This window comes from Notolabrus celidotus, chromosome 20 (assembly GCF_009762535.1).
Source record: "Notolabrus celidotus isolate fNotCel1 chromosome 20, fNotCel1.pri, whole genome shotgun sequence".
NCBI classification, from domain to species: Eukaryota; Metazoa; Chordata; class Actinopteri; order Labriformes; family Labridae; genus Notolabrus; species Notolabrus celidotus.
The window spans coordinates 8,662,980-8,806,181 of NC_048291.1; the positions used below are offsets into that span (position 1 = coordinate 8,662,980).

Genomic DNA, 143,202 nt, shown 5'->3' on the forward strand with positions numbered 1-143,202 from the left:
ATTCTCATTAACTCTGACATCACATTCACACACACACACGCACACACACACACACACACACACACACACACACACACACACACACACACACACACACACACACACACACTCTACAACCATTAATACTGAAAAGATGAGCGAAGCATTCTTTTGATTCAAAACTTTTCTCTTGTAAAAATTGCTGTCATCTGCATACAAAGACACACACACTCTTGTTTATTGACAAACACAGGCACACAAACATCTCTATAAACTGCTGCTGTGCCTAATGAGAGAAGTATGCCTCCAATTCAGAACTTGCTTTAAAACATTAACTCCCACACGGCAACCACGGCAAACTCAACTCAGGTCACCCCAGAATGCACTCACTTACACACACACTCAAATATCTTGATCGTGTAACGTTGCTGTCGGGCCAAAACTTCATATCTCCATATTTTCTCATTCAAGTGTTTGCATTAATCAATGATATTGATCTCCTTGCGTGTCAGTGGGTTTGAATGTCATGCAGTTTTAAGTTCTGTGAAAAAATTTAGTTCTTTCTTTACTTCCTGGAAAGTAATGGTTTTGGCCTGACAGAGATGATATTAACATCTTTGTTGCAAATTCAGAGTTCCCTTCAAACATCAAACTCTTTAAGAAAAAAACACAAAAACACAAAAACACACATCGGCGAACTCAACTCAGGTCACATCGAAACATACTCTCACTCGCACACACACACACACACACACTGAGCCCAGCAGTAATGGTGGTGCCTCCCTTGAACTCATTCACCGGGGGGTCATGGGTTCAAGTCCCAGTTGGGGGAGGGGGAGAAAGCCGGTGTGATAGTGAAGGAAGGAGGAAGGGAGGACCACCACTCACTCACTTACTAACCCACCCCCCCTCACACACACTCACACTCACACACACACACACACACACACACACACACACACACACACACACACACACACACACACACAACCACACACACACACACACACACACACAACCACACACACACACACACACAACTTATAGTCCCTCACAATCTGTTTCAGTCAACGACCCACAAACATGCGCTCACATGCACACACACATTCACAGGTAGTAGTGCAAACAGAATGCAACCTTGACATAACGCTGTGTGTTTGAGTGAGACTGTGTGTGCATGCATTTGTGGCATCCGTGCCTTGGGATGTGTGTGTGTGTGTGTGTGTGTGTGTGTGTGTGTGTGTGTGTGTGTGTGTGTGTGTCTGTGTCTGTGTGTGTGTGTGTATGTGTGTGTGTGTGTGTGAGTGGGTCAGCTGTGTTAACTGTTTATTTTGGCTGCTGTTAGCTGAGCTGTGAGTGCTCAGACGTCACTCAGTGTGTGGTCACAGTTTGCATCTCTACCTGTCTGGATCTGTCTCGGATCTGTGTTCATTTTCTGCATAAATTAAATCAAATTGCGTTCTTATTCTTAGCATATTTCGATAAAAACCTTGCTGAGCTCAAAACAGGCTTACAAGTCACAATTATTAAGAAGAGAGACCCAAAATATGAAGCGAGAAACAGAAGTTGCAAATGTTATTCATGAAATCAACCATCCTGACATTTTGTCTGAGCTCTGGAAAGAAAAGGGCAAAGTTATAAGCATTCGAATGAGGCGACAGATTCATTCTGTCATCAGTGAAGGTTTTTTTAAATATATTGACTTTATCCGAGGTGTTAACACACATAAATTAAACCTGTTATCCTCCAAGGTTTTAAATCTTGAAACTTTAATACCAAAAAATAAGGATTTCTGTTCTCATCTGTGCACCAAATACCTCCAAGTTTTTGAACTTTTCTAGTTTGTAGTTTGGATTATGAAAAGATATCTTTAATGCATTTTTCTTTAAGTAGGTAACTTCTTCAGTCGTGTCCATGCTGAAGTTTTTTTTCCAGATATTTTGTAGCTCAGCTTTCCGAGAATCACCTCTGCAGCTCACGAGAAAACGTACTTATTACAGAAAAAAAAAAACTTTTATTGACCCTATTTTCTAACATATTAAAGCTCTTGTGGGGAACTTTCTGTTTGTGTTGATTTTGGCGCCCCCTGTGGACAAAGTGATGCCTCTTATCACTCCGCTGACCTTGTCCTGTACATGTGCAAGTCAGTTTCACAGCAGTTAGAGGCATTTGAAATTACAACATAGCTTCATCGTTAATCTCAGTCAGTTCCATAACCAGTTAAAAACTCCTTATTGTAGCTTTAATCGGAAAACTCCCCTGTCTTACTCTTGTTTGTATGTGAGCGTCTGTATCGTGGTCCCTGTGTTAAAGCAGTGTATTCATGTGTGCAGCCACATGCAGTCTGAGTTAAGATGAATACGAGCAGGCAGCCAAACGGTGGTGTGGGGCAAATGTGTCAGATTTTATTCCAACAGAAGAAGCAGCTGGGGTTAATTTTAGCATTTCTCAACGTGCCCTTAAGCAAGGCACCCAGCGACCTGCCTGCACAGTCAGGGTTAGATGTCGTAACACAAACAGAAGCAAAGCAAACAAGCAACAATCAGAGAGGGTCACTTTCTCTTGAGGACGGACTTGTTTGGGGAACACTTGCTGGCTTTAGTTGTCCAGATTTGTACACACTTGCTTTTATTATAGAGAAAGGAATCACAAGGGGTTAGGACTTTTAGTATTCCCTGTGTTAATACATATATTAATAACTCTGCTATCATTCAGATGTTTCAGGTGTTGATTTCTCATCTATTTTTCAGTTTGATTTTTGATTTATTTTAAGGACCTTTAAAATCCTGGAAAGAAACGTTGTTAAATGTCTTAAAGGGACCTACCTTTTTTTTTCTTTTGACGTAGAAAATGACGATTCAGTCCCAATAAAGCTACACGCCTATGCTGCATGAGCACACACACACTAAGATCCACACACACACACATAGATCTCTTCACATGCGTTAGTTTGCATGACTAGAGATTAAAAAAACACAGTTTGAACTCAATGTGGCGCAAACACGCATGCATATTTGTCACCGCACATGAGCATAGAAACACACACAGACACACACATGCAGACACACACAGCCTCCCTTTCATAGGAAACAAGAGCCGCTGACCTTTAACCTTTACCATTCAGCCTGTCTGGAAAATACCAAGCCTGGAATCGATCAACACTCCTCTCACCCAGACAGATCCCCCCACCCCCCACCCCAAACCCTCCCCACTGGTCTATTCTCTCCACTCACCCTTGACTCCCCTCTTCCTCCTCCCTTCTTCCCACCCTCGTCCTCTTCCTCCTCCTCCTTCCTTCTTCATCACACAATCAACCGACAGCAGCTTCGGCAGTTAGCAGCATTTCAGTTAGATGAAGATGAAGATGAATGCTGGAGTCATAAAAACAGGATGTTACTTTAATCATTTACTGTGGGATTAAACTGAGTCTGCAGCCAAAAGTAGCTCTACTTCCACTTTGTGATTCTATCTTAAGCATATTCCTGTAAGTAAACAAAACAGCTTTGAATTGTAGCGTTTTCAATGTCTTACCTGAAGGAGCAGTGACTCAGTCATTCCCTGGGATGCTGAATTTGATATATCTTTATTAAAGCTCCTGTGAGGATCTTTCAGCTTGAGTTGATTATGGCCCCCCCTGTGGACAAAGCTGTACCTCTTATTTCTTAGCTGATGAAGTCACACTTTAAACAAAAAATCTCATCCCGCTTATTTAAACACTCAAATTTATCACTCATTGAAAGTCTTAGCAGTATCGACTGCATCACTTTGACTGACACCTACCCCCCACCAGAGGTTTCAGACATTAAAGATAACTATGTAGAAGTAATCCATCTGAATGTTGATTTTTGTTTTTTGCTTTTGCTGCTTATAAAGAAACCTTTTTTTTGCTAATTTCAGTCCAGCTTAAAACCCCTCATAGGAGCTTTAAAGCACCCGTAACTTGGAAAATCTAAGAATAGATTACACTTCGTTAGCATAGTCAAATCCTCAGGGTTTCAGGCAAACAGAAGGGCATCAGATGAGCATTTACTAGAACTCTCCTCAAGAGACACTGGATTGGTGCACGCCTAGTCAATAATACACTGTATAGGTAACATGATAACATACTGCTTCCACTGCATACGAAGCAGTAACCTCTCATGCAGAAAAAGGAATCCAATGCAGAAGTTACAGTTCCTCAAGTGTCCACTTTAGGCTTGCTGCAGACACCAAGGACTCCCCATGACGTCCCATTTTAAAATACCTATTCTTACAGCATTTATTCATACACAATTGTATGTACCAGAATTGTTTTAAAACGCATCCGTTATATGCAAATTTACGTAATTAAGGGCACGGTTTATTTGTCTGACAGGTGTGTGTGTTGTCCGCCTCAGCTCCACCTCTTTGCCAGTTTTTAGGTTGACCATAAGTTAGGTGGAGTCAGCAATTCCAACATGGCGACGCCCATCAAAACAACTCTCTAAAGTCCAATGAGTGGCACAGAGACTTTTTCAATATTTAATACAGTCTGTGGGGCACATTGTTGGCTGTCACAACTAGTATCTCGCAAGTTTTTGGTTATAATAATAATAATCAAATAGAAATCAAGCTCTTACAGTTAAAAGCAAATTTGATACTCATTTTAGCCGAGAGGACTTTCTTCATGTGTTGAATGACAATTGAGTGAAAGAGCATATTTATGATCGTGACCAAATATCTGTCTTTGTCTGATTCTATGTTTCAGCTGCGGCTACATCAAGACCTCTGTGCTGTCATGTGATGTCAGCTGTTGACTGCAGGTAAGTCATTCTGATTAACAGGAACCATGTGATGAAGAGGAGGTACGCAAAACCATCCTGTCAAGCAAATGTGGACACTATTGGAAAAGAAAGAAAAACAGCATTTTTAAAGATATTAAAGGCAGTGATGCACAACAAAAAAAAAGGAGTAGTAGCATTTTATGGTGAAATGTTGACACCTCTGCTTTCTTTTTTAGAGTTTTAAAAGCAGCAGAAAATATACAGAACTGCTGAAAACACTTAAATTGTGTTAATCCTTTCAATGAAGCCTCCAGAGCTGGCCAATCCTTTCAAAAATATCCAAAACGTGTGTTTACAGATCTCTCCTGCAGAAACAAACATGAACCACACATACTGGACAGCCTGTTTCAGTCACATGTATATTCTTTAAATGTCTCGAGTTCACACTTGCTGTTAATAAGTGATTATTTTAAGTTGAATTTGGTCACTCTTCTCTTATTATTTTGATATCAGTCTAAACATGTAAACATCCTCTGTTTGATTAAGATAAATACATCCCAGTGTTCGTTTCATTGGCTTTACTGTCCTCTTCAGCTGTACTTGGTGTGTGTGCGTGCACCTGCAGTGCTCCTGTCTCTTCCTGTTTACGTCCCCTCGTGTCAGTTCTGTCATGGCTGTCCGCTCTTCTCGGCGCTGGAGGACAGGGCTGTCAGTTCGCTGGCTGTCACTGCGAGTTGTTCAAATGTTAGGGAACATTCAACGCTGTCGGTGAGTTTTGTGAGTCAGAGAAACCATCGAGTGTTGAGTGTACCCTTACACATGAGCTCACATCAGGCCAGGACACACAACGCCACGGGTGCATACGCCTTAAACTGCACATGTACAGAACATTACATTTATGTGTTCTGTTCACCGCAGGTCCTGTTAGATGCACAAGTTAAAAGCCTTGTGTTATGTAAACTGTTGGACCAGAATGTTATCAGTCCCATCTATCCCACTATGACGAGTCAAAATATCTGCTGGGTTAAAGATCAGTAGATCAGATCATCAGTTTGGTTTCCACTTATAACTGTTTTTCACATCGGTATTTTTATCATACCTTAGAACAGCCAAAATTAACAAAAAGTTCTCACACAGGACCTTCTCCCGTCCAAATAACTTAACAAATGTACGAACGTTAAGCCCTATTCATCATCAATGGAGAGGAAAAACATTTCTCAAATGACAAATATATGAATTGTGTGAAGAGAATATATTCTACCGCGTTCACTTTTTTAATTTTTAGATATATTTTGCAGAAATCAAAGCACATCCTCTTTCTAAATTAGCGTCTTTTGCCCAATATGCATCGTTATTGTGTCAAAATGATGCTGGCTGGATTACTATTTTGTCAGCATCCCACTGTAACACTGCAAATTAATCTAACAAAGTGAATCCTAATAGAATGTCAAGTCTACATTTTGTTTAAATTGTGCTTTTAAATCTTTAAAGAACAATGATTGATGACCCAAAGATGAAACTTTAACCCACTGGAATTACAACCAGGTGTTAAATCAATATTCAGAGATAAAATTACTTTTAGATCTTTGGCGTTGTTATTTAAAAATAATGAGGTCTTTAAAATGTGCCACACATATTAGCTTATATCAGAAATGATGGGAATCTAAAAGCAGCATGTTTCAGCTTTTCAGTCCAGGATGTGATATTTAAGCTAGCAGGGATGTTCGTCTCTCAGTAGCTCCACCAATCAAATGCATGACAGCAAGTTTTAAAAAGACGCACATAGTTTTGTAAGAATCCAAGAAAGACTTTGAAGTAATGTAAGTGATGGTTTTATTTTGTTGTCTCACTTATTGTGGTTCTCATGAACACACTGATCATAATAAATGGTCATCAGTGGACGTATCCATAGTGAAGTCCTTGTCCTGTTTTCAAGGGTTCAGTTTTTTTGCAATCGCCATCTTGTTTTTCTTTAATCTGGAGCTAGAAGTGACCATGGTTGGAAGAGCAGCAGCTACAGTAATCCAGTGTTCTATCCATTTGCGCTTCCCACTGAAATGTGCGACTAAGCCTCTCTGCCACTCCTGGGCGCCTGTCACCACTGGGATCATATTTGATAGATGATATTAGTTCACTGAGGTAAACTTTGCCTTAAATCTTAAGCAAGAGCTTTGCAATAGAGCATCAAAACATGCTCCTTGTACTTTTACTTGTACTGGGAGCATTATTTGGTCGGGGATATTGGTCTATTGGGATCCTCTTCCCATGAAAAAAACATGCTTGCCTTATTCTTACAGTGTAGTCATCCCTGTTGGTGACCTTATAAGATGAATAAATAGCACAAAGTGATGGCCTCTGCTGAGTTACGCTAGTTTCAACGAATTAACCAAACTTGACAGAAAACCTGCACCTGCTTTCAAGTCTCTTTGACTTGAAATAACACCATAATTTACAAAATGAACATCAAACTATTTTGCATACGATGTAAAACTAGAGACTTGTTCATAAACTTGTTAGAAAAATGTTAAGTGAGGGAGAAAATCCACTGAGAAGTACAGTAGGACCATTTTCTCAAAGACTTCTATACAATCAGTGGAGTTAACCTCTGCTGGATTCCAGAAAAAAATGTATGTTCAAGACACTTATTGAAACTGAGAATGCATCCTCTTCTTCTCAGTCTTTTTTTCTATGACTGTTTCATTGAAGTTTGTTTATCTTCTTCCTGTGATTTGTCAAAAGCTCAGCGGGTCCAGTTTCCCGCCTGATATTCCTACCTTATCAGAAATTTCTCACCGGTCTCCCCCCACATGGAGTCGTCTTCTACCTGAGCAGGTGTCCGGTTCACATTCATCGCTGTCGGTGGGTTTCTGATTCTGTCAACTCGCCGGTCGATGAATGACAACCGTGTCCGTGCAAGACAGCTTTTCCTGCAGGGCCGCTGTGATCGTCAGCAGCAGGTGTTTGCTCCTGCCCAGGTGATGGATGTCTGTCAAATGACTGTTTGTGCTTATGATAGGAAGGAAGCTGTCAAAGAGATAAAGATATAAATAAACAGTATAAACAAAATGCTGAAATTGTTGTGTGCTTTGTCACATCGCTACAACTGCACCTGTGCTAAACCAAATGAAGAACTTATTTCAGTAAAGTGAATTTCAAGGCTGGAAAATTTCAATGAAGAAAAAAAAAATGCATTAAAACATCTGATTTATGATTAAAAAAAGACATGAAAAGACAACATCAGACTTTGAAAATACACAATATTAGTATTTAATGTTCACACATTTATAAAAATGTTAAAATCACGATGTTAAAAATGAAAAATGATGCACAAACAATGAGTCTTGACAACACATGAATTCAGCATGAATTCAACCTTTTCAGCATTTGAGAATGGTAAAAAAAAAATCTGTTGTACACAAATAAAAATGTAAAAGAGATGTTGAAAATGTCTGAGAGACAAATGAGAGTTAAAGTGAAGGAAAAAAACGTCATGAAAACACAACCAGAAGGGATAGAGAGAGACAGTGGAGGAGGAAGAGGAGGAGGAGGAGATGTAAAAGAGGAAAAACACATTAGAAGATCTTGAAGATTGGAGATGACATTCGGCAACATGACTCCAAGTGTGTGTGTGAGTGTGTAGCCTCCAGGCTCTGTAACAAGGTCACTGAGTTAGCTGCTTGTACACGCAGTGTGTAAAACCGCTCTGCAACAACAAAGAAAGAACCACAGACCTGAGAAACAAACACAGGAGCAGGCAGGGACACATTCAACCTGGTTAAGTGGCGCTGATGCTACAATGTGTGTGAAGCAATGCAGACAGGGACAGTAATTAAAGTGACAACGGATACAGACAGAAGCAATCTTTGTGCTCTCACTCAAAGGAGGAGATTAAACCTTCACTGCAAAATCTCAAAAATCAAGTCTTATCCCACTTGATTTAAGATAAATGTAGTCAACAAGCAACATTTGAGCAAGATAGAGGGACTTGTTTTAAGACAATGCATCTTAAATATCTTGTTAAGTCAAACAATCTTGAAATGATCTTGTTTTGAGTTGTAATTTAGAAGAAACAAGGTTTATTTTACATTTCAGACATTTTTCAAGCTGAGATTTTATTTGTAGAAGACGGATAATCTTGATTTAAGACAAACACTTTACTTGATTTAAGTAAATTCATTTTATTGGAGAATCTATCAGAAAACAGCTCCATTGATGAAAGAAAGAAAGAAAGAAAAGTTGTTGTTTTAAGGGTGGGTTACAGTTTTCAGGCACAACTACATGCACACAATGAATCACCTACTTTTGAGCATAGCTGGCTTATCCTAAAAAACAACATGACTGAATATTAGTATATTCAGCTAACTGTGAGAAGACATTATATCTCAAAATGCTCAAATTAAACTATGTAATCTTATTTCAAGTACAAATGCTCTTAAACCTAGAGAAGTGTCACTATAACACAACTCAAAATAAGATGTATATATCTCAAATGAAGAAGTTGACGTGAAATGTATTAGTGCAATTTGAGTGAAAAAAACTAATTGTTATCATTCCTGTCTTATTCCGAGACACTAAGCTTTAAAATACCGGTATAATATTGCTTAAAATAAGTTTTCCCTGCTAATTTTAAGATCACAGTTTTCTAAATATTACATCTTATTTTAAGAAATCTTACCAAGCAAATTTTCACTTGTTCTATTGGAAGATTAATTTACTTATCTCAAGGTAAAAGTACATTGAAATAAGTTTATTTTTCTTGTTTTTGGAGGGGCATTTTTTTTTTAGTGTTGATGTATTTTTTTGAAGCCTTTTTCACATGTACACACCTGAAAATTTCTGGAACATTTCAGGACAGACAACCCCAAAATTCTCTAAAGATGCCCATTCACACACGTCCCTCACAGCATGAAATTGTCCCTGTTGAAGGGGAGAAAAGACATGATGCTGAAGGTATGCAGTAGAAGTCACCATGTTATGTTTACCGAGGTATTTTTTAAATTTATTACCCGGCTCACTTACTGATCTTCCAGCTGTGTAAGATACTTGATTCCGTCTGGTCAAAACCATAGACTGTATAAAATATGGACGTAGTATCCGTGACGTCACCTATCTGTTTCTGAACGCTGTTTTGAAGCCAATCGGCAGCGGCAGCCATATTGCTTCTGTTGAGCCAGTGTGACGTAAAGAGGCGGGCTTTGAGCCTCCTAGCCAACAGCTGCAGTGTTTCCACAGGCAGCTGTGCCTCTCATTGGAAGACTAGTAATCTCAATATCTTCAAAATTGCTGCGTAAGAAAAAAAATCACGCCCCTCACAGTGAGAGGACATCGAGAAATGAGCTATTCAGACTACGCTCATCTTTTGTACCAGGCTGTAAATATGTTTATTTCTGCTGCAAAGATCGTCTTTTTCCCATTCATGTGTATGTGACTTCCGGTACTTCCGGAGCCAGCCTGAAGCGGATCCTCGATGAACTGCAGCTTTTAGCACTTCCGCATTGACTCATATTTTTAGACCGGAGGTTGCCGCTTGGTCAAAACCCTACTGTTGTAGTACTCGAGACCAAGACCGGTCTCGAGGCCGCTTATTTCAGGTCTTGGTCTCGTCTTGGAATCGAAAGCATTTTTACTCTGTCTTGTCTCAGTCTCAGACTGGGTTGACTCCGTATTTTATATCAAGACCGGTCGAGACCACCACTGATGCACCCTGTGTCCCTGTCATTACTGTGATAAGAGAAGAAACGAAACTTAAGGAGTCAAAAGAAAGACAACAAAGACAAACCAAACCTTGTTTTTTGCTGTCAACATTCAAAGCAAATCTAAATAAAATAAACTTAAGTCTTTTATTTTGTTAACTCTCATGAAGATTTTTCATTGATATATATGGTCTTGGTCTTGTCTTGGTCTTGCCCTGCTTTGGTCTTGACTCGGTCTCGATCCCTAAATGTCTTGTTCTTGGTGCACTCTGGTCTCGGACATGTCTTGGTCTTGGTTAATGTGGTCTTGACTACAACACTACAAAACCCCTTGACAATGGTTATTAACTTTCACTATAACATGAGCAACGCCAGAGGCAAACTGATCACACGTCACCTCAAATCAATCCGCGGAAAAGAGTTCTGGCACATTTTGCGTCTGCTTGTTGACACCACAGACTGTAAGGTGAGGTAAAACTGTAGCTTTCATAAGCATCAAAAAAATGTGGCTAAAACATTAGTTCCAGTTAGCACGCTAAGACTTTAAGTTACTGGTCGCTACAAATAAACCTACACTATGAGCGGTTTTGATGATAGCAGCAGGATTCAAAGTTGTGGCATTTGCCTTGTTTATTTTTAAAGGTATGTGAACCACAGAGCTCAGAGACAAAGGAGAGCTGAAACCCAAGTTCAAATTCATGTTTGGCTGTTAGAACTACAGAAATTGTAGTGTGGGATTCTTCCCACTTCAAGGAGGACATGAAGGAGAACAATACAACTCCTAACATCCTATTGGTTCATCTTATAGATTCACAGAGATACGTGATACCACATAATCGCTCTGGGGTCACCTTCAGGCCTGAGTCACTTCCTGTCGGAGGCAGATGGCTTTATAGATTTTGACCTCTGACCCCCAGGACCTCAGTAGCTTGAAGAGTTTGATGTTTATCTGCAGGAGATCCCTCGCCGCTGACATCACTGGGCAGGAAGTGACAGAGGGAGCAGCAAGGAGTTCTGTGTTGAAGACGATGCTGTGAGGGAAGACAGCGGGAGAAAAACACCTCCTGCAGGAAATGTCAGAATGTGTAAGACGTTTCTCTGTGACCAGCTGAGATAAAAATGATGTTCGAGCATCCTATGCATCATTCATGTGTCAGAGTGACTGCAGGGAGGATAACAAGGATCAAAACTGTTTGTTTGAGGGAAACAGGAGGATGAAGAACTGAACAGATCACTTCTTGTGGTTTAAGTGTGTGAATTATGTTCATCTGAATGCTGCTCTTGAAAGGACTTACTTGATAATCAGTAACTTCTTTCAAATCACTTCCTCTTCCATTTTTGTTGTTCAACGGTTTTTGATATCATCTATCTCTCTATCTGTCCTTCACTTAACTTGTCTGTCTGATTTTTCTTTTTGTTCATGTTTGATCTTCTGCCTTCATAATCTCTTGCTCTCATAGTGCCAGTTCAGTTGGTGGAGCCGGCACCCCTACCAGTCCTCATCATGCTGGTCGTAGGATCGATCACCTGTCTCACCATGATTTGGTGCGTGTCATCCCCTTTTTCTCCCTACATTTCTTCTCTCTCTTTCTCAATCTGTCCTTTCGGATAAATGCTAAATGCACTAAAAACAATAAAAACATATGAATAATCCACATTGTTTATCAAGGACACTCAGATTTGGCTGTCCTAAAGTCTAGATTAAAGCTCAGGGGGCTTTGAACATCTTCAATTGCAGCTCCTGAGCTCTGTAACTCTCCCTCCACACGTTTGGCTGCCCCCCTCACTGCCTGCTTTTATATCAAAGCTCAAATCGCACATTTACTCTTCAACTATTTTTGGCCTCATTGTTTTTAATTAGTCTAATGTCCTAATGTGTTGTTTTGATGTTTGAATATTCAGTTCTTTTGGTCTCATTGTTGAGTTCCTGCTGTCTTAAATATCCTGCTTTTGCTTTGTGAACTCTGTTTTCAGTTTCATGCTTATTTCATATTTTTTGGTTTATTTGTGTTTGCAGGTTTTTTTGTTTAGAATAGCAGCCAGTTTCTCTGAACCCAGAGCAATAATTCATTTATTACATTTCATCCAAAATAGTTTTATTTCTCCGCCTTAATTAGATGAAAACATCACATTTTAGTATTTCTTTAAATGAGCAGGAGAACACTTTTTTCTTCGGAGGACCATAAAAGACTTGAAATTAATTCTTTGCAGCGGTCACGAACTGTTCAGGATGTTCATGTATCCATCAGGGTTTTTGCAGAGTGAATAAGGCAGGATAAACTGGTACAAGTTAACACATGCAGCCCTCTAGTGTTTTATTTGAGTCACTACACCTGAGTGATATATTTATATGATGCAAACGATCTAAGTAATGTAGGAATGAAACACAAAATGTTAAATAAAAAATATATGCTTTCTGATATTTCCTCAGAACATGCGTGATGCAGACCATTGGAAGTTCTGACAGCTGAAGACATGGGACAGAGATTAAAGGAAAAGAAGAAAAAAGTTCTGCTCTTTTACTGTAGAAGAATTGGAGTCGACAAACAAAAATCCACATCTGTTTTCACGTGACACATCCTCACCTCCTCGTCTTCCCTCTGTTCAGAGCAAACTTGTTTTTTTTTTTTTTTTTTTTTTTTTAAGTTTTTTTTTTTTGATCAAGGTCTTTTTATTAATATATTACAAGAAAAGTAAACAGTCATTTTCATCGTACAAACTTTTTTCGTTTTTCTACAGAGCAAACTTGTTGATGTCTCCCAGCAGAGGTTCTATTTTTCTCGTCATGAGCTCTACAGGATTACTTTTGACTTTCAAATTTGTCCTTTGACTTGGTTAACATGTTTCCATGATCAATCACAACTCCAAGGAAATCTCAAAAACTATTTAATAAACATACAGATTGTTAACCTAATATATTCATTTTCTTTTGATTCCCTAAATCCATATATCTAATTTTCCTAATTCTTTAAGAGACAATTTCTGAACAACAAATCTATTGATTGAGAATTTCTTACTCACTTTTAACACCACACATTTACATTTCTACCTGAGCAAAATAAATGTGTGTCATCTGAAATAATAAGTAACAACACTTGAGTACTGTTTCGTAGTGATGTGTCATGATCAAAAGCTGCGGCTCTGAGAGCCGATGCTTTATAGTGAATCAGAAGAGCCGGCTCACATCGAGAGAGAGCCGACTCCCAGGTTTTCCTTTTGCTGCTTAGCTCTCAAAATGTGCTGCATGTCAGGTGGTGGGCTTGACCAAACCAGGATAGGATGCAGCAGCATTGCTGATACTTTTTTGCTTTTGACAGATAGATTACTCGCACAATAGGCAGAAATGTCATGCTTTTTGAACGTCTGACAGACCACTCACTAACATTTTTGTCCAGTCTTGTCTCGTCAACGAAAACTCAAACACGTCTCGTCATGTTTTAGTCATCAAAGAGCCATGTTTAGCTTGTCACCGTCTCGTTATCGTCATGAAAAAAAGGGGCGCTAAGGAAATAATTTCGTCATCCTTGACGAAAACAACACTGACACAAACCATTCGTTTTTGCAAAGTTAAGGTAAAATATAAGGCTACAAAAGATCCTACATTAAGTGCCGTTTGGGAGTCGAAAGAGCCGGCTCTTCTCTAGGAGCCGAGTCAAAAGAGAGGGCTCTCTGAAAAGAGCCGAACTTCCCATCACTACTGTTTCGGTTTAGTCTACCCACCACTGGATTTAATAGAGATCTGTGTTTTAGTCCTCGCCTTCACTGAAGACAGTCGCGTTACTTGTTGTAAATTTGATTCTAGTTAGAACTCTCTGAAAGGAGTTCAGGACAGTCACATCATGTGAAGGTTTTCCATGTTTGGTTGAAAATTGAGACAAAGTGATGAACTGATCACACAACAAGTAGGCCGAAGTATGATTGCATAAACCAACACAATTTGAAATCACATTTTTTAAATTGTAATATTGATTTATTATGTTTGACACTTAGTGCCACAAAGAAAGAAAGAAAAGGCTATTGGAGCCAAGGGTGGAGGCGTAGCTGCTCCAGGGTGCCACGCTTTCCGTAACTTGCGAAGCACAGTTTAAGGAAATCAATGCAGCCTGGAAAGAAGGAGACGACAGGATTCAAGAGTTATGAATCAAAACAGAACTTTCCACATGAATGCTTTGTTTTGCATGAGTCTGAAGACCCTTGATGAAAAACATGATGTCTTACCCATTGAGAGTTTGTCGCTAATACGGAGCTGGCCCGTGATGTAGCTCAAGGTGTCGAATAAACGATCATGCAGCATGCGGTACATCAGCGCCCCCAGCTGCCACACTGTGGTGGGCTCAGCTCTGTATTTTTTATGAGTGATCCACTCAGGAGGGGCTAAAGCTCTGGTCCCTGTAACACAGGAAAAACACAGAAATGAGTAAAGAGAGAGCTTTGTGCAAACATAGAAGTCAATATCAGGAAAAAACTGAATGAGTGATGAGCTGCAGCAAGACCCGGACATCATACCATTGTAGGAACGGATCCACTTCTTCTGAATGAAACTGCCACAACCGAAGTCAATGACTCGGAGACGGGGTATGCTGGAGCCACATTCTACCAGGATGTTTGCCATTTTGATGTCATTGTGAAGCACACCTCTGTTCTGAATGTCTAATGCTGCTTCCACCAACTGAGCCATGAAGATCTAACACAGAGAGAAACACATGAATGTGATTAAAAACACGAAAATGTAGGAACATAAAGGAGAAGTTATTTTGATCAGATGGGTGTTTTGAAAAGTGAGATTGGTCTTCAGTACTTTTGTCTTTTGTTCATCAAAAGCTCCATTGGTTAGGGTATACATCGTCATATTCATGCTGGAATCTGGTCTCTCCATGACGATGATGAGCTCGTCATCCAGGTAATACCAGTCCAGCAGGGAGACTGCAGCGTGCTTCCCGACAGATTCTGGTCCGCCCCCGGCTCTTTCCATGAGAGCGACCTCTCTAGGGATCTTACTCAGCTGAAGAACAAAAAGAAATGACAGAAAAATGATTTTCCTTGTGACAAACCATGAATATGGAAGTGATGGAGATGAATGTATTCAAATGAAAATGCAGGTGATGAGACTGGGATTGATTCACTCACTTCTGGTGCATGGTCCTGGTCTATCATGAGGATGCATTTGATGGCCACCTAGAAGACAATTGATTACATACATTTTATCGACAGCTCACACTGAGGTCACTCAAGAGGTGAAATATGCATGTGGTACTTACTGGTAAGAAATCTGCTTTACGGATGCCGGCATACACAAATCCAAAACCTCCTCTTCCGATCTCGTGGAGCTTGAGATACTTTTCCTCATAGTTATCTACAGGAACACAAACACGTTAGTTTTACTAACTCGAACTATGTGAAACTCTGCAATGAAGCAGGTGTGTGAAGTACAGAGAAAGTTATTTGCAGCTGGCTGTTACAAATCAGAGAATAACTCACTGAAACCTAAAGTTAAGAGATTTTTTGTGATTGAAGTTAAATGGAAGCATTCAAAGGATTCTGCCATGTCTTCATAATGCAAATCTTTAAAAAGCAGAAACTCTACTTGTAAAGGCACAATTTTCAAAATTCATGTTGGCCTAGAGGAATGTAAAGTGAATACGTCTTTCGGGACACACACTTACTCAAATTGAATCTCAAGTAACAATAATTGAATCTTTGGTTCAGTTTTGGTCTAATCTACCCTTTATACTCCATCGTAGTAGAAGGAGAATGACTACATTAGACACGACATCTTTTAGTGTACACACTGTGAAAGTATTAAGAGACTATTCTCCCTCAGACTCCCAGCTCACCTCTGTTTGTGTGGGCTTTAAAGCGAGCGTCTTCAGGTTCCTCATCAGAGGACGAGGATGGAGTCTCTTGAAGCTTGGAGTCTCTCCTCTTCTTACTGGGTTTCTCTTCCTCGGTGCTGGCCTTTCTCTTTCTGTTCCCAGAGTTTGATTCCACCGACACATTGATGGATTTTGCAGCATCAGTGGATTTGCTCATCTTGAGCCTCTTCTTTGGGGTTTCTTTAACCAGGATGGCTCTCTTCCGGCTCACCTTCACCTCCAGGGACACATGTCCAGGTTTCTGGGCATCCATTTCTCCTCTATCCCTTTTAGGTTGTGTCTTCCTGCTCCTCAACCTGAAGTCATGCTCCACATTGGAGTCTTGATTGAGGGCTTTGTTCCCGTTTCCTAGAAATAATGTTTTAAAAAATGATTACATGGTGATTAACGTTCGGGGGATTTATTTATTTACTTCAATCTGTACAGTAAGGCACATGAAACCAAATCAGGATGATAAAAATATAGGAAATATGTTTCAAAGTTGGTTCAATTCAGGGATTCAATAAATGCTTTCAATGAAAAAGGAGTACACAGAAAACCTTTTATTTACAGGTTACCAATGATTTATAAATGCAGTCTTTCTTTCCAGTCACAGAGCAGATAAAAGCATGAAAAAAGCCTCTGATTGATTATAAAACTTCAGAAAATCTGTAATATTCACACACAAATTAACCCCTAAATGATTGAATTTTCTCTCCATCTGCTAACTCTATGATTCTGTTCGATTCAGGATTTAACTTCTATTCTCACCTTGCTGTTTGTCCAGCTGTTTGAGAGTCTTCTCAGACCTTGTGGGCTTCATTTTGTTTGTGAAGAGTCAACCAAAGTTTGCGAAAAAGCAGAGTCAGTGTGTCTTCAAAGCTCGAGCAATAGTGAGTGTATGTGAGATTTGAGTGTAAGTAGACCTTTTCATGGAATGCAATGAGCTGACATCACAATGAGGGTAACAATGAGGAAAACAATGAGTAAAACATTCTGTTCCATCAAAATTCTGACACTTTAAAACTACTGACAAGTGTTATTATTTAAATCTTTAATGGTTGTAACTTTATACTGATTGAAAAAGCAACATGAGTGGCATCTAATAATGTTATAAAGTGCTGAATGTGAACATTTTTAAGGCTACTAGCTTCTTTCCTTCCTCTGCTAGTAGCTCAATGTGGGTCCAAATTTTATTTTCAAGACTCAATTTTTGAATTCAATTTGCTTTATTGGCATGAACAAAGACATGTTGCCAAAGCACATAAGATTCATACACATACATTACATATATATTCATTACATATTATATTCATTACATATTTTATATGCATTAATAAACGATGGTGTCACCCATACAGCATATCTCAATGTCCTCATTTGATACGGTATGCTCATAAAACCTTCACCTGAAATCAAATATTATGGGAAGGTGCGTCCCTCAGGCTGTGACAGGCAGACACATATTTAGCAGCCAGAGGAGCTGCTGACCCTTCCCCCAGGAGAACTGACAGTTTCTCTACTGGGGTTAATGTTGGGAAGTTTGTTACTATTTTAGTAATTTCGCTGTAGTGGGAATCTCTTAGTAAAGAGAACTTGCTACAGTGGAGGAGGAAGTGCATCTCTGTCTCTATGTCCCCTGTAGAGTAGTGAGCACATAGATGCTCCTCTCTTGGCAGCCATGTCTGCCTGTGTCTCCCTGTCTCTACAGCTAGCTGGTGGTCACTCAGCCTGTATTTGGTCAGTATACATCTTTGTTTGTATCTCTGACACTGTACAGATATTCAGACAATTTATAATCACGGTTTAGGGTCAAATAACAATTCATTCTACTTTGAGTCTTTGTTTGGTTTCTCCAGTGCTCTAAATACAGATCTTTGGAGTGCTTCATGAGGAGTTTAATTTTGTTGTGCTTTGGATCGGTGCTGACTGGAGTCTGGCTGATTAGCTTCCTCACCAGCTGACTAAGGGGACAGTTTTCAGGGTTCAGCTCTTGGGTTTTTAGTGCTTTATATTGAAGTGAGTCTTTTGGGCTTCAATATAGATGTGTCCAAAATTTGATTGCCCGTTTCTGAATGTTTAACAGTAATGGGAAACGTCCCAGTTCTGCTCGGCAGGCATTATTTAGAGTTTTTCTTTGAACATGTAGGATTCTCCTACAGAATTCAGTATGGAGAGCCTCTATTGGGTGTTTGTCCCATGAGCCATGCTCCAGCCTACTGAGGGTCCCCAGATCTCACTTCCATACAGAGCTATAGGTACAATTACACTATCAAATATTTTTGTCCAGATTCTAATTGGAATGTTAATCTTGAATTATTTGTTTTTTAATGCATAGATTGCCCTCCGTGCTTTTTCTTTAAGTGCATCTATTGCCATGTTAAAATTTCCTGATGCAGATATGTTCAGACCAATGTAAGTATAATTCTTTGTGTGTTTAATTTGAGTGTTATTCAGAGTAAAATTATATTTATTTTCAAGACATCTGGGCTCTCCATCTTTAATATCAGCAACCTCTCAACCTCACATTGATACCCAACCCAAGCATTGAAACAGCTCAGCCTGCATAAGCCAGAGCAGGGACTATTATCCCTCCTGTGCATAAACTTGCTGTCATCAGGGCCGCAGAGCGAGTAACAGACACAGTGACCAGTTTTACATTAATAGCTTGTCTTTGTTCATCCAGCTAAAAATAAGCTTGCCAACCAACCTATCCACCCCATCGGTCTACCAACTAACCTCTTAGCCCACTGGCCAATTAGTCTGTTGACCAACCTAGCCAATGGCCAGCCTTCTGACAAAATGTAGTTGTACACAAACCAACATGGACCAAAAAGTGACCCAAACAACAGGCCGGCTGAACAACCATTATGCTAACTGACCATGCTAACCAAAAGCCAGCTCACAAACTGTCCAAGACCAACATGTGACTGACCAATCAGACTTCTGAACAACAAGTTTTCTGACAAACAAGTCAGCAGACTGTGTTGTAAATGTAGCAGATGTTTGCTGAAGTTGTAGTAGTAAACTAACAAGTCTGTTCTCTGCTTGATGACCGACAATGTTGACCATCGGTCCCGCAGACCTCATCAATCTGCCAAGATCAAGAAATCTGCTAACAAACCAGACTGTTGACTAATCGACCTGTTGTCTACCCAGCAGGCTGGTTTTCCCAGTTAAAATAAAATGACAGTGGACAGAAAAAGATAACAAAATATCAACGTGGTGCAAATATCACGGTTCTTAATAAGCTTTTTTATGGGAGGTTGATATGCTGTGCATGTACAGGAAAATGTAAGCTGATATGTAAATAGGGCTGCACAGTGATGCAGTGGGTAGCGCTGTTGCGGGCAGGTGACATTCTGTGTGCAGTTTACATGTTCTCCCCGTGCATGCGTGGGTTCTCTCTGGGTACTCTAGCTTGTTCCCACAGTCCAAAAACATGTTCATCAGGTTGGTTGGTTACTGAATGGTTGTCTGTCTCTCCATGTTTGCCCTGTGATAGGTTGTCGACCTATCAAGGATGAACCCTGCCTTCCACCCAATATCAGCTGGGATAGGCCATAGACCCCAGCAAATCCAAATGGGATAAGCGGTCAAGATAATTAAAGGAAGGATGTATATGTAAATAGGATTGATATTGAAATGGTTGTTATTATTCTTGTTTTATTAGGCTTGGTTTAAGCCTGGTTTATACTTCTGCGTTGAATGGACACCATAGCCTACGTGCACAGGTCTGCATAGGTCGTATCTACACAGAGGTATATGCATGTAGGGATATGCACCTCCTCAAAAATGTAACTCTGCATCGAATCAACGCTGACTGCATGCCCTGTGATTAGTTTGCTCTGCAGCATTGTATTCCCTGCATTTACAGCACTTTCAGAATGGCCACACATCGGCCATGTATTTCATCTCCTCCATTGAGTCCTCTTTATTCTTCCCTGTAATCAATGCTGTATGATAAACAGCAACATATATCAGCTCTAAAGTAATATAATAGGTTCGGAATCGCTGTGAAAAAGCAAGTTGGAAAACATAGAGGGGCCAGAAACATGCCATCCAACAATCAGAGAGACCAAACTGCCCTCAAGCATTTTGGCAGGGTATTGCTGCATGACACGGACACATCGACGCCAAGTGGCAACCTCCAGTCTCAAACTATGAAGCCTATCCGGAAGTGTTATAAACTACAATTAATCGAGAATCCGCTTGAGGCTGGCTGCAGAAACACCGGAAATCACAGACACCAATTCAAAAAAGACGATCTTTGCAATATTAATAAACATGTTTACAGCCTGGTTCAAAAACGGCTTGGCTCTACGTAGCTAATTTTTCTATCGGCACACACTTTACGGGGAAAAAATGAGCATAATGCTGTATTGAAGAAGACATGAAACTAGAGATTGAGACCATTAACTCATCAGAAACATGTTTACTGAAAGAATAAACCATTACTTTGAACACAAATATTTTTTAATCTCCTGATTGTAAATAACATTTGTTTGACCTGTTTTACTGGTTTGTCTCTTGGGTGAATGTGCAGGTGTGTTCAACATAAATGGTTGATGTCGCTCCTTTCTTCCCAGCTAACCAATCACAGATGCTTGATGTCATCAGAGACTTCTGGGTCAGCACTGGTGACCCCAACACCTGTGGTTAGCCATCGCTGGACGACAGGAGATGTACCTGCAAGAAAGGAATTATTGGTGTTTTTTTTACTTTGATGCGCTGTTGTTATTGTTTTAGTTATTGTTGCTGTTCTGTGTAAAGTATGTGTTCTCACCTGCAGGCTTCTGTTGCTGTTGAGACTGCTGAGCTTGTGTTTTTTTGTCCTTTCTTCTCTCTCTCCCAGCTGCTGAGATTGACAGTGTCGCCATCTTACAAACACTGATTCTCTCCTTGTTACTTCCAGTTCTACTGCCTGTGCTCCTGTTAGACCGGTTACTGCTACTGATAACCCTCCCCCCTGTGCTATTGGTCCTTGCTGACCCAGAGGAGCTAGTGATGCTTCCACCAGGTTGGCTTATTCTGTCATTGCTGCCTCCAATGCTGAGTTTGGACCCACTCCCAGTTCTACTCGTGTGACTCCCTCCTGCTGCCGAACCGCTCAGCCAACCACCACTACCCATACTGACATTCATTCTCCCCCCAGGACTCTGGGCTCTTTGGCTGCTGGTTTTCCCCACTCCACCTGACGTGCCTGCACTCCCTGCACTGCTCCCATGTCCACTAACTGAGCTGTAAACAGGCTTCCATTCACCACTGCCAGTACTAGCATATCTAACAGAGCTGCTAACCATGTGGCTCCCAGATGTGCCGCTGAGCTGGCCCCCACTACCAACACTACTACTGCGCCTTACAACACCACCTGAGCTGAGCCTGCCACCACTCCCAGAGCTACCAAGTCTTTGTGCACTACTTGGTGGGCTGATAACTCGGGTACAGTCTGCACTGCTGACACTACTCAAACGTCCAGGACTCCCACCATAAGCCCTCCATTCCCCACTGCCCCCACCAGAAAATCTTCCTGTTCTAGGTATTGCCAGTGGACTAGTTGTTGGTGGACTCATTGCTAGTTGTCTATCTACTAAGGAACTTTCTTTGTTGTCTGCATTTGGTAAGCTGCTGCTGGTGTAACTAATTTGTAAAAATAATAGGTTTATAATTCACCAAAAGTCCATCCTCAGTTTCAGTTTACATCTTGATTTATATTTTTCATGTTTCAGTATTTATTTTATGGATATTTGTATTTTATTTTGAAATCTGTTTTATTTTCGCGGGCTTCCTGTGATGAAGTCGCTTCCTATTCGCTCGCGCTACTCAGACGGTAAATTCCCTACTGAGGAGAGGTAAGTGTCTGTTTATGTTAGAGTTCATTCAGTGATACAACACGGTTTAAAGTGTTACATTTTTTGCAGACATTTTTTTTTACATGTAATGTACGTTGTGCAAGATATTTTGATGAGTTAAGTATAGCATTGAAGTTGAAATGCTAATTTTCCAATCTTAAGCTAGCTTAATGGAGCATGTGTGTGGTTTCTCATGCAGTATGCTGCAATTTTGTGTCTCCCCTTTAGAGGTGTGCATGTGAAGCCCAACCACAAGTTGCTGTACTTAACAGATTGTGTTTTGCACAGGTATGTGAGCTTATTGTCTTTATTTTTCATTAATGTATGATAATTTCTTTGGTTTTGAGACAGGTTTATATTGTTATATTTTTGTATGGAGATGGTAAATTCCCTACTGAGGAGAGAGGTGTGCATGTGAAGCCCAACAACACGTTGCTGTACTAAACAGATTGTGTTTTGCACAGAATAAATGTCTCCTGTGATCGTGGAAACTTCAGTCCTGCCTCCTCATTGCCTCATCGCATCACTACGTAGAGTACTACTATTGGCAGCTGGAGAAAGTGTATGGCCAGACCGGCTACACTGTTATTCCATCTGCCTATACGTCCTGTATCTCCACCATAGACCCTCCACTCTCCACTCCCTCTGCTGCCAAACCTCCCTGATTCTGGTGGGCTTGTTGCCAGCTGCAGGGCTGTTGGTTGACTTTCTCTTCTCTCTGTGTTGGGTAAATCATCACTCCCTCCTAGGCTCCAGGTACGTTTAAGACTGCCACTGTTGACTATCCGCTCTCCTTCCCCTACGCTACCAAATTTTGTTTCTGGTGGGCTTGTTGCAAGACCTGACCACGTTCACATGCTGATTTTTCTCAATAAGAACGAGTAGCAAGAAAACTGAACTCTATGAGTCTGAAATTGTCTCTGTTCAGTTGTCCTGTTGCAGTAATGTTGTAGTCTGAGTCTTCCCTCTATGACTTCGTTTCTGCGGAGATTATTTATAGGCCCTTTCCTCACGTTGATATTCAGCGTGTTAACATTTTGAACTCCTCAATATGATCTGTAGCTGTTTAATACCGTCAGTTATATACATTGTGTCGTGAAGGAAATTTTGATTTAGGGATAAACGCATTTGGCATTGTTTTTGACATGAAAAACGTTTGCAGGTTCTGCACAATACCTGTCGTTGCACAGCATCTTCTTTTTTTTTATAGCCCAAGTAAATCCACACAACTGATGTGCTGCCCCTAATTGGTACTAAACGTTCTGCAGTGTCAGTTTCTGTGGAGCCTGGGGCCATTGTTCGACAGGTTAAAGCGCAACGTTGACTTCTCTCCCTGCTCTGCTACGCTCTGCTCGCAAGTCACGTTGAGCAGTCAAATTGCAGCCTTTGCGGTTAGAAATCGCGTTTTATCATATCGCAATTTTACTGCAAATGCAATTAATCGTTCAGCCCTGTGAGAAAGACCTCGGAGCGGTCATGACCGTATAAGGAGGCAGAGTTAGGAGATTGCAAAATAAAACTCGGTGGGCATTTATTTTCAGTGCACAATTCACACCAACAATAAAACACAGAGTACTCAGCCACATGCCCAAGACAGAATCACCCTCAAGACACAAAGGGCCCGATCTACTAAAGGTTTGCGTGTATAAAAACACGTGCAAACTTGATAGCGCGCGCAAAGCTGACGTACTAACTGGGAGCACCGAGGATTGCGTCTGTCAATTGAGCAAAATAGCACTCGCAAATCATTTAGCGTGAAGCATGAAGTTTGCCTTCATGAATATGCAGAATACATGTAGATCATCAGAACGCGCAAGATACTGGGAGGAGGAGATGCAAATGTAAACATTTAGCACACGCAATGTGATCTATCAAACCTGAAGCAGATAGCGCGCGCTGTATTTGCGTCTATATTTAGCACGTTTGAAAGGCAGGTGCAAACTGGCACAGCGTTACGCACACTTGGCTGCGGTCACTGTAACGCTCATCATACCATCGCTTTACAACATGTCCGCAAAAGCTGGGCTTACAAGCATTACTAAATGTTTTAGTCAATCAAACCAAGATAACAAAATAATAATAATAAAACAGAACAAAATCAAAGCAGTTCAGCACCATGGATAGCAACCGCATCATTCTGACACCCACTTTAACTTTTTCAACTAATGAGAGCACAGTAGGCCACTGTATCAACAGCTATAAAGTTTATTAAAATTGGCACAGCGGCCCACATGTTCACATAAAAACAAAAAATCAATATGAAGTACTCGGCCTACTCACCACTGTTTGGACGAGCCTCAAGCTCCGCGGACTTGTCCACGATGCACTGTATGTACATTTTCTTTGATCTGTCATTCTCAATAGATAACATGACATGTCCACTCAGTCTATTCTGTCCAATCGTGCTCATCAAGGGGTTTTTAGTTAATTTTAACTTGGAGAATGAGCGCTCACTGAGCTGCGCCAGGCAGCTCTGCGTAACTCCTCATCTCATGCTTGCAGCAGTGTGTTGGGGTGAATTGACTCAAACATGTTCCCAGTTCCATTTAAAGCTGGTGAATCTTTGGGACAGTTGCTGGATGATGATATCAGGCATTGAAAACGTTCACCCGAAAGTTGCTCCCTGGGACAGTGAGGCGACTGTCTTCATCCAAGTGACGCCTAACTTTTCTAGAGCAAGAGTGGCAGACTAAGCCTCATCAAATCGCTCTCTAAACTCCATCAAAACGCTGATTGCGTTTTGGAGAAGAGTAGATGCGTTTATTTCATTGGCAGATCTTCTGTTTTTTCTCACATCATTCACCTTTTCACAGATGGCCTCCCAAATTGCGTTTCTAACGCTGAGATGTCTCTGCTGGAGTTCACCAATGTGTTTATTTCCCTCCTCCACGAAAACCTCTAACTCCATGTCTTCAAACTTCATTTATCGCTTAAGGCCACTCTGTTCTCTCAAACTCTACATGGTGACAGCCGATAGCACACGCAAAATCCTCGTAAAATAGGGCGGTCTGCACCACTTTTGCACTCGTTATCATTTGCGCACGCAGTCTTAGTAGATCACCCGCAACACGCCCAGAAATAGCACGTGCAAAATTATTATTTGCACACGCAAATTAGCGCTTGTTATTTGGGATCTTAGTAGATCAGGCACAAAGAACACACTTAAATACCCTCTCTAATTGGGTGCTACCATGAAGAGGGGTGCTACACCTACAATTACTTTAAAACTCCCCTAAATACCAAAACAAATGTTAAGATTAATTATCCCCCAGTTTTATTCATGCCCTCATCCCCTTACTGTACATTTACACACTCTAATCAATCTAAAAAGGACATAAAACAAACTAACCATCGGGCACTAACTACCCCATATACCTATACCCCGGTGGAACCCTCCCTGCACAATAAAGAGACTGCTGTGTTTCCCCGGGGACTCTTTTGCGCGTGCACCCTGGGAGCGGAGACAGAGCGGCACAGGCAAGTTTGGAGCCATGATACATTATATCAATTACACAGCTAAAACATTCTGTAGACCATGGTAACTCTGTTACTGTTCACTGTTCATTTCTTATAGGTTGGTGCAGCCTAACCATGCACCCGACAACTGGACACACACTGACCGCAACACTAGGGATGGGTACCGAATTCGATACTTTTATAGGTACCGACTGAATTCTGTCGGTAGTACCGAGTACCGACTCACGTAAAATCAAACGGTACCATGTTTCGGTACCTGAACGCATCCCTGTGACTGTGAGGGAGTGGAAGAGTAGGTGATTTTCCATACTTTTGCCCTGTAATAAAGTCAGAGACTGACCGGGTGGACGTCTCTGCTCTCTGCTCTCTGCTCTCTGCTCTCTGCTCTCTGCTCTCTGCCTCTGCGCAGGAGCGCGCCAAACGGAGCCTGCAGCTGACGGGCGCGCGCACTCACCACGAGGCAGAACTTCATGAGGATTAAGTTTATTTTCTACAGTCTATGGTTGAGACTGACCCTCTCGCTCCGACTACCTAACCCTGTTTATAACCGTTCCTGTGTGCGTGAATGCCCAACAAGTAAGTTGTGTGTCCTGTTATTATAAAGAGACGGAGAACTGACTTTTTCCCGTCCGCAGTCATTCATATGTGTTACTTGATAAACTCCCGAAAGAGCAATTAGACGCCACGAGCATGTGTCAGCTAATATATCTAATCACCTATATAATCATGTTTCTATTCATTTTATGTTAAATTGAATAAATATGTTAAATTAAACAAATTTGAGATTTTCTTTTTAAATGAATATTTATTGCTACATAAAAACACAAAAGCACTGAAAATTGGTACCGTTGAGTACCGGTACCGATTCCCAGGTACCGGTACCGTATTGGTTCAAATGTGAAAGGTACCCATCCTACGCAACACAACAAAGAACCCTGCACCACTTCTCTGCCTTATCATTTTTTCAATCATGTTATGTCATTTATGTACTTATTTCCTTTGGCTCGCGCCACATCAATAGGCTCCATGTAACAATTTCCCCAGTTAATTAGTAACGTAATGGAATCTGACAAGACTTCTGTTACAAGCCCTAAAAAAGGACTTCCTTGATAATCAGTAACTTCTTTCAAATCACTTCCTCTTCCATTTTTGCTGTTTTTAATGTTCTTTGATATCATCTATCTCTCTAACTGTCCTTCACTTAGCTTGTCCGTCTGATTTTTTCTTTTTGGTCATGTTTGATCTTCTGCCTTCATAATCTCTTGCTCTCACAGTGCCAGTTCAGTTGGTGGAACCAGCACCCCTACCAGTCCTCATCATGCTGGTCGTAGGATCCACCACCTGTCTCACCATGATTTGATGCGTGTCATCCCCTTTTTCTCCCTACATTTTTTCTCTCTCTTTCTCTCTTAATCTGTCCTTTCAGATAAATGCTAAATGCACTAAAAACAATAAAAACATATGAATAATCCACATTGTTTATCAAGGACACTCAGATTTGGCTGTCCGAAAGTCTAGATTAAAGCTCAGGGGGGTTTTGACCATTTTCAGTTGCAGCTCCTGAGCTCTGTAACTCTCCGTCCACATGTTTGGCTGCCCCCCTCACTGCCTGCTTTTATATCAAACCTCAAATTGCACATTTGCTTTTCAACTATTTTTGGCCTCATTGTTTTTAATTAGTCTAATGTCCTAATGTGTTGTTTGGATGTTTGAATATTCGGTTCTTTAGGTCTCATAGTTGAGTTCCTGCTGTCTTAAATATCCTGTTTTTGCTTTGTGAACTCTGTTTTCAGTTTCATGCTTATTTCATATTTTTTGGTTTATTTCTGTTCACAGGTTTTTTGTTTAGAATAGCAGCCAGTTTCTCTAAACCCAGAGCAATAATTCATTTATAACATTTCATCCAAAACAGTTTTATTTATCTGCCTTAATTAGATGAAAACATCACATTTTAGTATTTCTTTAAATGAGCAGGAGAACACTTTTTTCTTCGGAGGACCATAAAAGACTCCAAATGAATTCTTAGCAGCGGTCACAAACTGTTAAGGATGTTCATGTATCCATCAGGGTTTTTGCAGAGTGAATAAGGCAGGATAAACTGGTACAAGTTAACACATGCAGCCCTCTAGTGTTTTATTTGAGTCACTACACCTGAGTGATATACTTAGGCCTAAGCATGATTGCATAAACCAACAGATGCTGAACACTTTGAAATCATATTTTTTCATTTGCAATATTTATTTATTTATAATGCTTGACACTTAGTGCCACAAAGAAAGAAAAGGCTATTGGAGCCAAGGGTGGAGGCGTAGCTGCTCCAGGGTGCCACGCTTTCCGTAACTTGCGAAGCACAGTTTAAGGAAATCAATGCAGCCTGGAAAGAAGGAGACGACAGGATTCAAGAGTTATGAATCAAAACAGAACTTTCCACATGAATGCTTTGTTTTGCTTGAGTCTCAAGACCCTTGATGAAAAACATGATGTCTTACCCATTGAGAGTTTGTCGCTAATACGTAGCTGGCCGGTGATGTAGCTCAAGGTGTCGAATAAACGATCATGCAGCATGCGGTACATCAGCGCCCCCAGCTGCCACACTGTGGTGGGCTCAGCTCTGTATTTTTTATGAGAGATCCACTCAGGAGGGGCTAAAGCTCTGGTCCCTGTAATACAGGAAAAACACAGAAATGAGTAAAGAGAGAGCTTTGTGCAAACATAGAAGTCAATATCAGGAAAAAACTGAATGAGTGATGAGCTGCAGCAAGACCCGGACATCATACCATTGTAGGAACGGATCCACTTCTTCTGAATGAAACTGCCACAACCAAAGTCAATGACTCGGAGACGGGGTATGCTGGAGCCACATTCTACCAGGATGTTTGCCATTTTGATGTCATTGTGAAGCACACCTCTGTTCTGAATGTCTAATGCTGCTTCCACCAACTGAGCCATGAAGATCTAACACCGAGAGAAACACATGAACGTATTTAAAAACACGAAAATGTAGAAACATAAAGGAGAAGTTATTTTGATCAGATGGGTGTTTTGAAAAATGAGATTGGTCTTCAGTACTTTTGTCTTTTGTTCATCAAAAGCTCCATAGGTTAGGGTATACATCGTCATATTCATGCTGGAATCTGGTCTCTCCATGACGATGATGAGCTCGTCATCCAGGTAATACCAGTCCAGCAGGGAGACTGCAGCGTGCTTCCCGACAGATTCTGGTCCGCCCCCGGCTCTTTCCATGAGAGCGACCTCTCTAGGGATCTTGCTCAGCTGAAGAACAAAAAGAAATGACAGAAAAATGATTTTCCTTGTGACAAACCAGGAATATGGAAGTGATGGAGATGAATGTATTCAAATGAAAATGCAGGTGAAGAGACTGGGATTGATTCACTCACTTCTGGTGCATGGTCCTGGTCTATCATGAGGATGCATTTGATGGCCACCTAGAAGACAGTTGATTACATACATTTTATCGACAGCTCACACTGAGGTCACTCAAGAGGTGAAATATGCATGTGGTACTTACTGGTAAGAAATCTGCTTTACGGATGCCGGCATACACAAATCCAAAACCTCCTCTTCCGATCTCGTGGAGCTTGAGATACTTTTCCTCATAGTTATCTACAGGAACACAAACACGTTAGTTTTACTAACTCAAATTATGTGAAACTGTGCAATGAAGCAGGTGTGTGAAGTACAGAGAAAGTTATTTGCAGCCGGCTGTGACAAATCAGAGAATAACTCACTGAAACCTAAAGTTAAGAGATTTTTTGTGATTGAAGTTTAATGGAAGCATTCAAAGGATTCTGCCATGTCTTCATAATGCAAATCTTTAAAAAGCAGAAACTCTACTTGTAAAGGCACAATTTTCAAAATTCATGTTGGCCTAGAGGAATGTAAGGTGAATACCTCTTTTGGGACACACACTTACTCAAATTGAATCTCAAGTAAGAATAATTTGAATCTTTGGTTCAGTTTTGGTCTAATCTACCCTTTATACTACATCGTAGTAGAAGGAGAATGACTACATTAGACACAACATCTTTTAGTGTACACACTGTGAAAGTATTAAGAGACTATTCTCCCTCAGACTCCCAGCTCACCTCTGTTTGTGTGGGCTTTAAAGCGAGCGTTTTCAGGTTCCTCATCAGAGGACGAGGATGGAGTCTCTTGAAGCTTGGAGTCTCTCCTCTTCTTACTGGGTTTCTCTTCCTCTGTGCTGGCCTTTCTCTTTCTGTTCCCAGAGTTTGATTCCACCGACACATTGATGGATTTTGCAGCATCAGCGGATTTGCTCATCTTGAGCCTCTTCTTTGGGGTTTCTTTAACCAGGATGGCTCTCTTCCGGCTCACCTTCACCTCCAGGGACACATGTCCAGGTTTCTGGGCATCCATTTCTCCTCTATCCCTTTTAGGTTGTGTCTTCCTGCTCCTCAACCTGAAGTCATGCTCCACATTGGAGTCTTGATCGAGGGATTCGTTCCCGTTTCCTAGAAATAATGTTTTAAAAAATGATTACATGGTGATTAACGTTCGGGGGATTTATTTATTTACTTCAATCTGTACAGTAAGGCACATGAAACCAAATCAGGATGATAAAAATATAGGAAATATGTTTCAAAGTTGGTTCAATTCAGGGATTGAATAAATGCTTTCAATGAAAAAGGAGTACACAGAAAACCCTTTATTTACAGGTTACCAATGATTTATAAATGCAGTCTTTCTTTCCAGTCACAGAGCAGATAAAAGCATGAAAAAAGCCTCTGATTGATTATAAAACTTCAGAAAAACTGTAATATTCACACACAAATTAACCCCTAAATGATTGAATTTTCTCTCCATCTGCTAACTCTATGATTCTGTTCAATTCAGGATTTAACTTCTATTCTCACCTTGCTGTTTGTCCAGCTGTTTGAGAGTCTTCTCAGACCTTGTGGGCTTCATTTTGTTCGTGAAGAGTCAACCAAAGTTTGCGAAAAAGCAGAGTCAGTGTGTCTTCAAAGCTCGAGCAATAGTGAGTGTATGTGAGATTTGAGTGTAAGTAGACCTTTTCATGGAATGCAATGAGCTGACATCACAATGAGGATAACAATGAGGAAAACAATGAGTAAAACATTCTGTTCCATCAAAATTCTGACACTTAAAAACTACTGACAAGTGTTATTATTTAAATCTTTAATGGTTGTAACTTTATACTGATTGAAAAAGCAACATGAGTGGCATCTAATAATGTTATAAAGTGCTGAATGTGAACATTTTTAAGGCTACTAGCTTCTTTCCTTCCTCTGCTAGTAGCTCAATGTGGGTCAAAATTTTATTTTCAAGACTCAATTTTTCAATTCAATTTGCTTTATTGGCATGAACTTAGACATGTTGCCAAAGCACATACGATTCATACACATATATTACATATATATTCATTACATATTATATTCATTACATATTTTATATGCATTAATAAACGATGGTATCACCCATACAGCATATCTCAATGTCCTCATTTGATACAGTATGCTCATAAAACCTTCACCTGAAATCAAATATTATGGGATGGTGCGTCCCTCAGGCTGTGACAGGCAGACCCATATTTAGCAGCCAGAGGAGCTGCTGACCCTTCCCCCAGGAGAACTGACAGTTTCTCTACTGGGGTTAATGTTGGGAAGTTTGTTACTATTTTAGTAATTTCGCTGTAGTGGGAATCTCTTAGTAAAGAGAACTTGCTACAGTGGTGGAGGAAGTGCATCTCTGTCTCTATGTCCCCTGTAGAGTAGTGAGCACATGGACGCTCCTCTCTTGGCAGCCATGTCTGCCTGTGTCTCCCTGTCTCTACAGCTAGCTGGTGGTCACTCAGCCTCTATTTGGTCAGGATACATCTTTGTTTGTATCTCTGACACTGTACAGATATTCAGATCATTTATAATCACGGTTTAGGGTCAAATAACAATTCATTCTACTTTGAGTCTTTGTTTGGTTTCTCCAGTGCTCTAAATACAGATCTTTGGAGTGCTTCATGATGAGTTTAATTTTGTTGTGCTTTGGATCGGTGCTGACTGGAGTCTGGCTGATTAGCTTCCTCACCAGCTGACTAAGGGGACAGTTTTCAGGGTTCAGCTCTTGGGTTTTTAGTGCTTTAAATTGAAGTGAGTCTTTTGGGCTTAAATATAGATGTGTCCAAAATTTGATTGCCTGTTTCTGAATGTTTAACAGTAATGGGAAACGTCCCAGTTCTGCTCGGCAGGCATTATTTAGAGTTTTTCTTTGAACATGTAGGATTCTTCTACAGAATTCAGTATGGAGAGCCTCTATTGGGTGTTTGTCCCATGAGCCATGCTCCAGCCTACTGAGGGTCCCCAGATCTCACTTCCATACAGAGCTATAGGTACAATTACACCATCAAATATTTTTGTCCAGATTCTAATTGGAATGTTAATCTTGAATAATTTGATTTTTAATGCATAGATTGCCCTCCGTGCTTTTTCTTTAAGTGCATCTATTGCCATGTTAAAATTTCCTGATGCAGATATGTTCAGACCAATGTAAGTATAATTCTTTGTGTGTTTAATTTGAGTGTTATTAAAATAAAATTATATTTATTTTCAAGACATCTGGGCTCTCCATCTTTAATATCAGCAACCTCTCAACTTCACATTGATACCCAACCCAAGCATTGAAACAGCTCAGCCTGCATAAGCCAGAGCAGGGACTATTATCCCTCCTGTGCAAAAACTTGCTGTCATCAGGGCTGCAGAGCCAGTAACAGACACAGTGACCAGTTTTACATTTATAGCTTGTCTTTGTTCATCCAGCTAAAAATAAGCTTGCCAACCAACCTATCCACCCCATCGGTCTACCAACCAACCTCTTAGCCCACTGGCCAATTAGTCTGTTGACTAACCTAGCCAAATTGCCAGCCTTCTGACAAAGTGTAGTTGTAAACAAACCAACATGGACCAAAAAGTGACCCAAACAACAGGCCGGCTGAACAACCATTATGCTAACTGACCATGCTAACCAAAAGCCAGCTCACCAACTGTCCAAGACCAACATGTGACTGACCAATCAGACTTCTGAACAACAAGTTTTCTGACAAACAAGTCAGCAGACTGTTTTGTAAATGTAGCAGAAGTTTGCTGAAGTTGTAGTAGTAAACTAACAAGTCTGTTCTCTGCTTGATGACCGACAATGTTGACCATCGGTACCGCAGACCTCATCAATCTGCCAAGATCAAGAAATCTGCTAACAAACCAGACTGTTGACTAATCGACCTGTTGTCTACCCAGCAGGCTGGTTTTCCCAGTTAAAATAAAATGACAGTGGACAGAAAAAGATAACAAAATATCAACGTGGTGCAAATATCACGGTTCTTCATAAGCTTTTTTATGGGAGGTTGATATGCTGTGCATGTACAGGAAAATGTAAGCTGATATGTAAATAGGGCTGCACAGTGATGCAGTGGGTAGCGCTGTTGCGGGCAGGTGACATTCTGTGTGCAGTTTGCATGTTCTCCCCGTGCATGCGTGGGTTCTCTCTGGGTACTCTAGCTTGTTCCCACAGTCCAAAACATGTTCATCAGGTTGGTTGGTTACTGAATGGTTGTCTGTCTCTCCATGTTTGCCCTAAGATAGGCTGTTGACCTGTCAAGGATGAACCCTGCCTTCCACCAAGTATCAGCTGGGATAGGCCATAGCCCCCTGCAAATCCAAATGGATGGATGTATATGTAAATAGGGTTGATACTGAAATGGTTGTTGTTATTCTTGTTTTATTAGGCTTGGTTTAAGCCTGGTTTATACTTCTGCATTGAATGGACACCATAGCCTACGCACATAGGTCTGCGAAGGCCGTACCTATGTGCATGATTTGCTGGGTAGACCCCAGCAAATCCAAATGGGATAAGCGGTCAAGATAATTGATGGAAGGATGTATATGTAAATAGGATTGATATTGAAATGGTTGTTATTATTCTTGTTTTATTAGGCTTGGTTTAAGACTGGTTTATACTTCTGCGTTGAATGGACACCATAGCCTACGCGCATAGGTCTGCGTAGGTCGTATCTACACAGAGGTATATGCATGTAGGGATGTGCACCTCCTCAAAAATGTAACTCTGCATTGAATCAACGCTGACTGCATGCCCTGTGATTAGTTTGCTCTGCAGCATTGTATTCCCTGCATTTACAGCACTTTCAGAATGGCCACACATCGGCCATGTATTTCATCTCCTCCATTGAGTCCTCTTTATTCTTCCCTGTAATCAATGCTGTATGATAAACAGCAACATATATCAGCTCTAAAGTAATATAATAGGTTCGGAATCGCTGTGAAAAAGCAAGTTGGAAAACATAGAGGGGCCAGAAACATGCCATCCGACAATCAGAGAGACCAAACTGCCCTCAAGCATTTTGGCAGGGTATTGCTGCATGACACGGACACATCGACGCCAAGTGGCAACCTCCAGTCTCAAACTATGAAGCCTATCCGGAAGTGTTATAAACTACAATTAATCGAGAATCCGCTTGAGGCTGGCTGCAGAAACACCGGAAATCACATAGACACCAATTCAAAAAAGACGATCTTTGCAATATTAATAAACATGTTTACAGCCTGGTTCAAAAACGGCTTGGCTCTACGTAGCTAATTTTTCTATCGGCACACACTTTACGGGGAAAAAATGAACATAATACTGTATTGAAGAAGACATGAAACTAGAGATTGAGACCATAAACTCATTAGAAACATGTTTACTGAAAGAATAAACCATTACTTTGAACACAAATATTTTTTAATCTCCTGATTGTAAATAACATTTGTTTGACTTGTTTTACTGGTTTGTCTCTTGGGTGAATGTGCAGGTGTGTTCAACATAAATGGTTGATGTCGCTCCTTTCTTCCCAGCTAACCAATCACAGATGCTTGATGTCATCAGAGACTTCTGGGTCAGCACTGGTGACCCCAACACCTGTGGTTAGCCATCGCTGGACGACAGGAGATGTACCTGCAAGAAAGGAATTATTGGTGTTTTTTTTACTTTGATGCGCTGTTGTTATTGTTTTAGTTATTGTTGCTGTTCTGTGTAAAGTATGTGTTCTCACCTGCAGGCTTCTGTTGTTACTTCCAGTTCTACTGCCTGTGCTCCTGTTAGACCGGTTACTGCTACTGATAACCCTCCCCCCTGTGCTATTGGTCCTTGCTGACCCAGAGGAGCTAGTGATGCTTCCACCAGGTTGGCTTATTCTGTCATTGCTGCCTCCAATGCTGAGTTTGGACCCGCTCCCAGTTCTACTCGTGTGACTCCCTCCTGCTGCCGAACCGCTCAGCCAACCACCACTACCCATACTGACATTCATTCTCCCCCCAGGACTCTGGGCTCTTTGGCTTCTGGTTTTCCCCACTCCACCTGACGTGCCTGCACTCCCTGCACTGCTCCCATGTCCACTAACTGAGCTGTAAACAGGCTTCCATTCACCACTGCCAGTACTAGCATATCTAACAGAGCTGCTAACCATGTGGCTCCCAGATGTGCCGCTGAGCCGGCCCCCACTACCAACACTACTACTGCGCCTTACAACACCACCTGAGCTGAGCCTGCCACCACTCCCAGAGCTACCAAGTCTTTGTGCACTACTTGGTGGGCTAATAACTCGGGTACAGTCTGCACTGCTGACACTACTCAAACGTCCAGGACTCCCACCATAAGCCCTCCATTCCCCACTGCCCCCACCAGAAAATCTTCCTGTTCTAGGTATTGCCAGTGGACTAGTTGTTGGTGGACTCATTGCTAGTTGTCTATCTACTAAGGAACTTTCTTTGTTGTCTGCATTTGGTAAGCTGCTGCTGGTGTAACTAATTTGTAAAAATAATAGGTTTATAATTCACCAAAAGTCCATCCTCAGTTTCAGTTTACATCTTAATTTATATTTTTCATGTTTCAGTATTTATTTTATGGATATTTGTATTTTATTTTGAAATCTGTTTTATTTTCGCGGGCTTCCTGTGATGAAGTCGCTTCCTATTCGCTCGCGCTACTCAGACGGTAAATTCCCTACTGAGGAGAGGTAAGTGTCTGTTTATGTTAGAGTTCATTCAGTGATACAACACGGTTTAAAGTGTTACATTTTTTGCAGACATTTTTTTTTACATGTGATGTACGTTGTGCAAGATATTTTGATGAGTTAAGTATAGCATTGAAGTTGAAATGCTAATTTTCCAATCTTAAGCTAGCTTAATGGAGCATGTGTGTGGTTTCTCATGCAGTATGCTGCAATTTTGTGTCTCCCCTTTAGAGGTGTGCATGTGAAGCCCAACCACAAGTTGCTGTACTTAACAGATTGTGTTTTGCACAGATATGTGAGCTTATTGTCTTTATTTTTCATTAATGTATTCTAATTTCTTTGGTTTTGAGACAGGTTTATATTGTTATATTTTTGTATGGAGACGGTAAATTCCCTACTGAGGAGAGAGGTGTGCATGTGAAGCCCAACAACACGTTGCTGTACTAAACAGATTGTGTTTTGCACAGAATAAATGTCTCCTGTGATCGTGGAAACTTCAGTCCTGCCTCCTCAACTCAACTCAACTCAACTTTATTTATAAAGCACTTTAAGAACAACAGCAGTCGGACACAAAGTGCTGTACAGAAACATAACTCCTCATTGCCTCATCGCATCACTACGTAGAGTACTACTATTGGCAGCTGGAGAAAGTGTATGGCCAGACCGGCTACACTGTTATTCCATCTGCCTATACGTCCTGTATCTCCACCATAGACCCTGCACTCTCCACTCCCTCTGCTGCCAAACCTCCCTGATTCTGGTGGGCTTGTTGCCAGCTGCAGGGCTGTTGGTTGACTTTCTCTTCTCTCTGTGTTGGGTAAATCATCACTCCCTCCTAGGCTCCAGGTACGTTTAAGACTGCCACTGTTGACTATCCGCTCTCCTTCCCCTACGCTACCAAATTTTGTTTCTGGTGGGCTTGTTGCAAGACCTGACCACGTTCACATGCTGATTTTTCTCAATAAGAACGAGTAGCAAGAAAACTGAACTCTATGAGTCTGAAATTGTCTCTGTTCAGTTGTCCTGTTGCAGTAATGTTGTAGTCTGAGTCTTCCCTCTATGACTTCGTTTCTGCGGAGATTATTTATAGGCCCTTTCCTCACGTTGATATTCAGCGTGTTAACATTTTGAACTCCTCAATATGATCTGTAGCTGTTTAATACCGTCAGTTATATACATTGTGTCGTGAAGGAAATTTTGATTTAGGGATAAACGCATTTGGCATTGTTTTTGACATGAAAACGTTTGCAGGTTCTGCACACTACCTGTCGTTGCACAGCATCTTCTTTTTTTTTATAGCCCAAGTAAATCCACACAACTGACGTGCTGCCCCTAATTGGTACTAAACTTTCTGCAGTGTCAGTTTCTTTGGAGCCTGGGGCCATTGTGCGACAGGTTAAAACGCAACGTTGACTTCTCTCCCTGCTCTGCTACGCTCTGCTCGCAAGTCACGTTGAGCAGTCAAATTGCAGCCTTTGCGGTTAGAAATCGCGTTTCATCATATCGCAATTTTATTGCAAATGCAATTAATCGTTCAGCCCTGTGAGAAAGACCTCGGAGCGGTCATGACCGTATAAGGAGGCAGAGTTAGGAGATTGCAAAATAAAACTCGGTGGGCATTTATTTTCAGAGCACAATTCACACCAACAATAAAACACAGAGTACTCAGCCACATGCCCAAGACAGAATCACCCTCAAGACACAAAGGGCCCGATCTACTAAAGGTTTGCGTGTATAAAAACACGTGCAAACTTGATAGTGCGCGCAAAGCTGACGTACTAACCGGGAGCACCGAGGATTGCGTCTGTCAAATGAGCAAAATAGCACTCGCAAATCATTTAGCGTGTTTGCCTTCATGAATATGCAGAATACATGTAGATCATCAGAACGCGCAAGATACTGGGAGGAGGAGATGCAAATGTAAACATTTAGCACACGCAATGTGATCTATCAAACCTGAAGCAGATAGCGCGCGCTGTATTTGCGTCTATATTTAGCACGTTTGAAAGGCAGGTGCAAACTGGCACAGCGTTACGCACACTTGGCTGCGGTCACTGTAAAGCTCATCCTACCATCTCTTTACAACATGCCCGCAAAAGCTGGGCTTACAAGCATTACTAAATGTTTTAGTCAATCAAACCAAGATAACAAAATAATAATAATAAAACAGAACAAAATCAAAGCAGTTCAGCACCACGGATAGCAACCGCATCATTCTGACACCCACTTTAACTTTTTCAACTAATGAGAGCACAGTAGGCCACTGTATCAACAGCTATAAAGTTTATTAAAATTGGCACAGCGGCCCACATGTTCACATAAAAACAAAAAATCAATATGAAGTACTCGGCCTACTCACCACTGTTTGGACGAGCCTCAAGCTCCGCGGACTTGTCCACGATGCACTGTATGTCCATTTTCTTTGATCTGTCATTCTCAATAGATAAAATGACATGTCCACTCAGTCTATTCTGTCCAATCGTGCTCATCAAGGGGTTTTTAGTTAGTTTTAACTTGGAGAATGAGCGCTCACTGAGCTGCGCCAGGCAGCTCTGCGTAACTCCTCATCTTGTGCTTGCAGCAGTGTGTTGGGGCGAATTGACTCAAACATGTTCCCAGTTCCATTTAAGCTGGTGAATCTTTGGGACAGTTGCTGGATGATGATATCAGGCATTGAAAACGTTCACCCGAAAGTTGCTCCCTGGGACAGTGAGGCGACTGTCTTCATCCAAGTGACGCCTAACTTTGAGAGTGGCAGACTAAAGGCTGATTTATACTTCTGCGTCGCCCCTACGCAGCAGGGGCTGACCAAGCGGCAAACTCCGGTCTCAAACGATGAAGCCAATGCGGAAGTGATATAAACTGCAATACATCGAAAATCCGCTTGAGGCTGGCTGCAGAAACACCGGAAACCACATAGATATGAATGGGAAAAAGACGATCTTTGCAGCATTAATAAACATGTTTACAGCCTGGTTCAAAAAACGGCTTGGCCCTACAACGCTAATCTCTCTAATGGCATACACTGTACGGGGGGTGAATTTTTTTCTAACGTGACGGTTAAGAAGATATTAAGATTATGAGTTTTGCCCAAATAAGGACATGACTGACGTCAATCCCGGTCGGGAACACACAGCCATTGGCTAAGAGACTCACACTACGTCACACTCTGCCTAGTTGAGTTCCGCATTACCAATATGGCAGCTGCCGTCGATTTGCTTCAAAACAGCTCTCAGGAACAGATGGGTGACGTCACGGATACTACGTCCATATTTTTTACAGTCTATGGGGCTGACGCGGACATGAGCCCCACATACTTGTGCGTCGATGTGTCCGTGTCGCGCAGCAATTCTCCTCCGATACGCCTGAGGGCAGTGCGGCCTCTCTGATAGCCGGTCGCCTGCTTCCGGTCCTGCTACGATCTCTGTTTACTTTTCCACATCGATTCAGAGCGTGTTCTGTTAATCTACAGCTGATACATGTTGCTGTTTATCATACAGACATGATTACATGAAGAATAGAGAGGAGGAGATGAAATACACGGCCGATGTGTGGCCGATGTGTGGCCGATGTGTGGCCGATGTGTGGCCGATGTCTGGCCGATGTCTGGCCGATGTCCGGGATCCCGGAAGTGCTGTGAAAGCGGGAAAGACAAAGCCGTCGAGCGGACCAATCACAGAGCTTGCGGTCCGCGTCGGCTCTACCTGTAGTTACATTTTGGAGGAGGTGCACATCAGCTACGTGCGTAGGCCTCTGCGTAGGTATGGGAGCTACGCGGACCTACGGCGTAGGCTACGCCGTCGATTCGACGCAGAAGTATAAATCAGCCTTAAGCCTCATCAAATCGCTCTCTAAACTCCATCAAAACACTGATTGCGTTTTGGAGAAGAGTAGATGCGTTTATTTCATTGGCAGATCTTCTGTTTTTTCTCACATCATTCACCTTTTCACAGATGGCCTCCCAAATCGCGTTTCTAACGCTGAGATGTCTCTGCTGGAGTTCACCAATGTGTTTATTTCCCTCCTCCACTAAACCTCCAACTCCATGTCTTCAAACTTCATTTATCGCTTAAGGCCACTCTGTTCTCTCAAACTCTACATGGTGACAGCCGATAGCACACGCAAAATCCTCGTAAAATAGGGCGGTCTGCACCACTTTTGCACTCGTCATCATTTGCGCACGCAGTCTTAGTAGATCACCCGCAACACGCCCAGAAATAGCACGTGCAAAATTATTATTTGCACACGCAAATTAGCGCTCGTTATTTGGGATCTTAGTAGATCAGGCCCAAAGAACACACTTAAATACCCTCTCTAATTGGGTGCTACCATGAAGAGGGGTGCTACACCTACAAATACTTTAAAACTCCCCTAAATACCAAAACAAATGTTAAGATTAATTATCCCCCAGTTTTATTCATGCCCTCATCCCCTTACTGTACATTTACACACTCTATCTAATCAATCTAAAAAGGACATAAAACAAACTAACCATCGGGCACTAACTACCCCATATACCTATCTCCCGGTGGAACCCTCCCTGCACAATAAAGAGACTGCTGTGTTTCCCCGGGGACTCTTTTGCGCGTGCACCCTGGGAGCGGAGACAGAGCGGCACAGGCAAGTTTGGAGCCATGATACATTATATCAATTACACAGCTAAAACATTCTGTAGACCATGGTAACTCTGTTACTGTTCACTGTTCATTTCTTATAGTTTGGTGCAGCCTAACCACGCACCCGACAACTGGACACACACTGACCGCAACACTAGGGATGGGTACCGAATTCGGTACTTTTATAGGTACCGACCGAATTCTGTCGGTACTACCGAGTACCGACTCACGTAAAATCAAACGGTACCATGTTTCGGTACCTGAACGCATCCCTGTGACTGTGAGGGAGTGGAAGAGTAGGTGATTTTCCATACTTTCGCCCTGTAATAAAGTCAGAGACTGACCGGGTGGACGTCTCTGCTCTCTGCTCTCTGCATCTGCATCTGCATCTGCGCAGGAGCGCGCCAAACGGAACCTGCAGCTGACGGGCGCGCGCACTCACCACGAGGCAGAACTTCATGAGGATTAAGTTTATTTTCTACTGTCTATGGTTGAGACTGACCCTCTCGCTCCGACTACCCCATTTATAACCGTTCCTGTGTGCGTGAATGCCCAACAAGTAAGTTGTGTGTCCTGTTATTATAAAGTGACGGAGAACTGACTTTTTCCCATCCGCAGGCATTCATATGTGTTACTTGATAAACTCCCGAAAGAGCAATTAGACGCCACGAGCAAGTGTCAGCTAATATATCTAATCACCTATATAATCATGTTTCTGTTCATTTCATGTTAAATTGAATAAATATGTTAAATTAAACACATTTGAGATTTCTTTTTAAATTAATATTTATTACTACATAAAAGCACAAAAGTACCGAAAATTGGTCCCGTTGAGTGCCGGTACCGATTCCCAGGTACCGGGTAACGGTACCGTATTGGTTCAAATGTGAAAGGTACCCATCCTACGCAACACAACAAAGAATCCTGCACCACTTCTCTGCCTTATAATTTTTTTCAATCATGTTATGTCATTTATGTACTTATTTCCTTTGGCTCGCGCCACATCAATAGGCTCCATGTAACAATTTCCCCAGTTAATTAGTAATGTAACGGAATCTGACAAGACTTCTGTTACAAGCCCTAAAAAAGTACTTCCTTGATAATCAGTAACTTCTTTCAAATCACTTCCTCTTCCATTTTTGTTGTTTTTAATGTTCTTTGATATCATCTATCTCTCTAACTGTCCTTCACTTAGCTTGTCCGTCTGATTTTTTCTTTTTGGTCATGTTTGATCTTCTGCCTTCATAATCTCTTGCTCTCACAGTGCCAGTTCAGTTGGTGGAACCAGCACCCCTACCAGTCCTCATCATGCTGGTCGTAGGATCCACCACCTGTCTCACCATGATTTGATGCGTGTCATCCCCTTTTTCTCCCTACATTTCTTCTCTCTCTTTCTCTCTTAATCTGTCCTTTCAGATAAATGCTAAATGCACTAAAAACATTAAAAAACATATGAATAATCCACATTGTTTATCAAGGACACTCAGATTTGGCTGTCCTAAAGTCTAGATTAAAGCTCAGGGGGTTTTGACCATTTTCAGTTGCAGCTCCTGAGCTCTGTAACTCTCCGTCCACGTTTGGCTGCCCCCCTCACTGCCTGCTTTTATATCAAACCTCAAATCGCACATTTGCTTTTCAACTATTTTTGGCCTCATTGTTTTTAATTAGTCTAATGTCCTAATGTGTTGTTTGGATGTTTGAATATTCGGTTCTTTAGGTCTCATAGTTGAGTTCCTGCTGTCTTAAATATCCTGTTTTTGCTTTGTGAACTCTGTTTTCGGTTTCATGCTTATTTCATATTTTTTGGTTTATTTCTGTTCACAGGTTTTTTGTTTAGAATAGCAGCCAGTTTCTCTAAACCCAGAGCAATAATTCATTTATAACATTTCATCCAAAACTGTTTTATTTATCTGCCTTAATTAGATGAAAACATCACATTTTAGTATTTCTTTAAATGAGCAGGAGAACACTTTTTTCTTCGGAGGACCATAAAAGACTCAAAATGAATTCTTAGCAGCGGTCACAAACTGTTAAGGATGTTCATGTATCCATCAGGGTTTTTGCAGAGTGAATAAGGCAGGATAAACTGGTACAAGTTAACACATGCAGCCCTCTAGTGTTTTATTTGAGTCACTACACCTGAGTGATATACTTAGGCCTAAGCATGATTGCATAAACCAACAGATGCTGAACACTTTGAAATCATATTTTTTCATTTGCAATATTTATTTATTTATAATGCTTGACACTTAGTGCCACAAAGAAAGAAAAGGCTATTGGAGCCAAGGGTGGAGGTGTAGCTGCTCCAGGGTGCCACGCTTTCCGTAACTTTGGAAGCACAGTTTAAGGAAATCAATGCAGCCTGGAAAGAAGGAGACGACAGGATTCAAGAGTTATGAATCAAAACAGAACTTTCCACATGAATGCTTTGTTTTGCTTGAGTCTGAAGACCCTTGATGAAAAACATGATGTCTTACCCATTGAGAGTTTGTCGCTAATACGGAGCTGGCCCGTGATGTAGCTCAATGTGTCGAATAAATGATCATGCAGCATGCGGTACATCAGCGCCCCCAGCTGCCACACTGTGGTGGGCTCAGCTCTGTATTTTTTATGAGTGATCCACTCAGGAGGGGCTAAAGCTCTGGTCCCTGTAATACAGGAAAAACACAGAAATGAGTAAAGAGAGAGCTTTGTGCAAACATAGAAGTCAATATCAGGAAAAAAACTGAATGAGTGATGAGCTGCAGCAAGACCCGGACATCATACCATTGTAGGAACGGATCCACTTCTTCTGAATGAAACTGCCACAACCGAAGTCAATGATTCGGAGACGGGGTATGCTGGAGCCACATTCTACCAGGATGTTTGCCATTTTGATGTCATTGTGAAGCACACCTCTGTTCTGAATGTCTAATGCTGCTTCCACCAACTGAGCCATGAAGATCTAACACAGAGAGAAACACATGAACGTATTTAAAAACACGAAAATGTAGAAACATAAAGGAGAAGTTATTTTTGACCAGATGGGTGTTTTGAAAAGTGAGATTGGTCTTCAGTACTTTTGTCTTTTGTTCATCAAAAGCTCCATAGGTTAGGGTATACATCGTCATATTCATGCTGGAATCTGGTCTCTCCATGACGATGATGAGCTCGTCATCCAGGTAATACCAGTCCAGCAGGGAGACTGCAGCGTGCTTCCCGACAGATTCTGGTCCGCCCCCGGCTCTTTCCATGAGAGCGACCTCTCTAGGGATCTTACTCAGCTGAAGAACAAAAAGGAATGACAGAAAAATGATTTTCCTTGTGACAAACCAGGAATATGGAAGTGATGGAGATGAATGTATTCAAATGAAAATGCAGGTGATGAGACTGGGATTGATTCACTCACTTCTGGTGCATGGTCCTGGTCTATCATGAGGATGCATTTGATGGCCACCTAGAAGACAATTGATTACATACATTTTATCGACAGCTCACACTGAGGTCACTCGAGGTGAAATATGCATGTGGTACTTACTGGTAAGAAATCTGCTTTACGGATGCCGGCATACACAAATCCAAAACCTCCTCTTCCGATCTCATGGAGCTTGAGATACTTTTCCTCATAGTTCTCTACAGGAACACAAACACGTGTTAGTTTTACTAACTCAAACTATGTGAAACTGTGCAATGAAGCAGGTGTGTGAAGTACAGAGAAAGTTATTTGCAGCCGGCTGTGACAAATCAGAGAATAACTCACTGAAACCTAAAGTTAAGAGATTTTTTGTGATTGAAGTTTAATGGAAGCATTCAAAGGATTCTGCCATGTCTTCATAATGCAAATCTTTAAAAAGCAGAAACTCTACTTGTAAAGGCACAATTTTCAAAATTCATGTTGGCCTAGAGGAATGTAAGGTGAATACGTCTTTTGGGACACACACTTACTCAAATTGAATCTCAAGTAAGAGTAATTGAATCTTTGGTTCAGTTTTGGTCTAATCTACCCTTTATACTACATCGTAGTAGAAGGAGAATGACTACATTAGACACGACATCTTTTAGTGTACACACTGTGAAAGTATTAAGAGACTATTCTCCCTCAGACTCCCAGCTCACCTCTGTTTGTGTGGGCTTTAAAGCGAGCGTTTTCAGGTTCCTCATCAGAGGACGAGGATGGAGTCTCTTGAAGCTTGGAGTCTCTCCTCTTCTTACTGGGTTTCTCTTCCTCGGTGCTGGCCTTTCTCTTTCTGTTCCCAGAGTTTGATTCCACCGACACATTGATGGATTTTGCAGCATCAGTGGATTTGCTCATCTTGAGCCTCTTCTTTGGGGTTTCTTTAACCAGGATGGCTCTCTTCCGGCTCACCTTCACCTCCAGGGACACATGTCCAGGTTTCTGGGCATCCATTTCTCCTCTATCCCTTTTAGGTTGTGTCTTCCTGCTCCTCAACCTGAAGTCATGCTCCACATTGGAGTCTTGATCGAGGGATTCGTTCCCGTTTCCTAGAAATAATGTTTTAAAAAATGATTACATGGTGATTAACGTTCGGGGGATTTATTTATTTACTTCAATCTGTACAGTAAGGCACATGAAACCAAATCAGGATGATAAAAATATAGGAAATATGTTTCAAAGTTGGTTCAATTCAGGGATTGAATAAATGCTTTCAATGAAAAAGGAGTGCACAGAAAACCCTTTATTTACAGGTTACCAATGATTTATAAATGCAGTCTTTCTTTCCAGTCACAAAGCAGATAAAAGCATGAAAAAAGCCTCTGATTGATTATAAAACTTCAGAAAAACTGTAATATTCACACACAAATTAACCCCTAAATGATTGAATTTTCTCTCCATCTGCTAACTCTATGATTCTGTTCAATTCAGGATTTAACTTCTATTCTCACCTTGCTGTTTGTCCAGCTGTTTGAGAGTCTTCTCAGACCTTGTGGGCTTCATTTTGTTAGTGAAGAGTCAACCAAAGTTTGCAAAAAAGCAGAGTCAGTGTGTCTTCAAAGCTCGAGCAATAGTGAGTGTATGTGAGATTTGAGTGTAAGTAGACCTTTTCATGGAATGCAATGAGCTGACATCACAATGAGGATAAAAATGAGGAAAACAATGAGTAAAACATTCTGTTCCATCAAAATTCTGACACTTAAAAACTACTGACAAGTGTTATTATTTAAATCTTTAATGGTTGTAACTTTATACTGATTGAAAAAGCAACATGAGTGGCATCTAATAATGTTATAAAGTGCTGAATGTGAACATTTTTAAGGCTACTAGCTTCTTTCCTTCCTCTGCTAGTAGCTCAATGTGGGTCAAAATTTTATTTTCAAGACTCAATTTTTCAATTCACTTTGCTTTATTGGCAATATACTTAGACATGTTGCCAAAGCACATAAGATTCATACACATATATTACATATATATTCATTACATATTATATTCATTACATATTTTATATGCATTAATAAACGATGGTATCAGCATATCTCAATGTCCTCATTTGATACGGTATGCTCATAAAACCTTCACCTGAAATCAAATATTATGGGAAGGTGCGTCCCTCAGGCTGTGACAGGCAGACCCATATTTAGCAGCCAGAGGAGCTGCTGACCCTTCCCCCAGGAGAACTGACAGTTTCTCTACTGGGGTTAATGTTGGGAAGTTTGTTACTATTTTAGTAATTTCGCTGTAGTGGGAATCTCTTAGTAAAGAGAACTTGCTACAGTGGAGGAGGAAGTGCATCTCTGTCTCTATGTCCCCTGTAGAGTAGTGAGCACATAGACGCTCCTCTCTTGGCAGCCATGTCTGCCTGTGTCTCCCTGTCTCTACAGCTAGCTGGTGGTCACTCAGCCTCTATTTGGTCAGGATACCTCTTTGTATCTCTGACACTGTACAGATATTCAGAAAATGTATAATCACGGTTTAGGGTCAAATAACAATTAATTCTACTTTGAGTCTTTGTTTGGTTTCTCCAGTGCTCTAAATACAGATCTTTGGAGTGCTTCATGATGAGTTTAATTTTGTTGTGTTTTGGATCGGTGCTGACTGGAGTCTGGCTGATTAGCTTCCTCACCAGCTGACTAAGGGGACAGTTTTCAGGGTTCAGCTCCTGGGTTTTTGGTGCTTTAAATTGAAGTGAGTCTTTTGGGCTTAAATACAGATGTGTCCAAAATTTGATTGCCCGTTTCTGAATGTTTAACAGTAATGGGAAACGTCCCAGTTCTGCTCGGCAGGCATTATTTAGAGTTTTTCTTTGAACATGTAGGATTCTTCTACATAATTCAGTATGGAGAGCCTCTATTGGGTGTTTGTCCCATGAGCCATGCTCCAGCCTACTGAGGGTCCCCAGATCTCACTTCCATACAGAGCTATAGGTACAATTACGCCATCAAATATTTTTGTCCAGATTCTAATTGGAATGTTAATCTTGAATTATTTGGTTTTTAATGCATAGATTGCCCTCTGTGCTTTTTCTTTAAGTGCATCTATTGCCATGTTAAAATTTCCTGATGCAGATATGTTCAGACCAATGTAAGTATAATTCTTTGTGTGTTTAATTTGAGTGTTATTCAGAGTAAAATCACATTTATTTTCAAGACATCTGGGCTCTCCATCTTTAATATCAGCAACCTCTCAACTTCACATTGATACCCAACCAAAGCAGTGAAACAGTTCAGCCTGCATAAGCCAGAGCAGGGACTATTATCCCTCCTGTGCATAAACTTGCTGTCATCAGGGCCGCAGAGCCAGTAACAGACACAGTGACCAGTTTTACATTAATAGCTTGTCTTTGTTCATCCAGCTAAAAATAAGCTTGCCAACCAACCTATCCACCCCATCGGTCTACCAACCAACCTCTTAGCCCACTGGCCAATTAGTCTGTTGACCAACCTAGCCAATGGCCAGCCGTCTGACAAAGTGTAGTTGTAAACAAACCAACATGGACCAAAAAGTGACCCAAACAACAGGCCGGCTGAACAACCATTATGCTAACTGACCATGCTAACCAAAAGCCAGCTCACAAACTGTCCAAGACCAACATGTGACTGACCAATCAGACTTCTGAACAACACGTTTTCTGACAAACAAGTCAGCAGACTGTTTTGAAAATGTAGCAGAAGTTTGCTGAAGTTGCAGTAGTAAACTAACAAGTCTGTTCTCTGCTTGATGACCGACAATGTTGACCATCGGTCCCGCAGACCTCATCAATCTGCCTAGATCAAGAAATCTGCTAACAAACTAGACTGTTGACTAATCGACCTGTTGTCTACCCAGCAGGCTGGTTATCCCAGTTAAAATAAAATGACAGTGGACAGAAAAAGATAACAAAATATCAACGTGGTGCAAATATCACGGTTCTTCATAAGCTTTTTTATGGGAGGTTGATATGCTGTGCATGTACAGGAAAATGTAAGCTGATATGTAAATAGGGCTGCACAGTGATGCAGTGGGTAGCGCTGTTGCGGGCAGGTGACATTCTGTGTGCAGTTTGCATGTTCTCCCCGTGCATGCGTGGGTTCTCTCTGGGTACTCTAGCTTGTTCCCACAGTCCAAAACATGTTCATCAGGTTGGTTGGTTACTGAATGGTTGTCTGTCTCTCCATGTTTGCCCTGTGATAGGCTGTTGACCTGTCAAGGATGAACCCTGCCTTCCACCCAGTATCAGCTGGGATAGGCCATAGACCCCAGCAAATCCAAATGGATGGATTTATATGTAAATAGGGTTGATATTGAAATGGTTGTTATTATTCTTGTTTTATTAGGCTTGGTTTAAGCCTGGTTTATACTTCTGCATTGAATGGACACCATAGCCTACGCACATAGGTCTGCGTAGGCCGTACCTATATGCATGTAGGGATGTGCACCTCCTCCAAAATGTAACTATGCATCGAATCAATTCTGACTGCATGCCCTGTGATTAGATGGGTGACATCAGGGATACTACGTCCATATTTTATACAGTCTATGATCGACCCACAAGAATGTAGTGCTCATGTCCGCGTCAGCCACTGCTTTATAGGGTCAACGCGTAAGTATAAACCATGCTTTAATGTGACAAAAATCCATTTTACACCAGAAGTCCTTGTGTAACATACTACCACAGGTCATCAAAAAACAAGTTTAATGTGTTGTTAATTGTCATTTTAATACCTGCTGGTCAAGTTTTCAAAATCATATTTTGGGTTTGAAATCCTACAAGAGATAAAGAGGACACTTGTAATTCATCAGCTTTATTCAGATTAGATTGTACAGGTTAGATCTGGTCCATAAGACAGAAACCAACAACACCATGAGCAATGCAAACAGAGCATCAAACATAAAGAAAAAAACATTACCACTGTGAACCACTGGATAGTGTTAAAAACATGTTCAGCAAGGAGAGACGATGGACTATATTTTAGAAGGAGTGATATTTGCCACTCTGATGTCATCCATTATTACAGACTCAAGTTTGACATTTTTTCCATCACCGTCTTGATTCTTTTAGAAGTCATGAGTGAGTACATTTTCATGAAAGAGATTAAGCTGTGGCGGTGAGAGGGTTAACAAGTATTAGCACTGGCTGTGATATAATCAAGATGCTAATTTAGACTAGCTAAAACAGGCTTCTAACAAAATGAAGTTTATTAAACCGTTAACAGTCAGCCCCTAAAAGTGTCTCGTAGCAGAATCAAACATTGAAAAAGACATTTTTTTAGGTGGCCATGGTAACAACTTGTCAAACACACTTAGTACTGCTCTACATCTCCTGCTTCCTGGTCTATTTGACTATATGAGATTATAATTTTCCAAAAATGAACATAATGCTGTATTGAAGAAGACTTGAAACTAGAGATTGAGACCATTAACTCATTAGAAACATGTTTACTGAAAGAATAAACCATTACTTTGAACACAAATATTTTTTTATCTCCTGATTGTAAATAACATTTGTTTGACCTGTTTTACTGGTTTGTCTCTTGAATGAATGTGCAGGTGTGTTCAACATAAATGGTTGATGTCGCTCCTTTCTTCCCAGCTAACCAATCACAGATGCATGATGTCATCAGAGACTTCTGGGTCAGCACTGGTGACCCCAACACCTGTGGTTAGCCATCGCTGGACGACAGGAGATGTACCTGCAAGAAAGGAATTATTGGTGTTTTTTTTTACTTTGATGCGCTGTTGTTGTTTTAGTTATTGTTGCTGTTCTGTGTTCTCACCTGCAGGCTTCTGTTGCTGTTGAGACTTCTGAGCTTGTGTTTTTTTGTCCTTTCTTCTCTCTCTCCCAGCTGCTGAGATTGACAGTGCCGCCATCTTACAAACACTGATTCTCTCCTTGTTACTTCCAGCTCCACTGCCTGTGCTCCTGTTAGACCGGTTACTGCTACTGATAACCCTCCCCCCTGTGCTATTGGTTCTTCCTGACCCAGAGGAGCTAATGATCCTTCCACCAGGTTGGCTTATTCTGTCATTGCTGCCTCCAATGCTGAGTTTGGATCCGCTCCCAGTACTACTTGTGTGACTCCCTCCTGCTGCCGAACCGCTCAGCCAACCACCACTACCCATACTGACATTCATTCTCCCCCCAGGACTCTGGGCTCTTTGGCTGCTGGTTTTCCCCACTCCACCTGACGTGCCTGCACTCCCTGCACTGCTCCCACGTCCACTAACTGAGCTGTAAACAGGCTTCCATTCACCACTGCCAGTACTAGCATATCTAACAGAGCTGCTAACCATGTGGCTCCCAGATGTGCCGCTGAGCCGGCCCCCACTACCAACACTACTACTGCGCCTTACAACACCACCTGAGCTGAGCCTGCCACCACTCCCAGAGCTACCAAGTCTTTGTGCACTACTTGGTGGGCTGATAACTCGGGTACAGTCTGCACTGCTGACACTACTCAAACGTCCAGGACTCCCACCATAAGCCCTCCATTCCCCACTGCCCCCACCAGAAAATCTTCCTGTTCTAGGTATTGCCAGTGGACTAGTTGTTGGTGGACTCATTGCTAGTTGTCTATCTACTAAGGAACTTTCTTTGTTGTCTGCATTTGGTAAGCTGCTGCTGGCACTCCATCTGCTTATGCGTCCTGTATCTCCACCATAGATCCTCCACTCTCCACTCCCTCTGCTGCCAAACCTCCCTGTTTCTGGTGGGCTTGTTGCCAGCTGCAGGGGGGTTGGTTGACTTACTCTTCTCTCTGTGTTGGGTAAATCATCACTCCCTCCTAGGCTCCAGGCACGTTTAAGATTGCCACTGTTGACTATCCGCTCTCCACTCCCTACACTACCAAATTTTGTTTCTGCTGGGCTTCTTGCAAGGAGCATTGTCACTTCACTTCTTGTGCCAGGGAAGCTGCTTTTACGTTCAGGACTTCTACCATAAACCTTCCACTCTCCACTCCCTCCACTACCAAATCTCCCAGTTTCTTGTGCGCTTGTTGCAGAATTTTGTTCTTTCTCTTCCTTGGGTAAGCTAGAGCCTTCATCCAGGCTGCTCTGACGTCCAAGGGTGCTATAAACCATCCACTCCCCACTGCCTCTTCTAGCAAAGCTCCCTGATTCTGGTCGGCTTGTCACTGGGAGTGTGGCCCCTGATGGGCTTTCTCCGCTCCCTTCCAAGCCCTTTGTTCCTCCCGGACAGCTGTATACATTATGGACCCTTTTGATGTCTGCATTATCCTCTGTACCTTTGTTCCTGTCTCTGGGACTTGGTGCATTGACAACATTTCTTCGACACAGGCCTCTGAAACCAAGCTGTTCCTCTTTGTCTGCTATGACACCACGTTCACCAGGACCATTAAACTGTGAGCCACCTGGATGGCTTCCGATCCCTTGACTGATTAATTTGCAACTGTTATTTGCACCATTCACACCAACCCTACTCACTTTATCTTCAAATGATCCAAAATACACACTGTCACCATCTCTCACAGAAATGTTGATGCTTTTGTTTTGGTCCTCTTTTGGCAAAGCTTGGTCTCCACTGAATGACAGAGACTCGCCTTCATCTTTTGTCGTAAGGACATATTTCTCCACTGGTCTTACATGTACATTTGCCTCAGTTGGACTTAGGCATGTTTCCTCGTCATCTTCAAAGTTTGGACTTAGACACTCCTTGACCTCAACTGGACTCAAACATGCGTCGTCATTTGGGCTGAGAAACCTATCTGGGTCCTCTGGACTCAGAAGGGAATCAGGACGTCTTATATCTAGATCAACTGGACAAAATACTTGATCACTCATGCTCATTACAAGATCTGTCTCAATTGGGCTAAGACATATCTCTGGCCTCAAGTCTGTGAATGGCTTTGTTGGGCTCATAATGAACATAGGACCATCTCCTGGATTCAGAAGCTCTTCAGTGCTGGATAAGCTCAAAGCCACACCAGAATCTGTTCGACTTGTAGACTTTTTTGACTCTGTCGTGCTCAACTGTGCTTCTTTACCAGCTAGATTAATCATCCCTTTGTCAATCTCAGCAGGGTCCATCAATACATTGTGAACATCACCAGAGACCACCTCAGTTTTACTCTCAAGGTTGAGATCGGTGTCTGGACAATGCAGTGCAACGTCAGATCCTGTTTGGGAATGCTCCATTGGCTCATTGGGTACACTATTCATCGCATCGCACACAGAACTCTGAACTACTTCTAGAGCAAAGGAAATTTCCTCTCCGCTTACTTCTTCCTCTTCCTTTTTCATTCCTCCTTCAACATTACCATCATCTCTCGAGGACAACTCACAAGAAAGCCTACCCTGAGCCTCCTCTGACCTCAGAGTGTGGGATTCAGACACAATGGATGCAGTACTCTCGGCTATGCCATTGCTGTCTTGGCTACCAAATGGAGTGTGCATTGCCCTACAGAGTGCTGTATCTGCACCCTCCATGACTTTGTTCTGTTTGCCATTAGAATCTGACAATACTGACTTGTGGTCCAGTCCACCTGAGGACGAAACACTTGCTTCTGTCAATACTTCTATTTCCTTTGACTTTTCTTTTCTTTCATTATCCTCACCATTCAGTAGGGAGGACTCAGAGGCCTTAACTTGAGTATCCTCAGTCATATTAGTATTCAATCCCTTTACATCTGATACTCTAATTTCATCTTCCTCTGTTTCCCTGATATCCTCTGCTGGAGTCTTCAAACTTGGAGTCGAAACCTGTGAAGGACCCTGGTTCTTGGCCTGATTAGAGCCCTCAGTGCAATCTACTTGCAAGGAAATTACAGTTTTTGTCTCTGTCTTTGCCTCTGTAGCGGTTTGTCTGCTGGGATCAGTTACATTCTTCTGCGTTATAACATGTTCTTCCTTCACTGAGGGTTCTTCATCAACAGTGGCTTTGGCAATCTCAGAGTGAATGGTTGTCTGTTTGAAGGCTTCAGTGGTGGTTTGTTTGGAAGTTGGAGTTTCTGGTTTGGCCTGAACACTAACACTTCTTGCAGATTGTTTATCAGGACTCAATGTGGTTTTTGCAGTATTTATCTCAGGTGTAGAGGTCTTGGCAACAGTTCCTTCATTGAAACTTTGGCTAATCTGAGAACCAACAACCCTCTTGTTTTCAGACATTTGGAGTGACCCTGTCAGATTTGTCGTGTTAACTGATCCCACTGTTTGACTCTTTGGATGTTTGCTGATGTTCCTGATTGTCTGGCTTTTCGTAAATGTTTCTGGAAAGGGAGTAAGTACAGGTGTTTTTTGGATGATGCGGATCTTGTCTCTCGAGAAGTTCCGACACTGATATACCCTAACATTTCCTCCCTGAACACTGAGTGTCCTGTCGACTGTAATGTTCCTTCTGAAAGCAGAAGGGCTTGTTGGGGCCCGGTAACATGGGGTATTATACATGGTGTCAGAGTGTAGACCTAGGAACCTGTGAACAGCAGGACACATACAGATTAGGCAAATAGTAAGAAAAGGTTGATACATTTTTTTCAAGGCACAATGGTGGAAAAAAGCAACACCAACATAACAAAAATGTAAATCTTCAAACTTTCTGAGACAGGCCAATGCAGTTAGGTGTCAAGTTAAGGAAACGAGACGGATGGTACATGTGGAGGTACAAATTTAAGTTTCAGTGGACTTGTAGGGTACAATTGTGTCAGGTTACATGATGATGTTCCAGTGATATAAATTAATAGCTTTCTTAAACTGCAGAATTAACTGGTATGTTACGTCTACTCAAAGTTAAATAGTAAAACCCCATACCTTTGTTTGCTTTGTCCATCCAGCAGCCTCTTGTAGTTATTTATCTCGGCCTCCAGTCTTGTCTTGATGTCCAGCAGGGTCTCATGGTCTGCAGCCTGCTGAGCTGTAGCCTGCAACACTGAATCCAGATCTCCACACAATCTGTCTGCTGTCTGCTGCAGGACCTCCAGCTGCAAGACGAAGGACTCGGTCTGCTCCAGACCTGAATTTTCCAACATTGCGTTCTACACAGTCAGACAGGAAGACAGATGCTGTTTAGAATTGTTGGGGCGGAAGGAGATTCTTCTGCTGCATTTGAGGGGGTACAACATATCAGAAATATCCACAACAGCTAGTCATATTCAGATAACTAAAGCTTACTTTAATCACATCTGATGGGCAACTTTACATACCTATTCCACATGACACCAGTTTTGGGATAAAGTTTTTAGGAAATCCTGACAATGTAAGAACCCTCCAATTTTGTATTTGAAAGCAAGTGTCAGTGCACTTATGGAATGACAGTAGGAGTGGCTCAAATTGTGCAAGGCTGTGAGTATAGTCATCTGTCCCTTTGGGGAAATCCAGATTAGATTTAGCATCAAAACTGTGTACTTTACAACGCTGTGAGCAGGGTTTGAACCTGCGCGGGGAAACCCCATTGGATTTCGAGTCCAACGCCTTAACCACTCGGCCATCACAGCTGTAAACTAAGCGGAGAGTCTACTTTTTGTTGATTTAATTAACATGAACCTCTTACATAAAAAGGATTAAAGGAAGTGATGTAGAATTTAAATACTGTTTGTGATTTGATCTGATTGCTCCAAAACATCAATGTCTTACATCATTTTTGAATGATGTGTTTACAAAGACAACATGTTACACTTTTCTGTGATCAGGGTTTGAACCTATAGGTAGAAAGCTTAATGGAATCTAAACTTATCTCCTTCTCCACTCAGCTATCACAGCTGGTTTCTTTAAGTGCCTTCGTTTCTTTCATTCCATTGCAAAAAAAATTCACCTTGGAGCGATAAACAGAAAAAGCCGGCTATGATCCAGGGATCCTGTTTGTAATATTATGTGACTGAAAAAAAATCTGACTTTTTTATCTGACTTCAGAACTGCATCAAGTCACTGCTAATATTTTGAGAATGAAATACAAATTGTCAAACAGAAAACTTTGTCCAAAGAGCTAGAAAACAATCATTTAGAGGATGGCATCAGTGGATTAACTATTGACATCTGTAACCAAGATTAGCTCCAGATAATCTCACTCATTGTGTTTTGTCTTTAGAAACTCTCTGTAAAAAGAGTATTTCTCTACAGCTTCATGGTCACCTGGCTGTGGTTACACCATTGGGGGGTTGTGAGACAATAGTCAGTTTTCCCTGTTTTTTTATTTATCTATTTAAAAAAATAATTCCAGTATGTTTATCTCACCAGAGCCTGCAGTTGTCTCAAGTCTTCCTCCAGACATGCTGCTGTTCTCCTCAGCTCCTCCAGCTCTGCCTGGTCAACCTCTGACTTTGCTGCTGGGTCAAAGGTCACCACTGGAGAACTCAACATTGACCCCTGAACACAACACACTCTTATAAAATGTGCAAATATACACCCAGACTTGTGGTTACAGAAGGGTCAAAGCTTTTTATTTTCACTTATGGTTCTATCAGAGTATGAGTGTGCTGTAAATGTTTCTATACCTGAGTGTTGACCCAATCCTCACTCTGGTTCTTGGCCATCAGAGGCGTACTTGTCTGTCTGAGGTCATTCAGCTGTTGGATCAGGTCTGATGACCCAGTAGTCTGCATCTTCACTGTAACACCCCCTGACACCTGGGCCAGGAAACCCTGCATGTCCTGAACAGATAGCCATAAAGCATGAGGTACATGCAGTTTGGATAAACTGAATAATCCAGGTGAGTTGTTGTTTTTTTACCTGTTGGTGCTGTATCTGCAGCTCCATCAGTTGTTGAGAGTGATCACTCAGCCAACTCCGCAACTCTGGCAGTTTGTGGACTGTCAACTCTTCTCCCAGCTCCCTCAAGTCGTTAAGTGCCGCCTCAAGACGACTACGGTGCTCATGCTCCTTTTCACACCTTTTTACACATCAGAAGATGACGGTATATATCTACATGTACTATATATTTATATATGAAGGTGAGTGTTCAGTAAGTACCTGTCTTTGAGGTCTAAGGAGTTGAGCTCTGCATTGAGAAGCTGCAGCCTCACCTTAGCCTGAGCCGAGAGACATTCACCAATCTGTGAGGTAGAGACACATTTTAAAAGAATTACATTTGGTGAAGGGTGCATTATGGGTAAAACTGAGTGTTTGGGACTTGGGTCTATCACCTGAATTTATTGATTTCATATTATGTCTTTGGATTTACTGGTGACATGAGACTTGTTGGTCCTCTTGACTTAACCATGGGACTTGTTTGCTTTGACTGTTACTGTTCTTGACTTATAACTTGAAACTTTGGACTTGTTGATGGTAGTTGGACCCTGACCTTGGCAGTTGGTGATATTGACTTGGGACATGACTTTTGACCTTGTGGACTCAACCCGGAAATGTTGGTCTTGACTAGGGCCTTGCCTTAAAACTTCAGGATCACCACTTCCTTTTTAGGATCTTGGACTTGTTGGTTTAAATTCATGGCTTGGCATTTATACACCTTGATTGAGGATTGTTTGTCTTGCCTTGACAGTTGTTGGTCTAAGCTAAGACTCCTTTTTTTGGGTCCTGACTCTTGGTTTGACTTGGAGGATGAATTTGAACACTTTGGACTTGACTTGGACCAGTTGGTATTTTCTTTGAACTTGGTAGTTGATACTTGAGACCTGACCTGTGGTAATCATTGGGTCTTTACTTGGGACATGATTTTGGACTTGTTGGTCTTGAGTCCTGTTGGACTGTTGTTCTAGACTTGGGACTTGATGATCTTAATCAGGGACTTTTTGGGCTTCACTTTGTAATCGTCAGTCTTGACTGAAATATTTGAACCATGATAGGTACATGACTGAAATTTTATGGTCCTGACTTCTTAGACTTGACTTGGGACTTGTTCTGTATTTTGGCCTTGATAGTTGAAATTGACCTTAGTCTTGACTTGGACTTAGCATATATTTAATGGTTTTGAATTGACATCTAAGTTTAGACTTGGAACTTGATGATCTTCAATGGGGCGTTTTCATTTTGCAATTGTCAGTCATGACTTTGGCAAGAGTTTTGACTTTGTACAGCTGTCGACGTTTTAGTCTTAAATTAGCCTTTAATAGTTTTGATGCAAGACCTGTTAATTAATGTTTGGGCTTTGATTTATGGTCTTGATAGCCATAACTTGAGACTTTTTTGAGACTTGATTTTGTTCTATATCTGTGAGAAGAAAAAATACTTCACAACCATCTTAGAATAAACCCAGTAATCTAGATATTCTCTAGAGTTATTGAAATGTGATTGGTAATTACTTGGAGCAAATCACTGAGTTTTATTTACCATAACTAACTACTACTATAACCTTTAATGCAGCCGTGAGGATTGATCAAGATAAATGTCAAGGGTAAACAATCTTGCCAATAAATTGTAGTTACCATGTTGGACAGGGAGTTACCCTAACGTCTTAAATGTCAAGTCAAGCTCAGGCTTCTGGAATAAACACCCTCGTAAACAGACCTCAGTTTAATCACAAACTATGTCTCTATTCAGAGGTAGTCATTCATCAATGAAACCTTCAATTGTTAAAAATCCAGTTGGATCTCTTACATTTGACTAGATGTCACTTTAGATTTGTTTCAGACTCGCTTCAACAGGTCTGACCTTTAAGCAGAAGCAGTACCTGTAGACGAGTCTGAACTGGCTAGAGACGTTTCAAGTTTGACACCATAATTTCCTCTGCACAGCTGCTTCTGGCCTATTTTCTTTCTTACTTATTAATTTGGCCCAGGTCAGCCTTTATGTCTCCCTTTTTCATGCACAAAGCAGTTTACAGTGAGATATTTGCATGTGTCTTCACATATGTTTTTTTTTTCTAAACTAACCACCATCACACAAGATCCTAATATTGTGTATTATAATTAAGCCTGGTTATATTTTACTTCTCGTTGTTGATCCATTCAGTGTCCTTTATGTGTGTATGCTGTTGTTCTGCACACCTGGTCCTGCAGCAGAGATGCCGGCCTCAGGTGTCTGTCCAGCTCTCTCAGCTCTCCAGGACACTTCCTGTTCAGTTCCTCCTGGATCTGACACTCTAGCTTCTGATTGGCCGCCTCCAGACATCGGACCTGTATCCACCAATCAGAGGAGAGAAAAAATGAATCTATTATCAACTTTAGTGTTTTCAACCCAAATCACTGGAGAAGAAAGGCCTTTTTCATTTGATTATCAGCTGATTTTTTTTCTTCTTCATGTGCTTGTTTTTTATTCTTTTATTCATGTGTTAGAGCTCCCACATTATTTGGTATGCTATTATAGAATACGATACGATATTACACACCACGACAGGATACGACACGATACCATACCCGATATGACATGATAGGATAAGATACCATACGTTACAATACAACCCTATATGCCATGAAAAGATAAAATATGACAGGACACGATAGGATAAGTAATATACAATACAATTCGACACGATACGACACGACACAATACGACATAACTCAATACGACACGAAACAATATGACGTGTCACGATACGACATGACACGACAACAACAGGATATGACATGATACGACACAGTACGAAACGACACAATACCACATGGTACGATACAATGTGATATGACACAATATGATACTACAAGACACGATACAATACAATTCGACACGGCACTCAGGTTATTCATACATTAAGTTGCCTCCATAGAAGTACTACAGCATAAACAGAGTTGCACCTACTGAGGTATGAATGGCTTAGACAATTTAGTCATATACTAAAACTTACAAATTGTGCAATTATGCTGCTTTCATGATCTCTTATTCTTAGAATACAGACCATCATCCATCATATTTTCAAACTCAGTTTAATGTTGGCTGTTCTATGCAGCTATAATTGAGATAAAATGATTTGTGGACAAATGTTTCTTGTTGTCTAAGGGCAGAAATGTCATTTGTATCTTTGCAGATTTGTAGCTTCCTATTTAATTTGTGATCGTTTCAATTAAAAGATATTTATAAAACCTCTTAATGACAACACTGTGAAGGCTTAAATGGATTTTAGATGCCGAAACCCCAAAACAAAGAAAGTTTTCCATGAATAGAACAGCAGAAGTTAAATCACTCTTCTCTCAGTTAAAGCAAACTTCCTTTAGAAAACCTGCTTTTTGAATGTGTAACAAAACTTAACACTACAATGCAATTTCTCTTTACTTTTTAGATTGTTTAATTTGGTTCTGTTTACTGTTGTTGGATCCGTCAACAGAAGTAGTGATAAGGATTTTGCTGTATTTCTTTTTTCTTTCAAACAAAAGTAATAACACAGATGATTCTGCTTAATTTAGTTATTCTTCTGCTGCTGGATCCATTCAGGGAGATTTTGTGTGTGATACCTCAGGTTCTCTTACCTGCTGCAGGTATGAAGCAAGCCTCATATTCAGCTGCTGCAGATTGACTTTATCCTTGGACAAACAGAAGCTCCTGCTGCTGTCTCGAGCCAAAGCCATAGCGGTGCTGTAATGTACCAGAGCTCCAGGTCCATGATGAACATGATAACCCAGAGCTGCTCTTGCTCTGCCTGCACGAAGAATCTGCCACGGTGTCATCTTAACAACCAGATCTGTTTCCTATTTAATGCCTAGATGTCACACCTGGACTCATCTATCCTCCCTAAGGTGCATTGCTTCTTTAAAGCGTTGCTCTCTGCAGAATTCAAGGAGTAAATGCAGGGGTTCCTGCTCTGTTCCACTGCTGCATGCTCAAAACCAATCCTTGTGTCTAAACTCCCTGCTGTCTTTGTGTGGCCCTCAGGTGTATTAGAGGGTGTTTCTGCCACAGGTGTGTCAGGACTTGATGAAGTGTAATTTTAATCTGCTTTAACCTTTAAATAGCAATTTTTAGAACAGGTTTCAGCAGGATGGTAGCTCTGCCCTCTGGACTATTTTAGTGTTCAGCTCATCATACATGAATAAAGAGAACATCAGGTTCTCACCTGTTCAGTAGATGTTCTGTAACCTGAGGGCCAATGGCAAACCTCCAAATATATCTTACATAAAGGGCTAATTCTCACAATAAATCATCTTCAGTGTGAGCTGACATGTTATTATTTTGTGTCTTAAGTGTCCTACAATTAGTAAGAATGATCACAAAGGATTCACATTTAATGCCATGTAAAAATTTGAAACATAGTAATCACTTAGGGCCAAACATCATTGAAGAATCTGGTATTTTAATGTTTACCTATGCTTTTAAAACATTTGCTTTCAGTGTGAATGTCAGGAGGTTTATTTTTATTCACTTAGTGTAACAAAGAATAAATGCATATTGATGATTTTACGCTTTAATGCAATCATGCTCATTTTTATGTTTACTTGCTTTACAAACAAGTTCAAATTACTATGAAATTGTGTGCTAAGACAGTCAAGATGTTAACCAAATGATCTCCTTTTTTGTTTTTGTTCTTTGAAATGTGTTTATTCACCTTCATGCAGATCAATTATCAAACTGTATGGCATACACACTTATTACCAAATTTCCTATGAGAAATCTGCTACTTTTATGCTCTCTTGCTTTTGAACATAGTAAATACCAGTGTTATTTAGTTGATTTATAAAAGCAGAAAATATAGCAGATTTATTTATTTCTAAATATGCTAATCCAGCAAATTTTACTGCAGCAATTAGGGTTGCCAACTGTCCCGTATTAGCCAGGACATCCCGGATATCGGGCTAAATTAGTTTGTGCCATACTGGACCTCAATTGTCCCATATATTGACTATTAACTCTTGTAAATACAGCAGACTGCACTCCACAGATCCTAGATCAGATAAAATGGCAGTGGCAGATCATGTGCCAATCACACCGCCTGTCATCCAATCACAGGCCCCCTCACACGCATCAGTTGTATACAGAGCAAATGCGCCAAGTCCTGCAAAAAAGTGTGGAGAGGATTTTCTTTCTCATGGCCGTTAAATGGTCAGACTCAAGAAACAGATGCAGCACAGAGCTGCCCTTACAAAAAAGGAGTTTACTGAAGTATACGATTAGTATACTTCTTTTTACAACAGTATACTTTCAGTTTACTTTCGATGTACTTAACAGAGATATACTTGACAAAGTTATGTGTAAGTACACTGGGCTTATACTGATAAGTATATTTAAAAGTCTAAGTATACTTGACTCTTATTTAAAATTATACAGAAAGGTCTTGGTATACTTGGCTTAAACTGAGAAGTATACAGAAAAGTCTGTACATTTGGCATATACTTATACTTGCATTTTTTATCAAGTTGTACAGAGGGAAAGTATATTTAAGTACTAAAAAAATCATGCCTAATATTCAAGTAAATTTGATTGCAGTTGTGCTCATTCTTTGGGTAGTAGACTATTCAAATATTCTTTACCAAGCATGTTGGCTTCTTTTAAGTATACGTGAACTTCTGTATTCAACATATGTATTTGCACTAACATGTCAGCTGTGGAATGGAACTGCTGATAATAAATAGTACATGGGTGGAACTGAACTTGATCTTTTATGTTATGTTAATAACCCACACTGAAACAGGTAACCATTTTTTCTGATTTTATTCGAGAACAAGTCTCACATTTTTTCCCAAGGTCTCAGTATTGTAACAGACTTGACACATACTGGCTGCTATCATGAGTCATTACCAAGATAGGCTACAACCTAATATAACTCATGACTGCTCTTTTAGTCACGTTCATATGGATTTGGCAATGGTGTAATGTACAACTTGTCAGCTGTTATGACAACAACACATTTCATTCTTATCCCATTAGTATTCAGGCTCTATCCAGCAGAGGTCAGTGGCGGGTAAAAACATCCAATGTTGACCCAGCACACGAAGCAGAGACAACAACCAATCAGAGAGCAGCAGCCGCAGACCCTGCGCCTGCGCATCCGAGGAGGGATATTTTTGTTGATATGTCTGCAGGGTTTTAATGATTATTTCTGCGGGTTTTCGTGTTCCAGTGAGCGTGACCCCCCGCGACCAGGCTTGATGGAGAACCCGAGAGACCTGGTGAGTTATAATGCTTGTCATTTCTGCTGGAACCCACGTTTCTGTCCTTTGTTTTGGTTGTTATAGCAGTGTTAAAGGCTGCTTCAAAGCGACTCCTGTCAGAGGCTTCATGACGGAACTCCTTATAAAATCTCGAGCATAAGAGTTCCCCTGCTCTACGATTAAAATAGAAGACTCACTGAGGTGACATTTTACATTTTTGCATAAGCAGTTAACCTAGACTTTCATTCGGCATAGGTGTGATATATAAAGAATGTATTTAATGTGACAAATCAGAGCGCTTTATTCCTGTTATTCACCGACCTGCGCTATTGGATATCCTCTCAATGTGCAAAAAGGCACATTTATTACCCACATGCAAAACACAGTGATAAACAGGACGAGATGTTCTTTCATTTGGAGTGTGTGTTCTGAACAAGTTCGCTAATACTAAGGGTGCATATCCTTTTAATTGTTGCATTGCTGTAGTGTTAACCCGCTGCAGCCACAACAGAACAATGTAAAGAGCAAGGGCTGTTCAGGTGAATCGGACGAGATTTATGGCACTCTGATTACAGACTTTGTGGCAGGGGCTTTGAATGCATCCCGATTGAAAAAGTGGCTTTGATTGAGTTTATCCCAGTCATAGATCACATGTAATGAAACACATCATGGTGTGTTTAAGGAGAAAGATTTTAAATTGACAGAATTTTGGAGGTCATTTGGTGGCAGATCAAGGCAAGTGTTTACGCGATGACACACTCGCTCGTTCTGGCTATTGGGTCGCCTTGTCTCTGATGTCAGTCATACTCTCTCTCTCTCTCTCTCTCTCTCTCTCTCTCTCTCTCTCTCTCTCTCTCTCTCTCTCTCTCTCTCTCTCACCGCACTGCAGTGGTGTATCAGGTCACACAGCTGCAAACTCAAAAAATGGAAACCTCTGGATGCAACAGCTGTGTGTGTGTGTGTGTGTGTGTGTGTGTGTGTGTGTGTGTGTGTGTGCGTGCGCGCGCGCGCGCGCGCGTGGGGCATATGGATTGTCTCAGCTGAGCAGAGTTGAATAAATGGATTTTGTGTGTGACAGAAAATCAAGACAAATTTGCAGAAATAGGAAGTAATGCAGTGCCTAACAAAAGTAAAGTAATAATACAATAATAAGACAAGTTTTATTTTTGCTCCATTGGAGTAAATTCCCTTGTAGTACAAAAGCTATATACACCTTTTACTTATGTACGGTGGCCCTGAAGTGAAAATCACAACGGCAAATCAGAGAAAACTATGACAACTCAGAAAACAGTACGACATGAACCAAACTGGAAGAATCAAGAGTCATGGAAGGGTTGTTTGGCTGCAACTGATGATTCTAATGATTATAGATTAATTTTATTAAATGTATTTTTTACTGTAATTCAATTTAACTTTCTTTCAATCTATAATAATACACTGACAGAATTCAGGACTGTTTTATTAACATGCTTTATAAAAACTTTAATCCTGCAGGTGGAGCGTCCGTCCAGGAAGCGGAGCGACTCCTTCGGGATGCTGGACAGTCTGGAGGAGGACCGCAGCAGCTGCAGCTCCGAGTCCAGCGAGGGGAGTGGAGCGTCCAGCCCAGAGGACAGTGAAGATGAAGACTATGGAGGAGGAGGAGGAGGAGGAGGAGGAGGAGGAGGAGGAGTAACTCACCTCACCCCCTCCTCCTCCTCCTCGTCTTTGACGCTCATTAAAACCAATGGACAGGTGTACACGTACCCCGACGGAAAGGCCGGCATGGGTCAGTCTCAACCTGATGATTCTGCTTCAACTTTGAAACATGTGGAAGAGCCCAAGTCTTTATTTTTTAATCAGTTAAAGACAAACCGCCCTGCTGCAGCAAATACTCAGCTGCTGAAAATAGTCCCTCAAAAAAGCACTACATTCTTCTGTTTATATTACTTTTTTATTAAGTATGACAGTCGTGAAGGAAGCTTAAAGCTACAGAAGTGAAAGTAAGTTAACCAGAAAGGGAAAATTAGAGGTACTTTTTACAACTTTATACTTCTTCTGCACTTCATTGATTTTAATTAGTAGTTTCTTTGCAAAAAAAAAGGTGAAAACAGTTATGTTAGCTTATTTTGTATGTAAAACTTTACAATCTGGGTAATTTACTCTGTTTCTTTTGTTGTGATGGGGAACTTTCATCAATCTAGGATCATATTGCAGCCATTACAGCCTGTTTAATGCTGCAGGATGAAGAAATATATGCTGACATCCCAAAATCCTTTCCTTCCTGTTAGTGATTTTAGACCTGTGGGATTTTCCTGCCCTATTTGCATTTTGCACAATCTCTCTGTCTATAAGCATCAGGTCATGTAGGGACTAAATGTTTGAAAGAAAAGTCGGTCATTTGTCTTTCTTTTTGAAAATTTCTCAGCAACCTGTGAGATGTGTGGTATGGTGGGGGTCAGAGATGCTTTCTACAGTAAAACCAAACGCTTCTGCAGCGTCTCCTGTTCCAGAAGTTTCTCCTCCAACTCCAAGAAGGCCAGCATCCTCGCCAGACTGCAGGTACACATATCCCTGAAACTGACTGACAACTTAAGCAAATATATCCCACAGGAGAGCTACATTTCTCTGAAGTTGGTAGGACTATTTATTTCCCCCCAAAAATCCTGTACTAAGATGTCAGTCAGTCATTTGCTTACAGCTGCAACATCTTACATTTTCAGCAGATTGAATAAATCTGGCTTTTTTGGGGTTAGTTGTAAAAAAATATTTTGCAACTTTTTGACATTTGAGTAAAGTTTGTACCAAATACATTTCCTATTATAAAAAAAATAAGGGGCCATGTGCAGTTTTCTTTTACAGCTTAAATGTGGATACATCAGTGTCATCTGCATAAAATTGACATCATTAGTGTACAGTTGGAATTTTAAATGCAAAGATATTTGGTCCTAGTACGGGACCTTGTGGATATTTTTTTGTGGTTTGGGTAGGAAACATAATTACTTACATTTGTATGCCGTTTTTAATCCAGGTGGATGCTAATCTACCATTTTTTATTCAAATGGCGCCAAATCATGATATACAAATAAATAAATGTTTATTACCATTTCCAAAGTTATATTTTTGGGGGCTTTTACGCATTTTATTGATTCAGTAAAGGACAGTGGATAGAGAAGGTAACCTGGAGAGAGTGGGGGAGTGACATGCAGGAAAGGTGCCATAGGCTGGAATTGAACCCAAGCCGCCGGCTATATGGGTGTGCAACCTAACCATTAGGCTAAATCCACGCCTCAATGATAAGTAACTTTTAATGCTAAAGATTCAAAGTTAGTTATACATGACATGAAGAAACAGAGAGAGGGAATGTCAGTAGCTCATTGTGCCTATAACAGTATAACTAGGAGGTGGTCTAAACTTGAGCTAGACCTAGCTATAAGCTTTATCAAAAAGGAAAATTTGAAGCCTACTCTTAAAAGCAAAGAGGGTATTTACCTCCTGAACCCTAACCCAACTGAAGGGTTTGCCTCCCATACTACTTTTCGAGACCTTACGTACCAAACATGTTCTTTTTGTTGATAAACAAGAAATGTAGTGCAATTTTTTTGATGTCTTAAAGACAAAGTCTGATTCATCTTAATGTCTTTGTGTCTGAAAGGGGAAGCCTCCCACCAAGAAGGCCAAAGTTCTGCAGAAACAGCCTCTGATGAGTAAACTTGCTGTGTTCGCTCAGCATCAAGCCAACCAGCAGGGCGGAGTCAAGAAGAGCCGTGAGTTCAAACTAAATATCTAACTACATGTTGTCAATCAATATCCCTTTTGCCAGTTCAAGGAATGATGATGGGACCAAATCATCCCACCACCGTGTTGGCATCAGAGGTAAATACAGAGGCAATACAGGGGTGAGGTGGGACCACTATGATCCAGTGGAGCAAGCAGGAAGGAATATGACTATGAATATGTGTGTATGGGAAGCTCCTGCTGTGTGTTAAGCTCTCGTGCTCATTCAACGCTGCCTGTTATCCCCTCACTTACTGTTATGAACAGCGACCTGTCAGTGTGCAAGGTTTCTGTCTGTCAGTTAATCTGTTGCCTGTTTGCTGCAGTCGCTCTGGATGGGTTTGACTGGGGTCGTTACCTTAAAGACGGAGATGTGCCGGGCGCTCCAGTCAGCTGTTTCAAACACGTGGGTGCATCACAGAAACACAGACAAACAAACACAGTGGAGAGGAGAAAATTAATTGTGACTTTCCTTAAGTTCAAACTAAATGTCTGTGTTTAGGTTCCTATGGGGTTGTCGTGGGGCGACGTCAGGGAAGGCCTGCGGGTTGAAGTGCCAAACACTGACAGTAGTCTGCCGATGAAAGTTTACTGGATCGCTGGAATCATCAAACTGGCTGGTAAACACACATTTATCACATTCGCAAGGACACATTTTATTAGAGTTTTTGCCCTGCAGACTCATGACTTTTCTTTAAACCTGGACTTGTGTGTGTTTGCAGGTTTTAAGGCCCTGATGAGGTATGAGGGTTTTGACAGTGACTCCAGCAGAGACTTCTGGTTGAACCTGTGTGTGCCTGACATCCACCCTGTGGGCTGGTGTGCGGCGGGTGGGAAACCTCTGGTCCCCCCTCAGAGTAAGAGACACATCAGCAGGGTCCTGTAGTAGCTGAGACATCCTGTATTTCAAACTAAATTAGTTAGCCCATAGTCCTGTATCTAGACACACTTATCATCCAATCACAGCCCCCCTCATGAAAAGCATTGAAATTGCTAAATCCCACCACGTCTGTGTTTGTGTGTGTTTTTGTGTGTGTACACTCAGCCATCCTGCACAGGTTCACAAACTGGAAAACGTTTCTGATCAAAAGACTGACGGGATCCAAAACGCTGCCACAAGACTTCTCCTCCAAGGTCAGACAAACACTTTTCTACCTCTATACTTGTGATATCATCCACTCTCCACCCTGAATCTTGACCAGCCTGATTCGATCTCTTAAGTGACAGCATTCCCTCTTCCCTCCAGGTGCAGGACAGCATGCATGTCCCCTTTAAGAAGCAGATGAGGGTGGAGGTTGTGGATAAAACTCATCTGTGTCGGACACGGGTTGCACTGGTGGAACAGGTGAGACTCCTACAGAAAAGAGTGGAAATGTCTGATCATTTTGAGGTATTTACATCTGTGTTCCTGTGTGCTGTTGCAGGTGATTGGCGGTCGTCTCCGTCTGGTGTACGAGGAGTGTGACGATGGAACGGACGACTTCTGGTGTCACATGTACAGTCCTCTGATCCACAGCATCGGCTGGTCGCGCTCCATTGGACACCGCTTCAAACGATCCGGTGGGTTACTCGAGTTCAATGAGACGCACAGCTTTGTAACATGCACACTCTATTTTTGATTCTGAAGCTTTCTGAATCGGATTTGATCAAATGCAGTCTGGTGTTTACATGTGGAGCCTTTTAATAATTATTTTGCTCCTGAAAGTGTGGAAGTGTATTGCATTCACATGAGAAAAAAAATTCTGCTCTATTTTTCTGAATGAGTTAATTATCTCAGAATTACGAGAAGGTTTTTCTGAATTAAAAAAAATACTGCTACAGTAAAATCCCAATGGCACCTCAAGGCCACACAAGGAAGTAGCCTAAACATGCCCAGGTTGGTCAGTTTAATCCAGTTTTATTTACTTTGAGTTTAAGATATTGTGAAATTCCAAGATACTAGTGTCTTTAAGTAAGATTGATGGTATTGTCAACTTTGCCTGGACACTTGAGGACTATGCAGTTGTTTAGACGTAAGACCCGTTCTGATCTGCGTGACATTGCTTCATTGATTATAAAACAATGCATCTGAAATGCCTTCAAGCTCGCTACATAGTGACTCAAGACAATCAGACAATGCTGAAAATACTCGTCCTCACGGATTGCAACTGAGGTGTTGGTTATCTTGTTAGTTCAGAAAAACAGAGCAGATTTTTTCCCCATGTAAATGCAATATGCTTCTGTAATAAAGCAATTGTTTTCAACCGTGTACATTTTCAAAAATGTACAAACTCATACATATTTCAAGTCCGAAAAACTGCAGTTCCTCAAATGTCCACTTGAGGCTGCCCCCAAAAGTGAGTCAATCCCCATAGAGCTCCATGCTAAGATGTCCAACTTCACAGCAGAGATAAACATGTTTACAGCCGGGTTAAAAATATTTAAAAAAAACTAACAGACAATTCTGAAGGGTGCGCACCAGACTGCATTAAAAAACCAACAATGTCAGCCGATGTGAGATAAATTAGAAGACTGAGTGTGAAGCTGAAACTGTGTGTGTGTGTTTCTAGACGTTTCTAAAAAGCTTGGTGTTCAGACTGACGCTCCTGAACAGCTGTTTGCAAAGGTGAGAACATCCCTCCGTCTGTGTGTTGGATTATTTGTTGCCTCAGTAGAGCTGTTCATCACCTGATTTCACTCCACAAACTTAAATGCATATCTGACCTTTGACCTCTAACAGCTCCACACCTCCATGTTTGATATTTAATGTTGATGTTTAAGACTCTTGTGTGTACCTGTGCAGGTGAAGGAGGTGGATCAGAGTGGGTCCTGGTTTGAAGACGGGATGAAGCTGGAGGCCATCGACCCTCTGAACCTGTCTGCTATCTGTGTGGCCACAGTGAGGAAGGTGAGGACTAGCTTGAATGCGAAGCTGTGGCAGCCAACTATGGCAAACATGCTGCAACATCCCAAAGGATTTCTGTTAAGAGAAACAGGCTCCAGATTTAGAAACGTTGCAAATCCCTCTCTCCGTCAGGTTCTGGCAGACGGGTATCTGATGATTGGGATTGATGGTTCAGAGGCAGCTGATGGCTCAGACTGGTTCTGTTATCACTCCACCTCACCCTCCATCTTCCCTGCTGGTTTCTGTGAGATCAACAGTATCGAGCTGACGCCTCCCAGAGGTACAAAAAAACGTCATCTTTCTGTGACTCTCAGATCACACAATCGTTTTTCCTATGGAGTGTTCTCAACAGAGCTCGGTTTTCACAGGAACAGCAGCAGCTTCCTTCTGTGGCTGTAAACCATGTGATTTTAATCTGAAGAAGTGCATTACCTTAGTCTCAAAAGTAAATCAAACCCTTCTTCTTTTCTTGTTTTTGCATCTCTCAGGTTACAGCACTCTTCCCTTTAGATGGTTCGAGTGTCTGAAGGAGACTCAGTCTGTGGCCGCTCCTGTCTCCCTCTTCAACAAGGTCAGAGAACTAAAACCAGAAAAACTCATCCGAAGAAGTTCTTGTAAATGAATGTTACAATTGCATGTTTTTAACCTCCCTCCATCAGGAAGTTCCTAACCATGGTTTCCGTCCCGGGATGAAGCTGGAGGCCGTCGACCTCATGGAGCCCAGGTTGGTCTGTGTTGCGACGGTGACCCGCATCGTCCACCGGCTGCTGCGGATACACTTTGACGGCTGGGAGGACGAGTATGATCAGTGGGTGGACTGTGAGTCACCTGACCTGTACCCGGTGGGATGGTGTCAGCTGACCGGGTACCAGCTGCAGCCACCTGCCGTCAACGCAGGTCAGTTTGTATGAATCATATCAGATTTTCAAACATTAGACTTTCGAGGAGACCTGAGATGAAGCATTCAAGTACTGTGTGAAATCAAAGTTTGCAATTTAGACTCAAAAACAGCCTTTCCTTAAAAGTAAGAAAAATTGTTTTGATGTATAAACAAACTGTGAAAGTTTCAGTCTCACAAATTCAGGACTTGCTTCTGTTTGCTGAATTAAAGGATCAGAAAAAAATATGTAGATCTTTCTTTCAGGCTCCAGAGATCTTCAATCAGCTTCCAAACGGAAGAAATCCCAGCAATACAAAGGACAGAAGAAAAGTACGTCTTAAACAGAATCAAATCCAATTTCTGGCAAGTTTTAGAAATAACCTTAAGCTAGTACATAAAACAACACTAAACAAGGATTCTTATACATCTGATTATTTTATCTCAGTCACAAATCCAAGAAGCTGTTTGTAAAATGGTTTCCTGTCCCTTTAAGAGAGGAAGTTGCCCATCACGAAGCGACCTGTCAGCCTCTCGGGCGCAGTTGTAACCGGCGTCCCTAGAAGCCTATCGGGAGACGAGAACGAGACTCCACCTAATTACCCATCACCCCCAACTCCTGCCTCAGCAGCCCAGCCTCCCTCTGTGGACCCCGAGAGCAGCCCCAACACTGAGGGGGGGTCAGGTACTCAGGAATTTATAAATCTGAACATTTTTAATCTGTATGAGGAAAAATATCTTGAACCATCAATTAATACATCAGATAATTATTATGCATTATTGGATGTAAAGCTTTTCAGACTCTATATGTAGCCTTGCGTTTGACCGCTCAAACTCCCTGTTGTGTTTTCTGCAGGTGTGCAGGTTAAGGAGGAGAACATGGAGGGTTCTGACTTTTCTTCAGAGAGGACTGAAAAAGAAACCAACAGATCATCTGGAGAAGTATTTAACAGCCAGGACCAGTAGGCCTCATCCTTCCCTCTCTCTTTCTCTCTCTCTATCTGTCCTTCTGTATGTAGAGTCAGGAGATTCAGTCCTCATTTACTGCAATTAAAACTGATTTAGTTTTGGACACACTTCTCTTCTGCAGTGACAGAGGATACAAGATGCGCAGTGCATTATTTAAAAAAATACATTTGGCCCTCGTCCATTTCAATTTTGAACGTCTTTCTCTTTGTCCCGGTCAGACCAAGTGGTAACAGAATAATCCATTCATAATCCTTAATGTAAAGGTTGGAGGCATAGAGGTGTAATAGCTAGCTAAGCGGCTGCTCACATTTAGGGTGATGGGATCTTATTTGGGGAGTTCTAGACATATTCAAGGCATATTATATATAAACTGTCAGTCTTTTTGTATGTAAAAAGACAAAAGATTAATTACTCCCCCTCCAGAATCTTATTATCTGGTATAAACCGACATTTTCTGGACATAGAGAAATCTCTAGACAATCAAATTCACAAGTTATGAGAAGAAATGAGGATTTATTTACAGCCCTTGCTAGTTGCAGATCTTTTACCATCAAGTTAACAGGCTAGCTAGGTAGCTAACTGTCATTTAGGAATCTTGTTATGCTGTGGAAGCAGGGCGTAAAATTAACTTTTTACTTCATCTGCCATTGGCGAGTAACCTCCAAAAGTTTACCAGCAAAAAATATTTTTCACCAGCCAAATAATGGCATAATGCCGTTTTGACTTTTCATGGTCCCTAATACTTTCCAATTTCATGTTCGTTGTGCAAAGGCTGCAGGTCATGGTGTGGCATGTAGGGCCGTAAGTCAGTCAGGACCGAGGTTGGCCAGCCTCGTCAATTTTCCAGTTTTCTTTGAAACGTCGTATAGTGACATTACTCCGTTTAGCTGTCTGTTCCTCTTCTTGGTCGTCTCCTGCCTCTTTGTTTATCCTTTTTGTTTGTGGTGGCTTCACGCGGGGAACGTGTCACCACATCTTCCTTGAAACACTCTTCCCGCCGTGCTTCTTCAAGCAAAGGGAATGAATAGAACTCCAGTAGCTGACGTCACACCGTTCCCAACGTACCAAATCACAACACTAGTACAGCACGCCACGTGGGTCAAAATAGCCTTAAAGTCGGCAGAAATGAGTCAAAGTATGAAAACAAAATCTCACATGCAATACAACATTTTCCATAGGCCACTGGCGGGTGTGTGTTTTTGTTTAACATGCCAAAATATTTTTTTTACCCGCCATTGTCGCTTAGCGGGTGTTAATTTCACGCCCTGTGTGGAAGTATTTGAAATCAGACACAATTATTGAAGACTTTTTATTCAACTCAGCAGAGTAAGCTATTCATTGACTTTTATTCAATAAAAAGCCACAGTAGCACATCAAGCAAGCAGGGATCAGGTGTCTGTTAGCAGCTGGCTATCTCCACTGCCTAAGAATTATTATATAAGTTAAAAGTTGTCAAATTATTGATAATTTCCACCAGAATTTTCATTGTTCATTGATAGATAGCTTACTTTGTACCAGAAGTTAACCACCACAGCAAACCAAGCCAGCATGCTATGTACTGCCAGTAAGGAAGCTAGTTAGCTAGCTCAGCTACTAACAGGGCGATAATTGTTGTAGCAGCATGAAAAACTTCCCCTTGTTTAACGCACCTTTATTCAGAATGTAACATTGTTATTACTAATATAGAAGGCAGCTTTATTGGACAGATTACCAGTAAAAAGTGTTAATATGTTAATGCTTTATAATAGTTATTTATAAGGGAATCCCTGCAATTAGATTCAAAATTGATTCATATTAAGCCAAAAATGTAGCCTTGGTCTGACCGTGTTTTATTCAAAGTCTTTTAATCATCTCTTCATTTTCCTTCCTGGTAAAGACAAACTGTTCACACATTTTATAGAAAAGAAGGGGAAAAGGCCAAAGTGCTGCTTAAAGTATCACAAAAAAACAACTCTTGCACTCTTCTGACTGAGGGACAACCGCAAAGAGAACCGATCAAAACAATCTAACAATAAAGAGGAGGAAAAAGAGGACAGGTACGTATTGGACATTTGCGTTACCCATCTTCAGTTCCTACAACAGAAAAAAAAAACACAATAAGGAAACTTTTATATGTTTTTACAATGCCAAGATCTTCGTCAATGTGTGTTAAGTTGGTGTGTTCAAGGGTCAAAACTCTTGACGTAATATTGTTGATACTGGATGCTGTGTAATGTCATGTTGAGATTAGCAGTCATTTAAAAAAATGTGTGTGTGTGTGTGTGTGTGTGTGTGAGAGAGAGAGACGTGGTTAGGATTCTGAAGAGTTTTCCGGATGCTAGGAAACAAGAAACCAGCGAACAGGAGCTGCAGCACTTAAACTGGTGTCGTTTTTTGTAATGTGAATCAAAATGTGACAGAATCATGTTCAGCGGGTGTCAGTGTCTACGGCTGTAAAATAATCTAACAGAAACAAAATGTTTCCTTACTTTTATCGTGACTTTGTGTAAAAGTCTTAAACCGGCAAAAAGAAAAAGAGAGGTTGTTTTCTCAAAATTCTTCTCAATGTAAAATACGTCTACGTAAGAAAAAAGGAATTTGTTGTTTGAAGAAACACCCACATCTAAGCTTAGTGTCACTGCAATAAATACATGTCCAAAATGTTGCAATAAGAGATTAATGTACTGTACATGTAGTTTCAAGGTTTACCATTTTAACATTTATACCAAATTCAATCTTTAGTTTCATCACCAGTGAAGAAAAGTTTAACACCTTATTATTTCTGAATTTTTTTTTTCACTTCAAACAAAATGTAATACATCTTAAATTTGTTGTATGTATGGTTATTAAAACTCTTATCTAAATCAGGAGATATTAATTAAAAGCTAATCTGACAAGAGATTGTAAGACATTGAAATGTGAAGCTATTGTATAAATTAAACTATTGATACCTCACAATTAAAGTTTTTTCATAAGTATTAAAGGAATCCTTAATATTCAAAATTGGAAAATTATATTAAAAACAAGTTTAAAGAGTTTATGTCGTCAAAATAGTTTTAAAAATGTCTAACCTAAATAGCAGATAAATAGAACATTTATAACAGGTATAAAACAAAGTAATGACCCACAGGTTCATACAGAAAATATAAAAAATGTTTGTGTTCAAATTTAACAATAAAACAATATAATTATACAAAAAAATATTTTATTTTTAAGTCACTACATTCATTAAAGGAAGAAGTCCATCCTTTTACCTCTGTAATTGTCACTACTTCAATCTGACGTTGTTAGAGTCTCTCTTTAGTTCTGTGTGACTAAATGTTAACATTTAGCATATGACTTCCAACAGATAAGTGTCCAGTCCGTCTCTGAAAACCTCTGACCTTTTGACTCCAGGCCTGGCACGCTCATCATGACAGATTCTTGTTGTAGTTAAGTGAAATATGATTGGAGTGTTTTATTCTGAAAATTAACCGGATGCTTTAATTTGGTTTTGGTGCCTGACTTACTGTCCCGCTAAATCTGCTCTGTTCAGATTCATGATCGTGCTCCGGCATCCAGCAGATAGAAGTCTTGAGTCTCTGATCTTGAGGGCTCTGACCTGCCGAATCAGAGAGGCAGCAGGAACACAACAGAGTGGATCCAGTGGAAGTTAACACATTAACTAGAATAGAAACCTATCAGATCTGGTGCTGTGATGGACCAGAGACGGACCATCATGGATTTGGTGGAATTTGTCCATTAGAAATACATATTGACATAGTCACAATAGCCTCTAAAATTTGCCTCCAAAAAGATTAAGCCATGTTACGATTCTATTCTGGGAATAAAAGTCTCCGTCAACTGTTCAGTAAGATTATTTAACAAAGAAAATATTTACGAAATCTGTTTTTGTTTTGGTGTGATTTCTCATTTTGCTCAGCAGACTTAAAGGTTCACACTTCAAACCTAAACCATGGATAACCTAGACTTGGCAAACAATGTGTGGCAAAACTTTTAAAAAAAAGCAGATTATAAGAGCCCCTTTTCACACATGCACTCCCTTAGAAAATTTCAGGACAGTCTGCTTTTAAATTTTACAAGGTTGCTATTCTCAGACATCCCTCAAATCTTAAAGTTTTCCCTGTCGTACATGGAAGGGGTGGAGCTTGGAGTGTTAAAAGGACACTCTGTTAATGCTCTTTTTTACTTTGTAACTAAACATGCTTTGAATGATTTAACTTTCACTACCCATACACTCCCATGCTTCATTTACGTTGGAGGACAAACAGTGTCGCGACCAGATGAATGGATAATCCAACCGCCGTAGTTCCATAGTATAAAAACAGAGGTTTAAGGCTCTGGTGTTACACAAATATAGGTCTGTGTCTTCTCCATGAAGAAAGGTATGATAAAAATGCACAAATAAACGTCATAGGGCTCACAAAAAGTGTTAAACGAAAAGAACATGAGTGTGTGTAAGCGTGTGTCTGTGTGTTTGTGTGTTTGTGTTTTAAACTGTGTGCATGCATCAATCAGAGCAGTTTGCACACTAATCTTGTAGCTGTTTTTCTACATTTCTCACGTGTTACCTTCACTACTCAGTGTTTGTTGTCCGTCTGTGTTTGTCGTCTTTTTGTACGTGCATCTGGGATAATGTGGAACCGTCTTTGTTTTGTATTATGGTGCTATTTATAGATGAATCACATTTGATAACATTTTTATGGGAGGATTTTGACAGTTTGTCTGTGACTCTGGTGGAGGAATTGTATTCTGAACGCAGCTTTTTTTTTTTGCATTCATAGAAAAACGATTGAATAGTTGAAGGAGTAATGTGTGCTGTAACTGGAGTTGATGATTTAAATTCTCCCTGATTCTGTGATCTTGTTGGTCTGTTTATGATGTTATATTTGTATGTCAGGCACAGGAAGGAGGACTTCATGCTTCTTAGAAGTTTTCTGTTGGTTTTAAAATGACTCATTGAAGTGTCAGTATTTTCTTACACTGTGTTCCAGGAACAAAAGACAAAATAATGCTTTGATGATTCTGCAGACTGAGACCAGCTGTGGTTGCTCTTCATTTTACTAGACTTGGTATATTGAGACAGATGTGGTAATAAGTGCAAACATACGTTAGATATCAGTGATCTTATTCAATACATATTATCTAATATGCGGGATTAGTTATAGCATTTTGCACCCAAAATGAAGTTATAAAAAATTAAAGTAGAGCTGTAATTTAAGTAGTAACTGTAGATTAGATACCTGGAAAATACACATTTTTTAAGACTGGGCAGGGTTCAAAAAAGGAAAGGGCACAAAAGTTGGGGGTAAAGTCAGGGTCCCGAAAAAGAGGTCTTTTAGTGATTAACAAACTAATTAATCAGGAACTCAATTTCTTGAGATTATAGGATGCGATCAGCTCTTAAATAGTGGTCCCAAATTTGTGGGCAGTTAAAAACAGTAATTGAAAAAAAATCTAATTACCCAAACTAAAACTAAATTCAAAATATAGATATGTTGCAAAATTCTGAAGAAACCCAGTGATTGACCAGGCAGAAACCCATGGATTGTATCAAAGATTAGACTGGATACATGATCAGATTGGGTACAGAATTTTGTGGGTGAGTCAAGGTTTTTTTTTAATTGAGTTTGATTTACAAGTTTTGATCAGTTCGTATATTTTTGTACTCAGCTAATACCAATGTTAAATCTGATTAGGTACAAAAACTTTACCCAGACCAGTGTTAAACCAGATACAAATTTCCAAGACCTCACTGACACACATGTCTGGGTCCCAATTGGATTGAGTTCAAAATTTGGGGGCCTTATATCTTGAGATAAAAGGTCTTGGATCAAGCACCAAAGTTTAGAGACAGCTATTCTGCATAGTAGAATAATAACTTCAAAAAGGGAGCACTGGGTTTGGGTAAAAACTTCAAAGCTGAATCCAAACCAAAAATGTTTGATATGGTTATACTTACTTATGTTTGGGCCTGTTTTACACAAGTTCTTATGATACAACGATTTGTTTTTAAGCCATCATTTTTTGAGCCTTAAAATTAGTTGATAATTTAGTTTTCAAACAAGCTCTGAAATCATTATCACACAAAACTCCAACGTAACTAGGCACCTCTTGAACCTAAAAAGATGATCAGCAACCACAGCAGTTCTCCATCTCTGTTAGACTCGTGTGGCACTTCATTTAACACTTAATTTGTTTTGTTTTTTTTGCGTTCATTTTAAAACACAGATAATGAAACTTGTCTTGTGCTTTCTTGCCATTCAGTCTGTAAATGTAGACACTGCGGTGGTTCACATGTAGCCTTCAAAACCTGCAGACCGAGCCAATGAAAGAAGAGTTTTCACTGAGCTGAAGTTTGCAGAGATTTTTATTTATTTATGTACCATTGGAGAAAAAAAAAATGTTTAAATTTGAATCACTTTGTGTCTGTTAATGTCCACTTGGTCCACATGCTGGTGCTGTGAACATGATGTTTACTGGGCCCTTAAACATACAGATGCTTAAAAAAAATCTCCATAGATAAAAATCTATACTGTAAGTGTATGACTAAAGAAAAGTCGTTATGTACTAATGTTAACCTTCATGAAGCTTTTTTTTAAAACATTGTGCAATTTTGGCAGCATGATTGTGAAGAAATTATTACATTTAGATGACTTACTTACATTTTTACGCAATAAAAAGTTCAGAGAAAATATGGCGTCTGTTTTTTATTTCTCTGCAAATGTTCTTTAACTCATCGACTGTGAAAAAGTTTATATTTATATTCCTATTGACGGAATATGTTTTCAGTCCCATCCAAGAGTCCTCCCCCCCAATACTAGTGCTGCTTGCCCTCTTAATGGGACTGCAGAGCATTTGCTTTACTACAGAGGTACATGCAACTGTTGTCAGCATAGAGTGTAAGTTTATCAGGCGATCTGGACCCTGATGTGTTTCCCCTCCTGGTTTCCTGGAGATCATCCAACAAGTCTGAGGTCAGCAGGGTCACCTGATGTTAGGTCTGATCGAATCACCTGTTAGAGATGGTAGACTCATGTTTTAGTTCTATTTTCATCACCTGCATAGATTTCAGCTGGAGCCAAATGACTGAAGCTCCTGTTACTGATCTTCATCCAGAAACCTGTCAACCCACCCACCTGCCCTCTAAAAGCCGTCATCAATACGAGGAGACGTGAGACGGTGCAGTAAAACTTCTATTGATATAAAAGCTTATTAATCCTTAACATGCACACCTTTGCTCTTGCCATGCAAATATAGTGTTTGACATCTATGATGTTTTACATGGTGACTGCTTCAGTGTGCTAATGTTTGCGTGAGGATGACACGAATATTAATGGTCCTTCCAGTATTTTGCCAATAGTTGTTAAAGTGTTGGGCACATGAAAATGCTTGGGGAATCAACAAAGTTGCCATAAGAATACCTGAACCAGAAACTGACAGAGACGTAGATGTTGCTAACAAGACGTTAGCGATTTGTTTTTCCACTGTTGTTCTAAAGCCTAAAATTCTGCAGTTTTTCAAAGTTTTTAGTTCTTTGTAAAGATGAAAAGCTATCAGCAGTGCAACCAATACTTTTCAGGTCATACAGTGGGGCAAAAAAGTATTTAGACAGCCAGTGATTTTGCAAGTTCTCCCACTTAGAAAGATGAAAGGTCTGTAATTTTCATCAGAGGTACACTTCAACTATGAGAGACAAAATGAGAAAAAAAATCCAGGAAATCACATTGAGGATTTTTAAAGAATTTATTTGTAAATTATGGTGGAAAATAAGTATTTGGTCATTAACAAAAGTTCAACTCAATACTTTGTAACATACCCTTTGTTGGCAATGACAGAGGTCAAACGTTTCCTGTAAGTCTTCACCAGGTTTGCACACATTGTAGCTGGTATTTTGGCCCATTCCTCCATGCAGATCTCCTCTAGAGCAGTGATGTTTTGGGACTGTCGCTGGGCAACACAGACTTTCAACTCCCTCCACAAATTTTCTATGGGGTTGAGGTCTGGAGACTGGCTTGGCCACTCCAGGACCTTGAAATGCTTTTTACGGAGCCACTCCTTCGTTGCCCGAGCAGTGTGTTTGGGATCATTGTCATGCTGGAAGACCCAGCCACGTTCCATCTTCAATGCTCTCACTGATGGAAGGAGGTTTTGGCTTAAAATCTCACGATACATGGCCCCGTTCATTCTTCCCTTAACACGGATCAGTCGTCCTGTCCCCTTTGCAGAAAAACAGCCCCAAAGCATGAGGTTTCCACCCCCATGCTTCACAGTAGGTATGGTGTTCTTGGGATGCAACTCAGCATTCTTCTTCCTCCAAACACCACAAGTTGAGTTTTTACCAAAAAGTTCTATTTTGGTTTAATCTGACCACATGATATTCTCCCAGTCCTCTTCTGGATCATCCATATGCTCTCTGGCAAACTTCAGACGGGCCTGGACAGGTACTGGCTTAAGCAGGGGGACACACCTGGCGCTACAGGATTTGAGTCCCTCTCGGCGTAGTGTGTAACTGATGGTAGCCTTTGTTACTTTGGTCCCGGCTCTCTGCAGGTCATTCATCAGGTCCCTCCGTGTAGTTCTGGGATTTTTGCTCACCATTCTCATGATCATTTTGACCCCACGGGATGAGATCTTGCGTGGGGCCCCAGAACGAGGGAGATTATCAATGGTCTTGTATGTCTTCCATTTTCTTACAATTGCTCCCACAGTTGATTTATTCACACCAACCTGCTTGCCTATTGTAGATTCACTCTTCCCAGCCTGGTGCAGATCCACAATTTTCTTCCTGGTGTCCTTCGACAGCTCTTTGGTCTTGGCCATGGTTGAGCTTGGAGTCTGACTGTTTGAGGCTGTGGACAGGTGTCTTTTATACAGATAACGAGTTCAAACAAGTGCCATTAATACAGGTAACGAGTGGAGGACAGAAGAGCTTCTTAAAGAAGAAGTTACAGGTCTGTGAGAGCCAGAAATCTTGCTTGTTTGTGGGTGACCAAATACGTATTTTCCACCATAATTTACAAATAAATTCTTTAAAAATCCTACAATGTGATTTCCTGGATTTTTTTCTCTCATTTTGTCTCTCATAGTTGAAGTGTACCTCTGATGAAAATTACAGACCTCTCTCATCTTTCTATGTAGGAGAAATTGCAAAATCAGTGGCTGACTAAATACTTTTTTGCCCCACTGTAGATGGCGACTTGTAAATCTCAGGTATCCTCACCCTAAATCTTCCCCTGCTTTGTGGTCTGTTTGATTCTAAATGCTTTTACAAAATGAGCACCACGCTGTGTTGAGGAACACTTGCAACTAAATATTGAGACCATAAACTTATTAGGAAAATGTTCTTTTTGGTAAATATAAGAGTTGTTAAGCAACATGTAGAAAACTGTCGTTACTGTATAGTTGCAAGCAAAGATAGAGGTGGCTAGGACATCCAGAACCTGAGGTACTGGGTGTTGCAGAGATAACAAATGTAAAAAGTAGATAGAGACATTGCTGCAGACGTTTGGCTGGTGACAAAGAAAGAGCAGCTTGCACCAGAAACAGAAACCGTTGTTGTTGTTAACATGGCACTTTATTGATGAGTGTTACATGCTTTGGACTGATGAATGAAGACCAAGTCAGAGGATTGACTGTATGAAGGACAGGTGTTACAAGGGTGGGGTTTGCAGGGTGGGTTGGGTCCAGTTGGGTGTAGTTTACTGGTGGTTGATGATGGGCAAGTTTACTCGTACAGCCAGGCCTGGGCCATGGGTGTGTAGTTGACAAACTCCTCAGCCTTGAACCACAGGTCGACCTCTTTCTTGGCATTCTCCAGGGTGTCGCTGCCGTGGATGATGTTCCTGAGGAAAGAGAGGAAGGTTAGGATACATGAATTCAAATACATAGAGAATACTGATGCTTATTTATTAAACATCTGTAAATCTGTCCTCACCTGCCGATGTTGATGCACAGGTCTCCACGGATGCTGCCAGGCTTGGAGTCAGCTGGGTTTGTCTCACCCAGCATCATCCTGCCCAGCTTCACAATGTTCTGACCCTCCCATACCTGAGGACACATTTACACACCTGTTACCAATGTGGTCAAGAAGGTATGCCTACTCATATAATCAAATGAAGTCATCAATCAGAGTTGTTCAGAGCATTTAACGTTTATTACACTGATTATACAAAAATGTTTAGAGGGAGGTAGGAATGCATGGGTTACTTATTACTGATATATCAATTAATGTGCACTTTCCTAATCGTAATATATATATATATATATATATATATATATATATATATATATATATATTATTATTGATTGCAGTCTTAAGTTTTCATTATCAGTAAGTGTAGTATTGTTAGCAATCGCTACGCCGATGACATAAAACTCTCCGTCTTAATCAGTCATAGTGAGGCTCCTTCCTCTTATTGTTAACAGTCTATTAGTTAATCACAATAGTTGGTAAACATCAGCAGTTAGCTTAACATAAAGTACCAAAATCTATGTCTGTAGTTGCTTCCATACTGTTCCCTTAACTGCATACATTGCATGTATGTTAATCGTTATGCTGATGATATCGAACTCTGCATGTTAAATTGATAATTTTGTTATTAGGGACTTGGCCAAAAGAGAAAACCTGATTCAACTTTTACTTCAAGATTACCTCGACTACTGTGGAATAATCCTTCAGTGTTAAAATATTCAGTAGTTGAACAGTAAGAGTAAAGTTTTTTACTGCACTTATAACGGAGTACTTTTATTTATTCTAAAATGTATTCAAAAATGTGAATACTTATAGTTGTTTTCATCCTTTCACATTAGGCTAATATGTTTTCTTCAGTGAAAGAAATAAAGCAATCTTTATCTCTGCTGTCACTGTCTAAAGAAATGCTGCTGAGCATAGACTCCAGTGCTGTGAGTGTAAAGGAATCTGTAACACGTCAGAGATGATCTGTCATGTGAATGTCCTTTTAGAGGTCATGACCTCTAAGTGTGAATCTGACAGTGTTTGACTCTATAAAGAGAGAGGAGAGAGACCTTGAAAACAAAGAGGGTGTGAAGAGAGAACAAGGACAGCTGGGCGAGTGAGTACAGATAGAAAGAGGAGAGAGAGAGTGAGACAGTGTTGATTAAATGGAAAGAGATAAAAAGAGAAAGATATCTCACAGAGTGCCAGAGATGTACAGGATGACCATGTGTCAGTGTACTTTATGTGGTGTGTGTGTTTACCATCGCCAAGACGGGTCCGGAGGACATGTATTTGCAGAGACCAGCGTAGAAAGGCATGTCCTTCAGGTCCAGGTAGTGGTTCTTCATGTGGTCCTCAGATGCCTTAAAATACATAGACGAAATACTGTTATGTTAATGCAAATACACAGCTGTGCTAAGAAACTTAAGGACATTCGCCTTTTGATGATTCTGATGTGGTGTTACTTAACTTTATATTTGTATGTATTTTATCCATTTTTTGTCAATACGTGCAAACATAAGGTTGTTCAATTCTTAAGAACAATCATGCCACCTCTACGCCGACGACACACTACTCCGTATCTCTGACGATGTGAAGCAAAGTCATTTCTTTTTTACCCAGTGTAAGTCATTTCTAATCTGTCTGAACCTCTCTTTGAGTTCTTCCTCTAGTGTACATAGATTATTAAAATGCAAAGACACCGTAGGGATTAACACTGCCAAACACAACAACTCTGGGAATCTGTGTTCAGCTCTTGAGGGACCCAGCACTTGGTACTTTGGTCATTATTGTGGTGATGTTAATTGTTGATGATGATAATGGAAGGTCTTAAATTGGTTGGTTGCTTCATTGTGGATGTTCCTTATTTCAGGGAAAAAAAAATAAAAAAAAAATTCCTTACTTATTTTTGTGCATTGCCTTTACACTGCTTGGCAGTACCTGCACCCAAATTGACTTGAGGCACTTTGTTACTCTTACTGATCTTGTTTCCTCTTGTCTAGATCTTTGCTTGTGTTGTTCTTGCCTTGTATGTACGTCGCTTTGGATAAAAGCGTCTGCTAAATGACATTGTAACATTGTAACATTGTAACAACAGCCGGGAATAACTTTAATAACTGTGCGATAGTGATTCGAGTGTGAGTCCTTCAGAGGAGCTGAGACATTCATCAACTCAACAGCTGTCATCTCCTCCCCCAAATCCAATACCTACTCAGTGGTTGTTCCTGCCCCTCTATCTTTGTAAGGACAATTTATTTGCCTTAAAAGGGGCTATACATGTGTTAAAATATAATAATGGAAATGTGTCAGACATTTTAAAAACAAGTTAAAAAGTTGTGATAATCTGCAAACCAGTCCTAATTGCGTTGGTTGTAGGATCGATTCCCGGTCCTGGCATGAGTTTGTAAAGTACATGCCATTCCCCTAGTTCCTGTCCCTCTCTAGTTGTCCCGTCAAAATACAGGCCAAGCCCAACAATAATAGGGAAGAAAATGTCCTGTACTTTTATCTTTTTGTTTTCTGAGGAAGACTTTGTGTGTTGGAGTTCCTCCCTGTATTCAGTCATACTTGTTCATAAAATAAAGTCCTAACCCAATACTTTTTTGGGGGATTAGAATCATTATCCACCTGTCGCAATGCTTACCTGCACGAATTTGGCGGCAACCAGCCTGAAGCCTCTGGTCTCAAAACGCTTGATGATCTCACCACACAGACCTCTCATGACGCCATCAGGCTTCACAGCAAGGAAGGTACGCTCCATTTCTGCTGATTGAAGGCTGCAGATACAAAACAGGACAGAAGAAAGGGCACAATTTAAAACTGTAAGTCAATTACTAAACTGTTATATGAAAGCTCCATCCCCTCATTCAAATATGGTAACACCTGGTTCTAAGGGCATGAGGCTTTGCTGCAGTAGACCACAAACTAATGAATAATGTCACTGTGGCTACACCCACTTCTTATACGGTCTACTTGCACTTATTCCCTTAACTCTCCTTTATTAATGTAGCATGATCGCATTACAGACGTGTCCATCATGTATAACTCCCTAATTGTAGATGACAGCAGGTCAGTATCATCCTTAGATCATGTGTTTCATGTATGAGCTCAGTTACTCCCCATTAGAGACACTTCAATCTGCTGAATGTGAATGAAACACTGGCTCGAGTTTTTCTGGCAACGTGCTCTTCTCTCTCAGCCTAGAGACACCGTTCAGTGAAAGACGACACCGGTTCAGACAAAGCTCCGGCTGCCTGGTTTTCTAATTATACTGCCTGTTGGTATCTGTTCATGTGAAGCCGATACGAGCTGAGGGCAGGTGGCTCTGGCAGGAATTCAGGCTGAGAGAGCGGAAAAACTCCCACCAGCTTCAGGGGTGATGTTTCTGAGAGTCTAATTAGGGTTCAGGGTCACATATCGAGGTCATATTCTGCTGATTTATCAAACAAAACATTTTATGACTTGTTTCTGTCTTGATGTTGGACAGGCAGACAGTGCAGACATCTCAACTCTGACTATACCGATCAGATTTCCTTCATATTAATCCTAACAATTTATTGTCGCCAAACGTTCTTCCCCTTTAAATCCTGACCATCTAAAACAAACAAAACACTTTAAAAAATCTTACAAAATTACTGATATTAATACAGGTGTAACACAACTCATTCCAATTGTTTAGCTCTGTGAATTCCCTCAGTTAAAGCTCCTGTAGGGAACTTTAGGTTGGTGTTGATTTTGGCGCCCCCTGTGGAAAAAGGGGTACCTCTTTTTTCTTTGCTGATTTTTTTCCTCTTATATATGTATATAGGGTTTTCTAACAAAGAATCTCACGGTCATGGAAGACAGGAAGACGGATATTTCATTAGTTTGAAGTCACTTCATTTGTCTGACACCTACACTCGCGACCCCGCCAGCTATTTACACATCAAAAATAACTATAGGTGTAATCAATCTTATAACTGATGGTCTGGCTTGCTTTTGTAGGTCATTTAGATTCATCTATAGTAATACCAGTCTGTCTTGTAACCAGATAAAAACTCCTCACTGTAGCTTTCACTTAAGTTTTGAGCTTATGCTAGCAAAAATCCTAAATATTTTCCTTAGAAAGTAACAATTAAAATAGTATTAGTAAAATAAGCCTTTTCTGGACAGCATTTGATTCCTCTGTTGCATTTTGGACAAATTATTACATTTTCAAACATCAAAGTGTTCATCACAATATATTACACTTAAAAAAAACTTCTTAAAATTCAACCAGTCGGTTCACTTACACAGAAACAGTACTGTATGAGGTATTGGCTTAGTGAACCAATCAGGACTGGACTGACTGTAAGGTGGTTTGCGTCTGCGATTAACAGCTGTTTGAAGCACATGGAGCTCTGACTGGTGTGAGATGAAGATTTTAAAGTCTATTTCTGTTTCAACATGTAGCTCAGAAATGTGATCATTACCAAAGTTTAGCAGTACTAAAATATACTAGTATGGATGTACTTATGTCTTCATATGAATAGAAAAAAAAACTGCAGATTTTTGTTTAGGCTGACTACAATTTTTGTATTAAATTTCTTCCTTAATTTATTTCTTTTTGTTTTGTCTTTGTGCAATTTTGACATTTTGACAAAAGTATTCCTTATATGTTTATGCTTTTAAAGTGGTAGAATGAGAAGGTAAAGCTCCATGCAAACTTTCTTATGTAAGTATTTTCTTTTTTACATTTGTATGTAACTTTTTAGAACATATTTGGTTGGTAGATGTAGTAGAAGTAGAAGTAAAAGCAGTAGTAGTGGATGAACTGCTACTGCTACTGATTGTAGTTCTGTTTTTGTTTTTTAGAATCAGCCTTTTTGCAACTCTGAAAAACATGTATGCAGAAGTCCATTTTCAAACAGTTTGCAGCAGAAAGAGTTGTAACATTTTTTTCAAATTTATTTCAAAAGTCATTCCACAAAGAAGTGACACTTGAAATTCCCTCTATGAGAATGTAAACTTGTAGTTTGGTCACTGAGTGCTCCTTCTGTCTGCAGCTGTTAAGCATGTCACTACAGAAGACGAAGCACATGTTGCTGCTGGACAACAAATGCACATAACTTTCAGAGGACAAAATGACAACTGGATTTTCTATACAAGCTTACAGTATGTCAACATTACTTATTTGTTTGAGGAAATAATAAAAAAAGTTAAGTTGGAAATGTGTCTGCAGATGCTGCAGTCAGAAAGCAGACACAGCTAGCAGGACAACACTTGCACAATGTAGTGCATCAAGAAAACTCCCAACACTGACTGTCTAAAAGTGTGTTTGTGCAGCTAAGGCAGGAGGAAAAGGGTTTGAGATATTGCATCAAATGTATAGTTAGAATACATTGAGTTAGAATCATGACAGCTTAAGTCACAACTGTTACTCGTTGCATCACTTCTGTGAATGTACGTGCAGCACGCAGACACTAGTGAGCTCCTTGCAGCAGATTGTCCAGGGTTCAAGCTACTATCAGTGTTTTTGTTGTGTTAATTGTAAATGTCATTGTGACAAAATAAGTGAGAATAAAAAAATAAAGTGTCTTGATCTGTGTATGATATCTACCTTGGTTTGGGGTTGAGGAGAACTTGTGAAGACGAGCAGCGGGGAAGTGATCACCAAAGCCTAAAACCCAAATAGGGGCTCTATTTAAAGGATGCGCTGCAGGAGGTGGAGGTGAGGGGAAGTCCTAAAAGTCTAAAAATACGTCTGCGTGTGTTTGTGTGTGTGTGTATTTTGGCAGCTGGACTTGGTGCGTAGAGTATGAATGGCTGAATCTGTGCTGCTGGTGGACAGATCTGTCCAGGAGTCACAAGATCAGTGTGTATCTGTGTGTTTGTCTTTGTATCTTTGTGGGAACCCAAAATGTGGGACCTGGCAAATTATTTTAAAGCTTTTCTACAAATGTCTTAACATTGAATACAGTTGATTCTATTCACCCTGAAAAATTGGAAACTCTTACCAAGGACATTTTTTTGAGAAGTTGGAGATTTGTGGAATAAATTTGATCTTTTGTTGTTGGGCTCTAAATTTTGTTGTAGTGAAAACATATTTTATAGAATACAAAGTAAGGACATTATTCAAGGGCACATGACGTACAGGGGCCCCTAAAGAACGTCTGCAGTGGGGAAGTAGTGGGGCCCTTACATTTTTTCATGGGGCCCAAAATTCTAGGCTAACCCTGTGTGCAAAGTAAGGACATTTTTGGAAACTAAAGACTGTGTGAGGTGCAGACATTTCAGAAAATCTGCTGTTTTTGAAACATGAATGTTTGTGCAAAGTAAGGACATTCTGGAAATATAATTATAATACAAGGTGGATTTTATTTGCAAAGAAATAACTTCTTTTTTCATTTAAGACTTTTTCAAGTGAGCTTTTTCAGCCTCACTTTGGTTTGTGCAGTGTGTTTCAAATACTACAGTACCCATGATCCTCAGGCTGCTTCCCGAAAAAGGAAAGCCCATATTAAAATTCATCAATAAATACCTGAGTTTAGATACGGCATACATTATACAGTATTAATAATGACTTGATGCTGTCTGCCTGCTTGGTTGTCAGATAAATGCACTTAAAACCAGGATGATGAGGAACAATGAATGATGGAGCAGAGCTACCTGCTACATTAAGTACATCTGTCTATCAATAGTAACACACATGTGAAGAACATACATGATAGGAGCATCAGAACATGTCAGTATATCTCCCATATAGTGTTTTGGCTCATGATCAGTCCTGTCAACACGGCTGTGTCTGATCCACAGTCTGAACTCACTGAACCTGCTGCTTCACTCAGATATCAGTGTTCAGATTACCTGCTGCATCAGTCTATTCACTGGTGCCATCTGTATGTTGGAGCACAGCAGGAGGTCAGAAGTTCAAAATGTATATCAAGATAAACTGTCATGTCCACCTTTTTTAAATACAGCATTTGATTCATGACTAAAAGACCCGGATAGTATTTCAAGACATCCAGTCAGAGAGCTTGAGATTTTGTTGCTATACAGATGATGATGTGGTTGGCATGGAGGCTTATATTGGTGGTAAAGCAGTCAGTGGGAAATCTGAAATAGGAGACCCTTTGCTGTCCTAACCCCCTGAGATGATATTGCTATATTACCCTAATTTCTATTTCTGCACTACCTATTTACTTTTAACAACCATCTTTTTTCTATTGTTATACAATCTTTGTATTTTGGAAGAAATAGGGACTTGATTTTAGACAGTGGGAGACAAAAGCAGCTTCTCAAATTAACTTAAGAGCAGACAAAATTCAAGATAGCAGCTATAGGTAGCTAGCTGGTCGTCTTTAAAGCAAATTGCATCCTCTTAGAGCTCTTGTTTTTGTCCCTGACAGGCTCAGATTGTTGCTCTAACTGTCTGACAACTTTACTAAATGGATTCCTGCAGAAGTGGACTCAGTCTTTGTAGAGAAAGTTGTTATTTTTCACCAAAAACAGCTCCATGAGAAAGGGAGCTTTCATTAGAGCTGTCAATAATCATAAGAACTATGTATGCAATAAGCGTTTTTAAGAAACATATATTTGACATGTATTTTAATTTTAAAGTTCCAACTGTTGTAGTGGAGGAGGCGGGGTTTATAACCTGTACTGCAGCAAGTCAGTAGGGGGAGCTCTAAAGGTTCTGGCCTTACTTGCGGTAACTGTTCTATCCATCACATATACAAAATGTATGTTTAACAAACATCTATTTTTCATTTCAACTGTTATAGAGTTGTTGTTGCACCTGTTAGTGTCATATTTAATCACTCAATCAATTATCACTGTGTGCATTTTTGAGAGAATCATACTTTGTAAAAAAAAAATAAAAAAATATTTGATTTAAAAAGTTTACCTAAGTTAAATTATTAAATAATTTTATAATCTTAAATTTTGCTACCATTACTACACTGTGATAAAGTGGCAGCTATTGTTCTTGGTAGTTTGAAGATTTAAAATAAAACACTAAGCATATAAAAAAAATCTAACGTGCCAATAAACTAACTTATCAGTGATAAAACACTTAAAGTAAGTGATATGAATTATGAAATAGCAGGAGTAATGGCCCTTTAATTCTTACGTTTGAACAAAGCTTGTTCTACTGTCAGTACTTTGATCGAATAGAGACGTTGAAAGAGTGGCTTTCACTTGTGATGGAGTGTTTATTTGATCACCTCTTCCATCAGTCTCCTCCTTCTGTTAAGGAAACAGGTGTAATGTATTATGTAAGGGGGTTCTCATTGGCACCTGCTATATAGGAACTGAAATAGACTGAAACTGACACACACACTCCACTGCTGCTGTGCAAACACACTCCAACACTCTCCACCATACGTGTCTTTAATCTGAAGCCCCCTACCTTCACCCTTCCCCCAAATTTGACCCTAAATATAAACCTTCTCCTAATCAGGGATGGAAAGCTGTCCTCCCTGTAGGGTGCTGGTCCGATCTACAGCCCTTGGGGGGCGGACACTGGGACCCTATCAGCTGAAATTAAAACACACCTCCCCTCTCACGCACTCACTCCAGATTTTAATCATCTTACATTGCAGAGAATTTGGATCACAGCTGAATGGTTCTAATGTTACTGACCTGTTTCACTGCTTTATATGTACAAGAATGATATCAAGATAAGTGGTGGGAGAAGTACTCAGTTACAGTAAAGTGCTAACACGACATAATGAAAAGACTTAACCATGAATCCTGCAATCAAAACCTTACCAGAGTGTAATTATATTGTACAGCAGTATGCACAGACATGAAAATCAAACTTGTCATTGTGCAGTTAAGTCTGATTCTTCTTAATCCGGTGAACAGTCTTGTTCTGACCTTTGTGACATTGTAAAAAGTGCAATACATTTGTCTGAGATGTAGTTGCATTGCATGATCTGGAAGTACTCATGTAGTTGCATGCACTAGCACTGCAGATTACCCTGAGTCTAACATTAATATTTGAATGAAATATTATTTCAATCAACCAAAAAGTTGATCTGTTGAAACATTTAAGGAGCTTTGGTTGTGCAAAGTCATTTGTTTTTTATTTTGACCACTGTTCAAATGCATGGAGATTTTTTTCTTTTGATTATTAACCACATTTTGCAGAAAACATACTTCTACCTTGGTGAGTTTTTAAATGTTGTAACTCTACATAAATGGAGTATTTCTAGAATTCATTCCTCCAGTTTGATCATCAAGGCAGCATGTGAGTGTGTCCAGTCCAGTGTCCAATACTTTGGTTATTGTAGAATACCTGCAGGAAAGAACTACATTTCCATGAGTCTCTGCTGTAGTTTTTGTTTACAGCCAGTGTTGTAAAGCTGGAGTCCAGGATTTAGACTTGAGTCCAACCCAAAGCCTAGTTTTCAGGACTCGTGACTCGTGACTATTGACTACATTAGGACAATGGAGATGGAGCGTGTAAAGACTGTTTTATAGTTTTTGTTAGAATTTTAGTGTAAGCCTAAAGGCTAAATCTCGTGCCCATGAAGCAATTAGCCCGGGTTAGATTCCAGCCTGTGGCCTCTTTCCCACATTTCATTCCCCCATTTTCTCTCCCTGTTTCCAGCTATATCCACTGTCCTCCCCTCTAATTCAGGTCGCCCCCCCCAAAAAAGAAAAAAATATGTAAGAGTTCATTATGTGACACATGTTAGGATCCTAAAGAAACTGTCAGGATCCTAAAGAAACTCCAGTTTTCCTGAGTTTTCCTTTCAAAGATTTTACATTGAATGCAAGCAAGAGCTGTGCAACATGTTTGATATGTAAGATAACCATTGAGTAGTTCACAGGGACAGAGTCAAACTTCAACAGAGATCTGTCCAGGATGCAACCAGAAGAGCAAGTGAGATGCAAAAGCGAACCTACTTGTACTTTAGGTTACTGTATGTTAGAAAACTAACATTAATGTTAGCCCCTAAAGTGACTCAACCACCGGGCCCAAAGTATTTAATTTGTGAAAATTCTGATTAATGGCGTGTGGGTTGTTGGTATCAGAGTTTATTGATCCCACCCCAGCAGAAACGATAACTGTCTCCACATTACAAAGGATCTAGTGCGCATTTACGCCTGTCGCACAGTGCTGTAACTGACTGACACGTGGTGCTTCTTATAATTAACAACAATACTAATAACGAGGACTCGACCGAGACGCGGTCTCAGGGATTCCACTCTGACTTGACTCAGAGTCTTCTTTAGTAACTTGTACTCAACTCTGAAATAAACACCAAGAACTCAAGACCAGACTTGAACTCGAGGTTTGGGAACTTGATTACAACATTGACTGCACATAAAGTAGAGAACGTGGTTAACATAAATCCCTCTTTAAAGGTTAACTTTGCACACATAATTCCTTAATGCTACCATAGTGACAGTGCACGCACACTCCAGCACAATGTCTGAATTCATTGACGGCGTTTCAACACTAGATCTTCATCAGGTATCAGGTTTTGCCTGATGACTGTCTAGGAGCAAACCGTTGCCAGGATCTATTTTCTGCCAGTTATACAGAGTGGGAGCCTACTTGCATGTTTGTATGGACTCATTCCTCTCTAAGCACTGAATGAAATAGAAGTCCAAAGTGTTTCTACTCACAACAATAAAAGTGCCTTCATAGTAGTTTTAGGCACATTTGGATATCATGTTTAATCATCCTCTCTTGGATAGAGCTCTTACTTGAAGTGCTGCACTGCTGAGGGTTTGTGTTGCAGGTAAAAGTGAAACAGAGACACATGGAGTGAGTGGGAGTCAGAGTTTTGTTGTCCAGAGTTTTTTATTTCAGTGTCTGTAGTGTGACAGCAGAGGGAGCAACGAGTCCAGAGGAGGCGAGACCAGATTCATATCCATTCAGAAAAAACCCTGCCATGTTTGAACATTTCAGCTGAGTCACAACCAATGTCTCTCCAGAAAACCAATTTAACACCATTTTACACCTCAACTGGCCTCTTGTAAGGTAATGTTAAATGTCTAGATTATTATTTTTGTTGAAGACTTCAAAGGTTACTCATATTGGTGTTTGATACATCAGTAATTAACATACACCGATGGCTTTATGCTACCTTCTGGGAACTTAAAAGATGTTTTGTCTTTCACTGATCTCTTCTTCTCTTTCCCATCACAGGGAAATCTTAAAATAAATACTGCTGAAGGTTTTTTTGGTCTCTAATCTCCTTAAAACAGCAATGAACACAGGATTGTAGCATACTGAAAATACAATATTCCGAAGCAGCTTGGAGCAGTTTTATTTTAAAGTGTGACATCACTGCTTCGTAACTGCCGACTTCACTCACAAAATTGAATTTCAACTTTTTTTTTACTTAACTCATGAAGTGCATCATAATCTTTCTCCTATCTTTTTTTCCGTCCCTGGCTGTAATACTCTTCCATACATAATACTGAAACTTTAGGGGGATTTTTCACCTCCATGTCTTATACGTAAATGGTATTCAAAAATATTTCACATTGTTTTTTTGACATTTCTGAATTTCAATTATCTTAAACACTTGGTGGGAACCTCTATCAAAATTTTAATGAGGCAGCAACAACTCATAGTGACTCTTTTTCTATTTGTTGTTTTCTCCTTACATTTTTGCTTTATGACTCCGCCTCTCCAGGCACCGCCTCCTCCTTGGCCTCTGCTCCAATCACGTCTGTCTGACGTTCACAAAAATAAGGACTCGTATCAATGTAAACAACCACTTCTGTACAAAAGAAAAACAAACAGAAACAACCCCAAGCTTTAGATAAAAATCAAAAGAACAATCAAACTGAAGAGATTCAACTGTACAATTCATAAATTCATAAATTCATCATCATTTCTTTCTCTGTCTGTCATCACTGTACACTTTCTCACTTTTACAAATAAAAAAACATCAAATCAAATACTTCTCCTTAAGTTAGCTTCACTAGCTTCTCAGCTCATACATAAAATAGAGTCTCCGTTAGTATTTGCTTATATACACAGTTGCATTATGTACACATTTTTATTTTTCAGTGTTTTCATTCAGGCGACACGGCGATCAGCCTTGACCCAAGAGACCGTCGCCTACTGAAATTATGAATCCCAGCAGAATTACAGGCAGAGCTGTGATTGGTCTGAAAGTTTGGTCGATTTAGTTTTAAGTTAAAAATGTTTCATCAGGTTACGTTTAGAGCCAGTTTGGATTCAGGACTCCAATTTCTGCCCAGAACTGCGGTGGGATCCATAATAAAGCGCCTGACACCCAGGAAGTGGTCCTGAGAGAGCCACTGGCAGACTAGTGATGATCTCATCCTTCCTGACCAAACCACCACAAAACATCTCTGATTCAGCAAGACCTTTGGCAGCAAATACAGAGTCCGGGCAACAATTTCTATCAGACTGTTCTTTAAATGTGTCTCACAACTCTTCACGAGTTAACTCTATCTTGGTTTTTAAACTCAAATATTGAGGGCGTTACATTACGAAGATTCAACTTGACAGTTTGAAGTGAAACTTCTGTTCTTGGGAATTAGGGATTAGGGATTTTGATCTCGTCATCTTCAGAGTTTTGATTATGACTTTGAGGGTTCATGCTATTTTTTCAGTCTTCAAACTTTAAATTGTGATCTTGCTATTCTGAAATCAAGTCAGTGTTTTGGGGGGACTCTGGAGATTTTTCCTTCTGTTTTTAGTTAAAAATAAAGATTCAAAGACTCTCTATCAGGTATTAGGTCTTGTTAAAATAGAGGAGTTTTGCAGGTTGTATCCCGTCCAGAAACAGGCAGGTCACACGTCATATTTTACAAATTTCTGTTAAGTTTCTAACTCGAATCAAAGATCTTCTATTGTAAAAAGATTACAGGGAAAAACAGATCATGCCCTAGAGAGCAGCTGAACATCTCTGTGTCTGTTCTTAAATAACTACAGTGATGTAGAAATGTACCGTGGGTGTGGTGAGCACATTGTGCCATCAGAAGTGGGTGTGATTAAAGCTTGTGGCTTTTCACCATATGGGTTTAAACATGTTGCATTGTGTTTGGTTGGAAAACTTCATACAAATAAATATATAAATATATAAATAAAGTTTGGATATAATTTGTTGAGTAAGATATGACCTGGTCTTGGTGTGACTTGTTAAGAACTTGCTGACCTGTTTCTGGACAGGATGATCCTCTCTGAGCTTTTTCAACAGGATGTTATGGTACAAATGGAGAATGATAAAAAGTCTCACCGGCCACCAGAACTGAGCACAGAGGACATTTTTTAAAACCATTTACACCTTTGAGTTCATTTTTACAAACATGTGAGCTGTCCTGATGTGCTGAAGAGTTTCACTCAAACTTTGGAAACGAAATATCTTCATGACCTCTTACCCAGAATTTTTGATCATTTTCAACTTAAACTATACGATAAAATTAACATTTCCTAAACTTACTATTTTGACTAAACTGCCTATTAATGTGACTCCCAGCAAGGACAACATTTCATATTGATGAAAAAAATCCTGAAATTTAAACAAAATCTTGAAATATGTTTTAGGTTTTTTTATAAAAACTGATGTGCCACAGAATTTGGATTATAAATTTAACATTTTTCTAGGGCTAAATTACATGCCGGCTTTTTCTTTTCATGTACTGTAAAAGAATGTCTCCTTTTGTTAGAAGCTAGTAGATTTCAATGTATATAATAATAATATACCAAAATGTAAGTACATTGAATGTTTGAATGGAACTCTTCAGTGAACTGCAAAAGAAACAAACATTTTATTTTGAGTAATTTTGTCTTAAGTCGCGTCATAACAGCACATTTCTCTGAACTTTTCTGTGGATTTAGAAAAAAGAATTCAAATTCTTCTTTTGCTGATTAAAATTTGAGTAACTATATCATTCAACTTATTATATTTTCAAACTTCTCAAAAGTCTTTCAGGTGTTCATGAGACAGCACTTTGTTTAATCCTCACTGTTAAAAAATGCTGCTCTGATTTGACCTCAGACAAAACAACTTTAGATAAATGGTCGTTTTTTTTTTTTTAACAGTGCAGGCAGCTCTAAATCAAAAAACAATATCAAGTTTCAGTTTCAGTGTGAGCAGGATGGACTCAGACCTGGTGGTGATCACAGCAGAAAAACAACATGTCTGTAAATTTCTATTATTATTATTTTAGTAAATATGACTTGAGTGTGATCAGCTGTACAAACACAGAACCAATCAATCAATCGAAACACAACCGGACTCAAACTGAACCGAACTCGACTGAAAGAAGAAGAAAGAGTAAACAAAACCTCTCTGTGTCTCTGAGCCCTGAGGTTTGGCAAAAGTGCTTCGTTGCGGTGATAAATTGACCAACCAGCTTCACTTCCTTTCATTCTGTTATTGCCTTTGGACCTTGAAACCCACCCATCCAGTGAGCCAGTCGACAGCAGAGCAGCTCTACAGGCGGGATCCGGTCCTTCCTCAAAGCCGATTGGTCGTTCCGATGTGACAGCAGGTAGATACAAACACTGAGAAGATTTAACTCTTAATTCCGTCTCTCTGGTGTGATGCCATCACAGCTGATTGGCTGCTGCCTGGGTTTCAGTCCAATCAGGTTGTGAGCACTTTCTTAAAGGACATACTATTTGTTTTTGCATGTTTAAAACCGTTAATACCACAAACACACCATTTTCGAAGGGATTCCTATTTCTTTAAAAAAAATGTCAAGTCTTCAAACCAATTACAACCATTCATGAAAAGTGCACTCCCATAGAAAAGCAGCATTAAAGTCAAACTGTTGAAGAAGCCACGGGTATCTAACTTAATATCTACCAATAATAATCACAAAAAAAAGAGAAGTTTAAAGTCGACTAAACACTGAAACCCAAACTCTTCAATTTGTTCCTGTTTAGTTTTTGATTTCCTTTCTCTGCTCAACATTTGGTGCAATAACTTTGGTTGTTTTCTGAAGAGTAGTGTGTATTAAAGAAGTTAATGTAGCTTCCAAGTGTCTGAAAGCCTGCATTATTTCTAATGTCCAGCAGGGGGCGACTCTACTGATTGTTAAAAGCGGTCTGACTGTATAGAAGCCATAGACTGTATAAAATATGGACGTAGTATCCGGGACGTCACCCATCTGTTCCTGAAGCGCTGTTTTGAGGCCAATCTTCGGCGACAGCCATATTGCTGCTGTCGAGCGATTGTGACGTAAAGAGGCAGGCTTTGAGCCTTCTAGCCAACAGCTACAGTGTTCCCGCCTGTCAATCAAGTCAGCTGTGCCTCTCATTGGAAGACTCGTAATCTTAATATCTTTGAAATTGCCGCATTAGAAAAAATATTCACCCCCTCACAGTGTGCACCGATCGAGAAATGAACTATCCAGACTACACTCGTCTTTTGTACCAGGCTGTAAACATGTTTATTTCCGCTGTAAAGATCATCCTTTTTGAATTGATGTGTATGTGGTTTCCGGTACTTCTGAAGCCAGCCTCAAGCAGATCCTGGATGGACTGCAGTTTCTAGGACTTCCGCATTGGACTCATATTGTTAGACTGGAGGTTGCCGCTTGATAGAAGCCTATGAGAAAATGGTACTACTTCTCAGTCCATTTAATCCCTCAGTAATCATTCTACTGATGGGTTTGTGGTCTCAGTCTCTACCTTTAAGTGCTGATGAAGATTTTAAAAGTTAAGATGACTTAATTTAGTTTAAAGTCGCATAACTAGAGGCATTGTTGATTTGACTGATAGGCAGGTGGGTTGTAGCTGTTCGCCAGGCGGCTAGGCAATGACGTCAGTTCTACCTCTTTGCCTGTGTCTACATTAGTTTGAGTCAGCATTTCCAATTTGGTGACCACAATCTTTGGGCCTCATAAAACCCCCTCAAAAATACAATGGGCCAAATATGATCCCAAGCAAGTGTTCACAAATTGAGTGACATCAGAATGGCTATGTCGACTTCCTTCACTCAGTTTCTGGTCTGCAGATATGGTGAGCAGGTATTTTTACAGTGCAAAAATCAACTAATTAGCTCCCTCTGGAGGACAAAGCTCGTAATTGCCAAAACAGATTTTAATTTTCAACAGAATTTTATGAAAGTTAAAGATTTATAATAAAGACAAATAAATATATTTTTGTAGAGAGTAAGAGACACCTGTGGCTTTTTAGAAATAGCAAGGAATGAGGAAATGTAAATCAGTGTTTTGTGGTTTGAAAGCAGCGTGGACATGTTGAGTAGCAAACTGATTCTAACATGCAAAAACAGCAGTATGGTCCTTTAAAGTGAGTTTGGAGTGATTTTTTGAATCCTCCTGTGAGAGACATCTAAAGAAAACGTTAGTCGTTAATATCCTGAAATAAGAATCATAAAAGGTCTTCAGATCACGTTTGGTAGAAAACCAGCATCTACGCACTCTGATCCAGCGAGGAAACATCCTCCATTAAACATGTCCAGTCATGTGATCTGAGTCCTTGAACGCACCGTCACCATGTCTCAAAATGTCAATTGGTCTCTCATAAACACGGTCAGTGAACACGTCGTCACTGTTTCAGTCAAATCAGTAAGGAATCAAGAGTAATGAAACAAGTTCCAGGTCTTTGTGAGGAATATCAGAGGTCGAAGGTCAGCCTGAGAGCACAAAACTCTGATGTAAACCACAGACACACAAGCATACACACCTGTGAGTGCAGAATCAGGTGAATAATGTGGTCCACGGTGTCCTCTGTTTAAGGTAAAAGAGCTTTGATGGAAAATATATCCAGTCTGAAGACACAGATGACGGATTTCAGAGTGTTACCTGCATCAAACTGGTTCCTGTGAAGGTTTATTGTCACATGACTTGCTTGTTCCTGCTGAGGTTTAAGATCCACAATCCGAGTCTGAGAAAAGATCCTGGAAAGCAAAACCTCAACAATAACACCCATCTTTGAAACCCGAGGGAGTTACGCGTAGGTGAATATTTTCTCCGTCTGCAGGTTGTCGTTGAGAGACGTAAACATAGTGGCTTTTATTCTCTCCTCTGAAGACGTTGGCCGTTGTTATTCCAAAGTTTTTCGTCCCAAACAAGAAGGGAATGAACCAGTCGTCTGTTTGATGTGATGCTGATATTCTCTGTGTTAACTATTTTAACCTGCATCCACGTAGAAGTGCCGTTTTGAATCATACAGACTGGGGTCAGATTGTCTGCAATCTGATTGATCAGCCACCACAGGAGGAGGGAAAGTGCAGAAGTGTGGAAACATGAGTGAAAAAATATTTGAGGATTCATCTCCTCCTCCTCCTCTTCTTCTTCATCTTCTTCTTCTTCTCTCTTTTCAAAGCAGCAATGTGTCCCAGAATAACCATCGCTTTTTTTTTATTGAGTCTGATGTGTTTCTGTTCTTCTCCTGATGTGACGTCACTTTGAGGCTTCGTTTGATCTGGATGCTGAGACGTTCAGAACACCTCAAGTTCACAGAATCAGATGAAATCTCAACATCTTGTCATCTCTCCCAGGACAGTTTCTCCATCATCTCCTCCTAACATGCAGAGAGTGAGCAAAACAAACCAATGTGCGACTGGCACACAGATACAAACTGTTCTTATGATCATACCCTGGCTTCACATCATCTGCATAATAGGGTACATATGAAGACTAAACCTTCAAAACTGCCCATGATTTTTTTAACTGGGTGGAGCTTATCAATGTGGGGTGGTGCTTATTTTAAAGGTTTTTATAGTAAACTACAGACCCATCTCTTTTATCTTGCTTTTAATTTGAAGTAATTTTACAGCCTTGTTTAAAGCTCCAGTGAGGAACTTTCAGTTTGTGTTGATTTTGGCGCCCCCTGTGGACAAAGCAGTCTTTGCTTTTTTTGCACCATACATGTGCTCAAAAACTCATCCTGCTTGTGTTTCTCAGTCAAATGTATCAATTATTGGAACTCTTTGCAGAGGAACATGTGATAGAGACTATATCATTATCACTTGGTCCGACACCTACCCCCACCAGTGGTGTTGCACACAAAAAATATCTAGATGGATACAGTCAGTCTTCTTGTTGTTGGTGTAGTTTGCTTTTAAAGGTTGTGAAAATATTGATTTCAGCCTGTTTCATAATCAACTAAAAAACTCCACACTGGAGTTCTAATATTTTTAATTACTGCTTTAACAACTCTGATTTTTGTTTTGTTTAACCCTTTTACGGAAGAGGATAAAGGTCACTTATTATTTTGAAAAAATAAATTAAGGTGTATTCTTTTCTGAGAATAAAGTCAAAATTCTGACTTTAATCTCAGAATTAAAAAAATTAATTACACTGTATATATGTATATAAAAATGCTGTTTTTTTCTCAGTGACCCTTATCCTCCTCTGTTGATTTTAACTTCATTTAATAATTCTCTATATTTCATTGATCGTTACTGTATTATTTTTTCTTATCTTGTTTATTGTAGGTGCTGTTTAAATAAATTTGAGTTCTTATATTACGAAAACAAAGATACATTTTGAGCCTTTTAAGTTTCCATATTTTTGTGGGTTTGCATACATTTATGTCTGAACGGGCTCTTACGTTTTGTGGACAGTCATGTGACTCAAAGTAAGTAAGATCATTTTGTTTTTTACACTCAATATGTCAGTTTGCTCACACGCCTGCATGTTAGGAGGTTTTTCAGATTTCTCCTCTTTCATTCTTTGTGTCCTTTCAGCTTTTCTCTCTATCAGAAACAACATCAAGACTTTTCAGATCCACTTGTCATGTGACCTCAGAGCAACTCTTGGTTTCCTGAATTCTCCTCATTCCCAAGATCATCAACTTATCCTCACAGCACAGAGGTTCTCAAACCCCATGTTCAGTCAGCTGAGGAGTCAAATGTCTTCATTTTTGTTTCCGCAAGTTTTCCAAACGTTCATGAAACCGTAAAAAAATCAGACTCAGTTTCAGACTCGCAGACTTCAGGGACAAAGTGGCCGCTGCAGAATGAAGAGGATCCCATGAGAAGAAAAGGTGTCCTGTTGAGCTCAGGTCCTGGTCCTGGGTTTGAAGCTGCTGATGGAAGGTAGTGGGCAGACGGACGAAGAGGAGAAACAGTACGTTTAAACTGGTGTTGATAAGTCAGAGGAGGAGTGTTGAAGTTTCCACTTGCAGTGACAGAATTATTCCTGAATCTCCTCCATCCTTTCGTTTCTCGACACAAGCTGCGTACAGGTAAATGGTTTAATCCTCCTCCTCCTCAGTCTTCATCTCCTCTCCTCCACTCTCTCTCTACGTGTCTTTAGGCTCCAGCTTGCAGGACATGTCGAACAGCAGGTTCTGGTTGTCGATCACCTGCAGCTGTCGGACGTATGCCTTCGTCTGCAGGTGGGAGGGAGACGTCTCTGTATCCATGGCTACCAGGTGACACAAGCACAGGAAGTGGAGACACAAACAGTGAGGTCAGAGATATATAATTCTTTCCATCATTCATCAGATACAGAGAGGTGCAGCAACAGATTGAGACCACTAGGGGGAGACAGAGATCAAGCTTATGCTTCACTTGAATGTGAGGCTGTGGTAGGTGTTTAGAAAATGGAACTCAAATGTTCTCGCTGTTAGAACACAAAATATAAACATGTTTGTACTGAGTGATATAAATAAACAATAACAACAAAATGGTTAAAATTATTCCTAATTTTTTGGATCATATTTCTTGAACATGAAATTTTTTGGAGGACAATTAAAAATGTTACCATATGCTTTATTTGTTTTGAATAGCAGCATGTTGCTCCTAAGCCTGTGTTCATTGTTCAGCATCAGTGGTGCCTTCCCAGATGTGTTAGCTACTTACAGTATGTCATGGCCATTAATACTTCTCCATAACACCACAATTACTGGCTGAGAGGATGCAGCGTCCATGATTTCCAAAAAGAATGTCATATTTTGATTCTTCTGACCACAGGACAGTTTTCCACTTTGCCTCAGTCACTTCTGAACCATATATGTATACGGTTTCCTCTTTACATGGTTCAGTTTCACCTGCATATTTGGATGCAGTGACAGAATGTGTTCACAGATTATGACTGAGGAAGTGGTTTTGAACCCATGCAGTGATTTCCACTACAGAGCCAAGTTTGTTTTTAATGCAGTGCTTCTGCAAATTAGCCTTGTTAGTTGTAAAATGTTCCTCCAGGTTTTTTTTCAGCATTACATAACTTTTTCAGTGTTTTCTTGTCCCTATCCCTAATTTTTAAAATGTTTTGCTGGCATCCATTTTTTCGGCATTTATACTTCTATTTTTTTCTTATATCACATTTTTCGGTTTGCCCTATTTTCAATTAAATATTAGCTTTAAATGATTTGCAAATCATCAAATTTTGTTTTTATCAACATTTTACACAGCCTTCAAACTATTATGGCATTGGATTTGTAAATGCAAAACTTTTTCTGATGTCTTGGTATTTTTTACAGTGTTTGTATTTTCCTCCACAAGTTGAAACTCAGATGTGAATATTTTCTAACTCTGAAAAAACTGAACTTGACAGTTTCTGTTGAACAAGCCTGTCCAGTCTGTGTGCTGAAAACATGCAGAAGTCAGAGGTCAAAACTGCAGCGGGATGTCAGCATGTCAACAGGTACAATCATGACCTTGTGTGTGTGTGTGTGTGCGTGTGTGTGTGTTTGTTTTTCATACCTAGTTGGCTGCTCCTGTATCGCCTGATGATCCTCACCATATCTGCCACTTTATGCTGCAGAAGGAAGAGGATGATGAAGAGGGAGGAGGAGGAAGAGAAAAAGGTGAGGCTCACATTTCTTTCTTTAGTTGTGTTTCTTATTTCATTTACACTTTGTTATCTTTCTGATCTCAGGCTGTGGAACTGAAAATTAAAAACTTGAAGAATTTGATTTAACCCTTTCAGTCTTGGGTCACGAAATTGCATCTTTGTTCCAATAACCTCCTAAAGTCTCACATTAGCTTCAGATGTGGTTTTATTTTCCAGTAAATCCAGGACAGTTTAGATATTAAAATATCAGAATTAAGGATTGTCTGAAGAGCAAATGTTACAAATTTAATTTAACTTGAAGTTCAAGATGTCAGATTGAAGATCTGATCACAAAACAGTAAACAAATATCATTACCCATCTCTCTTACTGATCTTGTTGTGTAAGATACTTGAATCTGGTTGGCCAAAACCCCTTGACAATGGTTATTAACTTTCACTCAACATGAGCAACACCAGAGGCAAACTGATCACACATATGCCAAATAAATCTGTGGATTCTTGACTTGTCTTGTCTCACCCTGTCGGGATTCTATTTCCCATAACTACCTGCTAACAATACATTAACCCTTACATAACTAACAATAACTAAAAGATGTTTGTTTAAAGTGACTGCTATACGACTCACCATCTTCTCAAAGTTGACGAGTTCACCGTGAAACGTCTTACAGCTCTCATGGAGGAATGTAAGATCTGAGAGAGAGGAAACAGAATATTAATCCATCAGATTAACAAACAGACACCAGACCTCTGAAGAGACTCTGATTGACTTCTCTCCTTCGTTTTTTATATTAAAATGATGCTTTATGGATAATCAATCATCACAATCTATACTTCAACGTTATTATTACAACATCGGGTTTGAGCCTTGACATAAAAAAAATACATTCATCACATGGGATATTTAGTGCTATGGAATAAAATACAGCTGAAGGGATAAAACATCTCCAAAATAGAAATTAAACCCAATTTTAGTAACATGAAAACACCATAGATAACTGGAGGGATTTAAACCATTAAAAAAATCATCAAGAAAAAATATATCCTTTATTTTCTCTGAGGTTTGTGATAAAAGAATAACAACATAAGTAAAAAAATATGAATATTATTTGCAATATTATTTGATTAAATACTAATAAAGTTTAAAAAAAAAATTCAAGAACAAAAGTCTTCTTCAGTCTGTGTTTAATTCTGGGAAATGACCTGAATCTGAAAAGTTCCTCCTAACTAATTTCTTAACATTTTTGGAAGTTAAATCAAAAATGTATCAGAAACCCAATCAATACAATATAAGTCAATACAAAGCAATTCTGTTTCTTTGGTTATCGATTACTAATTCAGAAACTCTGTTTCATTGCAATTCTGTGCCTGACCACCAGGGGCAGCATGCTCAAGTGGACGATGAAGGAACCGCAGTTTTTTAGATTCCACATTGGCTTCTCTTCTCTAGACCGGCAGTTGCCGCTTGTTTCAACCCGACACGTGTTTGCTTTTTTCACTTCATTTTTTTTCTTCTTTTAACCTCTTTTTCCACTTCCATCCAGTCTCTATGGATGTGTTACCATGGAGACAGAGCTTAAGGCTGCGCATAGACATACACACACACACAGAGGCATCCAGTGTACAGTAATCTCATTTAAAGTCTTTTCAAACTGAATATGAGAAAGCAGAAGAAAAGAGGGAAAAGGAGAGAGAGGGAGAGAGAGACAAAGAGATAGATAGAGAGAGGGAGAGAGAGAGAGAGAAAGAAAGAGTGTGTGTGTGTGTGTGTGTGTGTGTGTCTCTGTGTGTATGTGTGAACTCCTGCTAGGTGTCATGAGAGCGGTAGAAGATGAGATGAAAAGAAAAATGGAGCGAAGAGGAAAATTGTCAATAAAGAGAAGACTTTGAAGTGTGTGTGTGTGTGTGTGTGTGTGTGTGTGTGTGTGTGTGTGTGTGTGTGTCTAGCATAGGTTAACATGGAGCTGATTAGCCAGAAGTGCTAATTAGAGACTTGGCGCTAACATGCTAACGTGCTGCAGCAGCTGGTGGACAGCTGGAGGGAAAGGAGTCCCAGAGGAGGATCAAGTAAGGATTATTAAACGATCCAGAGCTGAACTGATGATCAGTGATCAGCTGATGAATACTTTGAAGTGCTTTAGAGGTTCTTCATTCCCTGGATGTGTTTCTGTGACTCTCTGAGGACATCATGTGTCCTGAGGAAGGCGACTGTCCTTCAACGCTAAGAATCGGGTTGTTGATAATTAAGTGGAAAACAAGCTCAGGAGTCGATCTTTAGTTCCTGGAGTCCAAAGTGCTTCTTTAAATGGTCTTAAGCAGAGTGTGTGTTCTCACCTTTTAGCAGCAGAGGAGTGAAGGGGATCAGCGGAGGTCTCAGGCTGGTGATCAGGTCTCTGTAGGACTTATGGTTTCTGGAGGGGTCCTGTGGTGAAGATCAGATCAATGGTCAGATTCAATGTTTCTACTTTCACTGAAATCTAAACTAATCAGCAGGATCAATCATTAAAAGGTCACTCAAGTCACTATATGATACAACGCTATGATCCAAGTCATGATACTTTTTTTGCCAGAGGAAGGGAGAGAGAGATCATTCACTAGTTTAATAAGAGTGGATGGTGATCTCTTTTAGATTAAAAAATAAAATAAAATGTCTACATGTTGGTCATTTAATGAGGGGTCCGACACTCTGGAACCATCTGCCCGAAGAGATCAGGTCTGCTGAGTCAATGAGCTCTTTTAAATCCCTCCTTAAAACATACTTTTATCGCAGAGCCTTCCCGGATTTTATCTGAACTTTATTTGACTTTATTTTATTTTAACCGTCTTAAGAAATATATTTTAAAATAATTGTATTCCTTTAGAGTTCTTTTAGGGGAATTTTATGTCTTTTAAAATATGTTTTATTTCTTTATCTTGACTTGTGTGTTTTTATGATCTGCCTGTTTTATTTTGCTGCCCATGTAAAGCACTTTGTAACCTGGTTTTTGAAAAGTGCTCTACAAATAAAATTATTCTTATTATTCAATATACTTTTGCAGACTGCCCAGGTGTTATCTATGTATGGAGAACACTGGTAGTGCATCCTCAACATCAATATCTTCACCTTCTGCCAGTGTACCGTCTGTACACTTTTGTTCATCTTCAGAAGTAATAATATGTAAGAGACATCAACAAAAGAACTTAAATGCAGATGGCTCCCTCTGCTGTCTTAAAAAGATGTTGTGCTTCAATTTTCATCGCATCAATTTAAATCCCTAGTATATTGATTAATATATGGATGAAACTGCGCAGAAAAAGCTGCAGTAACCGCCTGCCGCTAATATGGTTCCATCTTGCTGTTTGTTTGTTGATAACTGACGTTGACCTTTGAACTTATTCAGCCTCACTTCACAAAGCTCAGTAATGATTATGCTGATGAGCTGAATCCTGAAGTCTGGGGATTTCAGTTTATAATGTGAGAAGCACATTTCACTCACCGCAACGCTCTCAAACTGCTGAAACTGCTTCCTGAACTTTCCTGGCAGACCCTGAAACACACACACACAAACATCATTATAACACACACACACACACACACAATATGTATGTGTTTCCATTCTTAAATATAACCAATAGGGGAGTTTTTACCTCCCAGGTGAGTCTGAGCCGGCTCACAGCTGGGTTGTCTAAACCCAGAACCACAGCAAGGAAGGACAACAGGTCCTGCTGCTGCTTACACCTGAAACATAAACACAGACATCATTAATTGTCATCATCCTCATGTGATCAGTTCAAAAACAGACACTGATGATGTAGAAACTCTTTTCTTTCAGACTCACAGCGCTGCGATCTTGATGAACTTGCGGAGCAGCTGAACCCTCTTCGGCAGAGACTGACACTGCAGGATCTCGGTGGCGACCCAGTGCTGCACCTCACTGCAGCGCTGCAGTACCAGCTCCAGGTTCAAGGGGCGCCAGCGGGACTGTTCTCCGTGAAACACATAGCACACAAACTCAACCTGCAGGGGACACCAACGAAGAAGAAGACAAACAAAGCAGAAAGGTTTGTTTGTGCTTTAACCGCATTTTTTACATAAAAACATCAATATTTTAGATTTAAGACGAGCGAAAACTAGCACAAAATTCACCTCATGCACACAGCTGAAGAGTTCCCAGTCGAACACCACCAGCTGATTGGCCACCTCCTCTGCTGACATGTCGTGGAGTTTGCTGTCACCAGGTGTCCAGTGGATCTCCTCAGGAAGAGGAAGCTGAGAGCGCAGGAAGTTGTATCAGATATTTACAAAACACAGTCTGATTGAAGCAAAACATGAAGCATCTTAGTATGAATACAGCAGCTCTGAAGCTCAGCAGCATGAGCTTTTGTGGAGGCAACACACCCTCCAGGCCTCAAAGGAGCGATGCAGGGAATGTCCTCACAACAAACCCATTTAGGTGTCTTTTTTGAGGGTTGTGGGAATTGAACCAACAACATATAACTCAATCAATCCATGAGTTGCTCACCAGTGACTCAAGCTCAGAAGGTTCACATGCAAACAGGTGTGTGTTGACTCCCAGCGTGGTGAACACAGCCTCATCACTTGGACGAAACACTGCCTTCTCTGAAAACACATTCATCAAGAAAATTAAGATCACCTACTTCTATGTCAAAGGTTTTACGGTTAAAGTCAGATTATTATATATTATCTGCATGTCCTAACCTCCTGCAGACGTGACGGCCACCAGAATGAGGTGTCCGGGCAGCACGGGTTGGTCTTCACTGTACTGGAGTTTCTCTCGGACCAGAGCAAGGATCTCTCCAACACGACAGGACAGACGGCTCCGGATGGTGACATAGGAATGATCTGGAGTGTAGACCCTGCAGAAGACTGAATAGAGACAGAGGCAGATGTATCAGTGTCTGCAGAATGAAACATCATATTAAAGAAGAGGTGTTTTAACATCACTAAGTGGCATATTTTACTGAAAAGAACAGGCTGATATTTAATGTAACCTTTTGAATCTCTGGATTAAGAGGTTCTGAGAGCTTAAAGTGACCATCTGAATCTTCATGATTTAAATTTAGCTAGGTCATTTTAGCTTAAAGCTGGGGTTGGTAGTCTCGGAAAACTAGCATGAACTTGAATGTAGCATGTCTTCAGGACTCCGTCTAACCCCTCCCCCCCTCCCCTCGAGGCTCCTCCAAACATCGCCTCTGCTCACATGCACGAGCGCCGCTGATTCTCGACCATATCATCGTGACTGAAAAAACGGTCCTCACAAAAACATTATCAAAGTAAAAGTTAAAAACACAAACAAACATGGCTGCTGTTAGAACTCACAACTGTGAGTCGTACTGGTGACACGATATCAGGATAAAAGTTATAACACATATAATACTGTAACAGGTCTACTGTTTGTTAAACGTGTTCTGTGTAGATGTTCTTAATTCCTACAGTGTTGTCTTTTGCTTGTCAGAGCCCCCGTGGTGAGAGCTTTTTAGACTCTGATCCGGACTACAGTCCTGAGCAAAGCACCTCATCGGGTCAGAGGGGACAGACCCGAGGTCGAGCGAGAGGGGCAGTAAATAGAGTCAGGGGAAGCAGAGGCAGGAGACGGGGACTCGGCTTGGAGTGCACGCTAGGGAAACGTACGCGCAGGAGGCAGGCAGAACGGCAGGACGGGATTTGATTGGTTCGAAATTTTGGGACCCAAAAACGGTGATTGGTTGGTATTTTCCCAGGTTTACTCCGGCTGTAGATAGCAGCTTTTTTTGGCTCTTTTTTAGGAACACGTTATGTATTGATTGCCATCGGGACATAAAGATCATATTAACCAGTATAACAAAAAGTGTATCTAAATCTGACTACCAACCCCAGCTTTAAAGCTGCTGTTGGTAGGAATGGTGTAAAAACTGTCCTTTTTTTCTGCTAGGTTTGGAGAAAAGGTCATAATATCAATCGGTACTCATCTGTAAGTGAAGTAATTTGAGATCATGGTGAAATCTCTGTGTTTTCCAATGCCTTTGTATCAAGCTATGTTATAATTCCCCTCGTTCCCATTATCACGGACCAATCAGAGCTACTCCCCAATCCTCTGTCCTGGTTGTTTGAGTGGCTGCCCCACTACGTCGCCCTGATTAGCTAGGAAGCCACTACTTCTTCATAGAACGCGCACAACGATCTTTTGTGGGCGGGGTTATGACAGCAGAGAGGGGAGACATTTGAAATCTCTCTCAGAACTGATGTTTATATCACGACTACCAACAGCAGCTTTAAAAGGTTCTGAGAGCTTAAAGTGACCATCCAAATCTTGATGATTAAGATTTAACTATGGGGTCATTTTAGCTCAAGGTTAGCTTCTGTGTTACTCTGATTTGCAGTTAGCTTCTCCTTAAATCTTTTCGTAGATTCAATAATGAAAATAAAATCCCATTTATATAACACATTTAAGCAAGGGGGGCAAAGGGCTTCCATTAACAAGACTTAAGTACCTGCTTCAATTCAAAACCCAAACGACCGTAAACCTAAATTTACAAACACATCATTAAAGCTGCTGTTGGTAGGAATGGTGTAATAAATTGTTGCTTTTTTCTGCTGGGTTTGGAGACAAGGTCATAATACCCATCGCTAAGTGGAGTAATTTGAGACTATTGCGAAATCTCTGCGTTCTCCAATGCTTTTGTATCAAGCAATGTTATTATACCACTCGTTCCCGTTATATCGGACCAATCATACCTAATCTCTAATCCTCTGTCCTGATTGGTTAAGGGGCGGCCCCTACTACATCACCCGATTGGTTATGAGCCCGGCACTCATTGTGACTGCACAAGCCGATCTGTGTTGGGGGGCTAAGAGGAAATTCGGTTGGGACATTCAAAGTCCCTCTCTCTGAACAGATGTTTACTCTGTGACTAACATCAGCAGCTTTAAGGTTAGCTTCTGTGTTGCTCTAGTTTGCAGTTAGCTCCTACTGAAATCTGTCAGGTAATTTTATGATGATAATAATCACATTTGTATTACGCATTTAAGCAATACATAAGTAACTGCTTCAATTTAAAACACAAAGGACCGTAAATTTACAAATATATAATTAAAGAGTTAAAATATATATATATATTAGCGTACAGTAAGTTAACTAGTTAGCAATGCTCTACTATTTTGGAGTTATGGTAGCTTCTACATTCTTTAGGAGCTAAAAAAACCCCATCAGGTACCTAGAAGTACCTAAAGCTAACTCTCAACTAGCAGGCTCTAGAAGCTAAGCTTTCTGAGCATACAAGCTAACTCAACAAGTGGAACTAATATCTTGTGATACAATAAAACAAGCTCTAGGTGACTTGGCATCTTTTCTTGTCATTTCCGCAAGCTTCTAAATTCACTTACCATAGCAGCTACATTATAGGCTGTAATGAGAGCTAGTTACTGAGTTATGTTAGCCTTCATTAGCTTCTGCGTTCTGTTATTTTAGAAATAGAGTTAGCCTCATCTTAGCTTAGAGTTGACTTCTAATTCTTCTTACATTTAGCTACTTTTGCCTTCTTTACTGAACTAAACCCTGCTGCATACTGGATCAAATGATACCTAGAGAAGATAAGCTAACAAGCTACTACATGTTAATAAGGTAGATTTCTCCCTTGATGGTGCAAGGCTAAAGTTACCCTGCTGCTTCCAGCTGTAGTATTAAGCTATGTATTACACTGCCTGGATTAGTGATGTTCTTTTAAAGTTGTGTGTGTGTGTGTGTGTGTGTGTGTGTGTGTGTGTGTGTGTGTGTGTGTGTGTGTGTGTGTGTGTGTGTGTGTGTTTATGAGTGTTTGTGTGTCCTGGGTGTGTCAGTCAGTTTGTGATTTGTATATCCAGACCACAGACTGCAGGTGTGTTTGCATTTCAACTGTGTGAGTGGGTGTGTCTTAAAGGTAATAGTGTGTAGTTCAACCTTATATTTCAATGCATGCCCATGTGCAGGTGTGGGTGTAAAGTCATGTGTGTGTCTCAGCGTTTGTCTTACTCTCGTCTGAGCCTCTGAAGGCCTCTCTGGGCTGCAGACAGGCGTCGATCCGTCTGAAGTGTCTGAACAGAGGGCGGACCTGCTTCTTCCTGCTCTCCTTCTCCTCATCAGAGCTACGTAAACACAAACACACACAAAAACACGCACAAAATAGAGCGTATAAATATAAAATGTGCATGATATATTCATAAATGTATGTATATGAAAAGTATGTCTGTCTCTCTTACGGGCAATGTAAGATCTCAGTCCATCTCTGCAGTTTGAGGACATCTTCCACCAGCTCAGGATACCGACTCAACTCCTGAACTGCACTAAGGTACAGCTCCTACACATGCACACAGGTTGTAAACAAAAGTGGAAACATTATTAGTGTGTGTGTGTTTTCTTCTTTTACTTTATTTTTCTAAAAGGTGTGTACCAAGCTGAGGCTGAGTCTGTTTTCCTGGAACTGGGACAACCAGGTACCAAAAACAGGTCCCACCCAGCAGAGGCGTTATTACCTGTGAACATCTTACCTTAAGTGTGTGTGTCAGGGGGTTCTAGAGTGTTTGAGAGTGTAGACAAGGACACAGAGTAATGTACATTTTGTTTTTTTCTCTCTGTTTTTTTCCTTTCGTTTATGTCTATCTTTGTATCTATATTTTTAATGTGTGTGGGTTTGCTTATTGAGACAGAAGCAGCGTTTTTTAGGTTTATGTAAGGGTCACCTGCCTAAACCTAAACCTCATTAGGTTTAGGTTTTTTGTTCGTATTTTGTTAAGCTATCAGGTGTTTTACGATTAAAGCATGTTTCGATGATGACGACACGAGCACTTTTTGTCTCTGCTGCCAGGCTGATTATCACCCGGTTGCTCTCCCGGCTGACGGCTGACCACATTCACATACTTATTTTTCTTAACAGGAACGAGTAGGCAGAAAACTGGACAATGTGAGTCTAAAATAAGTTTCTGTTCAGTTCACTTGTTGCAGTAAATCCACATGTTGAAGCCTGATAATTCACTTTATATAACTCTGTGTCCGCAGAAGTTATTTCCGAGCCTGCTCCACACATTGATATTCAGCGTGTTTAACATTTTGTACGCCTCAGTATGATCCGTAGCTATTCAGTTATATACAGTTGTGCTCATAAGTTTACATACCCTGGCAACAATTTTTTATTTTTGGGCAATTTTTCAGAGAATATGAATGATAAGAGAAAAATCTTTTTTTCATTCATGGCTACTGGTTGGGTGAAGCCATTTATTATCAAACAACTGTTTTTACTCTTTTTATATCATAATGACAACAGAAAGTACCCAAGAAATCATAAATTCTGCCAGGGTATGTAAACTTGAGCACAACTGTTCATTGTGCTGCAAAGGAAAATTTGATTTAGGGGAAAAAATGCATTTGGTGTTGTTTTTGTCATTTAAAATGTCTACGTTTTTTTTTTTGTGATTAATCGATAATTGATTGTTAACATTTCCAAAGATAGATCATGGAGAATACTTAAAATTGACATGCCTAGCATGTATTATTTTTTTGCATTTTGGCTCAATATATCTTGTATTTTGTTTCAACTGTTTGGTTTATTCTGAAATATTGTCTGTGTATATTACCTTTGGGAAGAAGATGCTGCGCTCCCCCTCCTCCTGCAGCAGCTCTCTGTAAGTGTCCAGGTATCGAAATGCCACGGTCAGCACCGCCTGCTTCCTCTCCACGCTGTTCATCACTCCATCACCTTCCACCTCTGTCTCCTCACCCCTCTCTCCCTCTCCTCCTCCTCCTCCTCGTCCTCCACTCTCTTTTCTCTCCCCCACTGCTTCCCTTCTTGCCCCCTCTCCCTCCTTCATCTCTGTTTCCAGAGAGAATCTGAGAAAGTTTGAGTTAAGGAAGAATCTGGGTTTGTCTTAAGTAGTGCTCTGATAGAAGGAGAAGCGTTTTACACAGAGCTAAAAATAAAAGAGAAGATGTCAGATTCATTTTAAATATTTTAGAAGTTATGGATAATCAGGTCATCGTTAAATGTTAATAAGCAAAAACAAAATGGAAATGATACATTCAAAAAAAAAAAAAAAAGGGAAACAATATAATGTGTGAGATTTTCTTTTTCTCCAGAGACAAATGCCAACAAATAAAGCAGAATTAAGTGCAACATTTTAAAAATCAAAACCAGCTTCAATCACTTCATAAATATTAAACTGATCTGTATTTGATTTATTAGAATAAGAGCAGTTTTATAAATCTATCTTTAATGAGTTCTGGTTTAACGTCTCGGAGAGGCAGCAGCAGCTTCGAGGGGGAACTGTAACTACAGAGACAGAGCCGCCATGATGACCCACATATTACTACACACACACACACACACACACACACACACACACACACAGCTGATCACAGTGAATGCAGCACATGCAGCAGCCTGAGGAGGGTGCCACAGTTAAAAATCCAGCTGTTTTATTTTCGGTCAGATGCTGCTGAGGTGTTTCTGAGATCTGGATTCGGTGGCTGTATCAGAGTGAGGCTGAAATGCTTCGATATGAAAACCCCCCAAAACTAACTGATATAAGGTAGTCATAGTCTTGGTAATGTAATCTGAGTAGTTTTAGAATCAAAACGTATTTCCAAGGTTAGTTTTTGAACTATGTGGGACATATATTAAGATGTGAAACAATATTTGAGAAAGTCAAATACGAAGATTAATTTGTCCTGAGCTTAAGTGATAAGTTTATCCATCATTCCTGAAGTCCAGATCGGATCTGTAGCCTGAAGTAGTGTTCAGGGCAAACCCCAAATAAATATTTGTTTTCCACACAGAAGTCTGAAAACCAGATCATTTAGATCTGTTCAGATCAAAAGGGACGGGAAACTTTGCTACTATAGATATTATGAAAAATATGTTGATATATCTTATTCAATCACATCCCACAGCCTCTGTCCATCTGTCTCAGTTGGGTCTCAGTTTCACTGTAAATAATAAGCCATATAGAGGCTGAATGCATGCATGCTGCAGCGGTATGACCCTGAGTAAACAGATTTTCCTGCTATTTAATTCAATTCAATTCAACAGGCTGAAACTTTGTGGAAATAACATCATGATGCACATTCGTAAAACTTTGTCAGGTTTGACCTTAAGAGATGAAAACAACATTTAATGTTTTTATGTTGTATGGACGTTGAATCGATCATTTCTGATGCATTCCAGGACATCAGGAAATCCAAATTTCCTAAAGTTAAATTTTTAGCTTGCTCTAGTTTGGGTATGATGCAAACTTTGCATCTTCACATTGCATCACTGTCATCTATGCATTGCTAATTCTGCTGCAAATAAGCATTGAAACAGTAATGGTTATGAAATGTCCTCAAATAAAAGGTCATCATCTATAAATTTGAACATTTTTGGAAGTCCATGTCTTATGCCTTTGTGCTGTTGTAAACTTTTATCTGCTGAAACAACCGATCTCTCTGAAAATACTTAATTTAATCGGGACTTTCTTTTAATCTGACAGCAGACTGACAGAAAACAGACCAGATACTGGGGGATCTCCCTGCACCAGGCTGATTTTCCGCAGCTATTTGATGATTTGTGATGATTTGATTTTCCTTGTTTATGCTTTTCATTCAGTTCATCTCCTTTCTTTAAATAATATAATCTGTCTCTACATGTTCTGTCCGTGCAGCGCTGAGGGGCTGCAGCTGCGTTCCCTCATTCATTCCTGTGTTATATAACAACAAAAAAGCTGAACCTTGAGTCTTGTAAGACTCTGTTGTCTGTGTGTTCAGATATGACTCAGAATATTTTCAGGAAATGTGGTTTAATACTACGGAGGACGGGATGAAGGAAGATATCAGGATTATAATAATTTTTTTCTGACAGAAACGTAGACATCGATAACAAGAGAAGATTTCTGCGCTTCTGTCAGGAAGAGATGAAGATGAAGACGAGTGTTTCTCTCCGTCCATCCCTCCCACTCCTCGTCCGCCCACATCCCTCTGCTCCACTTCCTCTCCTCATCGTCCCTCCAGCTCTCTGCTCTTTATCTGTCTGTGTGGGTGAGTGTTCACGTGGACGACCATCACTCTGTTACTGCATAGAAAAATATTAGACATTCATTTGCATTTTTAATGACGTAGCATTAGCTGAAGCTTAAACCCTGCTTAATAAAGTCAGCTGTTGTATTTATGATCTGTGATTTATATTATTTCACTCCTATTGTTGCTGTTTTATTATATACTTATCTTATTTTTTATGGCTGTGACACCTCTTTGGACCAGATGTATTAAAGCTGGGGTTGGTAGTCAGATTTAGATACACTTTTTGTTATACTGACTAAAATGATCTTTATGTCCCGATGGCAATCAATACATAATGTGTTCTTAAAAAAGCCGCTATCTACAGCTGGAGTAAACCTGGGAAAAAAACAACCAATCCCTGCCATCAGGAGCCAAATTATGAAACCAATCAAATCCCGTCCTGCCGTTCTGCCCGACTCCTGGGCTTACATTTCATGTTTGTTTGTGTTTTTAACTTTCACTATGATAATGTTTTGGTGTTTTCTTACCGCTGAGTGAGACACGAGCTGACGTAGTGCAAAACATAAACGATGTGCTGAGGGCCGGTTTTGAATCAGTCACGATCATATGGTCGCGAATCAGCGGCGCTCCTGCATGTGAGCGGGAGCGTCGTTTTGGAGGAGCTCCAAAGGGGTTAGACGGAGTCCTGAGGAAATGCTACATTCAAATTCATGCTAGTTTTCCTTGACTACCAACCCTAGCTTTAAGGACAATATTAAAGGTGACATATCATGCAAAATCGACTTTTTAATGGTTCTCTACCTGAAATGTGTCCCTGGCATGTCTACAAACCCCCCGAAAATGAAAAAAAAATCCATTCTGCCCCTGTTCTGATTTCTCTACCTTTCTGTAAATGTGTGCTGAAACGAGCCGTTTCAGTTTTCCGTGATTTTCATACATCATAATGCCATCCGGTCTGTAGCTGTAAGTCAGAGCTCTGAGCTTGTTCAGCCCATAGACTGTATAAAATACAACTCAACTCCTCCTCCGTTTTTCATTACCTGCACACGCGTGCTAACAAGGAGCTTAAGAGGGAGGAATACTAGTTGTAGGCTGTCTTAATAAACACAAAGGTTGGTTTTACTCCCCACGTCTGCAGATTTGAAGATCTAGTGGATGATTTTTATTTTTCATGGATAAGTGCTAGCGCTAGTTAGCATAGCCACATAGCTTCATGTTCGTAGTTGTGTACCAAGACACACGTCGACATACTGACAAATATTACAACAAGAAACACTAAATCTGTGACCAATCGTTCAGAAAGGTCCTGCTTTAGGCGCCTCTCCGTCAGGATCAGATTTTGGATAAAATTCAGAGGGTTGAAGTAACGCGGGTCTGTGAGCAGCTGCGTATATTCAGCCAGAATGTAAACATTAGATCAACGTGCTGGACAGCCGAGGCCACATCCACTTCCTGAGGGGGCGTGGTCAGAGAGCTCATTCTCATTTAAAGGCACAGACACAGAAAACAGCCTGTTCTGAGCAGGGCTGAAGAAGAGGGTTTTTCAGGCATGCAAAAATCTTATTTGAAGTGTTTTTTGAGCATAAACTTCAAAGACATGTTTTGGGGACCTCTTAGACCAATATATTTTGATGAAAAAGAGCACAATATGTCACCTTTCACACATCTTGAGCTCTAAAGACTACACACAGGAATAATAGTTGTGCTAACAGTTTACTCTTTTTTTTTAATGCAATAATTTCTTTGAGTTATCAAAGCATTAAAAAAATCCAAGCTAAAAGTAAGCTAGCATCATCTTAGCTTGCTTTGCCTGCTAACTGACATTATGATTTGTTCTATTTAAACTTATTTTTCAGAGGAAACTCAATAATGCTGAGTGGTTATACTCAGAAAAAGCCACCTTGTGTATAAATTTAACAGGCACATATAAAGCAAGCTGTCTATTAGCCACAATGCTAATACCAAAAGCTATAATATCAATCAGTCAATCAATCAATCATCTTGTTTTTCAATCGCTATAAAGCACTTTGGGTTGCATTTGATTTGTATGAAAGATGCTATTACACATGAACTGCCATATTCTCAGGCATTTCTACTGTATGTAGCAGAAATGGTAACCGGTGGAGTTTTCAGTGATACAGCTAGGGTTGCCAACTGTCCCGTATCAGCCGGGACATCCCGTATATTGGGCTAAATTAGTTTGTTTCATACGGGACCTCAATTAACGATTAACTCTCGTAAATACAGCAGACTGCACTCTACAGATCCTATATCAGATACAACGGCAGTGGCAGATCATGTGCCAATCACACCGTCTGTCATCCAATCACAGGCCTTCTCACACGCATCAGTTATATACAGCGCAAATATGCCAAGTCCAGCAAAAACTCCTGCTGTGCAAAAGGGCAAAAGACTGCTTGAGTCAGTCAAGAGGAGCAAAAAGTATCCATGGGAAAAGTACATTTGGGGTGTCATGCTCCTCTTTTGCATTAAATTTTTCTTTTGCCTGTTTTTTGATGTAAAGAGCCAAATTGTGGTTTCTTTGAGGTTTATTCATGGGAGGTTACATAATGATACAGTCAGGATTAAAGGGAATAAACACACTTTCTGCATTTCAAGTTGTATCAGAATATAAATATACGCTGAATTCACAAATCCTGCTCACACCAACATGGCACCATGCACCTGTCCCTTACTTAGTAGTGAGAAAGTTGGCAACCCTAGATACAGCAGTGGTACAGATACGATATTTTCACCTGTGACGATCCAATTTTACCCAGTTTTACTATTGTCTTGCAGTTAAGAACAAAATGTCCAAGGTTAATTCGAAGGCTTGGCCCTTTGAAGGATGCTACCACTGAAGACATGCACATAGACAAAGACAAAATGAAGAAGGCGGGGCTAAACATGAAGACTCACCAACAGACTGATAAAGGTGGGGCTAAACATGACACTAAGCTTGGGCAGACTGAAAGGTGTGGGGCTAAAGAGGAAGTCCATCAAGGAACCAAGAAGGATAAATGTGGGCGGTGCTAAGTGTTGAGCATTACATGGAAAGACTTTAAGAGTCAGAGCTTCACAGGTGAATACACAAGGACTTAATAAAGGAGGCAGCAAGCCAAAAATAAGGCTTAACACGAATTAAGAAGGTGGAGCATGTTGAGACACAGTAAATGAGAGGTGGCTTAATGTGGAGCTAAACAAGAATGGACTGAAAGAGGTGGGGCCAGTTTTATAGATCAGTTTGGTCAAGAATCAGGTTAGACTAAAAAGTGGGTCTAAAGGTGGCAGACCAAAGGAGGCGGGGCTTAACAAGAACAGACCGTTGGAGGGGGCTTAATGTGAAGCTCAACCAGGACAGAGTCTTAGAACTGTCAGAGATACACATGTGAACACACGAGGACAGGATGAAGAAGGCAGGGCTAAACATGACTCTAGACCTTGACAGACTGATATGGGCGGGGCTTAACTTGATGCTAAAGCTGCACAGACAGTTCAAACCTGCAGGCCATCAGACATCAGACCGTCAGAGAAACACAAACCTACAGCTAGAAGACTGAAACCAGCAGTCTGATTACTGAAGATGAATCTGTGTTTGTTCAAAGTGAATCACGGCATGAAATAGATTTGTGGTCAGTTAAATAAAATGTACACAACCCAACATCTTAAACTCACAGAGGATTCACAGCCCAACAGTCAAACACATGCCTAACTCTGTTATCCACACACACAGCACTGTGAGCACATTCTGTCCAGGTAATTATGCATGTCAGTGTGTGAGTGTGTCTGCGTGTGTGTGAAGGATACTGCTGCAGCAGGACTTGCTGGAGCCTGTCGGCCGTCAGGAAGATGGGATGTGTCAACATGAAGTCATCCAGGAGAGTTTCTAGACAGAGACACAGACAAACAGAGATGTTAGATTCCCGGCGTTTACTTGAACACACCAACTTTTTGAGGAATGCTCGAGGAGAAAATCAGAGAGATAACCGGAGGGAGAAGATTGGGTTGTCTTGTAATGGACAAAAACATTCAACGACATCAGATTCATGCCCAGACTTAAAAAGACGATCTTTGCAGCAATAATAAACATGTTTACAGCCTGGTTCAAAAAATGGTTTACATCTGAATAGCTTATTTCTCTCTCGGCACACACTGTATGGAGGTGAATTCTTTTAGAACCAATTATTTTTTAAGATATTAAACTTACAAGTTCTGCCTGAATAAGGACATGGCTGACTTGATTGACAGGCAGGGACACAGTAGCTGCTAGAAAAAAGGCTAAAGGCCCGCCTAGCTCGGATGAAATTAAGTTGTGTTTGGCATTTCCAATATGGCACCCACCAACGATTGGCTTCAAAACAGAGCTTCAGGGACAGATGGGTGGTGTCACGGATACTACATCAATTTTTTATACAGTCAATGGTTGTGCAGCGAGATCGCCAACACAGCACACCACACTCAAACAGATTCCATTCACCAACAACCAGAGTCCAAACTCTCAAAATTGGAAATATCACTAAATTTCTCATGGTCAAACGTGACTTTGGGGTATAGCAAGACACCTAGCAGACGACTGGATGGTTGTTAAGCTGCTTAGCTACCTTGTGCATCCATTGTGGTCGCAATTTCTGTTCAACTTTTATCAACAACAAGTTTGACTCTTGAATGTTTTAAAGAACACGTTGTACAAACACTCATGTCGCTTCAGTAAATCAAGTTAGTCCTCTATTTCTGACGTCCCTCTAACATCTTGCTTTGTGTCACCATTGCAGTGTTGTGCTATCTTCTTCGTTAAGCTAGCTTCCTGATTGGCTATTGTTCTCCTGTGTGACAATCCACAGAACATGTTTATGATTCAAATAAGGCAGCCCAGATTGTCTTCCATGAGGGAAGTATGATCACTCTCAACCTACTTTACACCACAGGAAGATCTGGCATGCTAATGTTTGGAACTATGACTGTCAGTAGCTTTTTAGCTAACATTTAAAAAAGCGCAAAACTAAAGAAATGATTTCATGAAGTACGGCTGCAAGCAATATTTGATTTTAGAAGGGAGTGTTCTCTTTAAATCTAACTAAAAGAGAGACATGAACTTCATCTCTGTCTGCACTGAGGATGTAATTAGCCTACCTTAGCAGAAAGACGGAAAACAAAGGGAAACAACTAGCATAGTTACCTTAAACACATAAACACACAAACATTACCATAATGTGACAATTTAAGAGTGTCCACTAAGTTCAAAGAAACTCTTCCTGCCTCTCTCTCTCACTCACTCACACACACACACACACACACACACACACACACACACACACACACACACACACACACACACACACACACACACAAACACACACACACACACACACACACACACACACACACACTAAATATAGGCCGTGGAGACAGATTTAGCCTCATTGTTTTTGATTTTCAAAAAGAGAACTGGTGGCTTTATGGAACAAACAAAGGAGAGAAATTAAGATCTATCTGGTTTCAAGAAAGGCTGACACATCAAAAGAGAAACTGATGTTTGTTTTGTACAGAGGAACATTTCACATAAAACCTGTTCTTTTTCTGAACTAAACTGTAATAAAGAGAGGCTGATGAGCGGCTGCAGCAGGAAACAGCTCTAATTTAAGATGCTGACAAAACCAAAAACATTTGCTAAAATATACTGCTGCTCTGTGTGTGTGTGTGTGTGTGTGTGTGTGTGTGTGTGTGTGTGTGTGTGTGTGTGTGTGTGTGTGTGTGTGTGTGTGTGTGTGTGTTTGTGTGTGTGCGCGCGCGTGTGTATGTGTGCAAAGCATACTGCAGTGGGCGTGTCCTACCAGGGTCCGCCTCTCTGCAGGCGGTTACCATAGAGTCACCACGTTGCCGACAGTGAGAGGATGAGGAGGGAAAATGTGAGAGAAGAACTGAAGAGAGAATTGAACGCCACACATGCGATTGTGTGTGTGTGTGTGTGTGTGTGTGTGTATCTGTGTATCTGTGTGAGTGTGTGTTTAAATAGAGTGGGTATGTGTTATTGATACCACAGAGTAAGTGACAATGGAGCTCTGATACTGACAGCATGGTTGATTGATTGGTTACATGATCGATACTACAGTGGATTTATACCAACAGTGAAGTCCCTGTGGTGCGTTTGAGGTTCAGTGGAGAGCGTGAGAGATTCACAGTCCGTCTCAGAGGATAAAAAGTTAGAGATCGTGATCTAATTCTTTTAATATTAATTCACTGACAGTCCAAAATCAGATCAGACACTTAGAGTTATGTAAGGCCTTTTTGGACCGCAGGAACATTTTCATAGTTCCAGGAACTTTAGGAACCTTCTCTCTACTTGTTTGATTCTGCTCCACAGGAACTATGAACTGTTTTATTCCTTGAAGCTTGTTTAGTTCCTGCTTAGGTACTCTCCCAGCACAACAAGGACTTTGAGTAACGTAACTGCACAAGAATTGGTCCATAAGAGTGTTCATTGGTTGGCTGAACACAAGAGCCAATTCTGTACCACCAAATGGATTTTTTAAATCCCACTGTAAACGTAAGGAGTAAATAACAGTTGCTCTTCAAATTGTAAAAGGGAGAAAACAAATAATTAACAAATGGACTGGCAGTGAAGTCCAGGCTTTATTAAGTGTTCATGCAACGGATGAGATACAATGGGATTTGGACTCGGCAAAGCGTAATATAAAAGTCTTGACCAAAATGGATCTGACAAAACTAGAAAGTGGTATGCTACGCTGGACGCTTTCCTCAGCCACAGACATATCTGTGGCATAACTCGAGCAACTGTCAACCAGCTTACGTCACCCCATGGTGCGAATGCTGTTAGAAAAAAAGTCCCCACGGTTTTTAGTTCTCAGGGAACTCTCCCTAGCTGATAGTTCCTCTGAAAAAAGTTCCCGGAACTATATGGTCGGAAAAAACCTACAGATGGCGATTAGAAGTATATCTATGCCTGTGTGATACCTGTGGGGACTTCTGTTGCTAACTAAATTGCCCTATGGGGGCAATAAAGATTTTCCAATCAAATCCAAAAATGGTTTTATGTCAGCTTGACCAGACACAGACTATACACATCTTCATCTATTTTCCAGATTAAAGTACTGCCAAACCACGTTACACGATGCCATCTGTCATTTGTGCTTGTTTATATCCAGGTAGTAGAGCATTATAGCATCAAGGCAGTAGCTATTTGCCGGAGGTAGAGCCCAAGCTCATGGCAGGTACAGCTTAGACAACATATGACTGTCATTCTGGGCCTACAATAATAAAATATGAGTCATTAATTAAACTGACTAGTACTTCTGGTGCTGACTAGCGAGAGTGACAATGTTTAATTATTGCGTTGACTAAACATGCATGTCCCTAACAGAAATGCAGAAAAAGACAGTACAAAATGCAGCACAGGGGAGTGAAGAAATGCAGTACAGGAAACATGGCAGAGGACAGTCAATAAATGAAGTAGTAGACGAAACCAATGCACAACAAAACTGTGCAAAAATATAAAGAGGACTGTACAGAAAGGCGAAACAGGTCAGCAAAAAAACTAAGTATGGGGCAGTAAAGAAAAATAGCACATGATGCTGCTGAAATGTAAAGGACTGTAGGGAAACAGTACAGGATAGTTATTGAATGTGCTGCAGGATAGTAAATCTAACTGCAGGGACTAAATGTGATATAACTGAATTAACTTCATATCTGCACCGAGGGAGGTTTATAGATCTCATTCACTGTTAAATGAACTGAAACAAAAGGATTATAAATTATAACAACCATCGGTTTATGATCCATCACTCGTACTTCTATTAATCTGAAATCAATTATAGTTTGAGGCTGTATTTTCTGTTATGTTCCTGCACACTAACTCCTCACATTCATTCTTTTACTTCACTTACAGCCTCATACTGAGCATCAAACAGCTCAAGTGCGAGTGTGAGCATAAATACAGTCCTGAGCATACTAACAGCGTAGCCGTGTGCAGGGAAAAATGTACATATTAATGGAACTGCAGACGGAGCCATGTGAGCCGAGATGGTGTGAATGTGGAGGGAGGACAGAGAGGAAGAGTGTGAACGTGGGAGGAAGAAGAGAGAAACCGGCTGAATCCAAATGGGATGTAAAGAACGCCTACGAGGAGAGGAAGAGCCAGAGAGAGCGAGAAACTGACTGAACAGAAAGACGACTCTGAGAATGAGAAAAAACGGATGTAGGAATGTAAAAATGACAGAACAAATATCAGAACGGGCTTCTGTCGGATATTTTGCAATTTGATCTCAGGCTGCACATGCAGAGAAGGTTTCATGTTACTTTTTACATCTCCTGCGTCCACATTTGTTGCATTATTTTGATCAGGTGTTAAAACTTGTGCAGGTTAATGTTTGGGGCAGTGGAGGAGAAATTGAAAAGTAAATTCAGATACAGAGAACGCAGCAGTAAATCAATCAAAGCTAGAGATGAAGTATTGGACTGATATGAAATGCAGTATGGGACTTGGAAAAAAAAACAGGACAGGGGACAAATGCAGTGAGAATAGTAAACGAAAAAAGGAGATAGTGGACATTTGAGTTCAGGAAAGAAAGGAAATCCAGTAAAAGTAGAAAAGAAATGCATCACTTCCCTGTAAAGAAACTCAGAATAAAGACCCATTGGTGTAAAGGAAATGCAGACAACAATGCAAAACAGAGTACAGGGCAGTAAAGAAATGCAGTAAAAGATAGTATGACATGGAGTACAAGAAATACAAAATAATGAACAGTATTGGACAGAAAAGAAATGCAGAACAAGATGGTACAGAAATGCAGAGAGGATAGAGGAAGAGAATAATGTTGAATAGAACAAGTAAAGTAAAGCAGTATAAGATGGCACAGAATCAAAATACAGGGAAGTAAAGGAAAAGTGCAAAGGGTAGTAAAAAAAATACAAGGAAGGACAGAAATGCAGTTAGAGCAGAAAATAGAGTTCAATACAGAACACAGCACATGGCAGCTAAACATGCTGTGAAGGATAGAGGTACAGAGAGTACAGAAAACGACAGAAATTAGGTACATGAGAGGAAAGAAATTCTGTGGGAGAAGCAGAGACTGACAGTAAAAAGAAATGCAGTAGAGGACTGAAAAGAAATGCAGAAAGTTATGCAGTAGAAGATACTGAATCAAAGTAAAGGAAAAGACACAAGAAATAGTACAAGTAAAAAATATTACACAGTACGGAGTAGAAGTGCAGTAAAAACAATAAACAAAATGCAGTAGAGGACAGGAAAGAAAGCAGAAAGTTATGCTGTAGAAGATACTCAATCAAAGGTAAGGAAAGTACAGAATAGATAACAAAAAATATAAATAACAAAGTAGTAGAACAGAAATGCAGACACAGTAAACAAAATGCAGGGAGGACAGAATAACATTTGGTAGACATAGGAAAGAAATGCAGATGATAGTACAGAAGTGTAGCACTGAAAAGAACGTAAAGAAAAGGAAATTTTCCAGACTATTACTTTCACACATGCCTTCACAGCTGGAGAGTCAAACACCTCCAACTACTTGTAATACTCAAGGGACATGTCACTAAGAATGGGTTTTGGCTGCTAATTGCACCAAGAATTGTGCATCTTTCTCTCTGTCTCAAGGTGCGATTCATAAAGCATATTGCACTAATTATAATCCAGCGCAAAAACAGACAAACAGTTCACAACAACAAAAACGTAAGGGATATTAAGCAGAGTATCCTCAGTGTGAATGATGTCACCACCCGGCCCACTCGCCTGCTATGAACTTTCTAGATATTACATGCTGTGTTCACATATCCACTCACCCTGACTTCACAAAGGAGAAAGTCGCCTTCAAGTCAGAGTGAACCGATGCAGGTGTTTGTGTCAGGACATTTTCAGGAGTTCAGTGTGCATATGAGAGGGCTGAAGATGGAGGAGAATTTCACAACCCATATAGAAACACTACATCCTGGAAAACAGACATTCAGAATCACCGCTTTGGATAAACGTGGCTTAGACTGCACTGTAGTATCTTGTAAAATATACAATACTTCCCTTAGAGATGAGGTAAAATGTGCATAACTGAAGTTTAAGTGCAGGTAAATTAAATATGGACTAAAGTAAATGCACTGTATGGATGTGAAAGAGAAATGAAGTGGTTTTCTATTTTGCAGGAGAGATGTTGGAGATTTGCTTTGCTCTTATTCCAGTCTGAAGCCTCTAATTTCATTTCTCTCCTCCCACCTCCTCTGCTCTCTCTCTCTCTCTCTCTCTCTCTCTCTCTCTCTCTCTCTCTCTCTCTCTCTCTTTCCCTTTCTCCTTTCCTCCCACTCCACTTCTCTAAATGTCTTGTTGAGAGCTGGTTGCTATGTGAACAGGTGCTAAAGAGCCTCTTATGCATCTGCACACACACACATATACACACTCACACATGTACAACCGTAAGATGCACACATGAAAACACACACTCTCCTGCACATCTCAACAAACAGGAAGTTTAAGGAAGCTGCAGGTGGAGAGGTTGAGGCAGATGGAGGGGGGGGGGGGGGGGGGGGGGGGGGTAAAGGAGTGGGCAGCTTGTTCATTTTTTCTTTATCTGAACAGAAAGATAAAATCCTCCCACACTGAGCGGCACCGTCACGCTGTCGACTTGTCTGCAGTGGTACGGGAATCAAACCCACGCCATTGCACGGACCAAGAAGGTTTCAAGGGAGAGCGCAATGTGATATAATAAAAACTCCATAATCATATCTTGAAGAGCTCATGAAGCCATTGTGCCCCCAGAATCCAGGCCTTTTTGTGGTACTTAAAGTCTCTAAAAAGTAGTATGGGAGGTAGAGCTTTTAATTATGTTCTCAGTGCTTGTCCTGTTAGATTTTGGGGTTGCAGAAAGGATGGTCTTTTGTTTATTAGATTGATCTCAGTTTGTACTTGTTAATGATACATCCTGCACACCGAAGGTTGTCAGAGTTCCACAAGGTTCTGTGCTCAGAGCGCTTCTTTTCACCTTAATTATGCCCCCTTTATGAAATATCATGAGGAAACACTCAATTACTGTTTGCTGTTATGCAGTTGGTCCTCTAATCATACGTATCATTGATGCCACACGAAACCAATCACGAGGCATGCCATTCAGACACCAGAGAGCGTCTTTTCACCTTCCAAGCATCACAAAACTTACGCGCATCCTGCAGAAAAATGATGCAGAAAAACAAATGAATTTGCAGCCGGTCCAAAATGCTGCAGCTCTGGTGCTGACCAGACCAAGGATTAAAGAGCACATCACTTCTACATTAGCTTCTCTACACTGGCTATAGAACATTACACTCCCAGAGTACATGCCTGCTCTTGGCTCTGGTACCTAAGAGGTGCATTTCGACCAAGAGTTCCGGGGTCTTTTAGCCACCAGAACTGCTTTCCCCAGAACTAAAAGGTTCCTTTGCCCCCATTGCTGTCTGCGTTATGACCGTGGGCTGAAGTCCACGGTAGATTGTGCAAATCAGGCCAGTGACGTATGGAGAAAAAAAGTTATATTAAATAATATTTTGAAATCTTAATAAAAAACTAAACTAGGATGCATTCCCAGGAACTCCCTCTGTGTTTCAACAACTCCACAAACACCGTAACGTTCAACCGAAAGTCCCAGGACCTTTAAAAAGTACTACTCTCCCAAGCAGGGGCTTTTCCGGGGGGAGATTAACTAAATATAAACACTGGTTCCTCCGGTTGAAATGCACATAGTTTCGGAGTAAAGTTCCTGCGGTGGAAAAACACCTTAAGTCTCTAAAAGTAGTATGGGAGGTAGAGCCTTCAGTTGTCAGACCCCTCTCCTTTGGAATTACCTACTGACCAGGGTCCAGAAGACGGACACCTTCTCCTCTCTTTTTCAAGTGTAAAGCTTATAGCAAGGGCTAGCTTAGGCTTAGACCAGCTCCTGGTTCTACTGCTATACAGGCTTAGACTGCCAGAGTACCTGACAGTTTTCCTTGCTCTTTGTGTCTTAACGTTATGTCTCTGTGACTAATATAAAAAAGAGAAGACCTGTTAGTAATGAATTTTTTTCTATATCTTTATTCATGCTAGCTTAAAGTATCATGTAACCTGTTAGCTTCTAATGCTAACTGTTAAGCATCATGAGCTAACAGTTTAAGCTAGTAAAGTGACAATCGTTCAATCAGTGAGGACTTCATTCAGGAGAAATGTTATTTACATTCTATTTGATGGGAAACACTGTCTCACCTGAACACCTTCCTGCCTCAACATGCCTACTACCTCCTGTGTGTGTGTGTGTGTGTGTGTGTGTGTGTGTGTGTGTGTGTGTGTGTGTGTGTGTGTGTGTGTGTGTTCTAAGCCTAAATAGGTTTGTTCCTCTTTTATGAAACTGGCAGGAAAGTTATCATCTCTCCTTTTTACCTGTGAGGCAGCTGTTTACACAGAACCACACTAACACACACATGCACACACACAAAGTAATAATATTATTGGGTGGGAGAAAGATGTTGCCCATAGCAACTGTTAGGTAATTGTTGTTATGCTTCCTGTGAAATCCTTTGAACAGCAGCAGCTCAGATTTGTGTATGTGTGTGTCTCTGTGTGTGTATGTGTGTGTGTGTGTCTGTGTGATTTTTCATAGCAGATTTTGTTTATCAAGGAGGACGGCATAAATATGTAAATGAGGTAACATATTAATCATTCATATTCTGAAATTACTCAGAAGAATGGACTCTTTGCTGAGTAAAATTAAAGCAGTTTTTTCTTTAATATAAATAATAATATAATTAATGTGTAGTTCAGTGGGACCTGATGAATTTGGTAAGCCAAGGATGTTAACCAGCTGCTTCTGAAAACATCTGTCTGAACATATATATTTTTAACTGTTTCATTTGTTTTGTATCTTTGATCGAACTCTATGATTCAAGCCTCTGAGATTTGTAATCTCACAGAGATCACAGTTAAAAGAGATCAGCGTTAAAAGACACATTCTTACACACATGATGAGCGAGTTTGTACAGCTGCCGTCAGAAGGAGCTCACAGGACATGATGTAAATGATGAGTGGCGGGAAGTGGAGCACACACACTACACATTCACACTAATTATTTTATAAACCCTCCCTGCCAAAGCGACACACCCTCACACACACACAGAAAAAAACATTTTACACGCCTTTTTTTAAAAGAACATCAATCATCACTCTGTTTGTGTGTTACTGAGGTAGCAGGATAGCTGAAAACATTTGTGGTTCAAGGTTAGATTATATATCTTTTATATAGGTCTGGATTTCTTAACAAATACTGTTAGTGCATCTTGGGAAATCAAACATTTTTGAACCCAGGTTGCAGGTTTGTTCTAATATGTCTCCAATTATTGCAAAGAAAGATGGAGGACTACACTTTAAAGGGACATTTAGAAACAAGGTTATAATAGTTTTACAATTCATAATATTTTTTGTTTTTATTTAGCTTTGTTTCTAATTTCAATTTGGTTTTAGCTACTTTTTTTGATGCAGGTTTGTCAGATTATTTTTTTTTAATTTTGTAATGTTATGTTATTTTTTTGTAACATGAGATACTTGTCAGGGGACCCAAAATGACTCCCAAGAAATATTGTGATTGGCTATTTAACCTTGTCAGAGGCAGGACTTATGTCAAAATAACATATATGGACAGTGTTACAACATAAACGTAGCACTAAATGCTATTTATTGATGTGTGAGTTACATTCTGTACCTCATGCCACCCCTACATAAGTACATGCCCCAGGTGGGCCCCCCATTCAAAAACGTTTGGACACGCCCCTGCTCCATAGCGCGTACCTCGTCAAACGTAGGTCATGTTAGAGCACTTCTAAAGGATGTACAGTACGTCTATGTAGTGTGCCGCTCTCTCTAATTAAAAGTCAATGTGGATCGCCCATCAGAATATTAATTGTTGGCAGGTGAACAAAAAGCTTTTTAAAAGTACTCTGCAGAATATATGATAATAAAAGGAATTGATTTTAACTCCTGCTGTTAAGAGGTCCAGACAACATTGAAATCCTGCCACCTCATCTGAGACAGACCATAAAGAATGTGTCAGCCAGGTGCTGGTGTCAGAGAAGAATATTAAGGACATTTTCTCTGTAATTCTATTTTACTTTTTTATTTTTTTAAAGTAAAGCCTTGTTTTTTTATTTTGTGTCAGTTATGGAAAATGTCTTTAAGACATTAAGTTAAAATTTCTGTTAAACAACAAGTCACTTCGTAACATCCTTAGCTGCAACACAGAGACTGCATAAGGCTCCATCTTTGAGTCTAGCATCAAGGTCATAATACTACAGTACATCTATGGTTTTATTCCAGTTAACAAAACAATATATCCTTCTTGAGAAGTAATGAGCATGTGCAAATCTCAACAGAGATGCAAAATAGGCAAGATGTCTCAATAATCATCTGTTTCAATCGTCTGCACCTATAAGGCAATTTTAGTTCAGCAATCAGAACTGTGCAAGTGCTTCCCTTTTGCATTTAAACTAAGTAAAAAATAATAAGAATTTGGCAAAGATCGCATTTTTGTAGGTGTGTGTGAGAAAAATAGGCACAAAGTCTAACGTGTGTGTGACGCAGTAGCAGGTAAAACCAGCCAGGTGAGAATCAGTCGCAGAAGTGACGTGGAGCGGAAAGAAACATTAGAACAAATAGACTCAGAGAGAAGAACGTTAAAATGCATAAAACAAAGAGGATGTGAGGCGTCACTGGGACTCTGTGTGCGCGCATCTGTGTGTATGCGTGTGTGTGTGTGCTGTGGGTGTGACGCAGACACACTGAGCTAAAATAAAAGCTGGATGTGGGTCACACTGACTGAAGGGATCAACAGGCTCGGGCTCTGCAGTAATTAAATATGAAACACAGTGTAATTTTCAGACTGGAGACAAAAACACATCAGACCAGGACGACGACGGTTCAGACTCCGAGTTTAAGTTTCTGTCTGATGGAGACTCAGAGTCTCTCTGCTCCCAAAATCATACATCTCCTTAGTTTGCTGGCTTGATGGCTACAAAGAGATCACTATCACAACCAACTCAGCAGGAGAGATAATCCTAATGTAATGCTAATGCAGCATTAAAATGCAACGTTCTCTGTGTGTTTGTACCAAATTAATAAAAGCATGTTAGATGATGCTGCATGTTTTATTTAGGAAGCTTAGACTACCACCGAGCTAACTGCATCCTTTTGTGGTATTTCATTATTATTAGTAGAGACTAAGCATAGTAAATGTTTAGCTAACCAGAAAAATCTTAAACCAATCATCATTTTTATAAGTTTTCTGAATGTTTATTCCAAATTTATAAAAGTAGAGATGGTGCTACCTGTTTTATTTAGAGAGCTTATCGAACAGTTAAGCTAACTGCTTCATCCTTTTGTTAAAGTTACATAACCAGAAGCTGTGACCTGCTTAGCTTTGTGTTCATTGATAAATTACTTCAAGTAATTAATCTAGCTAGTATTCGGCTAGTTTGATTCTCATCCTAAAAGCATGTGAAATAATGATAAGTATTATAATGCTAACTCCTATATGTCCTAATATGTCATCAATTATATGAAGTTTTTTGCATGTTTGCACTGAGCTAACAACAGCTGAAATGGTACATTGTGCTTTATCCAGACAGCTTTGCCAACAGGTCAGCTAACTGTTAAATGTTTTAGCTTAAGTTACATTGGCAGAGGTGAAGCACCACAAGTGTGAAGGCCAAGGTAAACATAATTATACCAGTGGGGCAATTTGTTTTACAGCCAGCAGTGAGTAAACCAAGAAAAAGCACAGAGTCTCGTACACACAATGAGCACTGAAATAAACACCAGGAACACTGAAACACACACTTCAAGGGGACAAGTGAGGACAAGGGGACAAAAAGTCACAAGATGCTATAAGGGAGGTTTTGAATCTGTTAGACCTACACATAGGCAGAGTATATCTGCGACCAAATGGCAGCAGTTTGTACTATTCAGTGTACCTACAGTATTTAGCTTAGCTTTTTGTTCTATTAGCTGACAATGAACTTATAGATATATTAAGCCAGGGCTGAAAGAGGTTCCAATCCGTCCGCGGGATGACTTTGCAAAGTGAAAAATTGCAGGGAAGACATTTACTTCAATTTTTGTCAATAAAGGTAACTGCTATTTAAAATTTGTCCTCTGGGGGGCACATACAATCAAATGGCTGATGGAGTGCACCTGAATGGCGCTCCAGGACTTTTTTATATCAGGGGAAAAAATTGTATTTGCAGTTTGCATAATCTGGTTGATTTTCATAGACTTTTTAGAGCACTTCAAGATCCAATCAACACCAAAGTTTACGTCTATGTAGAAGCAGTGGATCCACTATTTTTGAAAGGAGCCTCATATCGTGCATGTGCTTACCATACATGTGGGTGTGTCATAGGTGCGCTCCTTCACTACTAACACTACTGTGTCAGGTGACTGGGAAACCTGTGTGCTTGGTGTGTTCGAAACAGGTTTCAGTCCTTAAAGAATATCATATTCCGTCCTACTATGAGACTCATCATGGCAAAGAATACAACAGCTGTTTATGTAAAAAGATAGTTCATTAAATGTCAACATTTTCAGAGTGTACTTGTGCTTTTTTTGCGCTAAAACAAAGGGAAAAATTAGGAGTTGTCATTATTTATACTAGGTTATTATGTTATGATTTTACAGGTCCGGCCCACTTGAGATCAACTCGGGCTGTATGTGGCCCCTGAACTGAAATGAGTTTGACACCCCTGTATTAAGCTATCTTTTTAGATTACTGAGGTTCTCTTAACGTTTTGTTTTAAACTAATAGTAGCTTAACATTGTTAGCGCTTTGTTTGCTTCAAACGTGTTAGCTAGCATCTGTCAACCAGTAGGTTTCACTATTGAATATTGAGTTAGCCTTGTTCAATTAGCTTTTCACCTGCAAGTAGCTGGGTCTGGTTAGCTAAACAACAGTAGCTTTATCCCTGTTACATTGGTATGTTAACTTTAAATCTGGTGTTGATTCACTGATAATCCTTTAATACGTGCAAAGTTGGCATCAGCCAAAATTGCACAGCTAAAACATCTTATAAGAAATTGGCTTTATGTCACATTGACACTGAACTGCAGCTGTCTTTTGACGACCAATGATATGTTAGCTTATTGTCCTTTAAAATGACTAAATAATTAACAGTTAGCTCCGCTTTCAAAAGTTCAGTTTTGCTAGGCTCCACGTCCTGTAAGGTCAATAATTCACTTTTTACCCATAGATCTTTGCCTCTTTTAAGGTTAAGATGTGGATAGGTAGGTAATTTATGATTGGTACATTTTGCCAAACAACACAATACCACAAATATTTCTTATCTCATATTAAAAAGCAGCAACTGCAGGTCACTGACATATGTTGTGTCATATTTTAATCTGTCTCCTTTCAGTGTTAATCTGAGTACAAACTAATCCACTGAGAGAACAAACAGTGAAGTGTAAAGCAGTCTATTAATCTCTGGACTTTGGACTGCTGCCCGCAGATCAGCATTACAGGATCAGTAATTAATAGCCATCGAAAGCAAACAAAGCTCTTTAAGTTCATTAAATAACCTTTGAAATGTTTCTGCTGCTGTGCTGCTACAGAGTCACACTCTACTGCTGCTACGTCCTGTTCCCTCTGGGCCACCATAGAAGACGTTTGTTTTTTGAGGACTTGTATCTGTAAGTTCAAAGAGTTATGAAAATAATAAAGTAGTGCCAGAGTTATTGAATAATAATATATAACTTGATTAACAGGGAAGTCATTGGCAAATATTTTGAATATTGATTTATCATTTTTCACCCAGAACAACACAAAATCCCCTAAAATGTGTGTTCTTCTGTTGTGAGATTATTAACCCTTTTTCTATTAAAGAATTGTGATTCATTTTTAAAAAAGTGAATTGATCATGAAAACAAGCATACAAGGTTAATAATTATTTTTTAACGTGGAAAGTTGTGCTGTTGTTTCCCATTTTCAAGATAAATACAATGTTGGTTATTATGAAACATTATTTGGCAATATAATTTAACATTTACAAAGCACAAGTTGAATTTTGGGGATAAAGTTCCTCATATAATATACATTTACTGTATATTGTTGAGCATTGATTTAACATTGATGTCAAAGAAAGCAAGACAGCATTTTCAACTCAGTTCAAACAACTTCACTGATCTTTCTGGGGGTTGGTTTGGAGCAACTTGTTAAAAGGTATCAAAAAGAAAACTTCTGACGTACAGCAATCAATAAATTAAACATATCAGCTCAGATATGGACAAAGATCCAAAGTGTTTGGTACGTTATACTCAAAGCTGCAACACAATGACGTAGAAATAAATATTCTTTTTTGGGTTGATCTGAATATTTGAGAGCTGATTCCCATCTGAGTCTGAATCACAAACAGAATCTAAAGTTTGTCTCTCTCAAACAGGCAACCACTCACATGTTTAATCCATAATTTATCAGGTCTGACTCATTTCATTAAAAACAGTCAAAGTGGACGGTTTGTTTCTGCAGCATGATGACGATAGCAGCTGCACGGTTCATGTATAGCTGCAGGACTGAAACTTCATCTTAACACTTCTGATAAAACAGAAGAGAACAAATCTGACATCCCCTCCAGTGTCTCACATTTACTGTTCATCTCTGAGCTCAAGAACTCACATCGACTGATAAGAGAGCACCAAAATACATTTAACAAATTAAAATGAATATTGATTTGATCTATGATCAGTCGAGTCATCCATGGCAGTAAAATGTTGACACCACTGGTTTCAGTTTCTATAATGGCACAAACTGAATCTCTCTCAACCTGCTGTTTAAAAGAAAAGTGCTGGTTCTTAAAATACTCTGAAAACATTTTGATTTTTAAGCTAGAAACTCAAAGGGTAAAATATTTCAAAACAATAAAAAATATTTCAAAGTTTTTGAAGCATCATTCTTAAATTGCTTCAATATGCAAATTTAAGTACAATAAAAACTAGAATAAAAAAATAATGATTTTCTTTTTTACATTTAACTAGTGATTAAAATTATTTGTCTTATACTATCTTTATATGCAACATGAAGCAAAAAGTAGCATAAGAATATTTGGAATTCAATTTATGTTTATTTATTCAAAGTTTTTATTTTTTATTTTGTCAAATGCTATAGAGACCAAAAAGTCCCATAATGTGATCGTTTTTATCTTGTGTGCACAAGATACATCGTTAGCAAGATACAAGATATTACCTTTTACAAACAAGTTATTATACTGTGTGCAGAAGCCATTATGATGTACAAATAAGTTATTATACTGTGCACACAGTTGTATTATCTTGAGCAAACAAGATATGACCTTGTGGGAACAAGATATTAAGATAATTATCTTGTGTGCACAAGCCCTTTTGGTTTTTTTCAAAAGCAGCAATGGTGATGATTCCACCTGCCATAATACGTTGATACACAATAATAATTAAGTCTGTTTTTCTCTGTGGAAGTATTATTTATCAATGAGACCCTGCAAATTTAATATTACACACTTTTGAGATGGTATAGATTTGCAGTAGAGAAAATGCGGTTCACCACATCAAGCATTACTAGCATGATCATAGCAGCAACATTAATCCTGTGGTGTAGCAACACTATCCCACAGTTAGCTGAATTAATGCCACAAATGAACAAGTGAATGTCTATGCCTGGCTCATTATTACACATAGCAGGAAAGAGAGTACAAAAGCACAACTCAATGACTCATTATCTTGCACGTGCAAGAGTTTTTGTTGAACACACTTCCAGGACTTGAGAAGCTCTTTGAGATTCTGCTAAAGGTCAATATATTTTACGATTCGTATCTATGATGTTTAAAAATCATTCAAACGGATCAAGTTAATCATCAACTGTCAAGTGAAAGTGGATAATTCAGTCTTAATGTTTCTCTGTCATGAGTAATGCGCAGCTATTAAAAGATGAATAATAATTCAAATGTTCAAACACTTTTTGTCTTCTTGAAACTTCACAGAGAATAATCATCGTTGTTCTGAAGCTCCTCAAACAAACACTCCACTGAAAATTAACAGAGATGAGTTGCATAACACTAATGTGCAGTGTCCAACACTTCACACACACACCCACACACTAACAAACAATGTACACACACACACTGAGCTGTAATAATGCTTCCATTGTGAGTGTTTAACAAGAAGTACGTGTTGTTGGATTATTCATGAGTGTGACGAGTGCAGATAAAGTAAAGTCCTCATTACTTAATAAACACGTGTGTGTATGTGTGTGAGTAAGGGAGAGAATGAGAGAGTGAGAGAGAGATGGAGAGAGAGAGAGACTGTTTGCTTTAGCTGACCACATTATTACCACTGAGACAATACAGAGGTTTTAATCTCTGGTTTTAGAGACTTTTATTTTTTCTTCTTTAACTTTTTCTTATCCGTCCTAATATTCATAGACTATTGAGTTATCTACTCAAAAGTTTAGCACCTTTACTGTAAAATTAACTGCATTTTTCCTGTTTTTTAATGTCTTTTTTATTTGTTTCTTTCCCCTGTATGTGCACCTAAATCTGCTCATCTGCAGTGTTTCACATTTCCTCCAATGTATCAGAAAATATTAAGTTTTGAGCTAAACTTTAGAAATTAAATACGAACATAACTCAATGTTCCTACAGCAGAATGTGTGTGTCCTCACAGTGACCTCAGACCAACACACACACTGTTTTTGCACCTTTTTTTCAGATTATTCAAGATATAAGACAATATTTCAAAATAAAACAAATCAATCAGCTGAGGATGATGATGATGATGGAGGTAATTATGATAACGTCTTCTGTCAGGTGTGATGAAGGTGTGAGCAGGCTTTATTTCTGTCTGTCTTTGGGAGTTGAACAGACGCTCCTTGATGTTCTTCAGTAATAAAAGTCATAAAACAGAACCAGACGAGCTTTAATATCAAACGTGTCTGAGTGTCTCTGTCGTGAGTTTTTGTCTCCTCCAGGTTTTTCTTTCTTTCTCTTGCTCTCTCTCTTTCTCTCTCTTGTTTGTTCTCCTGCAGGACGAAAATAAACTACAAACACCTCCATCCATCTCACATTTAACCAGCAGAGAATAAAACCTGAGAGATGTTACAGAGCGAGAGGAGACAGACTCAGAGAAAAAGAGAGGAGGACTTGAACTTCTCCTTAACACCCTCTACTCTGTAATAGAAATGAGACTTGCAGCGTGATCATGCCTCATTTTAGCCTACCCTGCTGTCATTTCTTAGAGTATCTTTAAATATAAAGGATGGGTGTGCAAACTTGAGTAACTGTTTCAAATATGCCTTTAGATTGTGCACTTCTTTGTCCTCTACCTCAAAAAAAGGCAGGTCATCGTGTTCTGTTAATCCAGTGATTTTGTCATCAATTGCTTTCCCTTTTTGCAAATCAATACCACAAAACTTGCTGCTTTATTGATGTTAATAGTAGCTGTTATTACTGCTGTTTTGTTTTTCTGTAATACATATTTTCTGCAATGAGAACTTTTGAGGTGACTTCAAAGATTGTTGTGTTAAAACTTGAGGACTTTTTCTCCTGCTGAGAATACTTTCGGTACATGTTTTGCAAGTTGAAGTCATGCTGACTTCCTCTGAAACAATGGCTGTTTTCGAAACCGCCTACTATACTAGCAGTACGTACTGATTCGGCTAAAATCCAGTATGTAGTAAGCAGTATGTGAACAAGAGCAAAATCTGCAGTATGCCAAAACTCCCCGGATGGCTACTGATTCAGGCCAATTTCACAGTATGCATCGGACCAGTCTGCCTCGCGTACTGTTTCCCACAATGCACAGCGCTTGTTCCATTTTTTCTGTTCTCTTCTTTCTTTGACGGGGGGAACTCAGTTTTTAGGTGTTGTGAAAGTTATCAAATTCCATATAAACCACTTCCTAACTTTTTAGATCATAAGTGATGCTAAAGAACCAGTTTCGCTATCAGCTTGGCCGTTGTTTACTTCCGCATTCTAAAACCGTAAATTCAGTGATGTCTGGCTCAGCGTACTGCAACACAGATCGAACAGAAAAATCATACTACACACTAAATTCAAACACAGTATGTAGTAGGCAATACCGACTGCCTACTACATTAGTAGGTAGTATGTAGCAGGCCGTTTCAAAAACAGCCAATGAAAAACATCCACACTAGTGACGCAATTTTTACACTCACATACCACCACCTACTGTGTCAGAACATGAAGGCTTGTTAATAAATAAATGGAGGCAACTTTTTGAGTAATTTTTATCAGATAGATGTTTATTATGCATCCCTAATTTTGCTGCAGGTACCTTTAATTAATGACATAATCAACAATGCAGTGGTGCAAAAGTTAGAAGTTTTTGCACTCTGTTGCAAAAGAAATGAAGGCTATAGGTGTTTTACTTTAGATGGATTTAAGCGTGATCATGTACCAGAGGCCTGTCTTTAAAGAGCTGATGACTTGAGTTATGAGCAAACGTTGCTTCATACAACTATAAATCTGATCTCTTTAAATTTTCATGCAGTCTATGGATGCACAGCACTCATGTATAATTGTTTCTACATTAAACCACCTCAGGTCAAACTCCATTAGTGTGACAGACAGCTGCTTCAGACGTCTGTTAGCTATAAGATGTTCGTGATGAACTGGAGGATTAAATGTTCTTTTAATGATGTTGAGAAAATTCCCCTCCTCCTCCTCCTCCTTCTTCTTCTTCTTAATAATCTCTTTAACCTCTCTGGATTGACTATAAAATAAAAAATACATTCTGAGGTCATGAACATTTTAGTGATACAAGGTTCTCACAGGACAGCCAAGCTAAAAACAGAAGATGATCTCATAGACCATGACGCATTGCAACAGTATAAGTGATTATCATAAACTCAACCTCTAAAATGCAACATTCATATTAACGCAGCTGTAATGATAATCCAAAAACATCCTTGGCTGCAGTATCAGTATCTTTACTTTCCATGCTTTAAGCTTGTTTTCACCACACTTTTTTTTACTGCAGAACATCTGAAATCTTCTTCATCACTTCTCTCTTTAACGACCTCTGATATTAGAAACTTCCCATGATTCAAATCCCCTGGCCTGTTTCATAGAATAAAGGATTATGTTGTCAAAGTTAAGTCCTATGTTTTTACAATATTGTCCACCTCAGCAGATACGATGAGGCTGAATAAACACTACAAGCTAACAGCATGTCAAACTAGGAGAGAGGCCCAGGAGATTTCTTTTTTTTTGGCCATGGTATCAAAAAAAAGTATTGTTATTGATTGATTTTTCACTTGCATTGTACTAAAGTAAAACATTTTTAGAATGGGATCACTCTGATCTAGCACGCAAAACCACGCTTGCTAGCATGCCTGGCTAACTGTGTGGAAAACTTGCAAGCCTGCTGAGGGAACTCGCTTGCTGATTATACAGCCTGGGACTCTAAAAGGCCAAACAAGTCAACAGCATGCTAACAGATATACAGACAGCAGTTATATTGGACGTAAAAGATCAATTTTTTAGATCAAAATGTCAAAAACAAAAATATTTTTAACATTTAATCAAGACTTTTTGAAAATTGCATCTGTCTTATTTGGGACTTTTTTTTTAATTCTCCCATTGAATACAAAACAAAGGATCCTAAACGCTTTTTAAAACATGTTTCCCCCCTTATTATATGTGATTAAAAAAATTCTACAACAGTCTTTTGTGTTTTAATTTTATTGAATGTTAAAGTTTGTATTTCTATGCGGGAGTGTTCTCAGCCAATTAAAAATATTGTAACATTATTGTTCAGTTTGTTTTTAGGGAGGAATACAATTAAGAGACCAAATGAAAACAAACACACATACACACCCTGCAGCACAGCAATCACTGCTACACACTCACACACACTCACACATAGGCATGCAGGCAAACATTCCTGCAGGAACACATAGGTACACGCATGCATGCACACCCACTTCAGCCGTAATAAGCAGGCTGCGTTTCTGAAAGAGGAACGGCAGCGATTATGTAACCACACACACACACACACACACACACACACACACACACACAATCCAACACACACACACTCACAATCCAACACACACACTCACACACACTCACACTGAGACTGCAGGAACAGTCTGTATGATGTGAACTATGAACTGAACTCAATCCTGCAAAGAGAGAGAGAAAAAACAGCCTGAATCTGAACTCGTTTCTGCTCTGAGTCTGAGATGATGGTACAGAAACAGTCGAGGGTTTTTAAACTCGAGCAGACGTCGAGGATGAATTCTGAAATGTCAGATTAAATTATTTCCCCTCAGCTCTCCTGCAGCAGCTGCTGAACAGGAGGGTTTGCACGCAACATGTCTTCAGCCCTCAACAGACAAACGAGGGCTGCAAATTTAGATTATTTTACACCAATGGATCTGCAGACGATGAAGAGTTTTCACGTCACTTTGATTTAAAAAACAGACAGCTTAAAAAAAATTTTGCTTAAAGAATGATCAGATTACCAAAATATTGCAGACGTAATGCCCTCATCTTGGGGTTCAGAGCGCAATGTTTAAATAAAAAAAAGATGTATCCTCACTGGTCCCCAAAACCAAAAAGTTCAATTAACAGAAATCCTGTCCAAAAGAAAGGTGGAATGATACATAACAACTATGTCAAATAAAATGAAATGTAGCTTGAAGGAAGTCAAAGACTCCTTCTGTCCATCAGCAGGTTGTAGGGTTCACAGGCTTACACTGGCAAATATGCTTTTACATTGTCATCTGAAAACTACAGTTGCCTACAAGGCCACATGGACAATCTTAAAAAGGAGAAACGTGATGCAAATTCATAAGTGCAATAACAATAAATAATGCAAAATCAAAAACACAGAAAACCACACACAGCTATCAAAGAAAAGCACTGTACATCCAAACTTAACACCTGAAGTTCTCCAGCCCTTGAGGGGGCGCAGAGCGGACCTGCTTATGATTGACAGGAGAGAGTGAGAACAACCAGAGGAAGAATTTACTGATTATCAGACTATACAACCAAAACCACCAATGCATATTGTCTCTGAGAACCATACCTTGCTGTCTATTATGCAAAAACACAACTTTACAACATGTATACAAACTAACACAACTTTAACTGATGAGCAGTTTGAAGGAAAGATAGCTCTGCTTAAGTATCTGCTGTTAAGTATAGCTTGTGTTAATCTAGGGAGACCAAATTTGCTAAAGGGCAAACCCACATGTATGAGCTCATGGTGCGATTGGATTTTCCATCAGCACCTTTAAACACCATGGAAAGTGCCTCAGCAGATGTCAAATCATGTCTCCCATTATCAACCAGAACCTCCTTTGACAAATGTAATTATAAACTACAAGGAAACACAAAAATACAAAAACACTGATGTCCCTTTAGTCATGACAGATCGCCTACCTGAGGTCCTGTCAGTCAGATAAGTTGGCTAGCTAAGCAACAGCCACACACCAAAATTGATGGACACATAAAGACAAATCAGTATTGAACTTTGGCTCACGGTGAATCAGAGATGTTTTCCTATCGGTTAAAACAGCAACAGCCATGGCACTGACATTGATTGACATATATACAGACAAATCAGTGTGGCAAGAATGCTGCACTGTTATTTCCATTGGTTCAAGCCAGGACAGGGACTCCCGAAACTGGGACAAAGTAGTGTTATACAGACGGTCATTCGCGGTCAAACTGGGATGTATGGTCACAGGTTAGCAGCACAGCTAGTGATATTATTATCTGACTGTGCTCAGAGTAAGGGTTAACCCAGCAGTAGCAGGAAACCTTATAAATTGGAGTAAAAAAAAACTCGACTTGAAACTCGATGTTTAAATGTTGAAAGTGGGAAGATAGTCTGTCAGTAAAAATGTAAAGAATGTTTTCAACATGCTAGTTTGCTCTGGTGTAGCTGATTTGAAGAATTCCAGGGGTGATGCAGAAACTGAAAAATATCCTGTAGCCCAGAAAAAGATGCTAATCTCCAAATTCCGATTAGCAGTCATACTAAGCTGAAAATGGAGGAAAACTCTGAACCAAGATGGTGATAGTTAAAGCTGCTGTTGGTAGTCGTGATATAAACATCAGTTCGGAGAGAGATTTCGAATTTCAACACTACCCCTCCCCTCTCTGCTGTCCTAACCCCGTCCACAAAAGATCGTTGTGCGCGTTCTATGAGGAAGTAGTGGCTTCCCAGCTAATCAGGGCGACGTAGTGGGGCAGGCACTCGACCAATCAGGACAGAGGGTTTGGGAGTAGCTCTGATTAGTCCGTGATAACGGGAACGAGGGGGATGATAACATTGCTTGATACAAAGGCATTGGAAAACACAGAGATTTCGCTATAATCCCAAATTACTTCACTTACAGATTGAGAGTACCGATAAATATCATGACCTTTTCTCCAAACCTAGCAGAAAAAAAGGACAGTTTTTACACCATTCCTACCAACAGCATCTTTAAATGCCAAACTTGAGGCCTCAAAACTAACGAACAACATCACCAACGTTAGCTTCCTCTAGTCGAAAAGTCACTAATGGACGTACTACAAACAGGAAGTTCGAATATCAGAGCTCAGTTTTCAATATGGTTGGCCATGTTGACAGAACATCACAGCTCCATGTCTTACCTTTACAGTGAATGTGTCGTTTTCCCGCCACGCTGTCGAGCACGGAGAGAGTCAGGTTGTCGGGTGTGTCGGGAGGAAGAGGCGTCCCTCCCCCTCCTACTCCTCCTCCCCCGCTGCTGCTGCTCTCTGTGATCAGGCTCGCCTCGGAGCTCTGTTCGTCGCTCGACAGGGACGGACTGCGCACGTCTCCTCCTCCAGAACCGGAACCGGATCCAGAACCAGAACAGGAACCGTTGGCGCTGCTCGGCACGGAAACCAGACTGGGCCCGGTCGCTGAGGGCCAGGAGGGGGGGTCCTCACTGTCGGGGCTGCAGGGGGTCAAAGTTCAAAGTCAGACGACATCTTTGGGAGGAAAACCTTCCTTTTATTCCCATAATCATGTTCAATAAACAGTCTCATTAGGTTTTGGACAAAATGATGAATTAAAGAAAATTAACAGAGACTTAAGGAAGGTTTGTTTCTACATTTTTATGTAAAGGATTGTCACTTAATGTCATTATTCATTTTATGACAGGTTTATCTAAAATCACGATGCTCTGCCTGCTGGCCTGAATTCCTGCATTTCTTTATTGATGATTGGCTTCTTCGTGCGAGGTGCTTTATGGAAAATGTGTGAGCTTTTACAGTTTTACGACAGCCCAAATATCAGACTCTATTGCTCTATTTCTACAGTCTGACACTTTAAAGACTCTATAACCTTGGAGGACATGTGAAACTCAATCATCAGAGTATTTCTGACAGGCGGCCTGACACTGAGTAGAGCTGGACCACCTGGAGGATTAAGGTAAACTGGTAAATCTGGACCACAAATGTGGATTAACTACAAAGCAAAGCCAGTAACTGCCCCAGGGTCTAAAACCTGTTACCTGCGACAGTTTGTTATTCAGCAGCGAGCTGAGTCGGTGGAGGTGTTACATAATCTCAGATTCCTTTGGGATGATTTACACTGGACAAAAACAGCAATTAAATCCAGTAATCCCTTAGATTTAAAGGGTTACTCTGTAATTTTGTGAACTTGGACATACTTTGGCATCTAAATAACAGGAATGAAAAGTTGAACGTCTCTTATAGACTTCTTAAAGCGGCAGCAGTGAAACTGACTGTAATGATTGCAACATCATCCCTAAATGGTCCTCTAAAAGTTCTTGTTTTTGTCACAGACATGCTCAGAGTGTTACTTTAAGTGGGTGACAACATCGCAGAAAGGATTTCTACAGGGACAGACTGACATGTAAGAGAGGAAGAGGTTTTTTTTTAACTAGAAACAGCAAGTGATTACTTTCTTTTGGCTCCATCGACAAAACAGGAATGTCTTTGTAGAACACCTCTGCCTACTGCTCAGTTCATTTCTGTATTTACTGAATCAAGTAAAACCTGGTTCATCAAATCTACACTGTAGCATACATCATAGGTTTGTGTAGCCCTGTTCCAACACTGAAGTCTACGTAAGCTGAAATGCACCAACTCAAAATTGTAACTATGCATTGAAACAGACTGTAAGCCCTGTGATTGGTCAGATGGGTAGCACTGTTCTTCCTGCATACAACATTTCTGGTATCCACTATCTAAACTGATTCAGTGGCCAAACATTCCATCTCCACCGATGTTGAATTCCAGTATGATCAGCCTCTGCTCAACACTTATCAGCACCAACTCCATCATAATATGCTCAGATTCAGTCGCCATGGTTTCCTGTGCATAAACAAACAGAAAATGTAACGGATCCGGAGACTGACGATAAAGCAAGCATAGAAATTGCACTGCCAGCTAGTGTTTAGGTGGAGTATTGCGAAGTGACACAGACAATCCAATAGACAGGTACGTAGTGCTCACGACAGCATCAGCCAGCACAGCGTAGCTAACAGGTAGAGTCAACACAGAAGCATAAAGGCCAAATTCCACCAGATCCGTCTCCGGTCCGTCTCCGATCCGTCACTGCACCGGATCTGATAGGATTCTATTCTAGTCAATCTGTTAACTCCCACTGGATCCGCTCTGTTGCGTTCTGGCTGCGTCTCTGATGCAGCAGGTCGGAACGCAACAGATCAGCTACGCAAGACTTCTATTTTCGCCGGATGCCGGAGCACAGCGCATCAATTCAGCACAGAGCAGATGGAGCAGGACAGGATGTCAGGCCCCAAAACAAAATTAAAAATCCGGTTAATTTTCAGAATAAAGCACTCCGTGTTATCGCCAGATCGTATATAACTTATCTATGACAAAAAAAATGTCATTTAGAGCGGAGGCAGGCCTGGAGTCATCAAGTCAGATGTTTTTAGAGGCTGATAAAGACAACATGGATGAGGAGGGGAGGAGGATAATCCTTGAATCAGTAACTACCACGGAAAACCTTGGTCACATGACTCCAGCTATCCAGCGGTCCTGCTCCGTGCTGTGTTCTGAAAACGCAACCTGTGGGTGTTCACTGACGAGAGAGCATGGAGGCGGACCGCAGCGGATCGGAGACGGACCGGACAGGGATCTGGTTGAAGTCCCGTGTCAATCAGGCTTAAATTGTTGATTCAGATCAAACATGATAATTAATCCATATAGATCTTATCTAAACCTGCGACTCTGTTAGCATGGACAATATTCCTATGTTCAAATGTCTGCAAATTCTTGAGTTACCACGGTGCAAACTTAAAAAGGGGGCCAATCGGGGCCTCTTTAGTGCCCCTGTGCCACTGAAAAGGTAAGTCCAGCCCTGCTCAGTGTGGTTCACATGATGTCACTAAGTTATTTCAGAATAACTCCATCATCTCCACATGTCTCACCTGAACACCTCCCTGGCCTGGCCGCTCTCTGGTGACGTCTCCCTGAAGAAAGGGACGACCCGGGACAGACTGGCTCTGCGGCGAGACGCCCCCGTCCCCCCGCTCGCCTTGTCCGTCACCCCGCCTACAAAGCCCCCGGCCCGGGTCAGAGCCGTGGTCTGTTTCTTCAGGAACTTCTCCAGCGGTTTCATCCCAGCCGGCATGGTGGGACGCTGGGTGAAGGAGGGGGGCAGAAGATGCACGGGTGGGTGGGTGTGTGGAGGGGAGGGGGGTTAAATTAAAGATGGTGATGCAGGGAGAGGTGGAGGTTGGCTCCTACATCATATGGCCCCCGCAGGTCGGGATGGGCAGGTGTGAGCAGGTGTGAGCGGACCCTCCGAGGTGCTGCACGAAGAAAAGAGCGATGTTAACCCATCTGAGGAGGAGGAGGGAGGTGCTGGTGGAGGAGTGGAGGCGGCAGAGAGACCTTCTGTATCCCTTTCTCTCTCTCTTTCTCTCCCCCTCTCTCCCTCTCTGATATTACCGCACTGAGATCCTACCCCTCTCTATAGCGAAAAATTCTCCCCGAATCTGGCTCCGTGTGCCCGCAGCTCTCGGCCTCTCCTCCTGCTCCTCCTCCCGCTCTACGCGTAAACACTGAGTGCAGGCTCCGGCACCGAGCGCTCCGTCCGTGGGCAAAAAAACCCGAGAATTGAACCCCAGACTGCGCTCTCGCTGCCAGCCCAGAGACTCTGCAGATCTCCTGGGTCTCCTGAGTGAAGAGGACCGGGACACCGAGTCCGTGTCGTGTCTGCAGCGGCGGATTGCTCCGTGATATCTCCGGATGAATGATCGACGGTACCGGATTGTCTTGTCCACCTCGCACACCTGGAGGAGAAGAACCCTCCCGGCCCGGTGCGTTTGGGTGCTGGAGGTTTTTCTAAGCAGCTGGACGCGCGGTGGTTTTTCTTCTTTTTTTTCAGGTCAGATACTGCAGAGTCCCCCTGCACCGACACACCACCTCTCTCTCTCTCTCTACCTCTCTCTCTCCCCTCTCTCTGCTAAATTAGTGGAATGAGAAGTGACTCGTAA

At 40.4% G+C, this 143,202-nt stretch overlaps 8 protein-coding genes, 1 long non-coding RNA gene and 1 other non-coding gene across 20 annotated transcripts; 2 read left to right on the forward strand and 8 right to left on the reverse strand.

The window, feature by feature from the left end:
* Positions 1-14,362: 14,362 nt before the first annotated feature.
* Positions 14,363-17,175, reverse strand: LOC117832636 (serine/threonine-protein kinase pim-2-like). The gene is made up of 8 exons (XM_034711854.1): positions 17,038-17,175; positions 16,249-16,635; positions 15,673-15,767; positions 15,542-15,589; positions 15,213-15,416; positions 14,921-15,098; positions 14,633-14,803; positions 14,363-14,517 (listed from the first exon to the last, which is right to left on the reverse strand). Exons 1-8 carry the CDS (start codon positions 17,087-17,089, stop codon positions 14,429-14,431), a joined length of 1,224 nt encoding a protein of 407 aa, XP_034567745.1. The 5' UTR covers positions 17,090-17,175; the 3' UTR covers positions 14,363-14,428.
* A 3,554-nt stretch (positions 17,176-20,729) lies between these two features.
* On the reverse strand, positions 20,730-21,574 carry LOC117832811 (uncharacterized transmembrane protein DDB_G0289901-like). Its single transcript, XM_034712093.1, has 2 exons — positions 21,053-21,574; positions 20,730-20,955 (listed from the first exon to the last, which is right to left on the reverse strand). Exons 1-2 carry the CDS (start codon positions 21,567-21,569, stop codon positions 20,864-20,866), a joined length of 609 nt encoding a protein of 202 aa, XP_034567984.1. The 5' UTR covers positions 21,570-21,574; the 3' UTR covers positions 20,730-20,863.
* A 6,238-nt stretch (positions 21,575-27,812) lies between these two features.
* On the reverse strand, positions 27,813-30,739 carry LOC117831720 (serine/threonine-protein kinase pim-2-like). Its single transcript, XM_034710527.1, has 8 exons — positions 30,491-30,739; positions 29,702-30,088; positions 29,125-29,219; positions 28,994-29,041; positions 28,665-28,868; positions 28,373-28,550; positions 28,085-28,255; positions 27,813-27,969 (listed from the first exon to the last, which is right to left on the reverse strand). The coding sequence occupies exons 1-8, from the start codon at positions 30,540-30,542 to the stop codon at positions 27,881-27,883; spliced, it is 1,224 nt and encodes a 407-aa protein (XP_034566418.1). The 5' UTR covers positions 30,543-30,739; the 3' UTR covers positions 27,813-27,880.
* A 3,438-nt stretch (positions 30,740-34,177) lies between these two features.
* Positions 34,178-36,148, forward strand: LOC117831722. The gene is made up of 2 exons (XR_004635058.1): positions 34,178-34,820; positions 34,956-36,148. It is a non-coding gene; the product is annotated as an uncharacterized LOC117831722 (long non-coding RNA).
* A 6,170-nt stretch (positions 36,149-42,318) lies between these two features.
* On the reverse strand, positions 42,319-45,264 carry LOC117831721 (serine/threonine-protein kinase pim-2-like). The gene is made up of 8 exons (XM_034710528.1): positions 45,150-45,264; positions 44,361-44,747; positions 43,783-43,877; positions 43,654-43,701; positions 43,325-43,528; positions 43,032-43,209; positions 42,743-42,913; positions 42,319-42,627 (listed from the first exon to the last, which is right to left on the reverse strand). The coding sequence occupies exons 1-8, from the start codon at positions 45,199-45,201 to the stop codon at positions 42,539-42,541; spliced, it is 1,224 nt and encodes a 407-aa protein (XP_034566419.1). The 5' UTR covers positions 45,202-45,264; the 3' UTR covers positions 42,319-42,538.
* An 8,147-nt stretch (positions 45,265-53,411) lies between these two features.
* On the reverse strand, positions 53,412-59,084 carry LOC117832339 (keratin, type I cytoskeletal 17-like). Its single transcript, XM_034711431.1, has 7 exons — positions 58,986-59,084; positions 57,570-57,698; positions 55,597-55,679; positions 55,357-55,516; positions 55,122-55,268; positions 54,862-54,993; positions 53,412-53,666 (listed from the first exon to the last, which is right to left on the reverse strand). Exons 1-7 carry the CDS (start codon positions 59,082-59,084, stop codon positions 53,412-53,414), a joined length of 1,005 nt encoding a protein of 334 aa, XP_034567322.1.
* trnas-cga lies at positions 54,044-54,125 on the reverse strand. Its single transcript has one exon. It is a non-coding gene; the product is annotated as a tRNA-Ser (tRNA).
* A 2,405-nt stretch (positions 59,085-61,489) lies between the features above and the next one.
* LOC117832973 (MBT domain-containing protein 1-like) lies at positions 61,490-72,432 on the forward strand. 2 transcript variants are annotated; one of them, XR_004635295.1, is made up of 19 exons: positions 61,490-61,619; positions 63,096-63,369; positions 64,009-64,142; positions 65,236-65,347; positions 65,684-65,763; positions 65,860-65,977; positions 66,080-66,214; positions 66,403-66,491; positions 66,604-66,702; positions 66,782-66,917; positions 67,907-67,962; positions 68,140-68,244; positions 68,374-68,521; positions 68,730-68,812; positions 68,901-69,138; positions 69,386-69,451; positions 69,615-69,803; positions 69,975-70,980; positions 71,105-72,432. XR_004635295.1 is itself a non-coding variant. In XM_034712304.1 (18 exons), the coding sequence occupies exons 1-18, from the start codon at positions 61,599-61,601 to the stop codon at positions 70,082-70,084; spliced, it is 2,193 nt and encodes a 730-aa protein (XP_034568195.1). In that variant the 5' UTR covers positions 61,490-61,598; the 3' UTR covers positions 70,085-72,432. The 2 variants fall into 2 exon arrangements, 1 of the variants encoding a protein (XP_034568195.1); XM_034712304.1 differs by having other exon boundaries at positions 69,975-72,432.
* Positions 72,433-79,621: 7,189 nt separating this feature from the next.
* Positions 79,622-95,111, reverse strand: LOC117831769 (nucleoside diphosphate kinase B-like). Of its 10 annotated transcripts, none has more exons than XM_034710590.1 (5): positions 91,614-95,111; positions 82,669-82,801; positions 81,287-81,388; positions 80,004-80,116; positions 79,622-79,911 (listed from the first exon to the last, which is right to left on the reverse strand). In XM_034710590.1, exons 2-5 carry the CDS (start codon positions 82,783-82,785, stop codon positions 79,794-79,796), a joined length of 450 nt encoding a protein of 149 aa, XP_034566481.1. In that variant the 5' UTR covers positions 82,786-82,801; positions 91,614-95,111; the 3' UTR covers positions 79,622-79,793. The 10 variants fall into 10 exon arrangements, with proteins under 10 accessions (XP_034566481.1, XP_034566482.1, XP_034566488.1 ...); XM_034710591.1 differs by lacking the exon at positions 91,614-95,111 and adding an exon at positions 85,603-85,765; XM_034710597.1 differs by lacking the exon at positions 91,614-95,111 and adding an exon at positions 85,173-85,191.
* Positions 95,112-98,375: 3,264 nt separating this feature from the next.
* Positions 98,376-110,414, reverse strand: rapgefl1 (Rap guanine nucleotide exchange factor (GEF)-like 1). Its single transcript, XM_034711884.1, has 13 exons — positions 110,284-110,414; positions 108,913-109,010; positions 108,686-108,798; positions 105,397-105,564; positions 105,200-105,297; positions 104,824-104,946; positions 104,516-104,694; positions 104,325-104,415; positions 104,174-104,224; positions 103,032-103,119; positions 101,326-101,390; positions 100,610-100,664; positions 98,376-99,329 (listed from the first exon to the last, which is right to left on the reverse strand). The coding sequence occupies exons 1-13, from the start codon at positions 110,392-110,394 to the stop codon at positions 99,205-99,207; spliced, it is 1,365 nt and encodes a 454-aa protein (XP_034567775.1). The 5' UTR covers positions 110,395-110,414; the 3' UTR covers positions 98,376-99,204.
* Positions 110,415-143,202: the final 32,788 nt, after the last annotated feature.

Coding starts and splice junctions, on each gene's coding strand:
- LOC117832636 (XM_034711854.1), bottom strand. CDS start 17,089: ATGAAGCCCACAAGGTCTGAGAAGACTCTCAAACAGCTGGACAAACAG. Junction 15,768..16,248: donor TAAAGCCCACACAAACAGAG/GTGAGCTGGGAG, acceptor GTGTTCCTGTAG/ATAACTATGAGGAAAAGTAT. Junction 15,417..15,541: donor ACCAGGACCATGCACCAGAA/GTGAGTGAATCA, acceptor TTTGTTCTTCAG/CTGAGTAAGATCCCTAGAGA.
- LOC117832811 (XM_034712093.1), bottom strand. CDS start 21,569: ATGGTTAGCAGCTCTGTTAGATATGCTAGTACTGGCAGTGGTGAATGG. Junction 20,956..21,052: donor ACAGCAACAGAAGCCTGCAG/GTGAGAACACAT, acceptor CCTTTCTTGCAG/GTACATCTCCTGTCGTCCAG.
- LOC117831720 (XM_034710527.1), bottom strand. CDS start 30,542: ATGAAGCCCACAAGGTCTGAGAAGACTCTCAAACAGCTGGACAAACAG. Junction 30,089..30,490: donor ACAGCTGGACAAACAGCAAG/GTGAGAATAGAA, acceptor CATTATTTCTAG/GAAACGGGAACGAATCCCTC. Junction 27,970..28,084: donor TAGCGACAAACTCTCAATGG/GTAAGACATCAT, acceptor CCTTCTTTCCAG/GCTGCATTGATTTCCTTAAA.
- LOC117831721 (XM_034710528.1), bottom strand. CDS start 45,201: ATGAAGCCCACAAGGTCTGAGAAGACTCTCAAACAGCTGGACAAACAG. Junction 43,529..43,653: donor ACCAGGACCATGCACCAGAA/GTGAGTGAATCA, acceptor TTTGTTCTTCAG/CTGAGTAAGATCCCTAGAGA. Junction 43,210..43,324: donor TTGATGAACAAAAGACAAAA/GTACTGAAGACC, acceptor TCTCTGTGTTAG/ATCTTCATGGCTCAGTTGGT.
- LOC117832339 (XM_034711431.1), bottom strand. CDS start 59,084: ATGGCTTTGGCTCGAGACAGCAGCAGGAGCTTCTGTTTGTCCAAGGAT. Junction 55,269..55,356: donor TGCAGATACAGCACCAACAG/GTAAAAAAACAA, acceptor CAGGACATGCAG/GGTTTCCTGGCCCAGGTGTC. Junction 53,667..54,861: donor TGAGACAACTGCAGGCTCTG/GTGAGATAAACA, acceptor CTGACTGTGTAG/AACGCAATGTTGGAAAATTC.
- LOC117832973 (XM_034712304.1), top strand. CDS start 61,599: ATGGAGAACCCGAGAGACCTG. Junction 63,370..64,008: donor CGACGGAAAGGCCGGCATGG/GTCAGTCTCAAC, acceptor AAAATTTCTCAG/CAACCTGTGAGATGTGTGGT. Junction 68,522..68,729: donor CGAGCTGACGCCTCCCAGAG/GTACAAAAAAAC, acceptor TGCATCTCTCAG/GTTACAGCACTCTTCCCTTT.
- LOC117831769 (XM_034710590.1), bottom strand. CDS start 82,785: ATGGAGCGTACCTTCCTTGCTGTGAAGCCTGATGGCGTCATGAGAGGT. Junction 81,389..82,668: donor TTGCCGCCAAATTCGTGCAG/GTAAGCATTGCG, acceptor ATGTATTTTAAG/GCATCTGAGGACCACATGAA. Junction 79,912..80,003: donor CTGTGCATCAACATCGGCAG/GTGAGGACAGAT, acceptor CTCTTTCCTCAG/GAACATCATCCACGGCAGCG.
- rapgefl1 (XM_034711884.1), bottom strand. CDS start 110,394: ATGAACAGCGTGGAGAGGAAGCAGGCGGTGCTGACCGTGGCATTTCGA. Junction 105,565..108,685: donor CTTCAGAGGCTCAGACGAGA/GTAAGACAAACG, acceptor GTCTCTATTCAG/TCTTCTGCAGGGTCTACACT. Junction 104,416..104,515: donor TTCATCAAGATCGCAGCGCT/GTGAGTCTGAAA, acceptor TTTATGTTTCAG/GTGTAAGCAGCAGCAGGACC.